The sequence below is a fragment of the Lissotriton vulgaris genome, chromosome 4_2 (assembly GCF_964263255.1).
Source record: "Lissotriton vulgaris chromosome 4_2, aLisVul1.2, whole genome shotgun sequence".
In the NCBI taxonomy this organism is placed as follows: Eukaryota; Metazoa; Chordata; class Amphibia; order Caudata; family Salamandridae; genus Lissotriton; species Lissotriton vulgaris.
In genome coordinates, this window is record NC_141692.1 from 11,858,971 (window position 1) to 12,003,149 (window position 144,179).

Here is a 144,179-nt window from a genome sequence, read left to right on the forward strand (position 1 = left end):
GAATCAATCGTACTCCATTTAGAGCTCGCCGAGGAGCTGGAAGCGACGATAAACCTAGGGCAGTCTTGATACTTTTTGGTAACTATGTCCTTCGGCAGATCATATCGGAAAAGGCTCGCCCTGACGCAAAAAGATCCAGCAAGGGGGTTTCTTTCTTTGTGAGACCAGATTTCTGTCATGCGACAGTGGAGAGGCGGTGGAGACTCCACCAGCTGATTAAGCCCTTTCAGGACATGCACATTCAGGTTTATTTAGTAAATCCAGCGCAGCTCAAGATACTGAACAATGGGCGTGTTTCCAAATCCCAGGGAAGGTGGAGGATGCGAAGGAGCTGTTGATGATGTTCCGGAGTTGGGGTGCGATGATGGAGTCGCTTTGTTAAAGATGTGGTGTGGGCAGGGGTCGGTAGGGTAGCTGGAGTGGATGGTGTTCATCAGGCAGGTGGTGTCTTCAAAGCTGACCGGGGTCCAGATGCGGAGGGTGGTGGCGGGGGTGCAGGTGCAGCATTCGGGTTTATGGTCGGTGTGCCGAAGCTGTTGTGTATGTCGGCGATCTTGCGGTGAAAGAATGCGACGAGTGAGTCGCAGAGGTCTTGCGAGGGTGTGATGTCGTTGTTGCAGGCGCTGGGATTGGAGAGCTCTTTAAAGATGCTGAAGAGTTCCTTGCTGTTGTGGGTGTTGTTGTCCAGTCGTTCTTTGAATGTTGTCTTCTTAGTAGTTCGGATCAGCTGGTGGTGTTCGCAGGGGGGGGGGTTTGAGGGCGGTCATGCGTTCTGCTGTCTGGTCGTGGCGCCAGGCTTTCTCGAGGCTGCGGCAGGTTTTCTTGGAGTTTTTGAGGTCGTTGGTAACCCACAAGGCTTTCCTGCTGCTGGGTCTGCAGGGAGGATTCTTCAGTGGTGCGAGTTCATCAGCGCAGTTGGTGAGCCACTGTGTGAGGTTGTGGGCTGCTTTGTTGGGGTCCGTTGTGTTGGCGGGGTGGTTCTGGCTGAGGGAGGTGGTGAGCTGGTCGGCGGTGATTTTGCTTCATCTTCTGCGGGAAACCTGTTGCGGGTGGTGGTGGGTCATGGCTCTCCTGTATTTGAAGTGGATGCAGCTGTGGTCTGTCCAGTGTAGTCCGGTTGCGTGGCTGAAGGAGATGTGTTTGCTGGAGGAGAAGATGGGGTCGAGCGTGTGGCCGGCGTAATGGGTGGGGGTGTTCACCAGTTGCTTGAGTCCAAGGTTGGCGAGATTGTCCAGTAGGTCGGTGGTGTTGCAGTCCTTGTTGTTCTCCAGGTGGAAGTTGAGGTCCCCTAGGAGGATGTAGTCTGTGGAGGTGAGGGCGTAAGGACTGACGAGGTCTGCGATGGCTTCGCTGAATTGCGTGCGTGGTCCCTGGGTTCTGTAGATGAGGGTGCCTCTGAGGGTGGTCTTGGGGTCGATGTGTATTTGGAAATGGTTGGGGGTTCTCTTTAATAACCGGAATTGTTTTCTGTCCAAATGAACCCTTTTTGCAACATTAGGATAATCAAAGGCTGGGGAAAAAATATAACGCTGTAATGTATACCTTGCAGTTTGCATGCAGCTCTTAGATGACAGTTAAAAGCTCATTGTTCTATGTTAGGATTTTGACTTATAAACTGCCAGTAACAATAGGATCTCTCTGACAAAAGCAGGAACCCACTGGCCTATTTACATTATGTGGGTGAACTTAGTGATCTGCATTGTACATTTTCTTTCCAGCAGGCACATTAACCCTCTGCGCTACCTTTCCACAAGTCAAAACTTCCACTTGACAAAACTCCATCTCTCTCTAAGAGGAAAATTAATCACCGAAGTTATCATGACATTTTTATTGTTGCTGAAAATTGCTGGAGGCCAGGAAGGAGGCAGCAAGTTCTTTTAGAAACATAATATACTCATAAACATGACAGCCCCACCCAAAGTCAGCGCTCAGGGTGATCTCATCGGTCACAACGTCCTATAGCCTCCCTGCTCATGGGTCCTGTAACCTCAGTGACAGAGTCACTGTTGATCTAGGGTGTGCTGCTTCGTAGGCCTGCCCGCAAGACTGGAGGTGAGCTACAATAGGGGTTGTAGTGGACAGGCCTTCAATGTTAACCCACACTTGCCACCGCTAGGGTCCACCTGCTAGTGCTCAGACACCATTCTTCTAAGGTCTTTCGGGCCTTCTAAGGTCTTGCATGGAAATGTGCTCTCTCAGGAGAGTGGTCTTGTGGACTGGTCATGAAGGCTGAACCTGGTTACCCAGTTCCAAATTCGGAAGCTCTGACCATTGTGCCACATCCTCTCCCCCACTGAACACCATACTGTCCCACTGAGAGAAACACGCACTGCCTTCAACTACAACCCAACTGCTCCCCGCTAAACACATGGAGGGGACTCAATTTAAATTAGGCACTAGACAAGAGCAATATGCTGCCTTAAAACAAATGACAAGATCAGGGAAAAAGCAAACACTCATAAGGAATGTAAGATTAAGTAAAAGCATGTGAAATGTAAGCAGGAACAACATGGTTACCTTAATGCTTTTACATGAATTATTCAGATATCAGTGAGTGCTTTTGCAGGAAAAGTTAAGCCCATGACTACAGGGCCGGAAGGGACCAGTTTCTATGTCTATTGCTTATATCCTTACAAAACGTAAGCAATATGGTTTAACAAGACTACATTCATGAATACAGAGCTGCAGTATGCATTTTGTTTTTGAATACGCCCATCAAGCAGTCATTGCAGTACATCCAGGAATGGTGCATTTCCCCACCCGGGGAAAACAATGCTGTTCAGAGAAAGACAAGAAAACAAAAGTAGCGCTTCACTGGCAAACTCTGTAAAGTGGCTCTAATGTGTTTTGGTTGTGAAAAATATCAATCTGGCCCCTTTTCGACCCACTCTGTCTTGCTTTCGTTATTTTTTACATTTTGAACCTTTTATTTCTCTCCATCCCAAGGCTGCACTTTGGAAGGGAAAAATGTCAGAAAAAAAGACGACATTTCCATCAAAAGCGTTTTTATATTTTGGATTAATTTCACAGGGGAACAAATACAGGAAAGGAAAGAGGTAGTAATGGCTTCAAGGCTTTGAGGTGGCCCCCACACCTGGACCTTGCAGCTTGCTCCAGTGCTTTGAGGCCCAGGGAAAGGGGGCTCCTCTGCCTTTGAAGCAGTAACGAGGCATTTCGTAAAACACTGCCCCAAAAACACTGATGCAAAAGTTAACAAAAGCCAGACTACGCCCTCCTCCCCTCACCCACCCCGCCTTACCTGTGTCTGGCTGGTCCTGGAAACAAAGGGGCCTACTGTCACCTAGCAATAAAATGCAGAAAGGGCCTGGCCGGTACTTAACAGAGGTGCAGTCGCACTGACACTCTGAGACATAATTGCGGGCCTGGCCGCTGTGCTTCCCCACACTGTTTGTACCTTCTCCCCACCCCTGCACCCCCAGCAATGCCATGACGATGCCGTGATCAGCATGGTCTACTCGAGACATCTCACATGTGTATTGTGATAATGTGCGGCAGGGGGCCTCAGAGGAGCAGGTGGGCTAACTGTGAACGTGTGGCCTTTCACATGGAAGCGGGCCCCCCTGTCTTTCAGCTGAGCGTGAGGCCCTAAGCAGCTGCCCACACTGCCCATGCCTAGCGCTGGCCCTGCCCAATGCAATGTGTGAGTAATGAATACTCTTATAGGTCTACTTTTTGGGGGCATCAAGGCACTAAAAGCATTCACCTTTAAACCAAACATTTGTCAGAAACTGACTAATGGCAAATACGTATAGGGTGAGGCATCACCCTTCATAATCTTAAGGGCTGTTGAAAAGTAAGTTACACCTCATGTTTAAACAAAACGGGTCAGCCTATTCCTTTGGTTCGCTAAATATTCAGTGCACATAAGCAGAATGCATTCAAGCGCCTCAGAGGCGGAGCCACAGGCAGGACACAGATTGGTAAACAAGTCTCGTCTCAGAGGCGAAGCCACAAGCGTGACACAGATTGGTAAACAAGTCTCACCTCAGAGGCGGAGCCTCTGGTGAGACACAGATTAGTTGACGAGTCTCAGCTCAGAGGGGGAGCCACAGGAGGGACACAGATTGGTAGACAAGTCTCAGCTCAGAGGCGGAGCCACAGGCAGGACACAGATTGGTAAACAAGTCTCGTCTCAGAGGCGAAGCCACAAGCGTGACACAGATTGGTAAACAAGTCTCACCTCAGAGGCGGAGCCTCTGGTGAGACACAGATTAGTTGACGAGTCTCAGCTCAGAGGGGGAGCCACAGGAGGGACACAGATTGGTAGACAAGTCTCAGCTCAGAGGCGGAGCCACAGGCAGGACACAGATTGGTAAACAAGTCTTGTCTCAGAGGCAAAGCCACAAGCGTGACACAGATTGGTAAACAATTCTTGCCTCAGAGGCAGAGACACAGGTGGGACACAGATTGGTAGACGAGTCTTGTCTCAGAGGCGGAGCCACAGGAGGGACATAGATTGGTAGACAAGTCTCAGCTCAGAGGGGAAGCCACAGGAGGGACACAGATTGGAAGACAAGTCTCCTCTCAGAGGCAGAGCCACAAGCGGGACCCAGATTGGTAGATGAGTATCACCTCAGAGGTGGAGCCACAGGCGGGACACAGATTGGTAGACAAGTCTTGTCTCAGAGGCAGAGCCACAAGCGGGACACAGATTGGTAGATGAGTATCATCTCAGAGGTGAAGCCACAGGCGGGACATAGATTGGTAGATAGGTCTTCTCTCTGAGGCAGATCCACAGGTGGGACACAGATTGGTAGACAAGTCTCATCTCAGAGGCGGAGCCCCAGGCAAGACACAGATAGGTAGACCTGTTTTGTCTCAGAGGCAGAACCACAGGCGGGACACAGATTGGTAAACAAGTCTCTTCCCAGAGGTGGAGCCACAGGTGGGAGCAAGCAGGAAACAGATTGGTAGACAAGTTTCATCTCAGAGGGGAAGCCACAGGCGGGACACAGATTGGTAGACAAGTCTCAGCTCAGAGGCGGAGCTACAAGTGGGACACAGATTGATAGATTAGTATCATCTCAGAGGTGGAGCCACATGCGGGACACAGATTGGTAGATGAGTATCATCTTAGAGGTGGAGCCACAGGCGGGATATAGATTGGTAGATGAGTCTTCTCTCTGAGGCGGATCCACAGGTGGGACACAGATTGGTAGACAAGTCTTGTCTCAAAGACGGAGCCCCTGGCAAGACACAGATAGGTAGATGAGTTTCGTCTCAGAGGTAGAGCCGCAGGCGGAACACAGATTGGTAAACAAGTCTCGCCTCAGAGGTGAAGCCACAGGCGGGACACAGATTGGTAGACAAGTCTTGTCTCAGAGGCGGATCCACAAGCTGGACACAGATTGGTTGGCAAGTCTCAGCTCAGAGGCAGAGCCACAAGCAGGACCCAGATTGGTATATGAGTATCACCTCAGAGGTGGAGCCACAGGCGGGACACAGATTGGTAGGCAAGTCTCAGCTCAGAGGCGGAGCCACAAGCGGGACACAGATTGGTAGATGAGTATGATCTCAGAGGTGGAGCCACAGGCAGGACATAGATTGGTAGATGAGTCTTCTCTCTGAGTCGGATCCACAGGTGGGACACAGATTGGTAGACAAGTCTTGTCTCAGAGGCAGAGCCCCAGGCAGGACACAGATTGGTAGACAAGTCTCGTCTCAGAGGCGGAGCCCCAGGCGGGACACAGATTGGTAGACAAGCCTTGTCTCAGAGGCGGAGCCCCAGGCGGGACACAGATTGGTAGACAAGTCTCATCTCAAAGGTGGAGCCACAAGCTGGACACAGATTGGTAGACAAGTCTCATCTCAGAGGCGGAGGCCCAGACGAGAGGCGAGACGCAGATTGGGAGACAAGTTTCGTCTCGGAGGCGGAGCCACAAGCTGGACACAGATTGGCACACAAGTCTCGTCTCAGAGGCGGAGCCCCAGGCAGGACACAGAGTGGTAGACAAGTCTCGTCTCAGAGGCGGAGCCTCAGGTGGGACACAGATTGGTAGAAAAGTCTTGTCTCAGAGGCGGAGCCACAAGCTGGACACAGATTGGTAGACAAGTCTCATCTCAGAGGCGGAGCCACAGGCGGGACACAGATTGGTAGACACATTTCATCTTAGAGGCGGAGCTACAACCTAGACACAGATTGGTAGACAAGTTTTTGCTCCATTTGTTTGTAGAAGATCTCAATGGAAGACAACCAAACCAGGAGCATATATAAAGACTCTTAGTTATAGGGGGAACTATAGAGTCCAGAAAGGGCTCAAAACAGGGACCAGATTTCACCTCAAAGAAAAAGTTATTTAAAGACCCATTGGAGGTACTAACAACATACTGCTTGTAGACAAATGCTTAGTATCGCGATTCTAAACCACCAATCTCAGCCTTCCAAAGGGATGCACAGTCATTCCGGAGTTTTAATAGCCACAATCTTTTAAACCAATCATAAAACAAATTTACCAAGGGACTGAATTGTCGTTATTCATTCTCATCCACCAAGCGGGTCGCTATTGATTCCACCTCTGCTGTAAACCAGAGAGAGACACAAATCCCTAAAGGTTTCAAGGAGGCAGAGTCAAATCCCACCCATGCCCATGTCAAAAACTAGTGGGATTATAGGGGTGCTAACTGGGATCAAAACTAATGCTCCTACAAGATCGTTCTCTGCAATATCAAGCTGGTGGCTATCGGTACAGCCCCATACTTCAGTGCTGTGAAGTGCAGCACATTGTGCCTGTGCACAGCTATTGTTTTTGGCAGGAGTCAGAGATTTGGATTGCTTTCTCCTATGCAGGTGCAGGATAGCATTTGTCCTATGCCGGACTAGCAGCATCCGCCGGTGAGTTGGGGTCCCTATTGGAATTTGTCAGGGATCATAAACCCAGGGTAGTCAAAAGTAAATTCTTTCCAGCAGTTCATGCCCAACTGTGACTATACACTTCTTCAAGGGACAAGTTCCGAGGACCATATGTTTAGTTTGATTAGCATTTGGGTCAAGCCCCCTAAAACTACAAAACTCCACAAATCTATTGATCAAAATCGGGAGCCTCATAAGGGAGGTGGAAATGATGAGCAAATCACCTGAAAAGAGTTTGACGGGCACCTTGTCATCACTTAATGTGGGGGGATGTTCCTGCAGTCAAAAAAATCTTTCAGAATATTATTAATGTACAGGGAAAATAAAGTAGGGGCGAGGACAAAGGCCTACCATGTACTCCTCTCAGTATTGGGATTTGCACCATTAGCTCTCAATCCCTGCCCCAACAGACTTGGGCATAATTTTTTTTCATGCAATCTCTTGATATGTTGAAGCAAGTTCCCAGGGGGCCCCATATCTGCCAGGACTCACCACATTTTCTCCGGAGGGACCAGATCAAAAACAAAACAGGAAAAAGTGGGTTAAGTGAACGCAGCGGCCAGGAGAGTATCAATAGAGTTGTGTCTGAAGAAGGTCTCTCAATACGCAGAGTTTCGGCTGAAAATATATACATCTCCTGAAGTACAATAACCTAATTCTGCATTATTGGAAAAGCATCTCAGGTGTAAATAACAAGTAGAGTCACCTGAGAAGGGGACACAGGTGATTCTCAACCTTGAGGAGAGCTAGAGTGGACCAGAGCATATGTGTCCAGGTGTCTGGTGTGGGGAGCGCATTATCTCTACGTGTGGTGTGAATGTTGTGTTCTGATTAGCTGACTGATCCGAACTATATTTGGTGTCGCTCTGTATACACATTTTTTGGAGGGAGGAGGCTTGAACCAACACCCCTTGAAAGTACAATTCTTTCAGATGAAAGACCCGTCACAGGAGTAAAACCTGTTTCTCTGGTCAAGATGTTTCCCGACCGTCGTCCCTGTGTGGGTGGGGGCTGGGCAGGGTCACTACGAAGGCGAGGTACTTACACGCACAGACAACAGATAACACACAGCCTGCATGAGACAGACAACAGGCAATACACACAGTCTGAGTGAGACGGACAACATATAATACACACAGTCTGTGTCAGACAGACAACATACAATACACAAAGCCTGCGTGAGACAGACAACATACAATACACACAGTCTGAGTGGGACAAACAACATACAATACACACAGTCTGCGTGAGACAGACAACATACAATACACACAGCCTGCGTGACACAGACAACAGACAATGCACACAGCCTGCATTAGACAGACACCATACAATACACACAGTCTGTGCGAGACAAACAACATACAATACACACAGCCAGCGTGAGACAGACAACATACAATACACACAGTCTGTGGGAGACAGACAACATACAATACGCAGTCTGTGTGAGACTGACAACATACAATACACACAGTCCGTGTGAGACAGACAACATACAATACACACAGTCTGTGTGAGTCCGACAACAGACAATACACACAGTCCGTGTGAGACCGACAACAGACAATATCAATCAATCAATCAATCAATCAATCAATCAATCAATCAGAGTACTTGTATATCGCACTACTTACCCGTGAGGGTCTCAAGGCGCTGAGGGGGGGGCGGGTGCTGCTACTGCTCGAAGAGCCAGGTCTTGAGGAGTCTTCTGAAGGTGAAAAGGTCTTGGGTCTGCCATAGGTGGGTCAGGAGCTTGTTCCAGGTCTTGGCAGCGAGGTAGGAGAAGGATCTGCCACCGGAGGTCTTTCAGTGGATCCGGAGAACAACCGTGAGTGCGTGGCTGGTGGAGCAGAGCTGGCCGGGTGTGGATGTAGAAGCTGAGTCTGCTGTTCAGGTAGGCTGGGCCAGCGTTGTGGAGTGCCTTGTGTGCGTGGGTGAGGAGCTTGAAAGTGATCCTTTTGTCGACGGGGAGCCAGTGTAGGTCTCTCAGGTGGGGGGTGATGTGGCTGCGGCGGGGGATGTTTAGGATCAGTCCGGCGGAGGCGTTTCGGATGCGTTGTAGTGTAGAGTGTTTTGCCGTAGTCCAGTCTGCTACTGACAAGGGCCTGTGTCACTGTTCTTCTTGTGTTGGTCGGGATCCACGTGTAGATCCTGCGGAGCATGCAGAGGGTGTTGTAGCAGGAAGAGGAGACGGCACTGACCTGCATTGACATGGTGAGGGAGGAGTCTAGGAATAATCCTAGGTTGCGTGCGTGGTCGGTGGGTGTCAGTGCTGTTCCCAGCGTGGTCAGCCACAAAGAGTCATCCCATGCTGAGGGGGTGGGTCCGAGGATGAGGACCTCTGTCTTGTCCCAGTTTAGTTTTAGGCGGCTGCTCCTCATCTATGGTAGATAGAGTGAGCAACCCAGTAAACCTTTGGGGGCTTGGGTAAAAACGTAGTAGGATAGGTAAAATTGCCTCCAAAGGAGTTTATTGTACTAACGAAGTTGACTTACTTATGTAAATGAATTAAATACAGGTAACTTACTTAACCTGCATAAAATTAATTATGGAGACTTCATAGAACATATACTTAACTAAACATGACAATACTTAACATTAAGACAAAAACAAAAACAAATGGACATGTGTATAGGCAAAAAAGTAAATTTGATCAGAATTAAATCATGAAGGGAAAAATACAAAGCATAAATAATCTGCAAAACAGGAATACAGGATACATATCACGGAACAAATCAAGAATCTCTGTAGAGCCTGTGAGTGGCCTATCCAAAATAAAGGTTTTAAGGAATTATCCTTTTGGATAAAGCTGGGAGTCGACGTTTCGGTCTGTTATGGGTGACTCTTCAAGACCATCATCAGGACAGTAGACAATTAATATTGTAAATCCCTATGGAATTACGGAGAAGTAGACAGTTGGGGCTTTATTGTTCACTTATTTGAAATGCACCCACTGGACAGAGAAAATCCCAAAGGAATTCAGGTCGTCAAAGTAGAACGATCAGTAGAAGTACTAGCTAGAGCATAGATGTGAGCAATTAAAGCTCCGCTTTTATCTTGTCACGCCTCGTAAAAATATCGAGGGGATCGATTGCTTGCTGAGTGACGGCTGACACCACTTGCTATCTCGTGCGATTCTGAAAACTAATACAGATCGTACATTCCTGGCGACTGGGCTACCTATTGAAATCCCCTCGATATACACTCACTGAACTCAGCCCCACAACACTCTGGGCTCACTTCAAGGGCTTCACAGTAAATGAAGACAGCCTGTAAATGCAGCAAATAAACATACGCCCCACAGTTTGAAGACTTCTCTTCTACCACCTATTCAATCGCTGCTATGCCCACAGCGGACTGGTTTAGCTGGAGTGAAATCTATTGCCCGTTAGTTTCACACTTACCAACTGATGAAAATAGGCCCTCTTAACTCCCTAGAACCCGGGGACACAAACTAATAAAGGGAAAGTGGTTCTCTACAGTGATGCATGTTAAAATAACATTATTGTTCGAGGATGAATTATTATGTATCAACGGAAAACAGACAATGGGCCCAATTTATATGTTGGCGGATGTGTCTCTAACATCGATAATTGGCGTTCCACCAGCCCACTGCCAAACAGTTCAAACTGCCTCAGTTATATGTTGGTGGTTTGATGGGTTTAACCCCACCATCTCCGTCACATACAGACTCCTCCGCCAGGAAGGTAAAAGTCGAAAAGCAGCTGACAGAGTCAATACAGCCACAATTGTGCCCGTCCTATTACGATGCTGCTTTCTGTTGGCATAACCATGGAGGCTAAACCTCCACACCTGAGCTCAACCATCGTGGCTAAACCTCCACACTTGAGGAGCTCAACCATCGTGGCTAAACCTCCACACGTGAGCTCAACCATCGTGGCTAAACCTCCACACCTGAGCTCATCCATCATGGCAAAACATCCACACCTGAGCTCAACCGTGGTGGCTAAACCTCCACACCTGAGCTCAACCATTGTAGCTGAATCTCCACACCTGAGCTCAACCATCGTGGCTGAACCTCTACACCTGAGGTAAACCATCTTGGCTACACCTCTACACCTGAGCTCAACCATCGTGGCTAAACCTGAGCTCAACCATTGTGGCTTAACCTCCACACCTGAGCTCAACCATCATGGCTAAAACTTCACACCTGAGCTCAACCATCACGGCTAAACCTCCACACCTGAGCTCAACCTTCGTGGCTACACCTCAACACCTGAGCTCAAGCATTGTGGCTGAACCTCCACACCTGAGCTCAACCTTCGTGGCTAAACCTGAGCTCAACCATCGTGGCTAAACCGCCACACCTGAGCTCAACCATCGTAGCTAAACCTCCACACCTGAGCTCAACCATCGTGGCTTAACCTGGGCTCAACCATCGTGGCTAAACCTCCACATCTGAGCTCAACCATTGTGGCTAAACCTCCACACCTGAGCTCAACTATTGTGGCTAAACATGAGCTCAACCATCGTGGCTAAACCGCCACACCTGAGCTCAACCATCGTGGCTTAACCTGAGCTCAACCATCGTAACTAATCCTCCACACCTCAGCCCAACCATCATGGCTAACCCTCCACACCTGAGCACAACCATTGTAGCTAAACATCCACACCTGAGCTCAACCATCGTGGATAAACCTCCACACCTGAGCTCAACTTACGTAGCAAAACCTCCACACCAGAGCTCAACCATCATGGCTAAACCTCCACATCTGAGATCAACCATTGTGGCTAAACATCCATTGGTGTATGGTGGATTGTATTAGAGTGTGGTGAATTGGATTGGTCTGAATTAGGGTGGATTGTATTGATGTGGTGTGGATTGGAGTGGGGTGATTGTGAGTGGGACAGAATGGAGTGAGGTGGATTTGAGTGGAGTGGATTTGAGTGGGATAGATTGGTTCGCATTGGTGTGGGACAAATTGGAGTGTGGCAGATTGTTTTGGATTGGACTGGGATGGATTGGAGTGGGGCTATCTGTTTTGGATTGGAGCGGGGTGGATTGGCATGGGCAGATTGTTTTAGACCGGAGTGGGGTTGATTGACGTGGGCAGATTGTTTTTGACTGGTGTGGGGCAAATTAGTGTGGGGGACTAGAGTGGGGCACTTTGTTTTGGATTAGACTGGGCATATGGGAGTGGGGCAGATTAGAGTGGGACATTATTGAGCGGGGCAAATTGGATTGGGTCAGATTGTTTTAAATTGGAGTGGGGCATATTGAGTGGAATGGATTGGAGTGGGTAGATTGTTTTGGATTAGGGTAGGACAGATTGGAGTGGGGCGCATCAGAGTGGGGCAGACTGGAGTGAAGAGGATTGGAGTGAGGCAGATTGTTTTGGGTTGGATTGGGGCAGATTAGTTTGGATTGGAGTGTTGCATATTGGAGTGCAGCAGAGTGTTCTGGATTGGAGTGGCGTAGATTGTTTTGGATTAGGTTGGATTGGATTAGATTGAAGTTGGACACCTTGGGATGGGGAAGATTGTTTGGATTGGACCTGGATGGATTGCAGTGGGGCCAATTGTTTTTGATTGGATTGGGCGCATTTGAGAGGGCAGATTGTTTAAGATTGGAGTGGGGCAGATTGGATTGGGGCAGATTGGATTGAGGCAGATTGGAAGGGAACAATTGGAATGGGGTTGATTGTTTTGGATTGAAGTAAGGAAGATTGGAGTGGGGCAGATTGTTATTGAGTGGATTGGAGTGGGGCGGATTGGAATGGGGTAGATTTTTGGGATTGGTGTGGGACAGATTGGAGTGGCGCAGATTGTAGTGGGGCAGATTGGGGTAGAGCAGATTGGAGTGGGGTGGGTTGAGAGGATTGGAGTGTAGAGAATTAGATTTATGTGAGTGGTTTGGATTGGATAGTGACTAAGGTATTGTAGATTCGCGTGGATTGGGATACTGCATGATTATGTGTTAAAGCATCATTTCAGAAATTACAAATGAGAAAAAAACAATTATGCTTTGCAATAAAATAATCCTCATTTTTTCAGAATAGCGCCTAAGAGCAAAACCAAAAGTAAACATGAGTGCAAACTGAAATAAAAGAAATGTAACTATTGAAAATAAATCTTTGCAATTTTGTTTGTGTCACTGGTCACATTTTTGTAAGTCACACGCCTCCTGTTAGCAGGGCACTGGAAGTTCAAAAGAACAAAATCGTACCTCATTAACATCGGGAGCAGCGGAAGGGCACAGAAATTATGTTAGGACCACCTTGACGAATTCAGGGGCTGTAAATAAGAGTGCAGCGTAAGCCAACAAATGGTAAGCAGGGTTGGCTCAAAGCCCTTCTTGGATACAAAAATGTCTTGCAAGTGAGATACATGCGCTAACGCATGCTCTCGCAGGTTCAATCCTAAAAAGGCTATGATGCATCCAGTGCTAATGCAGATTTTTTGTTTAAAGCATTAGCCTGGCCTATGTCATAGCGCTTTCTGAAATTAGTTTTAGCCACACTGCAAAGCTTCCACACTGCTGTACAGCATGGCTACAAAACATTGACACAAGCACTCATAGGCAAGACTCGTTTTGCATACATGTTTGAGTGTATGTTGCAGGTTGGTGACACTGTAATGACTTGTGTGTCTTTGTTACACTTGTGTACAAGTTTGAGAGTGTCTGTGATATTTCAGGGTAAATATGTGCCGAGCATGTATATGTATGCACGCAGGGGAATAGTTGGCATGTGCTGCTTCTTGTGATTCTGAAAATGCGCTGGCCGGTCTGTAAACTGGACACTGACCAGAACATTGATCTCAACATAAATGCCTGTCTAGTGATAGAGCACGCGGGTCACCTGATCAATTACCATACTCACCTGGGCCCATAAACATACACACTTTAACCAGGTAACCCTTGCTCTAAATCAGGATTTTTAATTTACTTTAGGACTTTTACCTATACCCCTTGACTTACCAATCCTTGTCATTGGTACCTAAAGTCCTAAGGGATCAAGGGAGTTATAATAATGAGGTATTTAGAGAACAATGTTTGCATTTCATAAAATAACACAGACTCGGGAAAGATTTAAACTCTTTATCTATGCAAATTCTTAAATTTCACAGTCCATACACATGCAATTAAAGCCTTTTCAATTAGGAAGATAATGATTACTGCAACGATATGTAGAGAAGTCACGAAATGTATTTTAGGCATTGAAACATAGGAAGGGGAGAGAGAGGAAAACCAACGATAACCTACCCACACAGATTTATATTTACCTAGAATGGTGTGGAGACCAACCCTGGCCACGGGCTGGGACAAAAACGACAGGACTTCTCAATAATTCAGCTGTCCAAGGACAGGACAGGTTCAGATCAGGACAGGTGAAAGCCAAATCAGGATAGATGCAGGTCAGAACAGATACCCTCAGCTAAAGTGCAACGCCAGTGTCACACCCCTCTCTGCGGCTAACAGTCGGAACCCGATTGGGTTATCGAATCTTCTCCCTCAGAACCCCAATTGGGTTATCAATCTCCTCACCTACTGGGTTATCGATTCTTCTGACAGAGTGCTCCGCCAGCCCAGCTGCTCCCAAATCTTCTGACAGAGTGCTCCGCCAGCACCTCTGCTCTCGATCGCCTATTGAGTATGTTGGGTCAATGACTGGTCAGCTATTCTGACAAGTCGGACAATCTAACTAGCTAAGCCTACCTTAGTTATACCATTTTCCAGGGCAATGTACCACCCCCCAATGTTGCAAATTCGTGTATCCCCATGTTTTGATTGGGTAAAAGACGAGGAGAGGTCATCACACCATACCATTATGAAGTCATTTAATTCAAATATTAAAATTAAGGTTCCCTCCCATAATTTTATTTTCCCATGCACTTTTATTCCACCCGACAATTAATGTATCAATATCAAATACAATGTTTTAAATCTTCTTCCTCATGGAGGTTCAAGAGTTCGGGTTCCCAGGAGCATCGCAGTCAAGACTGTCACTGGCACAAGTTCAATGCCATGACTCAAGGATTCTTGGGCTTTTGTGCGCAGAATCAGGTTTTTCAAATGGAGTGTTGCAAGGTTACATCAGGCCCAAATATGAGCTAGTAGCAAAGTAAAAGAGAAACAGTTTTAGAATAGAGAATAAATGAATTCACTGTATGCCACTTATTTCTACACTATTCCCATTACTTAATTTTATCGACAGCTTTATTTATTAGGCAGAACGAACATGGTTTAGTTAAAGCAGCAGCATAAGCATTAGCATGTGAAACATAGAGTAGCCATCTTTTAGAACTAGTGTGTAGAAACAGGAATTTCCACCAAAGCAGAGAAGAACGTCACACCATGTGATATGGTAGAGGCATGCGCAGAACAGTTCCCATGTTGCGGCGGCCATTTTAATGCATTTGGATTATGGTTAGTAAAAAACACATATACATGCTACCCCTAGATGTTAGGAATGTCGTGTGGTCAATTTATTAGTAATGCAAACAAGTTGATTAATAGGTTATAGGCTATTTAAAAGGGTTGAGTCCAAGCAAGTCGCTTTAGGTGCCAAACCTTGCTCCATCAATCCCCTCTTTGATGATATTTTATATCATCACCAATTAATGAAACAGATGCCAATTTGTACCACTTTCCCAACTCAATTTCTTCAAACCTTTTGTTTGGTCTCTTTTCATTATTCATGCACTTTCAACTTCCAGTGTTTTTAATTATTTTCTCAGGTGAGTAATATTGCCTGCATATTTCCCAATTTCTACACTTTTGTCTGGAATGTAAGTGCAACAATGTTGCGTTTTCAGCATTCTACAGATTCCACCCTATTTTGCCAATAATATATCAAGAGGAACAATGTCAATTTACTTTGTTGTAGGTAGTTCCATTTCCTTGGACCCCTCTACAATCTGCACTGCCATACGTTCAACGATTTAGCCTCATTCAAATAGCGGTAGGTCCTTTTATGCTTAGTGTCACTACGCAGGGAGACTTTGTCCCGTCTTTAAGATACTCATACATTGTCTTTTTGATAACTCCACAGACAGAATAACCATGCCCTGAAGAGAATCCGGATAGTAATTTCCAGGATTCGAAACGCGTCGGCTAATGTGAAAAAAGACAATTCACACACCAGCTACCACTGGTGTCATAAGATTCTCAAATTCATTTTTCGCGTCTCTTCTTTCAACTTCTTCCTTTCCTTCTCCATTTTTCTGCTTTGCTTCAATCAAATGCTAAAATATATTCACTATTTAGTGTGATGTATGTTTAAATGTCACTGTCTGTTTATACATTGTTTTTTTCATACATTGTTTTTTACGCATAGTGTGTTTGTTAAATTGTGCTTACACTGTTGTGTATTCAAATGTCTCATTTTGGTTTGAACTTATGTTTAACACAGGTCTTGTCTGCATTTAATATGTTTTTTCGACAAATTAATTATAAATGTCTAATTGAATGGTATAAATAAAAGTACCTTGTTGGAAACGACATCTTGAGTTTTCGATGGCCCATGAATAGGGGTGTTACTGAGTTGTGGAGAGGCACTCCTTTTTCTGATTGTATTTACTAGGCCCAGCCTCCCCACTTGTCCACTAGGGCCAAGCTCCCCTTGTCCTCCTGTTAAGTGCGGGTAATTACCCGCGAGAGTTTACGGACACTTCTGTCGGTTGTGCTTTACGTGTGATATATTCTCCTTGGGAATTCTCATTCCCTACGCTATGGCAGACAAAGACACGCTATCTTTCAGCGAAAATCACATTCAGAATTTGATTGACACTTCTCCTTTTTCAAATGTGACACTAAGCTCTACCACTAAACAGCAGAACGAATCTGATCGATTAATAAGATTGCAAAAAAAGCATGTACGCACGGAACTGCATGGACATTTCCTTCTGAGGCACCTGAAAGGGGGTACAATTACCTGGGGCCTACAGGTCAAAAATGTCCCTGTAATCTTTGTGGATGATGTAGAATACAAAAAAGGCTTCAGCTTTATTAATACCAAGTGCAGCAGGGACCTCATGGTCCATACCATAGAAACTGCACAGAGGTTGTGCTTACAAGAACAAAAAGAGATCGAGGAACTCACTGAGACGATTAAGACTAGTCCGGCCGTGACGGATGCCAAGGCACTGTTGGAGAAAATCGAAAAAGAAATCAGGACTTTTAAGGACAATACTATTAATGACAAAACTTTCAAATACGAAAGAGACGTGAAGGCATTCAAAATTGAGCAGGTATATCCCTTTTTAAGGGAGGATTACTATACCCAACAAGAATCTCGCAGGGCACTGTCAACCTTCCAGGGCCGTTCAAGGAATAGATTCACAACATTTTCGGAAACCTCTTCATCCGACTCATCTGGTTCGGACAATCGTAATCCTAATAAGAAACAGGTGGCTTTTTTAGATCAGGGCCAACAGCCAAAAGCCCGCTTCAAACAGCCATGGGAGATGCGAACCAGGAACCGCTCATACAAGTCATAGAGGGTTCCAACGCGGTGGTCAATTTATCTAATAGAGCGTTAACGCCAGAGGAACACTCAGTCCTGGCATTGGGGCTTAAGTTCGTGCCTGGTAGGAAAACTGACTCTACAAGACTCAAGCTAGAAGCTATTGAGTTTTGTCGTAAAATTCGACTTAAACTGTTTTTTTGGAATCAACCATCCACGGCCACAATGGAAGTGACTGGATTACGCAATAAATCTACTTTTGTCCCACATCAAAATATCCCTAAAGAGGTTCTCGCCTTTGAACAGGTCCTCTTGTCATCCATCGAGAAATTGGAAAAGGGGAGACACTTTGTCCAACAAAATATAGGCCATAAACAACGCGCAGCAATTAAAACCCTGAAGGAAGACAATTCGATCATCATCAAGCAAGCCGATAAAGGCGGTGCTGTGGTAGTGTGGGCTCGTGAAAAATACCTAGCAGAAGGCAATAAACAGGTCAATAATGCAACTTGGTACAGGCGCCTCCCAGAAGACCCTGTGAAGGAGATCCAACGACTCATTGCTGATACTCTTCAGGATGGTTTGGATGGTGGCTTTCTGGGCAAAAAAGAACATGACTACCTACTAAGAAAATATCCGAGAACCCCTGTTCTCTACCTCTTGCCCAAAATCCACAAGAGCCTCCAAGACCCCCCGGGACGACCGATCGTCTCCGGATGTGACTCTTGCTTAGAACCCCTTTCGCAATATGTGGATTTCTTTTTGAAACCATTCTTAACAACGGTGAAGTCGTATTTACGCGACACCACTGATTTTCTTCTTAAAGTAGAAGATACCGAGTTTGACCCAGAGACCCAATTGCTTGTTACAATGGATGTAACCTCCCTCTATACACAGATTCCCCAGGAGGAAGCACTAGAGGTGATGGAAATCTATTTAAATCAGAGAGAGAGACCACATAAGGTACCCACCTCCTTTACTTTGAGATTGGCCGAAATAGCATTAAAAAAGAATTATTTTGCATTTAACGGCGAGTTCTTCATGCAGGTCAAGGGCACCGCGATGGGGTGCCCTTATGCCCCTGAAATGGCCGTGTTGTACATGGCACAGTACGAACAGATGTTCGTTGATAATAACAACCCTTTCAAACCAAGCATCCTACAATGGTTCCGCTACATAGATGATGTCTGGCTCCTGTGGCAGGGGAGCCAGGCGGATCTGGTAGCGTTCCATGACTGGTTGAATAACAGGCATGTCGACATCAAATTCTCGATGGCGCAAAGTAATGAAAGGATGACCTTCCTTGATGTCGAAATTGTGAACATCAATGGGGTCCTCAAATCTTGCCTGTTTAAAAAGGACACAGATAGGAACACTATCTTGCACTACAAGAGTGCCCACCCCAGGAATCTGAAATCTAACCTTCCTTATGGGCAATTATTGCGCATTAGGAGAAACTGCTCTGACTTGAGAGACTTCACGTCCCATGCAGAGACATTTTGTCAAGAAATGCAGGTAAGGGGGTACCCAAAGAAACTACTGAAGCATTCTCTACAAAGAGCTCGCTTCATCCCCCGAGAAACTCTGTTACAAGTACGGCCCAAACCTACACTTGAAAGACTGGTCTGTGTGACCACGTTTGGACCAGACACTCATAAATTGCGTAAAGCTGTGTTGAGCAATTGGCACCTAATGGCGAACTTAGAATGTCCATTGCCAAAACCTTTGTTCGCTTATAAGAGAAATCAAAATGTGGGACAACACATCATGAGGGCGGATGTATCTTTACCGAAAAAGAAAAGCGATCTTGTGAGCCAGTGGAACCTCAAACCCATCACGGGGCACCACAAGTGTGGTACCTGTGTCGTGTGCCCTAACACAATTGAGGGCGATGAGTTCCAACATGGTTCCGTCAGATGGAAACATTTGGATTTCTCAAATTGAAAAAACAAAGAATGTGGTTTACCTGGTCCGATGCCCCTGCGACCTCATTTATGTTGGCAAAACCAGACAACAGGTTAATACACGCATTTGCCAACACCGTTCAAGGATCAAAAATAAAATCATGACTGCCCCCATGGTGGAACATTTTATAAATGCCAATCATGATGCCAATGACTTGAAATGGACGGTCCTACATACGTTACGTCGTTCACAGAGTAACGTTGATTTTGACAGAATGCTCCTCAAAATGGAAGCATATTTGATTTTGAAATTTAATAGCGTCCAGAAGGGCCTTAACAGCCTATCTGAAATTGCCAGACTTTGATCCCACAGTGCCTTGGTACCTAATGCCCGGATAGGTCGCGTCTCTGTGTGGTAAACTCGTCTTTCAGTAAGACAGTCTTCATTACCACAATGCTTAGACTAGCGCGAACTACGATTCCCACAAGGCTCAGCGCTGTACCAAAGGCTTAATGCCATGACAACGATGATAGCATCCATCTTGTGGATTCACCAGAACGTAGGGAGCCAAGAACGAGAGACACGAAGGTAAGCGGCGCCTCTGCAGCACCCGCCGTTGCCCTCTGCTTCAGTCGCGGTTAAACGCGCTAAATACATTGACAATTGTTCCGCTTTTTCTTTAGCGGGAACGGACCCCGTGTGAAACCTAACACGCCGGTTACGACTAACAATGCTTCCGAGCAACTAGGACTTCCCCGCCTCAACTTTGAACTAAAGGTATGTTTCTAGCAAACCAGTCCAACAGTCAACTTCCTCTTGAACTCCCCCCACCTTGACTCACATCATTGTTCTCGCACACAGCGCCACAGGCCAGTTCACTCATTAAAGTGTGACGAAGAACCTGCACTCAACTTAGAGACAACCGCCAACATCGATCTTCAAATAAATGACGGTATGTCCAACTATAAACAATTCATATCGCGCTCCTAGTCTACCCATTAGTGCTTCAATTGGTACAATGTCAATTTACTTTGTTGTAGGTAGTTCCATTTCCTTGGACCCCTCTACAATCTGCACTGCCATACGTTCAACGATTTAGCCTCATTCAAATAGCGGTAGGTCCTTTTATGCTTAGTGTCACTACGCAGGGAGACTTTGTCCCGTCTTTAAGATACTCATACATTGTCTTTTTGATAACTCCACAGACAGAATAACCATGCCCTGAAGAGAATCCGGATAGTAATTTCCAGGATTCGAAACGCGTCGGCTAATGTGAAAAAAGACAATTCACACACCAGCTACCACTGGTGTCATAAGATTCTCGAATTCATTTTTCGCGTCTCTTCTTTCAACTTCTTCCTTTCCTTCTCCATTTTTCTGCTTTGCTTCAATCAAATGCTAAAATATATTCACTATTTAGTGTGATGTATGTTTAAATGTCATTGTCTGTTTATACATTGTTTTTTTCATACATTGTTTTTTACGCATAGTGTGTTTGTTAAATTGTGCTTACACTGTTGTGTATTCAAATGTCTCATTTTGGTTTGAACTTATGTTTAACACAGGTCTTGTCTGCATTTAATATGTTTTTTTCGACAAATTAATTATAAATGTCTAATTGAATGGTATAAATAAAAGTACCTTGTTGGAAACGACATCTTGAGTTTTCGATGGCCCATGAATAGGGGTGTTACTGAGTTGTGGAGAGGCACTCCTTTTTCTGATAATAATATATCAAGAGCAGGTAGATTTTGTAAAACCATTAATCTTATCGCAACTAGTTCAGTATTAATCATTAGAAATCCACTAGTAGTGTCAGCCGATTCGCGATCCACTACTGTTGACAATTTGCAAATTCTTTGAGTATTCAGAACCACTCCCACTGTAGGTATCAATGCACTAAATATATCACCTACAATTTAAGCAAAACTAGCTCTTCTAGTTCGTATTAGTCCATTATTTCCTTCATTGCTTTCAGTGATTTTCTTTACATGGTATACCTTCGGGAATACTGTTCCAAAATAGCAACTCCCATACCAATGATCAGGCAATTTAAAATATGCCTTGTTTCCACAAATATATTAGATTCCAGGAAACACAGGTTCAGATCCATATTTGAATCCCTAACCCACAATTACTTTGAAATTGTGCTCACTTTCACTGAAACTAATGAATATATTGTTATAATAATCTGCTTTCTCTCTATGGACAGAGTTTCCCTTTCTTTTCGACATCCAGTAACATAGCAGCTTGAGTCTTGCCATTTTTGGTGAACTCATTACTTTCGGCCCATTTAGAAATTTTTCATTTCTGTTCTGTGGCTTTTCTATGGAATTCCTTTCTCCTTTTCTCTACTAAATTCAGGAATATATTTTCTTTTTCTTGCAGCTTACATGTTAAATTATCTTTATGTGCTTCAGCTATATCTATTGATCCTACTGTTAGAAAGTATTCTCCCATAAAGTGTGTTGAGTCTCTAGTACTAGTAATGCGATTTAAACTTCTACATAAAGGAACTTCAGAAAAGACTACATCAAAGTTAGAATAGTATTCACGGAAGGCAAGATGGCCGCTGACAGGTTGTGGTGAGGAGACGCTCCTGACTACCTCCTGGCTATACCCCCTGTAGGCTAATATTTAGGATGAATCCCTGTTCCCCAGATGGCGCTTGAGATCTGGCTTCGCATAAGTCTGCTGGGATCATCCTTTGTCAGAAAGGTGCTTAATAGAAGATTCGGTTTCTTTTGGCTGCGACTGAAGGCAGCAAGCCGTCTTAGTGGAAAGTGTTCTGACAACCACACAAACAAGATGCCGTTACCACCACGACCTTCGAGGCCAGAAAAGGAGAAGGAAAAAAATAAACTGCAGCCGGACTTTACCTCAGGCAAGCAGAAGCAGAATGCGGACCCTGGGAAGATCGAGGCAGGATCTGTGTCACTGAGGGCATCAGGGGCCATACGGAAATCAACTGCCCCAGCCTCAACGCCGAAAGGAAAAAAAGCAGAGCTACGCGGCAAGGCGCCGATGCTGGTGCAAGAACGGTCTAAAAGCGTCCCCGCGGTAATAATGAAAGAAAGTGCAAGCAACACGGAAAATGAGGCAGCGGGTCCCTCTGGCAAGAATAGAGACATGGGTATGAGGCAGCCTACCGTGATTGAGGAGTTTACCCAAAAAACTCTCTGCAGCCCGATGGTGGATCAGCAGGCACCGGAGGCGTCCTCGAGGACGCTGCGCAGGACGTTCCTGCAGACGCTGTTCTGGCTGCTAGGCAACAGCCACGCACTGAGTCAGACCGCGAGGACGGCGGCGATGGCGGTGATGGCAGAAGCAGAGGCAAAGCTGGAGTTGACAGAGCAAGTCGGGAAAAGGATGGTGAGGCAGCTGTGGATCTCGAGTTGGACACACATGCTGGTAAGGGTCACAGCGATGAGGAGGCTGGAATGGTGATAAGCCAACCCCATGATAATGTAGAATATATGGCTAAAGCTGCAGGGAATGCCGATATGCTTGAAGCCCTCATGCTTGTTGAGGCTGAAATGAAAGCTGGAAAGTCATGGGGCAGCACGGTCAGTCTGGAAAAAAAGGGCAAATCGTCAAAGATAGCTGAGGTTTCTGAAGGGGTAGAAGGCTCAGTTGAAGGAGACTGTTTTTTCTCAGTTAATGAAGACACAGATAAGTCGTTAATGAGTGAGTCTGACACTGAGGAGGACGAAGAGACTACTTCAGGCATGAGCTCATCAGGGAAGGAAAGTACCCAGAAAAAAAGAAGGGTAAAGGGAAGAAAGCATGGGCAAGGACAGGGATCCCCGGTGGGGGGAGGAAAGAAGCTTCTCTGGGACTACTCAGCAACGTCGCAGACGTATGTGGAAGAAAGGGACGCAGGCGGAGTTGCTTCTGATGTAATTCCACTTCCAGCACCGCTGCAAGCCCCCTTGGACATGATCACTAGTACTTTAAAGCAAATGTAGGGGGAGGCAAGAGCTGAAAGTCGAAGAGCAAGGCACGCAACGAAAAAAATCCATAATACCTTAAAAAAAGTCAACAAACTCTATGATGTTATTGTAAGCCGAGTTACGGAGGTGGAGGAGAGGACAGGGAGGCTAGAGGATGAGGTGGTAGCCTGGCAGGACTTTAAGGGAACCCAAGAAAAGATAGCGGAAGACTTGCTTTGGAAGATGGAGGAATGTGAAAACCGCCAGCGGAGGAACAACGTTCGCCTCTTGGGAGTGGAAGAAGGGACAGACGGGCAGAATGTTTTAAAGTTTGTGGTAAATCTATTAAAAGGAGCATTCCCGGAGTCCGATTGGCAGTGGGAAAAGGAGGTTCAACGAGCCCACAGATTCCCATTCACAGTTAAGAAAGCCAGGGGTGGGGGGGCCAACCACCTCTCCCCAGAGCTATCCTGATTTATGTAGGCAACTATCTCCTCAGAGAAGAACTTTTGGAAAAAGCAAGGCCAGATAATAGGCGGACATTTGAGGGGACTACCTTCTTCACTAGACCATATTTCTGCCACGTGACGGTAGAGAGGAGATGGAGGCTGAGGGAGCTTATTAACATGCAAAAACTGCAAAAAGGCAGAGCGGCTATGGAGGAAAGACTGGCAGCACGCCAACAAGGAAGCCTATCATAAATCGGTGAGAATTTACAAAACAACCCTGAAGCTCACCAAAGCATCTCACTATGACATGAGAATAAAAAACGCTACCAACTCGGCAAGGGAATCCTTCCTCATTACAAAAGAGCTACTGAAGATACCAGCCCCTCCCTCCTCCAACACACCCCCTGCGGACAGAAGTAACGAACTGGCTACCTATTTCAACTCTAAAATCGATCGTATTCTAGTCTCACTCCCCCCCCCCCTGCTTGCCTAATCAAACGGACAACGATGCACCCACCAACCACGAAGGTAGCAGCTCGCACCCTCAGCTGACCGCCTTTAGGGCAGTAACACAGAAGGAAGTAGACACAACCATGGCCAAATTGAAAAGCGGGTCCCCCCTAGATCCTGCCCCAATCAGATTCCTGAAAACAGTAGCCCCGGCCATCGTGCCTACGATCACAGAGCTCATAAACATCTCGCTCTCGCAAGGGTCGGTCCCCCCCAGTTGGAAAAGTGCAATAGTCAAGGCACTCCTAAAAAAACCCCAGCTGCACCCTGCCGACTTGGCAAACTACCGGCCAATTTCACTCCTCCCCTGTATCAGCAAAATGGCCGAGAAGCTAGTCAATGGGCAACTGTCACAGTTCTTAGAATCAAATAACATCCTGCGGCAGTCCCAAACAGGATTCCGCCCGGGCCACGGCACAGACACTGCACTTCTCGCGGTCATCGAGGAGGCAAGGTGCATCCTGGATTCAGGAGGGTCAGTGGCAGGGATCCTCCTGGATCACAGCGCTGCATTTGACACTGTCAACCATCGTGTCCTACTCCACCGGCTGGCCGGGGCTGGGCTCACAGGGTCGGCGCTCACTTGGATAGAATCCTTCCTCTCAGGGCGCTCGTTCCAGGTTTGGGATGGCAACTCCCACTCTGCCTCCCTCCCCCTCACCAGCGGTGTCCCTCAGGGGTCATCACTAAGCCCCACCCTATTTAATGCCTATATGGCCCCTCTCGAAGACGTGGTCACCCCCTTCGGGATCAAGATAGTTAGCTACGCTGACGACACACAACTGGTCGTCTCCCTTTCACAACTGGACAACTATCCCGATAAACTGCCGAACTGTCTCAATGCCATCCATAAATGGATGTGCGACTCTTTGCTCAAATTAAACGGGTCAAAAACGGAAGTCATGCTTCTGGGGAAACAATGGACCACCATCCCTCCTTCAGTCTGGCCAGACGTGTTCGGGGAAATTCCCACCCCGAAACAAGAAATTAAGACCCTAGGAGTCTGGCTAGAGCCCCAGTTGTCAATGAAAACCCAGGCATCAAAAACAGCAGGGACCTGCTTTGGCCTTATGCGCTCCATTCGCAGGATCCTACCACTACTTCCGTCCCTTTCCAGAAAACTCCTGGTCCAAGGTCTGATCCTTGCGCGGCTGGACTACAGCAACATGATATATCTAGGAGCATCTGAATCCACCATGGCCAAACTTCAGCGCACGCAGAACGCAGCCGCCCGGCTGCTCATGAACCTCCCCTCTAGAGTCTCAGCCAAACCAGCAATCAAAGCCCTCCACTGGCTCCCTATACGTCAAAGGGTCGAATTCAAGGCCATGTGCACTGCACATAAACTACTCAACGGCATCGGACCTGCTATTCTGAGAGACCTAGTCACTCCATACAAGGCCCACAGGTCCCTCCGCTCGGACAACGAGCGTCTTTCCATCGTCCCCAGATTCAAGAAGACACGGACTGGTGGCCGACGCTTCTCGGTCAAAGCATCCTCTGGGTGGAACGCACTCCCCCGGACCCTCAGGATGGAACCCAGCCACCCAATTTTTAGAAAAAAACTGAAAACGCTGCTATTCCCAAAATAAAATCCCCCCCCCCCTCCATCCTCCTCTGGAATCTTCAAATGCTATAGCGCGGGGATGCCTACGGGTCACCAGGCGCTCTAAAAATCGCTAAATAAATAAATAATAAATAAATTAAACCGTTTCAGGCAGTAGGTGCTGAGGCGTATCTGTTATTTCCAGCAAGACTGAAGGTGGTCGTAAGAGGGAAGGTGCTAATGTTTTGGTCGGAGGTTAAGGCTCAGCAGTTTTTGGAAGAGCTTAAACAGCAGAAGAATGGTTGAAGCTCTCAAATGTATGTTATTGGCTTATACACTAAAAAGAAGCACAGAGCACTGTAACTAAGAAGTAAAATGGGAAAGGGGAGGATAGGTACATGGGGGAAAAAAACAGGGGAGTAGAGGGGGTTGTGGGGGGGTCAGGGGGTGGCTAGCGACAGCCACGATCTGCAGCGATCACACATAGGTCCTATGGACCTATTTGCTTGTAAAGGGGGGGAGGGGATGGGTCAGGAAGGGAGGGGAAGGTGGGACAGGGAGGGTTAAGGGGGTTAAGGGGGAATAAAAAATGTAGAGGAAAACAGGCACAATGTTTAGTACAACACAGGGGTGGACAGTGTAACACACACTTTATTCGGTTATTTCAGCACATTAGTAAGAATAGTAAGAATTTGAAGCAGCTGCTTATGTATGGTCTCATAGTCCCGGGGAAAAGTATGATATCCCTTAAATGAGCTGTAGAATTGCCACTATAAATGTTTGTGGTCTGAACGACTCTGCTAAAAGGCTAAGAGTGGCTGCACTTTTGAGATTGCTGAGACTAGATTTAGTATGTCTGCAAGAAACACACGTGGAGGCATCTAAGAATTACCTTTTGGGGCAGCTAGGGTTTGTGGTTCTGGCCAATTCTAAACAAGGGTCTAGAAATAGGCGGGTAGCAGTTTTAGGCAGAAGTAGGGATGTGGTGGTAATAAGGAAGAAGGAGGATCAGTGGGGTCGATGGGTGATTGTGGAGCTAAGTTTTAAAGGTGATAAATTTACCATCGCAACAGTCTACGGGTCAACGGAAGACGATCCTGAGGTTTTTCATTACTTGGACGCAGAGCTAGCACACTGGTCAGAACCAATTGTACTTTGTGGGGATTTAAATATACATGATCCCTCGAGTTCATTCTTACAGGCAGGTGGTCATTACGGAGGTAGGAAGAAGAAAACATATAGGGCTATAGCAGGGCTAGTTGCACATAACTCACTGACTGATCCATGGATTAAGATTCGACCAAATAAAGACCCCAGCACATTCTATTCAGCTCCCCATAGAGTGCTTGTTAGGCTAGACTATTTTCTGATCTCGGGATCCTTGATCGGGGGGGGGGGCACACATTGAAAAACAACCACGATTGGTGTCGGATCATAGCCCTGTTATCTTAACTTTCAAGATAGGCCAAGGGGGGAGGAAGGAAGCACAATGGACATTTGAAAGAGCACTTTTGAGGAATGAGGGGTATAGGAGGTATATGGAGGGTTGGATTAAGGGATTCTGGGACATTAACAGAGGTACGGCACCATCAGGAGTGGTCTGGGATGCCTTTAAGGCAGGGGTTAGGGGAGAGACCCTAAGCTTTGTACTCTCATCTCAGAAAAAGGAAAAAGACAGAATTAAGGGGATAAATAGTGAATTGCTGAAAGCAGAAGAGGAATTGGGAGTAGCTATAGAAGAACAGCTCTCATTGGAACAACATTTACTTAAAATTGTTTCATTAAAAGCCACAGCAATAGAACATATAGCTAAAAAAGCAGCAGACAACTACTTAATTAAGAAAGAAGGAGCATATGAGCTCAGTGAGAAAGTGGGACATTTGCTAGCTGTCCGCACTAGGCAGAGATTGGCAGCTGCGGATATTATGGAAATTAGGGACGAGCAGGGTGTTAATATCCAAGATACAGAAGGGGTGAGGGAGGTGTTCAGGCTATTTTATGCGCAGTTGTACAAGGAGGGCAGCCTAAGAGAGGTAGGAAAGATTGAAAGGTATTTAAGTGGCATTATCCCGCCTTGTATGGTGGAGGAAGATAAGGAGGAGCTGGAATTACCCTTTCAGATGGAGGAGTTATCAATGGCATTGAGTACTCTCTCTCCTGGAAAGGCTGCGGGCCCGTATCAGATCCCGGTTGAATTTTATAAAACTTTCTTTAGTGCCCTGGGGCCTGATTTGTTTGGGGTTATGAAGCTAGCTCAAATTGGAGAGGCAGTACCTGACTCATGGGGCGGAGCTGATATTATGGTGATTTTAAAGAAAGGGAAACCCCTAATTCAACCTGGGTCTTACAGACCGATTACGCTGATGAATGCGGACACTAAAGTCTATTCGAGAATGTTGGTTAAGAGATTAGCAGGGGTTGTCGAGAATTTGGTAGTTTGCTCACAGCATGGGTTTATACCAGGCAAAGGTACTACAGTGCATACAAGGCAGGTGATTACAATGTTCAACGCTGCTGGCATCCTGGGAGACCCTATGGCGGCATTGTTTTTGGATGCTGAGAAAGCCTTCGATAGGGTCTCCTGGGAATATTTATGGCAAATTTTAAGATGAGGTGGCATAGGGGAGCGGTTTATTAAAGCCCTGCAAACATTATATAAGAACCCTAGCGCCAGAATTAGGGTCAACAGAGGACACTCAGCGGCAGTGAAGATAGAAAGAGGAACCAGACAAGGTTGCCCCTCATCTCCTCTTCTTTTCGCATTATATTTAGATCCTTTTTTGCGTAGGTTGGAAGGTAATCAGGCGATCCCCCAATGAGATTGAAGGGCTGCGTGGCTAAAACCTTGGCTTACGCAGACGATGTGGCTGTGTTGACATCTAACCCAGAGGGAGCTATTAGAGAGGTTGAAGCTGAGACTCTTAATTTTGGACAGGTTTCGGGCTATAGTCTAAATAGGGCTAAAACCCAAATAGTCTGTAATCAACATGTTGTGGGATGTACGGATCAAAGGGTTACGGGGTCGGGGGTATATTTGGGGGTGATAGTCTTAGCAGATCTCGGTACTGTGGTACAGAGGAATATGACCCCCTTGATGAGTAGGCTAAAATTGGATTTGGAACGATTGAACAACCTGCATCTCTCTTTAGTGGGGTGTACGAATGTTATTAAAATGTTAATATTGCCCAAGTTTTTATATTTGTTTAGGGCAATACCCCTTTATTTCGAGGGACAATGGTTTAATACTCTGGAAGCTATCCTTAATAGATTTATATTGGCGCAGGGTAAGACCCGTAGAGCATATAGGTTCATGACCCTTCCTAGAGAGAGAGGTGGGTGGGGAGCACCTGACTTCAGGCTATATTATTTGGCAGCCGCGACTCAATACCTTCAAGGGCTGATTGGAGGGGCAGGGCTTGATCAAAGAACGACGGACAGCTCTGATAGGGTTTATGCAGCAGTCTTGGGGAGGAGGTGGAAAATTGTTTTTTATACTGTACAGAGTTTGGTTATTATAAAAGAACTAGATTCAAGACATTGGAAGCTGGAATCAAGATTTTGACTGCTCTTATGACGAAAGTGGGTATAAGGAGGTTTAACTGGTATACAAGGTTGCTGAAAAATAGGTCTTTTTCATCTGAAATTTTCGGGGACAGGACGATGGAGGGTTGGGCAGCGAAAGGGATTGTTCAGGTAGGAGATGTGATGAATCCAGGGGGCTTTGTGCGTTAGTGAGTTAATGGAGCGGTTCGGATTAGATAGACGGGATTTTTTTAAATTCCTGCAGATAAGGAGTTTTCTTGGGACGAAGCTAGGTGGACGGACCGGGTTTAATAGAGTGGATATTATGGAGAAGATTAGGCTAGGTGGAGATCGCTCAATATGTAGCTTTTATGCAAGCCTCGTAGAATTAAAGCAGGATGATAGGGATAAGTATGGTTGTAAGTGGGCAGAGAAATTGGATGGAGAAGTTGGATGGTTTCAGGAGGCACTGGACTTAGGAAGAACAATACTTTGCTCTGCGCCATTGCAGTCACAACAATACAAAACTCTTTACTTACTCTATCACACTCCAGCCAGAATAGCGAAGTGGGGCGGCACTACGGGGATCTCGTGCCCATGCTGTAATTCACTAGACGCTGACATAGTACATATGTTTGCCCTATGTCCTTAGCTTCATTCCTTAATTAACGACATAGAGAGATTTTTGAAATCATCCCTAGATATGAAAATCACCCTTAAACCTGCCCAGATACTATTGGGAATAGTTGTGGAGGATACCTTTCTGGAGAGAGACTTCATATTTGTCGCCATGGCTGTATATAGACTCTGTATAGCAAGGGCATGGTTGGATAAGAAGCCACCTGGTATGCAAGTATGGCTTGCTAACTTATTGGCAGTGTATAATCTGGAAAAAGCTATATACGCAAGGAAAGGCAGGAGAGGAAGGCAATTGGGGTTAAGAATATCGGAATCCATTAGTAGGTGGCGGGCTGGTTTAGGGATATCATGAGAAGATACTGTTTTGGGTAACTTCAGTAGGACTTTGCATGTATTGGGATATTTGCTCTGTTTAGTGGGATTAAGGTTTGAAGTACTGTAATGCGTATTAATTATAGTAGTAATTTTTTTTTTTATTTAGGTTTGTTTATGTATGTACTGGGTGATTTATTAGGTTATATTGGATCAAGATGAAGTGCTGTAAAGTTCTTTTCCAATGTTATGTTCAATGCTCAGTTATTTTTAATGTTTGCTAATTATATAGGAAATTGTGTTGCACTGTCTATACATTGTGTTTAATTGGAAAATAAAAAATATATAAAAAAATAAAATAAAAGTTAGAATAGTATTACTGCAGTCTTCCAGTTCTATAAAATAAGCCATCTAAAATACTACATGAAATACCATAAGTCAGGGGCAAGTAATGATACGTGACCCCTTCAGCTACTGACGTGGACAACTTCATGCACACATAACAATCACTGATTTCCATTGCTTCTACATAGTGCACTATTAAATCTGCGAAAACATTTAAATTGGTTCTATTCTTTACTCTACTATAGTGTAGTTCTGTCACACCTGTTGTTTCTAAATCTACTTGATCCTATTTAATACTAACTGCTTTCTCATGTGTATCTATTTTCTCAGGTGCATTTACTTGATCAGGTACACTAGTGTCATTTTGCATATTTTTGCTCATTAGATAAGGTATTGCTACTGTCAATACTAACCATGCGATGATTACTATCACTATACTACATGTACATATTCTACAGCAAGTTTTCAAGCAATTTATTTTCGGTTTTCCGACAACATTATAATCAGCCATTTTCGACTAAAGAGACTTAACCCCTCTTTGTAACTTTTCCACAGACTATTAACCTGTTCATTTTCTTTCAGGTTGGCCTCACTTTTTTGTCAATCTGATAAACAATCAATTTGTCATCACTCTCATCACTTATTTCTAAGTTTTCGAAATCTTCAAGGATGACATAGCTGCACTCAGGGCCTCTGAATATATTAGTCAGTCTTTTCAACCTAGGACTTCTCCTTTTTTGGCTTTTCTGTGGATGGTCATGCTTGACTTGTTATTTCGTTTACTTGTTTTGTTTCTTCATTCATTGTTTTAAGGCAAAATTTCAGTCTTTTGACAAACCCAGGCCACTTATCTCCTTTTCTGAGTCTTTAAGCTGGCACTGTGCTTTGATTTTCTTCAGCTGTTCATTTATTTTCATTCAGTTGTGGCACAATTTGTTCATGACTGTCTTCTGAATTCCTCTCTATCTGACTAAGTCCAGGACTTATTTCTGTTTCTGTGCCTGGTTACTAATCTGGCCTTGTTCAGGAGTTTGCTGAATTTGAATTCGACTTTGACTTGGACTTGGTTCACTTTCTTCTTCCTGAACACGTTTTTCTACACCTATCTGGTCCTGTTCAGGTCTTTCGATTTCTTGATTGTCTTCCGCCTGAACCTTTACATTAAATCCTGTCTGTCCCTTCTCAGACTCTGGAGCTTTGACAGATGGGTTTGATATCTGAGTATATTGATCTCTCCTTATCTGGTCCTCCTCAGAACTACTATTGGCTTTGGCTTCTGTGATCTGAGTGCGTTTGTCTATTCCTGTCTCATCCTCACTATCACTCTGACTATCTAGATAGGTTTGTCTTCTCATTCTTACAATTTCTGCAGGTATGTCAAATACTGGAATTCATTCATCCTGACTGGTGCTCGGTTGTTCCTCGTCAGCTACTTCAGGATCGATGTCTTGAGACCCTTCAGCTGCACAACCTTCAGCTTCTGTTTCATCAGGTTCACCCACTCTCTTTGCGTGACTGGCATGGATCCAATTTGGAATTTGTTTGCACTTCACAGCTGTGGTGGTAACCAGTATCACTTGATGTGGCTCTATCCACCTTGGTGCTAGGCAAAATTTCCGAGTATGTTCTTTTATCACTAGCCAGTCACCTGGATTCAAGTCATGTGCTGGAGTTGATTGTCTGGCGACAGCGTCTTCCCCAATCTGGTGAGCGATAGAATGCACTTGGTCAGCCAGTTCCTTGCAGTATTGTAGCACTAAATCATCAATTATATTTATTAGCTTGTGTCCTGGTACCCAAGCCTGCCGCATTGCTCTTTCCATGAGTATCTCATGGGAACTCAATCTACTAGTTCTGTCTGGAATGCTTCTGAGTCCCATCAGAACAAGAGGTAAAGCATCAGGCCATTCCAATCGGGTAGATTCATACATCTTTTCCAATCTTGACTTGATCGTGCCATTTAGTTGTTCTACCACTCCAGAAGCCTCTGGGCGGTATGCACAGTGCAGCTTTTGCTCAATTTTGAATGCTTCACAGATTAGACCAATTATTTCATTAATAAAATGAGACCCTCGGTCTGATTCAATCGTTACTGGAAAACCGAAACAAGGTATAAGTTCTCTGAGTAGGAGTTTGGCTACAGTGATGCTATCATTTCTGCGGATTGGGGAAGCTTCCACCCATTTTGAAAACAGGCAGACAATGGCAAGGACATACTTCATCCTCGTCAAGGAGGCAATTGAATAAAATCAATTTGTAGTCTTATAGATGGACCTTCTGCTTTCCCAATTTTCCCAGGGCAAAATACAGTTTTCTTACCAGGATTCATTTGTTGGCAAGTTATGCACCTCTGGCAAAGACCCTCTGCTATGTTCCTGAACCTCGCATTGAACCAGGTTTGCCTGAATAATCTGATCATCGCGTCTCGCCCTAGGTGGGAATCTACGTGGTACATCCTAGCCATATGTGCAAGCATACAGTCTGGTAACACAGGCCTACCATCAAGGTAAACAATGACACCATCAACAGCCCTTCTCTGACAGCCTACTCTTTCCCTTTCTTTCTTTTCCTTTTGTTCTGCTTCATTCTGCAATTCTCTCACTTCCTCCCATGTTCTCACACCTTCAAGCAACATAAGTTTGCAGCTGTTTCCACATGCATCAATTTTCTTGTTTATTGCCATTTTATGTTTGGCGTAATGCTTAGCTAATTGGTCAGCATATCTATTACCAGCTGTCACTCTGTCATTTCCGGATTGGTGAGCAGCACACTTGACCACAGCCACTTCTTTTGGTAATTGAATTGATTATAAAATCTTTTACATAGTGTCCATTTTTAATAGGAGTACCTCAAGAAGTCATAAACTCCCTCTACATCCAAAGTTGGCCAAAGTCATGCACAACCCCGTAACCATAATGGCTATCAGTGTATATGGTTACTGTTGGACTTGGCCCTTCTGGCAGGTTCACCCCTGAACTTTTTGCTTTTGGTATGTGACCTGGTGATAGTGATTTTTGGCTTTGGCGCACTTTCACTGTGTCCCCATGGAAAGTGCGTGCGCATTCTGAGTGTGTGGGGTGACATTGGCCTGCCCTCCCATAGGAATGCATGGGGAATGTCTGTGTCCCTGGTAGTTCGTGAGGCGTAAGGTGTGCAGATGCGAGTTTGGTATGTGCGGACTTGTGTGATTAAATGCTGCGCAATGATGTATGCGGCGTTATTGTGTCTAGTGTGGAAGTGCTACTTCTAGACATTGGTGTGCGTGTGCAGTAAGGGTGCTGGCGTGTGATTGGCTGGAGATGGCTGGTGAGTCTGGAAGGGTCTGCCCCCGTGGTGAGTGGAGAGATTAGCATGCTGAATGTGAGGGAGGGGTGCACCTGGGACCTGAATAGGGCATGGCTTTCCCCACACAATGCTGGCTCCGCCCCCTGTGGTGCGACTGATGTCCCTGCCTGGCCAGTGAATACGAAGGGTGGCTGAGCACATCAAGAGTGCTCCAAAACCAGCTGCGACAGGTTTTTCCCCCACCCGGCATCCTAAAACAAAGGTTTTTACTGTATAAAAAGGGGCTGTGTCCCCTTACAAAATGTTCTCTTCCTGGATCCTTTTCCTGAGGGGTGCTGCTGCTGGGCGCCAGGAGGGCCACCACTGGGGATTGCCTCCCTGCCTAGGAGGACCCTGTGAGCTGGCTCTGGGCCCAGCCTTGCCCCCCCCACTTCCTACACGACTGTGCCTGGACTTTCGTGCACCCAGCGCTTGGGATCGCTTTACTTTTATTCTCCTTGTCCGTGTAGCACTTGGGAGTGCTGCAATCATCACCCTAGTGCTTGGAAGCGCTTTCTTTTGACCTTGCGCAGGTGCCCACCTCGCTTTATTATTGATTTTGAGGGAGCCTACGCCTCGTGTGTCTCCCTGCATCAGCGCCGCAGTCCAGGACAGCCGAAAATCGCCACCCGGCCCGCGACCAGGAAGTCAGGCAGGCTGGGGGCAGGACTACGGGACAATCGGAAACCGGAAGTAGGAGGGCGGAAGCCTACCCCAACTCCCCCGGAAGAGTCGCAGCTGCACGAGCACCGGAGCAGGCAGGAGCCTACTCTGCGCCTCAGTGCACTCACCCAGAAGAGGGAGAAGCCGCCTGTCCAGCAGCGGGCCCCCCTGTTGTGGGGAGAGCCCCACAGCTGCCGATAAAGAGAAGGAGACAGAGTCCCGCGTAGCCAGCCTGGAGACCCAGGGAAGGCCCGCCAGACACCGGTGAGTGGGGCTCTGAGTGAGGCGGTTAGGGTGTGTGTCGGGGCATGCTTTTGGTGCCCGCCCCCGTGACCTGGGCCCCCTTCTCCCTTCCCGCTGCCCCGCTGAACAGTGGGCAGTGGCAGCACCTAGGGCCTTGTAGTTTTAGAGCCCCCAAGGGCTCAGGGTGCATTTGTGCATTTCCGAGTCCCCAAAGGGGGGACTCCAACGTTGGGGGCCACTTTTGTGAGGAGCCCTGAGAGGCTCTTGAGGGCATAATCTACTTCGATTCCCCTGAGAGGGACTCCGACGATTGGTGGTATTTGTGGGTGGTAGAGCGGCCCCGGATGGTAGCAGGCTGCTCCCCCAGCAAGGCGACAGGATGCAGAGCCCACGAGGCTCCTAAGGTCCCCAAATATCTGTTCTTGAGCCCACGAGGCTCGCAGGGCCACAAGCGCGTTGATTGCCAGAGCCTGCAAGGCTCCCACGTTGTTCTTGGGCCCAGTGGTTTTATTGTGAGCCCCAAGAGGAGAGCCAGGAGGCACGCTGGTGCCAGGCTCAGTTCTACAGCTGCCCAGCACTTAGTGGCCAGCTGCTACGTTTAGGCCCCTGACATTTGGGACAGTCACTGGTTGTGGCCTAAAGTGATTTCTGCGCAATTGTGTTCTTTGTTACACCGCTGAATGTATGTCCATGCATCAAGTGTTTTTCCCTACACCTCCGAATGTTGTGATGCATCATGTGTAATGTTCCTATGCCTATACCCCTAAATGTATTGTGATACTTAGGTGGTTGTTTTCTCCTAGTACAGGTGTTGCTAGTGAGGTCCTGTTTCCCTGCGTAATATTCTCCTAAGGTGGTTAGGGTTCCGTAGGTGGTACTTACCTGTTACCAGTAGTTATTGGTTGTGTGCTCTATTTTTATATTTTGTGCTACATTTGCTATTTGATGTTACAAGTGTTCTATATGCTAATTACTATTCCTACAAGTGCTAATTCTATCAAGTACTAAGTCTAAAAGTGCATATTCCTGACAGTGGTCCAGTTCGCCCTGTCTTGTACATATCCCCTGTAAATTCTGCCTGTGCCTTTTGGCACATTGTAAAGTGTGTGTTTTTATCTAATGTGTTTTGGTATAATACAAAGGCTAATTTTTATACTTAACCTTGTGTGGAGTTTCCTTTGTGGTGGGCCTTGGGTGTTCTTGCTGGGTGCGCGCGCAAATGCTTAACTTACATAGCCTCCGACTTTAGCCTTACTGCTCGTGTCACGTTACCAAGGGGGTCAGCAGGGGTTATCTTAGCATGTAACTCCCTTGCCCTGACTTAGAGTGGTGGTCTCTGACTGACTTTGGCGCGAGCCTTGGCCAGCCAGAGATCCCATTTCTAACAGTTACTTTCCAATTCTTTCCAAATTTACAAGCTCTTGTCAATGCAACTAATTCAGCTACTTGTGCCGACTTATGCTTCAACTGGACCCCCCAAGGTACACACAGCATAAGCAGCACTCAATCCCCCTTCCTCATGTCTCATGCATGAGCCATCTACAAATAGCTCATATTCTGAATTTAACAATGGTTCTGCTCCTATGTATGGTCGTGGCTTAGTACTATATTCTGTAATGTTGATACAATCATGTTTGACTTCCTCTTTTACTTCTGCAAAATGTGACTCAGGTAACAGTGTTGCAGGGTTCAAAGCAGTACATCTGGAAATGGTCACATTTTCTGCACCTAGAAGGATTCGCTCCTACTTAGTCAGTCGACTAGGAGTCAGATACTGAGTGCGAGTTCTTGTCAACAAAATCACAACTGCATGTGGAACATACATAGTTACAGGATGTGCCATAACAAAGGACTCACTTTGCCCAAGACTCTTGCAAGTTGCAGCAACTGCTTTCAGACATCCTGGCAATGCAGATGCCACTGGATCCAGTGTGGAAGAAAAATATGCCACAGGACGTCTCATTAGACCGTGTGTTTGGGTCAGAACTGAAAGTGCACAATTGTCTCAGTGCAAAGTCTTTTGAATAATCAGGCATCCCTAATGCTGGAGCTGAACACAGACATTCTCGTAATTTTAAGAAAGCAGACATACTCTCATCATCCCATTCTACTTGATCCTTTGCTCTCTTTTTTGTCATTTGTATTAATTGTTTCGCTAGGACTGCAAATCCCACAATCCACTGCCTGCAATATCCTTCAACTCCTAAAAACATTCTAATTTCTTTCTGAGTTTGAGGTAGATTCATGTTTCAAATTATTTTATTTCTTTCTGATGTAACTCTTCTGACACCTCTGTCCATCTGATGCCCCAGATATTTCACTGATGTAGTGCAGAATTGCAACTTTTCAGGTGACACTTTATGTCCTCCTTCACCCAAATGATTCAGTAATGTAATGGTATCAACAACACACTCATTTCGAGTCTTAGACGCCACCAGTAGGTTGTCTATATATTGCAACAGGTCTGATTGTCCGGGCAGCACCAGGGTTTAAAGACATTTCTTTATTATCTGATTAAAAATCGAGGGGCTTTCAGTATACCCCTGAGGTACGTGGTTCCAGACATAAACATGATCGTTGAGTTTGAACGAAAATAAAAATACGGTGAACCATCAGGCTACCCACGGTATCTGATACAGAATCACTGCCGGATTTGGTACAACTGGACAACTATTTTTCGCTCGGTTTCTTTATGCCAATTATAAGTGAATTACACTGACTGCTCATTATTTCTTGTAAAATGCCTTGCTCAACCAAACACTCTGGGGCATATTATCAAGACAGGCGATAAAATTATCACCACTTTAGCGGCAGAAAATTGCAGCTAAAGAGGCAATAAGGACCTTCATAATATGGTCTATGGAATTCAAATTGAAGCCCATGTTAAATGTGAAGGACATCTAACATGGGCTTCAATTGGAATTCCATAGAGCATATTATCAAGCCCATTATCGCCGTTTAAGCGACAATAATTTTATCGCATGTCTTGATAATATGCCCCTCTATTTCTGCTGCAACTCCTGCTTTTATATAATAATGGATTCTTTAAGTAAGGTATTTGCAGAAAGCAGCCCTATGCCCAGCCTGGGACTGTGTTGTGGAAAGTGTCAATGTGGTTAATGGAAAAACAGTGGAAAGCTGTACAGAGTCCATAGGGAGAAATTTGCTTAACTTCCATAGAACTAACCGCTGCTTTAGGCTGCCGACACTTCCAATGCACGCCGCTTTTTACCTCGCCCTTTAACTTGGCTAGGGTTTGCCAGCTCCCACTCCTGCATGCAGGTTACGGTTTAATCGGACTGCAGACCTACCCTGGACCTATCCTTGAGCTACTGTCTGCTGCTCCCTGGCTGCCTTCGGTTTTCTGCTGTTGTCTCATCTCGGTTGCAGCAGGGTCTGTTGGTGACTCAGGCTAAGGGCCGAGGAGCTGCGAAGCACCATCTACCGGCACCTTGAGACCCTCACGGGTGAGTAGTTGCGCTTTACCAACCTTGATTGATTGATTGATTACCTATCAGTGCCACAAAAGGTAGCATCTTCATCTTTCTTGTGCCGATTGTCTGGCATTTGGTGGCATTGGCGTGTGGCCTCGCCCCTCCCCACCTCCGCCTTTGTTTATGTTGCTTGCACTTTGTCATTTAAAATGTTGGTGTACCAGGTGTACTGAAGCTGTTCTTGAGGCATGTTGAGAATCTTCAATAATGCTGATGTGTAAAAGTAGAATGGTCACTATTATATGTCACTCCAGATGTAGGCCTTATTTACAATTTGTCAGAGAGGGACCTTGGTGGAAGTAGAGTGTTGAAACTGCCTTATAATCAGTGGAGCTCTACTACGCCAACATTTACTACCTCTTTGTCAAACTTTAAATCAGGCCCTTAATCTTTTTGAACCTTGCCTAGTTCCTCATTTTTAAACCATATTTAAGATGAGTCTTTTTCTAAGCAAAATGATCTAACCTACTTATCTTGTGTATTTTCAGATTTCGAAGCTGGAGGTTCCAAGATGCTCCTCTCCCTGTGTGTCAATTACTGGTTGGTTTTGATCGATGTTGTGTTCAGGAGGGAACTGTAAGCAAGACATGGATGCTGACACATGGACTCTGAAAGACTAAGAGGTTTACTCTGTTATTGATTGTCAACAGTGAATTAAGAACACCACTTGCTTTGAAATCGATGTATACAGTAAAAACATCTTTGCTACCGGTGTAGAGTTGAGTATAGTTTGCTCTCACTGATCTCATGGTTGCTGAATTAAAATGACCATAAGACTTCTCTAATTCTGTAACACCTAAAGAAGGATATGAATTACCTCCACTTTTTTATATTAATGATTAAAGATACATGCAGAAAAAACATTAATTCTGTACATGGTGACTCAAGTCAGTATTGTTTTGTTCTTACTCTACTTAAATTACTCTTTTAATTGTGATGTGTGTGTATGTAAATGTAAATGTATAGGCATTTATATAGCTCACTACTTACCCGGAGGGTCCCAAGGCGCTTTGACCACTGCGAAACCCTTCCTGGCTTCCCTGAGAGATGGTCCCTTAATGGGTATCTCCAGGGTGAGACCAGGCATCCCCGGCGGTCTGGTGGGGCCGTTAGTGAAGATGAGGCAAGCTAATGCCCAGAGTTGCCGAGTGTGATCGCTGATCAGAGTGGGCACCGAGGCGAGAGAATTATCGAGTCCGCTGACCCTGGTCCAGAAACCTGCCGCGCCGGGAATCGCACCCTGGTCCCGGGCCGTTCTCTGCTCTCGGGTCTTCCGCCTCTAACCAGTGAGCCACACTACTTCACCAATAATGATAAAAATAAATGGAATTAATTTCTTGTAATTGACCAAATAAAGACCTACATTTTCTAGCACCTCCACTTGCAAGGTGGTGGACACTTATGACTAACACCAACTCCCACAATGGCCACAGTAAGTGCATTGGATCAAATGTCAGCATGGTAGACCATCCACTGGATCTTTTTTCTCTGCAAAGCTGCAGTTTCTATTTTAAAGTTATTAAAGTCATTTTATTTTTGTTTGTGTTTTAGATCTGACTAATAATAGTTTTTTATGAGCTTTTCAGGTCCTCTTAGTAATTGTACATTTCCCCTTACATGGATCTTTTCTTATTTTCCTTGCTCTGGTATTTGTATTATGTTGTACTCAAAACATTTCCTGCACTCTATCTCTCTTATTATTTTGGTCCCATTTTATCTCCATCTTTATCCCCTTTTCTGCTGTATGCTATTGTTTTTGTCTCCCACAACTCTTTTTCTCCCATACACTTTATCTGTTCTTTCTCCTATCCTGTCATGCACACCATACAAAAATATACAGTTTACCTTTCTCCTGTCTCTCTCTCACACTTTCTGAATCTGACACTGCCTTCTTTTTCTACATTTTTTCTCTGTTTCTTTCTCTCTTAATCTAGCTTTCTTTTTCATTCTCTTTCTATCTCTCTTTAACCGTATCTACGATTCTTTCTCTAACTCTGTCTCCCTCTGGGTTTCTCTTTTAATTTATCTCTACATTTCCTCTCAATCTCTCTCTCTCTCTCATGAGCCTAAATACTTTGGGGCACATTAGGATGGCACATCCTATCGCGAAATGGGACCGCCCGCCATGAGGGGTGGTGTCCAGTGGGGGCCATTAGGATGCACCCGCCACAGTGGTGGGCGCATCCTGCATTCCTGACATTGTGGCGCGCAGTGCACCCAGCATCGCCCGACACAATGCCAGGAAGGTATATTGTGCACTTCCATGCACAACATGGCAGGCACCGCACGGTGCCTGCCATGTTGTGCATGGAACTGCAGGGAGTACCATAGGTATCCCCCATGTGCACCCTCCACACCCCAGAGTCCCTGGAGTCCTGCGACGTGTCACCACAAGCAATTCCCACATGCTTCATGTTTCTGTCCCCATGGTAATATGGCTGGCGGTGTCTAACAGACACCGCCACCATATTAAACTGTTTTCCGCCCGCTTGACTTGTTGCCCGAGCGGAAAAGCGGTGGATGGTCTTTCTGTACGCCGCGGTGCACCCTGCCATAGCAATATGGCGGGGGAAATGGGTGGCAGGTGGGGACGGATCTCCACCACCCTGAGGGCGGTGGCGATCCACCCAAGATCCTAATGGGCCCCTTTGTCTCTTTCTCTGTGTTCTTTTTTATTGTTCCGTCTTTATCGGTGTGTTTCTATTCTGTACCTGTCCTTTCAAATGTCCATACACCTTTTACACCTACAGCAGGAGATACAGGGTTCATAGCACCTTTAAATTCAACTGCGATAAATGCTCCAGATGCATTACGTTTTCCAGGTATGATTGGTTTTGTTGTACCCTTATATAAACCTGGAGTGCATGGAAATACTGTCCATACATTGGCTGTTCCTACTGGAATAAATGCTTCAGTTATTAACTCTATAGAACTGAGAGTGAGGCAAGTTCCTCAAACAACTATTCTCCCGACACACAGGATTGACATGCAGACTGCTAGTGCAGGTTCTAATTTAAACCAAACAAGATTTGATCCTGTTAATAGAATGATCAAGAGGTCCCCATCGTTTTTCTTGCCTAAGATAGGTGAGCCATCACAAATACATTTTACTTCTACTGGGACAACTGTGCTCATGAGGACTTCAAATTCTGAAGTGTCCTTTTTACATTGACAGTTTATTGCAAATAGAGACACACATAGGGGGAAATTAATTTGAACACCTCTGCAGAACCATTAGGACTTACATCTTGGCAAATGGTTCATTCACTTAGAGGAGTAGATACCGCAGCTCCAACTGTAAATCCAGGAATTAGTAAAATGACTGTTTGGATTTCTGAGAAAGGGTCGTAAATGCAGCAAAGCTAAAAGTGGAGTTAGAAGAAATTATCATTGGAACTCTTAGTCTATTCCGACTAAAAATCACTGACAAAATATCGACTACAACAATATCGAGGGACAAAAATATTGTGACAAAAATATCGAAGTCAAGTATATCGACATCCTATCTACATCTTGGTAAGTACAAAAATATCTAAAAAATATATTGTTGTTAAAAATATTGTTGTTAAAAGTATTGTTATTTGAAAAAGTTAAAAAAAGAATGTAAAATTAAGTAAATAATACATATAAGTAAAACAAATGTAGTTGAACATATTTAAAAAAAATCATAACTAATATATATATTGTTAACAAAAATTAAACATATGCATATAAATATTATTATATATACTTACTTAATAAAATTAATACATAATTTGATTAATAACTTATACATTGTTTAAAACATTTTATACATTATAAATACATACATATACATACAAAAATATTATAAATAAAAATATAACAAATATATATAACAAATTAAAAAATACAATATTTTTAATGCTTTGACAATAAATTATACACAACATTAACTAAAAAAATACAGAAAAATATTGGATAGGGGAGGGAATAAAATTGCTATTCCAACTCCAGAGAGTGCAACACTAGGGAAAGTGTTGGATAGCGAAAGGGTAAAAATTACTATTCCCACTGCAGTTAGTGCAACAGTAGGGAAAGTGTTGGATAGCGTAGGGGTACAAATTACTATTCCCACTTCAGTGAGTGCAACTGTAAGGAACGTGTTGGATAGCATAGGGGGTAAACATTACTATTCCCACTCCAGAGAGTGCAACAGTAGGGAAAGCGCTGGATAGCGTAGAGGTAAAAATTACTATTCCCACTCCAGAGAGTGCAACAGTAGGGAAAGTGTTGGATAGCGTAGGGGTAAACATTACTATTCCCACTCCAGAGAGTGCAACAGTATGGAAAGCGTTGGATAGCGTAGGGGTAAAAATTAATATTCCCACTCCAGAGAATGCAACAGTAGGGAAAGTGTTGGATAGCATAGGGGTAAACATTACTATTCCAACTCCAGAGAGTGCAACAGTAGGGAAAGTGTTGGATAATGTAGGGGTTAAAAACTAACATACATATCAAGTAAATACTTTTTTGAATTAAATAATGAATTAATAATTAATTAATAATACATTTATTATAAATACCAATAAATGAAAATCAATAATTACTTTGATAACATTAAATTACTTCCCACCTTATTCTCCAATAAACCCGCAATCCACTCCACATAAAAATTAACACAATTAATATAATTTTCAATTAATCAATTAATAAAAATGTATAACCAATTAATAATTAATTAAAACTGAATCAATTATCAATACCAATAAATAATAAATAATACAAAATAATTACCAAAGAATAATTATTTATTAATACATAAATTAATTATCAATACCAATTAATATTAATTAATGTCTTAATTATAATAAATGACTGCCCACCCTAATCCCCTATAAACATACAACCCACTCCTAAACTAATTTAACACAACTAATTCATTCATCAATTAATTATTTAATAAAAATTAACTACCAATGAATAATTGATAAACAATACATTCATTATCAATACGCACAAATAAAAAGTACACATTAATGTATTATAATTAATTTGCTTTCCACTCTATTCCCCTATAAACCCACAACCCACTCCAATAAAAAATTAACACAATTAATATAGTTATCAATTAATCAATTAATAAAAATGAATGACCAATTATTAATTTATTAACAATACATTTATTGTCAATCCCAATAAATACAAATTAATCATTACTTAATTACAATTAGATTACTTCCGAGCCTATTTCCCTATTAACCCACAACCTGCTACAGGACTGAAATGCAAAACTGAACTAAAAATAATTAATAATTTCTAAAAATTATGATTTGATTTAGCATAATTAAATGACTTTCCACCCTATTTCCCCATAAACCCACAACCCGCTACGATACTAAAACGCAAAATGTACTTTAAAAATAATTACTAACTTCTAAATATTTAATACATATATTTAAAAAAAATACAAACCATAACAAAACATGTGGAATACATACATATAAAATACATAGCACTAACATAAACATCGATATTATTAAAATCAATATTTTTGCTATTGATATTACTAACTTCGAAATTAACAGAAATGATATTTCTTACCTTCAGATTGATATTCTGGTCACGATATTCTTGATGTCGATATTCTGTCCCTACGACATTTAAAACTCAATTTTTATGTAGGTCGAAAAAAAAACCTCAATATTATGTCTGTGCGCCCAGACTAAATCCATACCAGGATGTTGAGTTATTATTTGGGTGGAACAACATCACAAGAAGTGCCAGACAGGCTCAAAAAAAATGATCTGAACGAGCTCAGAAATCTGAGATTGCTGTGCAGAAATTAAAAGCACTACAGAAAACATACTGGTTAGACTTCAGTGAGAAAGATATTGCAAACATGAGTCCGACCGGAATGAAATTGCAGATCAAAGTGTTAATGACAGTGCTCCCAATGTGGAGTGAATATGACAAATGGGAGGGTAGATGTTCCAAGAAAAAGAAAACAAAGAGAGTTAGGGTTCAGACGCCAGTGTTTGAAGTAGCCGGGGAAGATGAAGAAGTACGAATGCTTCCTATAGGAGAAGAACCTGGAGGAGGGTATGTAACATGCCTTACAGTAGAGCTGACATTACATCTTTCACAAAGTATTTCCCAAATTGAGAGATAATCTAGAAGAATGTACAGATAAGTTGAGCAGTTTGTGAAAATGTCAAAGTTTCTGCGGAAGGACCTAGATACCATATTTGAAATAGTGGTTCCAAGTGATATATAAGTAGAATTAAGTTTGCTGTTGATTGGCCGAAGGTGGACCCCATGACAAATCCTCAATTGGGGGCTTCATCTTCATTGGTAATAAAGAAATATCTGTCCATTCAAAGTACTACTTCCGGTTATTGAAGTGGTTCTTCCTGCTATATCCTCCATCTTCAATGCTATGTTTAGCACAGGTATTTACCCTGCTATCTTAAAAAAAACTCTCATTAAACCACTCTTAAAGAAACCACACTTTGATATGGACGAACCTAAGAGCTACCGGCCTATTGCCAGCCTACCAGTTCTGGCTAAGATAGCAGAGAAAGCTCTGAATCCACAGCTCGCCGCCTTTTTAGAGCAACATCATTTACTTGATGAATCCCAGTTTGGCTTCCGCCAATTCCATGGGACGGAGACGGCTCTGATTAAGGCAGCGGATGACGTCAGATCCATCCGAGATGCTGGGGGCACAGCAGTCTTGGTACTGCTTGATTTGTCGGCGGCCTTCGACACGGTCGATCATGTTACTTTGATCGACCGTGTCGAAAACATGGGTGTCCAGAGGAATGCCAGCAAACTTCTGGCTTCTTTTCTGGCCGACAAAACCCAGGTGGTCACAATGGGCCCCTTTCACTCGTCTACCTTGTCTCTGCCATGTGGAGTACCTCAAGGCTCATCCTTAAGTCCGACACTTTTTAACATCTATGTGTCGGACTTAGCCAATGTCATTCGGGCTTATGGGATGAGCCTAACCTCCTATGCAGATGACACACAGCTGGTCCTAGCTATTAAGAACAACGGCCACAAAATAGCGGAAGATATTAAATCTGGCATGGTAGCAATTGGGAGTTGGATGGCCTCCAATTGTTTAGAGCGTTTGGATAGAATGGGCATGATCGGGGATGAATGTCCTACCAACATTTTTAAATCCCAGCAAAGACTGAAGCATCTTCAGTGTAGACGGCGGTTGCAATTGTGTATATTTCTCCAGAAAGTGGGGGGCCAACCCCCTACATTCATTATTGAGCTTGTAGTCCAAAAAGAGCACCACCAAACAAGCAATGTGTGATTTGGCAAAATAAAGTTTGTATCCATAGTTGGCAAACAATAGAATAATTTGTTTGAGTCGGACAAGGTGCAGTATCAGTTTGTAGTCAGTCAGATAAATATCATCTACATACGAGTACTCATCTGGATCTTTGCTGTGCAATAAAGACGCAACACGTGCAGCAAAGTCCCCGGGCTGTTCTTATACCCCATAGGCAAGCGCGTAAATCAATTCTGATTTCCGATGGTGGTGAATGCTGCCAAATCACGGCTCTCAGGAGCCAAGTTATGACTGTAGAAACCATTGGAAATATCCAACATTTTGTATTTTTTCGAGAACAATGCTGTTCACAAGCACAGAGCTGTCTGTGTTCTGTACTGCAAAGATACGACAATGACTATTCAAATTTCAATAATTTAATACAATGCGATATGGACCGACTGGCTTCAATACCGTAAAAAGAGGATTATTCATCAGTGATACACAGGATTCAATTACTCCTTGATATTCCAATTTGTAATTTGTATCAACATTTATAAAGTGCACTGTAACCCCACAGGCATCCTGGCGCAATTGAGTCATAATGTCACAAACCGGAGCCTTAGCTTCTTGTTTGATTGGATATTGTGGTTGTGGCTGTGGCACAGACTGTAATGGTATCTCATGTGCTGGTGAATCTCTATCCCAGCCCACCTCATTAGAGTACACCGCTGGGGCAAGGGCAAAATGCTCACTCAGATGTGTAAGCTTGTTTAGCTTCCTCAGGGACATAACATGAAAAACTCAGAAGTATCACATCCTCCCCTTTGGAAGTGGCCAGGACAAATGGTGGAGGCCAATTTGCCTCAGCCAACAACATGTCATATAAGGAAGTAAGATTTTCTCAGGAAAACACTGTAATAGTACGCTGTATATCACCCTCAATTTGGGGCGCAACTCTTGTACCTGCTGTTTCTACTGTAATAAAGGTATCAGTAGCTCTTGCCTCCAGACAGGGACTCAGTGCCTCCCGCACTATGATACCTCTGCCGCAGATCGTATCAAGTGCATGCAAACAGTTCAGAACAAGTCCGGTGTACGTGCTGTTGTGTTCCACGATTGCACCCATCTCTATTTCTGATTATCTCTAATCATTGATTGCAGTGGTGACATTCTCAGTAAGGATGACAGGCATGAGTCAACATTTAAAGGAGTTTATATAAAGAGATATTAAGCAAAGTACATGAATGATATCATAACCATAGGTTAACAATGAATAGTACAGGTCATAGATACAAAGAACTCACTAAAGTTGAATGCAAAATCTGGCATAGATTTGACTTACAAAGTGGAGAATGGAATTCCTGGTTACAGAGGAAAAGTACGCCCTTTTATCAGACTTTAGACAAAGGACTTCATATCACACTGCACAGGTACATGGTTCTCAGGATATGCACCAGTGAGGAACAACCAAGAAGGAACATTTTGCTACAGAATACATTCAGAGATTCTCTTATATCACTATTGCTAGGAATCTGTTGCTCTCACAGTTTAGTTCAGCTCAATAATAAACATTTTGGACAAGTGATATTCTGAGAAAGTTGAGATGTCCTTGATTAGGTACAGAATGATGAGAAGACTCTGGGAATGCTCATCGCCTTCTAGTGTGAAGCTTGCAATTATTTAATAAGAGCTGAGAAATAACAACAACAATGATCATGTCTTACAACATCATTTCAAGATGGAAGTCAGTACATCTTCGGTTACGTTAGTGCAAGTTTGATTTCAAGCATTTTTATAAGCATAAAAGATGAAGCAACATAGAGCGTGTGTGATGTCTAGCATTGTTCTGCAGTGTGAAGCTTCTCTTCCAGTACTAAATACTATGCTAGTGTAAAATATTTTGCACTGTGTATGTGTGCTGTTCATTGAATTACATATTTTGAGTGAAGAAAATGTTTCTAAAAGATTTCACCTGCCTCAAAGAAGCATACATGTGTCACGCAAAACCCTGTCTACCTTCTTTAAAAGATAGATTTGTGCTTTAGCATCCATAGGCAGTTGCATGGGAACGTCCCTGTGTAACCCATTGGATGCCCACTAAAAAAAGTTGTGCATATTGGTTTATGGTCACTTTCCAATGCAAGATATTTCCAACAGCCACAGGCCTTGATGCATCTGGCCCAGAGTTTGCATTCCAAGTTAATCATCCTAGAAGAGGAAAAAAGACTGCTTGCGAAGAGATAATTCCATCTTTAAAATATTTATTAAATCAAGTAATCAGAAAAGATACATTGTGCATGCGTATTTATCAATTTCTTCTTTAGAGGTGTCATTCTTATTTGGAAACTGCACAGACCAGGCAGGAGTCCTGCAGTGCAAACTTAGCATTTCATGATTTGGGAGTCAATTGGCTGCCTACTGTTAAATTGAGATATTAGTGATACGTGTTAGTTATAATGTATAGAGAAAGTATAGGATGTGCTAGCAAGAACCTTTGCTACATTGCCAAAAGGGAGAATGAATGAATGAATAGAGTCTTATAAAGCGCAACTTAGCCCAAGGCCATACTAATACTTTTTTATGAACAGTATTTATTTGAACAGTGTTTATTCGTCTGGGGACTCTGATTGGAAGTTGCATTCTCTGGAACCGTTCTTGCAAAATGTATCCAGGATAGCGTACATTTCAGAGAGGAAGTCCATCTAGAGGGAAAAAGGCAGGATTTGTTGACTTTCAAGAAAATTAAGCACAATTACTCTCCTGAAGTCATCTTTTTTAAAACAACTAAAAGAAAATAGTCATTCTTTCCATGAGTCCTACCAACATTCACTTCCAGGCCCTTATCCCACTCCTTTTGATTCTTTTTCACTGCTGCTTTCTCCTATTTTTCTCGTTGTACTTCTTGCTCCCTTTGTGGCAGTTTTCCTCTTTCCCTCCACCCTCCTGTCTCCCTCTTCTACCTGTATCTCTGTTCTCAGATGCAGGAAGACACCCAACTGAAACCTGGGCACAATTAATCCAGAATTATTCCAAAAGTAAGCCAGAGGAAACTAATTGTGAAGTGAGCTCACAATATTTGTTGAATATTGATGGCAAAATACCTTCAAGGCCACTTGTACTTACTTCTCACACATACCCAGTTCAAGGCAGATGACTATCATATTATGTCCCTGATCTGGATCTTTACCTGGTTCCAATTGGTACAGAACCTCCAGGAAGAAGGAGAAAGAGAGAGAAAAAGAGTGACAGAGACAAAAAGAAATGATGTGTGTATGTCCATGTGTATGTGTGAAAGAGATGGAGAGAAGAGAGTGGGAAGGGAAAACAAAGTGATGCAAAGAGAGTGTGCGAAAGAAATGAAAGGAACACTGAGAAATTAAAGAAAACAATGGAAAGCATGGCAAGTGCTAATGATATAAAGCTAATGTAAGACATCGGGGTATTAGTTGATCTGTGAGTACCAAGGAGTTGCCCTCCCCCCTGGAGCCTTGAGACCCTCCAGGGCGAGTAGTTGCACATATCAAACACTTTATAGATTGACTGATTGATTAGTTGAGCGGCTGAAAGACCCACTCAAACAATAATCACAGTCCTTGTCAGTGTGAGCCGCCAAAAGTCATTAAGTAACCTGTGCTCCACCCTTTGGTAGCTTGGCACGAAAGGAGTCAGGCTTAACTTGGAGGCAATCAGCACACAAACTGTAATAAACTGACAGCAGAACACTAGAAAATAACCATACACATTTAGAAAGCTTAAGTCAATTTAAATGACTAGAATGTCACAAAAAGTATTAAGTCCAATCATTAAAACCAGAGTTATTATTGTTTAACTTTTTCAGTGAAAAATAGCACCAAAATGAACAAAGTGCCAACTGCAATCATCTGGTCATGTGAGAGCTATGGAGCACGGGTTGGCTACAGGAACCTGGTTTGCCCTGATCCAAAGGTTACCTTGAGACAGAAAACATTTCTTGAAGAGCTCTGGGGAAGACAAAGCGTTCAGCGGGACAAGACAGCAAGCTGTTGCCAACAGGAGACAGGAGGTAGTCATTGTCGGGTAGCCGTTGGACAAAGTTGCACTGAAGATTTCTACCTACAGACTTAAAAGTTATTTAAGAATTGGATTCCTTCGGCAAGGTGGGTTTGCAGGCTGTAGCTACAGAGGGCTCCACGAGACCTGATAACATCAAGAGGTGCAGCTGAAAAGGATGTATTACTGCTGAGAAGACCGTAGCCGGAGCTACAGCAAGTCAATAGTACCAGCAATGCACATTATTCACATTGGCTTGCAGGTAGGACCCAGTCCCATGCTTGTTCTCGTAGCACAATTTCTTGAAAAATGTGTTAAAATCCAAGCTTTCATGGTTAGGCAGGAAAAGTTCCATTAACTCCACTTCCAAGGGTCAAGGACCTAGGGTGGGGGGCAATTTGGGAGATTATGGCTCCCTCTTGCAGAGCCCAGCAACAGGGTTCAAGACAGGTCCAGTTGGTACTTGTCAGCTGGTCAGGTGCAGGAAGTCCTCTGGCAGCGTGTCATGTCCCTGTAGCTCGCACCAGAGGCTAACCGTAGGAAGCTGCCTCAGTGTATATTATATCAAAGTAATGTATAGAGTGCACAGAGTCCAGTGGATCCCCAGAGGCTCAATTAGATAATACCTAAGCTCTCTTTTGTGGTAGTGTGGGCGAGCAGTTAGGCTTATCAGAGGGCAGGTTTGAGCATTGCTGTACACACTCAGGCAAGAAATGACTACATACACTAAATGACTAAATCCGAGACCAATTGTTTGCAAAAATATCACTTTTTTATGTTTATTACTTAGAACCCAAGAACATTTGTTGCAGTAACAGACTTTTTGGTAATATCACATATTTTCCCTATAAAATGTGTCATTTTTCAAACGGTTCAATGTTAACTTATAGGAGGAAAACTATCACACAATTTCACGGTAAATACACAACTTCCAAATTCAGTCAGACTGGGCAAGGGTCTGGTATATGCAGAGACTGCATCACCAGCTGCACTGGGTCGGCAGGGTGCAGAGGTCAAAATATTAATCAATGGAGACTAGGGCACACAAAGAGGTGCAGTTGCAGGGCACAGACCCCAGGGTTTAAGCCAGCACAGGGGGGCCACATGGCAGCACCAAACATACACCACAAGTGGCACAGGGGCAGCCGTGTACAGGGTACAAGGACAGTGTTGGTCGTCCAATGCAGGCAGATGGAGTTACTCAGTTTCACAAAGAGGCTGCAGGTTTGGACCAGGAGGCTGGATAAATGTGACTAACAACCTGGTGAAAGTGCCCAGGTTTAAAAGAGCAAAATCGGGGGGAAAAGCCTTTAGTGTCGTGGCAGCGGGGCTCTGGAATGGCCTACCAACCGATCTGAGACAGACGCAGGATCTGTTGAAGTTCCGTAAGAAAATAAAAACTTGGAAATTCCCCAAAGCTTAAGTTCTGTAGTAACATGGTCTGTGTGGCACTTGGTGGCACTGTACAGTGCGCTTTATAAGTATGGCTAACATTAACATTAACATTAACATCTGCACGGATAACTTGGGTTGTCAGTGCAGGCCTGGGCTCTGGCAGAAGCGTTCCCTAAAGTCAAGGGTTGAGGATGCAGGGGTACCTTTAGACATCAGAAAATCTTCACAAGGGCTAATTGCAGTCAGGGAGACAATTTGTGTTGAGGCTGCAGGCGACTCAGACTCGGGCAATGGGTGTCTGGTGCAGAGTGGGAAGGACTCCCGAATGCAGAGGCAAGGGAGTCCTTATTGTTGGTTTCTTTGTGGGCAGGACCGCTGTCCCTGGGAGCTCTTTAGGGAATGTAGGAAGTCCTCCAAGGGTTGTGGAGATCACGGGACCTGCAGGATGAGTCACTTTTTCAAGCTGGTTTCTTAGTGGGCTGCAGTAGGGCTGGGGCCAAGTCAGTTGTCATCTGAAATATTAATTGCTGCACGTCTCTTAGGTCCTTCTCCTACTTTAGGTCAGCAGGAATCTAGGGATCAACGTTCTGGGGAACCGCTAAATACTCAATTTAGGGTTGTTATAGGTACTGGCAGGTAGTAGCCAATGGGCTACTTACCTTTTGGGTGAATACACCCTTTGTATGTCCCCTCCCTTTGGGGAAAGGGCATCTCCTAATCCTATTGGCTAAAATCCGTGCATCCAACATGGAGGATTTTATAAGAAGGGGATAACTTTAGCTCAGGACACCTTAGGGGTGGTCCTGGCTGAGAGGGGACATACCTCTACAGCTGATTAATTCTCCTGCTGACCTTGCAACAAAAATGGAGCTTGGTCGGGGGTGCATCTCCACTAGCTTGCTAGCATAACAAAGGGAAGGAAGCCTTTGAGGGTCACCACTCTTGAATGCTGTTCCTGCTTGGAGGTAGATGTGAAGCACCTCTACCCAGAGCAGGCTTTGTTTCTGACCCACAAGAGCACAGGACTCTCACCTCAGGGGGTCAGAAACATGACTGGAAGTGGCAGACTGGTGCATACGAGTCAGGTACACTTCAGAGAGTTGGTAGTTTGTCAGGGGGCATCTCAAAGATGCCCTCTGAGTCCATTGTATAATAAATCCACCACTGGCATCAATGTTGGTGTTGGACCTGGCCCTCTTTGGCACGTTCACCCCAAAACATTTTGCTTTTTCCTAGCCTGTTTCTGTGACCTGATGTTGCAGATTTTAAGCCTCTGCGCACTTTTTCACTGTGGTACAGTGTAAAGTGCGTGAGCTCTGTGTGTGTGTGGTGAGAGTGACCTGCCCTCCCATAGGAACGAACGGGGAATATGTATGCCCATGGTAGTTCCTGATGTGTGGGGAGTGCAGGGTCGAGTTTGGTATATGCGAACTCGTGAGATGGAATGCTGCGCAATGGTATATGCGGCATGATTATGTCTAGTGTGGAAGTGCCACTTCTAGAAGTTGGCATATTTGTGTAATTTGTGTCTGGCGTGTGATTGGCTGGTAAGCCTGGCTCCAAGAGTCTGGGAGGGTCTGCCCCGGTGGTGAATGGAGTGTTTAGAATGCTTATGTGAGGGGAGGGGTGCACCTGGGCATGAATCGGGCTGGGCTTTCCCCACACAATGCTGGCTCCACCCCCTGTGGTGCGTCTGATGTCCCTAGCCTGGCCTGTGAAAGGAGTTCCATATAACCAGTTGTAGCTGGTTCTCACACTGCCTGCACCCTGCTAGACAAAGGATTTCTCTGTATTAAAAGGGGCTGTGTCTCCTTACAAAATGTTCTTGTTCTTAACTTGAATCCTGCCAGGGGCATGCTGCTGCTTGGGCCCAGGGGAAGGCTTGCCTCCCTGGGCTCTGCCCAGCCCCTGGACTCCTAAAGGACTTTGCTGGACTTTTTGTTCCCTGTGGCGCTTGGGAGAGCTCTGCCTTGTCCCTAGCGCTGGGAGCGCTTTGCTTTCACGCCTAGCGCCTGGTGACGCTTTATTTCTGCCTTTACGCTGGGAGCACTTTATTTTGCTGTTGTAGCGCTTGGGAGCGCTGTATTCCCCTTGAAGCACCTGGAAGCGCTTTTATTCCGTTAGCGCCTAGGAGCACTTTTTTTGCTGCCTCGAGGGTGCCCACCCCTCATTAGTTCAAAGCGCCACCTGTGTGTGCTGGGGAAGGCTGCTGCGCTGCCCGCAGCGACCCGGAAGGACTGCTGTGTAAAGGCGGAAGTCCCGCCCGGCTGCTTTGCCGCCTGACGGAGGAGCCGCAGCATCGGAGAGTCCAGAGGAGCGGGAGCTCTCCTTCCCCAGCCGCCGCCAGACCCGGTGAGTGTTACCGAGGAGAGGGGGGCTGTGTCAGGACACATTGCCGGTGTCCACCCCCTAGTAGAGCGATCTCGGGCGCATTGTTGTTGTTTGAAGCCATGAGGCTTCAGGGGGCATTCTTCCTGGAAGCCCAGAGAGGCTCCTGGCAGCATAGTTGTTTTGCGGGCCCAGAGAGGCTCGTGGGGGCATTTTCTTTGAATTCAGAGCCCCGAGAGGCTCAAGCCGCACCTTCGTGTTCCGAGCCCCGAGAGGCTCAAGCCACCCTTTCTTGTAAGAGCCCCGTGTCTCCCACGATGGCCATTAGTTGTTGAGTCCCCAGTGAGATGCTCCATCGTCGTGAGGGGGCATACGGGATTTAGAGCCTGCGAGGCTCAGAGGGCATCGTTATTTGAGAGCCTGTGAGGCTCCGACTGACCCCTATGTGTTTAAAAGGCCCAGAGGTGTCCCAAGGGCCAGAGTGGCCCGTATTCTCGAACCGGAGGTCCCCAGTTCTAAGGTGCATACTTGTTTCAGGAGCCAGTGGGCTCCTAGGGTGGTAATTGTATTACAGAGCCTGTGTGGCTCCTACATGTTGGCACAGTGCCGTACCTAGGGCCAGTGAGGGCCCTGCCACCATTTTACTGATGTCTCAGCTGCGCAGCAATTAGTGGGCAGCAGCACCGTTTAGGCGCAATGTGAGTGAGTCCCTGTGTGGGATAGAGATGGCACAGTGGTGCCAGGCCTGCTACAGCTGCGCAGCACTTAGTGCCAGCTGCAACGTTTAGGCCCTGTTGGTGTTCTTAGCTGCCCAGCAATTAGTGGGCAGCTGCAACATTTAGGTTTGTGCCAGTGGCGCACCCCCTGACTGGCGCTGCATTGGCAGCGCGCCCTGACATTCTGGACACAGGTCTTTTTGAGTCCCCTTGTTGGATGGCCAGTTGGCCAGGGGGCTGGTATGTAGGTAGGGCGTAAGGCCCTAATGTGATTTTTGCGCAATGTGATTTTGCTATGTTTATGATAGTAATTGCCTAAGGTGATGTTTGTGCTATGTGATTATGAGGTTATTTTACCCATGTAGGTTTATGCTAGTGAGAGTTTATTTCACTATGTGAGTTACGCCCCTAAATGTAAGTTATGCTTAGGGGGAGAGTCTAATGTGTTTAGACTAGTGAGAGACTGCCTACTGTAGTTTTTACTGGTTAGGCCCAAATGTGAGTTATGCGTAATGTGCTATGCCATTATGCCTGTGACACCTCTGAATGTGTTTTGATGCGTCATGTGCCTTGTTCTTACACCGCTGAATGTATGTTTATACATCATGTGTGAAACTTCTGATATTCTATGTTCTAGAAGTGCTATTTCTACTAAGTGCTGATTCTGACAGTGGCCCACGTGGCCCTGTCCTGGTGTAAATAATTCCTTGTGAATATTGCCTGTGCCAGTTCGCACAATGTATATTGTGTGATTACTATCTGATGTGTTTTGACAATACAAAAGTTATTTTAATATAACCTTGTGTGGAGTTCCTTTTGTGGTGTGCCTAGGATGTTGTTGCTGTTTTGTGCATGCGCAAATGCTTTACACATTGCCTCCGGGATAAGCCTGTCTGCTCGTGCCAAGCTACCGAGGAGGTGAGCAGGGGTTATCTTGGCGTGTGACTCCCTTGCCCTGTCTAGAACGGTGGTTTCTGCCTAGCTTTAGCGTCAGCCTTAGCCAACCAGAAATAGGCAGTTCTAACAGTGGGTTTATTAAGCTGATAGGTATGATGCCAAACTTTCCAGTATTCAATACAGTCGTCATGGAGCTGGAGAGCTTGTAATGACAAACTTTGACCCCATGTACCCAATACAGGTTCACTGCACTTACAACATCTGAGAATGGGCTCAGACACTGTAGGGGCATATTGCTCATGCAGCTATGCCCTCACCTGTGGTGTAGTGCACCCTGCTTTAGTGCTGTCAGGCCTGCTAGTTGGCGGAGTTACCGATGCCACAGGCAGTTTTCTGTATGCATGGAACACAGGGATTTGTGCCATGTTGACTCTTCAGTTTTAGATGCACCAAAACACACAGTCTGCAATGGCTCTGTGTATGTGTTTCGTGAGGGGTGTCTGAAGGTGGCACAATTCATGATGCAGCCTTTAGAGACTCTCTCTGGTCACAAGGCCCTTGGTACCATTGGTACCTTTTGCAAGGGGCTTATATATGTGCCAGAGGTGTGCCAATTCTGGAAACAAAGGTACAGTTTTGGGAAAGATCACAGGCCCTGAGAACCTGATTAGCAGGTACCAAGTGCACATTCAATGTGCATAATAAATCAGGAAAAAAGCATGTGGTAACCATGCAAAATGGGCACTTTCCTGTACTAACCAGCTAGCCCTTGGAGTTACTTTGCTAGTCATGTGTTCAAGGTAGCAGGTTCAAACTTCCTTAGGGCAGAAGAGCAGCAGATTAGTCTTCCTTCCACTGGTCCAGACGTTTTGGGTCAGGGAGTCCCAACTTTTATCACCAGTGCCAGCCTGTGCTTGGGGATGTCCCCCTCTATCTCCCCTTCCTACTTCCTGAGCCGTTCCAACTGCCCATATGGTGAAACAGGTGAATATGGTCCTGTACTTGACTCGGGCACTGAAACAGTGCGAAAGAGCACAATTAAAAAATATAAATGTTCTTGGAGTCTGAGGAGCTTCAAGAAGAAAATGTAATCTGACCCGCTGGATTTGGAATGGACCTTAGCTTTGGACCTTCAAAGGGTGAGCTGTAACACGATCCCTGGGAGAACTCATTTACGAGTAACAAGATAACAAGAACATTACCCAATCTATTTTTCAAGATTAGTTCACACTATTCCTATCAGGAGATCTGGGGTATCCCAATTGGGAATATTAGGACCTTGTTGTGAGCAGTACATTGAGCTCTTACTTCAAACTGTTCCCAAGACCTTTTACTGCACTGCCCCAATACCCTATACTGTGCTGTCCCCAAAACTTAAATCGGTCTGTCCACAGAATTTTCAGTGCATAGTCCCCCAGACCTTAGATTACAGTGCATAGTCCCCCAGACCTTAGTCTGAGCTGTCTCTGAGGTCTTACTCTGAGCTTCACCCAATAACTTACACTCATCTGCCCCCAAGTACATGCATTCCACTGTTCCTAGGACCTTACACTGTGTGTTCCTAAGACCTTAGGCTGCACTGTTCAGAAGACCTTAATTTGAGCTGTCTGACACCTTACTGTGAACTGCTCCCAAGACCTTTCTGTGAGCTACCCCTAAAACCATTCTCTGAGCTATCCATAGACCTTACACTTGGCAGTCCCCAGGACTTTACACTGGGCTGTACACAATGCTGTCCTCAATACCTTACATTGCGCTCCCCCTCAGACTGACACTGAGCTGTCCCTTCCTGCACAAACACATTCCTGCCTGCAACAAAGTGAATCTTGACCCATGGTGCAAGCGTGCCTGCATTTGTGCAAGGCTGCACATTGTCAGCCAGCACAAGGAGAGAACAGGAATAAGCCAAATATTGCTAAAGGAGGGCAAAACGCGGACAGGGAAGTTAAATATGGAACACTCCTGCCCTCTCATTTTCATATAGTGTTGAATTGCCTAAAGGTTTATTAAACCTGGGCCACTGCATTCAGTAATCCAAAACTACAAAGCAGCAATAGCAAATGCTTTAATTTGTTTTTAGTTGACTAGTTGCTACATCACAAATGTGGTGGATACCATGTCCTTCGTATTACATCTGCACTACAGCCGACTGTGGGATGGAAAACCTAGCAGTTTGTGAAATGAGTATAAATATGACCCTTGGACTCTGTAGAGATGAGCTTGAGATTTTCAGTACTTAATGGCAATGAGATGTAGCAGGCCAGATAGGTTACAGTGGGGTTGTTTACAGTGGTCGTGGCTGCTATTGATAGGTCTTTATCTGACTTTCCATTTCACATTCAAGACGACGTCCAGCAGGATCACAGCGCCATGTTCTCTGCTGCTCTCAAACCTCTGTCAGGCCAGTACACTGGGAGCTTGCCAGTGAGGTGGTGTGGCTGGTTAGTGGCTCCGGTTACAGTAGAGGTGAAAGGAGCGCAACACTAGGGGCCAGAGTTACTAAAAAGTCAAGCAGCAAGACAACTGGATGTGGCTCATTCCTGCTCTCCCTCTGCGCTGATGCACTCAAAGCAGCCGAGTGCCAATGCAGGAACCCTTGTACCATCCTGCAAAGATACCCGTCTTACAGGCAGGATTCTTTCGGGCACCTTCCTGTGCAAAAACATTCACCCGAGGCATTTTTCTAATTCTGTGTATGCTGTAGAATGTAACACACATAGAAAGAAGAAGTAAGAAGGAGAAATAGCTACTCCCTTGAATCAGTCTTTGCCCCACTCTGTTCTCTATGGAGATCTTGAGTGTAGGTACCTTTTTTAATCAAAAGCAGAGCTGTTCTACAAATGTGTGCAGTTTCTGCAGGAGCAAAGCAAGTATAAGTAGAATCCATGGGTGAGCACGGAGCCCATGAAAACCAGCTTTCTTACTGCTCATAGACAGACACTCTTCAGTATCTTGAGGGTCTAAACCCACTCCATAAGAACCAGAACACAATGCGAAGGTGGCATGTCTTACTGATGCAGGAACCCTTGTACCATCCTGCAAAGATACCTGTCTTACAGCAGAATTATTTTTGGCACCTTCCTGTGCAAAAACAATCACCTGAGGCATTTTCCTTATTCTATGTATGCGGCAGAATGTAACACACATAGAAAGAGGAAGTAACAAGGAGAAATAAATATATATTTCACTTTGTTAGGCCTCACCTGGGAAGACTTAGCATTTGATGCATTCCCAAGTTTACTACGGTTAGTAAATCTTGGAATGTGCTGATGTCCATGGGTGGACCCATGGAAAGCCTGTCCAGTGCAGGGTAATGCATTGCAGCAACTTGTGCTGCCTTGCAATATTCCAGATTTCTATCCCACGCAGAGCCTTGCAAGGGGGTTCTGTGTGCCTATTAAATTAGGTTTCAGGGCTCACAATGCCTTGCCTCACCTTGCATGGCGCAATGGCAATGCAAGCTTTTCAACAATCTGACCATAAGAGGAGCAAGCTTTTTCAATGATCCTGGAATAGCAGCCTACTCATCTCCTGGAGTGCTTGGGTGATGGATGTATGTCATTACTATGCATGCTATTACAACGCATGCCTTTACCACACAGGTTTTACAATGCAAAATTGAGAACAGAGAGCCAAGAGGTAAATTACAGTACATCAGCAAAGTTTTTTCGGAAGAATGTTCATATGCGTTCACAAAAAGAGTAGTGGTCCTTCAAGATGTTCTTCCAAAATTTTTTTTTGCAGTCTTCATACAATATCTTGAAAGCAATGACAGCCAACGCGTTTCCCCCAGATTGGGCTTCCTCAGGGCAAATTGTTTGTAAATGCCAAAGGTACAACGGTGAGGTACTCTACGAACAACGCATGTGATTCTTTGGTGCAGAATTCAAGCTGTCTACAAGTTCTGAAGTACACAAACTTCCTATTCACATTACGAATGCCAGTGTACACAAAGCATGAAGTAGACCTAGCGCAGAAACGTAATTTCGGATAGAACTCGCTGCAATATATATAGTTGCCCTGACTCGGTAAGTGATACGCTATTGCCGGGTGAACACTATGATAGGTGTCCCTGGATGTTTTAAATTATGAAGAAAAACGCTGTGTCTCCATCCAGCAACCGGTCCGGTTTTCTAGTCAGCATCCGTTTGTAGAAAGCCGTCTGTATAATTATGGTTCTCCAGCAGTGGAACTAAGAGGTGGGGAACAATGGCAAATAAGATTTTGCTTTGATTTTTGTGTATATATTAGGGAAGTGCAACTTTTGATACTCACTGCTTTTCGTTGTTTTGTTTAGGTTTTACAACGCAAGTCGTTACAACGACTTGCGTTGGGGGGCGCTGGATTATGAATAGTTTAATTTTCTATTCCAACTCCAGTCCCAGTGGATAGTAGGGAAGGTTTTGGTTAGTAAATTAAACTATTCCCTATCCTACAGCGCCCCCCAGCGCAAGTCGTTGTAACGACTTGCGTTGTAAAGGTTGTGTGGTAAAGGTACTGCGTGGTAAAAGTTGCGTTGTAAACGCTGTTCCCATTGGGTGATTGATGGTCTCAATGAGGCATTGAAACCAGGTCTAAATAAGGGACTCTCTATTATCTTTGTCTAAAAACAAGAAGCACTCATTGTCATTCTGGAATGCCTCTGAAGGTTTGGTAAAGCAAAGCTACTCCCTTCAATCTCCAATCTGTTCTCCATGGAGATCTTGACTGTTCGTCCACTTTTTATCCAAAAACACAGAACTGTTCTACAAATATGTGTACAGTTTCTGCAAGAGGAAAGCATGTATCAGTGGAATCCATGGGTGAGCAGAGAACCCATGAAGACCAGCTTTCCTACTGCTCCTAGATTCTCTGGCACTCTTCATTCTCTTTAGGTTCTAAACCTCACTCCATAAGAACCAGAACCCAAAGCGAAGGTGGCATGTCTCACTGATGCTTTCTTACCTTACAGCCGCACTCTAAGAAGTAGCCATCCAACACCTGCTGCTAGGGAGATCACTGTGCTGCTGAACAGCAAACTGCTTGCTCCATTGCACAGGTTAGAAGTGCAGCAGTAAGAAGAACTGTAAACACCTCCAGTAGTTCCAGAGACATTCCTGCATAGTGCTTCACAGCTCTTGCTTACAGTTGTGGTGTCTGCACAGAAACAAAGAAAGGTTATTCAGAAAGGACTTTCAAGTCAAAGAGTTATGGTTCAATTCACTATTTTCTGAACAGCACTCCTCGTCCTCCCGATAAAACACTAGGGCCAACATTTACTAAGATTTTACATGGGGGTTGTATCACTTTTGACAAATTATGTTTTTGGGCATTTGCCACGCCATGCAATGTTGCTTTGCATGGCTTAGTAAATGCAAAGTGACGCAACTCACAGCATAGCGCTGCCTTGCGTTACTATGCGTTGGGTTGGTATTACATGGGTGGTGCAAGAGTGTTCCATTCATGTAATTCACACAAACCAAACTTTGCAAAAATGCTATTTGTCCATGTTACTTCCACATTAAGCATGGGCGAATTTTGCGAATCTCGCGTTCGCGAATTTTGCGGATTTGCGAACTCGCAATCCGCAAAATCCGCGAATTCTCGCGAATTTGCGGATTTTTTTTTTTGTGTGTTCGCGCGGGTTTCTGCCAGTTCGCGAGGGTTTTGTAAAATTTCGCAAACGCGAACTTACCTGTCGGGTCGTAAGTTTTGCGAACTTGTTGTTTCTACGTGTCCAGCCTGTTTGGTACACTCTTCTTCATCACTGCCACTCTCTGTCACCACTGCCACTCTCTGACTACTCATGCCACCCTCTGGCCCACCCATGCCACCCTCTGTTTCATCACAGCACCCTCTGGTTGTCCAGTGTACATTATTGTGGCTAAGCAAAGCACACCTTCCCTGCCTCAAGTGACCTGAATTAATTTGGGGCTGATTAATGTGTCACAGAATATTTTTTTAGCTGGCACCTGCTTCCTTAGTGCTTCCTGATTAGTGATCTTTTGCACTTGCTAAGTGCTTTCATTGTTGCAAAATTAGTTACAACACCTGCCCTGCCCCAACTGACAATAATGAATTAGGGGCTGATTAATGTGTCACTGGATTTGAACTTCCAGCCTGGCTCCTGCTTGTCTCCCTTAGCTGTAATTCAGGACCTTTGTGGCATATGTGTAACTATTCTGAGGGTCAGAGCAGGGTCACAATAGTTGCAAGTAGGCAACTGAACTCTGGAGGGGCCCTTCAGGAAGCACTACAGGAAATGGCTACTAATGATGAGCTTGAACTTTTGAACCTGGTAAGTAGTTTCAGTTTTGCTAAGATCGTATTGCTGCAATTTACCGCTTATTTGCGGGGCGCGAAGTTGAACTGGGAAGCCGCGAACTCACGCGAACAGTGCGAGCAAGCCATAAAATCCGCTGCTCGCGGATTTGCGGATTTTGCGGGAAATTCGCGAATCTCGCGGATTGCGAATTTACCAAAAATCCGCAAAATCCGCGAGCGGAACGGATTTTCCGCCCATGCTTATTCCACATTCCTTTGTGCTGCATTCAGCACCAAAATATCCTACAGGTAACTCATACCCTCACACAATGGTGCAAGGTTGCTTGCGTTGGCCCTAGAAAGCACACAATGCACCAGCTCTGTTGGAGAGCAGAAGTGGGCAATAACGTAGTAGATATGGCACATTTCTGTTCTCTCCCGTTCAAGCAGTGCAGGAGGGTACGTTGCCACACGCATACCCATTTTCACACTTGTTTCCATTCACATATACACGCATGCAGAAATAGAAACTAAAATACTCACACACATACACACACACACATTAACATTGATGGCCATCACATTTAGATGTATGTACTGACACTATAATACTCACACACACCCATGTTCACTGATTGCCATTCACATATAGACGTATGCACAAATACACACTATAATTCTCATACACATACCCCATCACACACACACACACACACATGTTCACAATGATTGCCATTCACACATACACATATAGACAAATGGACACTAAAATACTAGCATACACATGACATCCCACATATACGCACATACACAATACACTAGCCTACTTTCACTTTATGATTTCCTCCCTATTATACGTTCCCACCTATTCCAAACAGCCACTAAAATTGGCAAAACAAAATGAACACCTCTCAGCTCTGAAAATGCTCTAGTCTATTGTCTGCCATCCATTAATAAATGCAGCCTCTCCAAAGTCACACTGTACAATGAATAAGTTTGGTTGTACATCCAGTATAGATGAGATGGGGGCTTTGAGAAGCCCATTGCTGCTCTACATCGAACAGAGAAAAGAGATGGAAGCTTCGCGGAGCCGAATGCTGCTGTCCATCTAGCACAGAGAAGAGATGGAGGCTTCAAGGAGCCCATCGCTGCTGTACATCTAGCACAGAGAAGAGATGGAGGCTTCAAGGACCCCAATGCTGCTGTACATCTAGCACAGAGAAGAGATGGAGGCTTCGAGGAGCCGATTGCTGATGTACATCTAGCACAGAGAAGAGATGGAGGCTTCAAGGAGCCAATTGCTGCTGTACATCTAGCAGAGAGAAGAGATGGAGGCTTCAAGGAGCCCATTGCTGCTGTACATCTAGCACAGAGAAGAGATGGAGGCTTTGAGAAGTCCATTGCTGCTGTCCATCTAGCACAGAGAAGAGATGGAGGCTTCTGAACAGATTGTTACTGCTGTACATCTAGCACGGAGAAAGACAGAGGTTTCAAAGGAGCCCATTGCTGCTGTACATCTAGCACAGAGAAGAGATGGAGGCTTCGAGGAGCCCATTGCTGCTGTACATCTAGCACAGAGAAGAGATGGAGGCTTCGAGGAAACCATTGCTGCTGTACATCTAGCACAGAGAAGGGATGGAGGCTTCAAGGAGCCCATTGCTGCTGTTCATCTAGCACAGAGAAGAGATGGAGGCTCCTAGGAGCCCATTGCTGCTGTACATCTAGCACAGAGAAGAGATGGAGGCTTCGAGGAGCCCATTGCTGCTGTCCATCTAGCACAGAGAAGAGATGGAGGCTTCGAGGAGCCCATTGCTGCTGTCAATCTAGCACAGAGAAGAGATGGAGGCTTGGAGGAGCCCATTGCTGCTGTACATCTAGCACAGAGAAGAGATGGAGGCTTCGATGAGCCCATTGCTGCTGTTAATCTAGCACAGAGAAGAGATGGAGGCTTCAAGGAGCCCGGTGCTGCTGTACATCTAGCACAGAGAAGAGCTGGAGGCTTCGAGGAGCCCATTGCTGCTGTACGTCTAGCATAGAGAAGAGATGGAGGCTTCGAGGAGCCCATTGCTGCTGTACATCTAGCACAGAGAAGAGATGGAGGCTTCGAGGAGCCCATTGCTGCTGTACATCTAGCACTGAGAAGAGATAGAGGCTTCGAGGAGCCCATTGCTGCTATACATCTAGCACAGAGAAGAGATGGAGGCTTCGAGGAGCCCATTGCTGCTGTACATCTAGCAAAGAGAAGAGATGAAGGCTTCGAGGAGCCCATTGCTGCTGTACATCTAGCACTGAGAAGATATAGAGGCTTCGAGGAGCCCATTGCTGCTATACATTTAGCATAGAGAAGAGATGGAGGCTTCGAGGAGCCCATTGCTGCTGTCCATCTAGCACAGAGACGAGAGAGAGGCTTCGATGAGCCCATTGCTACTGTACATCTAGCACAGAGAAGAGATGGAGGCTTTAAGGAGCCCATTGCTGCTGTCCATCTAGCACAGAGAAGAGATGGAGGCTTCGAGGAGCCCATTGCTGCTATACATCTTGCACAGAGAAGAGATGGAGGCTTCGAGGAGCCCATTGCTGCTATACATCTAGCACAGAGAAGAGATGGAGGCTTCGAGGAGCCCATTGCTGCTGTACATCTAGCACAGAGTAGAGATGGAGGCTTCGAGGAGCCCATTGCTGCTGTACATCTAGCACAGAGAAGAGATGGAGGCTTCGAGGAGCCCATCACTGCTGTACATCTAGCACAGAGAAGAGATGGAGGCTTCGAGGAGCCCGGTGCTGCTGTACATCTAGCACAGAGAAGAGATGGAGGCTTCGAGGAGCCCATTGCTGCTGTATGTCTAGCACAGAGAAGAGATGGAGGCTTCGAGGAGCCCTTCGCTGCTGTACATCTAGCACAGAGAAGAGATGGAGGCTTCGAGGAGCCCATTGCTGCTGTACATCTAGCACAGAGAAGAGATGGAGGCTTCGAGGAGCCCATTGCTGCTGTACATTTGGCACAGAGAAGAGATGGAGGCTTTGGGGAGACCAGTGCTGCTGTACATCTAGCACAGAGACGAGATGGAGGCCTCGAGGTTCCCATTGCTGCTGTACGTCTAGCACAGAGAAGAGATGGAGGCTTCGAGGAGCCCATTGCTGCTATACATCTAGCACAGAGAAGAGATGGAGGCTTCAAGGAGCCCAGTGCTGCTGTCCATCTAGCACAGAGAAGAGATGGAGGCTTCAAGGAGCCCAGTGCTGCTGTCCATCTAGCACAAAGAAGAGATGGAGGCTTCAAGGAGCCCAGTGCTGCTGTCCATCTAGCACAGAGAAGAGATGGAGGCTTCGAGGAGCCCATTGCTGCTGTACATCTAGCACAGAGAAGATATGGAGGCTTCGAGGAGCCCATTGCTTCTGTACATCTAGCACAGAGAAGAGATGGAGGCTTCGAGGAGCCCATTGCGGCTGTACATCTAGCACAGAGAAGAGATGGAGGCTTCGAGGAGCCCATTGCTGCTGTACATCTAGCACAGAGAAGAGATGGAGGCTTCAAGGAGCCCATTGCTGCTGTACATCTAGCAGAGAGAAGAGATGGAGGCTTCGCTGAGCCCATTGCAGCTGTACATCTAGCACAGAGAAGAGATGGAGGCTTCAAGGAGCCCATTACTGCTGTACATCCAGCACAGAGAAGATATGGAGGCTTCGAGGAGCCCATTGCTTCTGTACATCTAGCACAGAGAAGAGATGGAGGCTTCGAGGAGCCCATTGCTGCTGTACATCTAGCACAGAGAAGAGATGGAGGCTTCGAGGAGCCCATTGCTGCTGTACATCTAGCACAGAGAAGAGATGGAGGCTTCAAGGAGCCCATTGCTGCTGTACATCTAGCAGAGAGAAGAGATGGAGGCTTCGCTGAGCCCATTGCAGCTGTACATCTAGCACAGAGAAGAGATGGAGGCTTCGAGGAGCCCATTGCTGCTGTACATCTAGCACAGAGAAGAGATGGAGGCTTCAAGGAGCCCATTGCTGCTGTACATCTAGCACAGAGAAGAGATGGAGGCTTCGAGGAGCCCATTGCTGCTGTACATCTAGCACAGAGAAGAGATGGAGGCTTCAAGAAGCCCATTACTGCTGTCCATCAAGCACATAGAAGAGATGGAGGCTTCAATGAGCCAATTGCTGCTATACATCTAGCACAGAGAAGAGATGGAGGCTTCGAGGAGCCCATTGCAGCTATACATCTAGCACAGAGAAGAGATGGAGGCTTCGAGGAGACCATTGCTGCTGTACATCTAGCACAGAGAAGAAATGGAGGCTTCGAGGAGCCCATTGATGCTGTCCATCTAGCACAGAGAAGAGATGGAGGCTTCGAGGAGCCCATTGCTGCTATACATCTAGCACAGAGAAGAGATGGAGGCTTCAAGGAGCCCATTGATGCTGTCCATCTAGCACAGAGAAGAGATGGAGGCTTCGATGAGCCAATTGCTGCTATACATCTAGCACAGAGAAGAGATGGAGGCTCAAAGGAGCCCATTGCAGCTATACATCTAGCACAGAGAAGAGATGGAGGCTTCGAGGAGCCCATTGCTGCTGTACATCTAGCACAGAGTAGAGATGGAGGCTTCAAGGAGACAATTACTGCTGTACATCTAGCACAGAGAAGAGATGGAGGCTTTGATGAGCCAATTTCTGCTATACATCTAGCACAGAGAAGAGATGGAGGCTTCGAGGAGCCCATTGCTGCTATACATCTAGCACAGAGAAGAGATGGAGGCTTCAAGGAGCCCATTGATGCTGTCCATCTAGCACAGAGAAGAGATGGAGGCTTCGATGAGCCAATTGCTGCTATACATCTAGCACAGAGAAGAGATGGAGGCTTCAAGGAGCCCATTGCAGCTATACATCTAGCACAGAGAAGAGATGGAGGCTTCGAGGAGACCATTGCTGCTGTACATCTAGCACAGAGAAGAAATGGAGGCTTCGAGGAGCCCATTGATGCTGTCCATCTAGCACAGAGAAGAGATGGAGGCTTCGAGGAGCCCATTGCTGCTGTCCATCTAGCACAGAGAAGAGATGGAGGCTTCGAGGAGCCCGTTGCTGCTGTACATCTAACACAGAAGAGACGGAGGCTTTGAGGAGCCCATTGCTGCTGTACATCTAGCACAGAGAAGAGACAGAGTCTTCGAGGAGCCCATCACTGCTGTACATCTAGCACAGAGAAGAGATGGAGGCTTCGAGGAGCGCATCACTGCTGTCCATCTTGCACAGAGAAGAGATGGAGGCTTCGAGGAGCCCACTGCTGCTGTACATCTAGCACAGAGAAGAGATGGAGGCTTCGAGGAGCCCATCACTGCTGTACATCTAGCACAGAGAAGAGATGGAGGCTTCGAGGAGCCCGGTGCTGCTGTACATCTAGCACAGAGAAGAGATGGAGGCTTCAAGGAGCCCATTGCTGCTGTACATCTAGCACAGAGACAAGAGTGAGGCTTCAAGGAGCCCATTGCTGCTGTACATCTAGCACAGAGAAGAGATAGAGGCTTCGGAGGAGACCATTGCTGCTGTACATCTAGCACAGAGAAGAGATGGAGGCTTCAAGGAGCCCATTGCTGCTGTACATCTAGCACAGAGACAAGAGTGAGGCTTCAAGGAGCCCATTGCTGCTGTACATCTAGCACAGAGAAGAGATAGAGGCTTCAGAGGAGACCATTGCTGCTGTACATCTAGCACAGAGAAGAGATGGAGGCTTCGAGGAGCCCATTGCTGCTGTACATCTAGCACAAAGAAGAGATGGAGGCTTCGAGGAGCCCATTGCTGCTGTACGTCTAGCACAGAGAAGAGATTGAGGCTTTGAGGAGCCCAGTGCTCCTGTACGTTTAGCACAGAGAAGAGATGGAGGCTTCAAGGAGCCCATTGCTGCTGTACGTCTAGCAGAGAGAAGAGATTGAGGCTTCGAGGAGCCCATTGCTGCTTTACATCTAGCACAGAGAAAATATGGAGGCTTCGCGGAGCCCATTGCTGCTGTACATCTAGCACAGAGAAGAGATGGAGGCTTCGAGGAGCCCATTGCTGCTGTACGTCTAGCACAGAGAAGAGATTGAGGCTTCAAGGAGCCTGTTGCTGCTGTACATCTAGCACAGAGAAGAGATGGAGGCTTCAAGGAGCCCATTGCTGCTGTACGTCTAGCACAGAGAAGAGTTGGAGGCTTCAAGGAGCCCATTGCTGCTGTTCATCTAGCACAGAGAAGAGATGGAGGCCTCGAGGAGCCCGGTGCTACTGTACATCTAGCACAGAGAAGAGATGGAGGCTTCAAGGAGCCCATTGCTGCTGTACGTCTAGCACAGAGAAGAGATGGAGGCTTCGAGGAGCCCATTGCTGCTGTACATCTAGCACAGAGAAGAGATGGAGGCTTCAAGGAGCCCATTGCTGCTGTACGTCTAGCACAGAGAAGAGATGGAGGCTTCGAGGAGCCCATTGCTGCTGTACATCTAGCAGAGAGAAGAAATGGAGGCTTCGAGGAGCCCATTGCTGCTGTACGTCTAGCACAGAGAAGAGATGGAGGCTTTGGAATGCCCTTTACTGCAGTGCACCTTGAGCAATGAAAGAGACTGAAACTTCGAGGAGGTCATTGCTGCTGTTCATGTAGAAGAGAAGTGAGGAAGTCTTCAGATGGATCCCAGTGCTGCTCAAATATAGAAAAGCGCCATGCAAACATTTTGTGTGCTCACTTGCACAAAAATCACAAACCCATTCACATACAAATACATGGATAGACAAAGGTGCACACCCAGACACAATCACAGGAATATGGAAGCACAACAGATGCACAGACACACACAAATAGATGCATATAAAAACACATATACATTGATATATTCAAGAACACATATACACGCCGACGACTTAAACACATCCACATACGGAAACACTCTTCTATGCTAAGGCAGGCTAAAATCCCATCTGATCTTTCCAGGTACATCTTGTTAAAATTCATTAAAATTTCACCAAAAGACACTTTTGCACTGATATGTTTTTTGACTGCATCTTGGAGCATTGTGTTTTATCCGAGCGGTCATCTCATGTTACAAATGCTTGAGAGAGCGTCATGCAACGCTAATATCTGGAGATGCAAGCTCAAGTAAAAAAAAGATCACACCAACTGGTCTATTGCATAACTTTGAGTAATTTCATCATTTTTGCGGGCTGCTAAATCCTTGAATTTTCTGACTTTTAAATAAGTCATAATTAGAATTTCCCCAGGCCTGGTCTCAAAAACACATAAAGAGATAGGATATCTCAAGTGCAATGACCCTTATGAGACCTTTGAGATATGTCTTAGATGCCATTGTATCTCTTGTCATGTACCTGGCACCATTTTGAATTTGCTTAATTAAAAAGTGAAATTCCAGGTATTTATAATTTACAACGTTTGTATGCCATACTCTGGCCGGGTTACCTCCTTTGTCCACGACTTTCATGCAGAACCCGCTTGCAGGTATAGAGCAGTTTGTGATGGTGTTGCAGGCCGTACTGTTGGGTGCATTCCTGCATGTGTAACACTGCAAAGAATGGGCTGAAAGGGGAAAACAAAAACAAAAAATATAAAAATAGTAAAGTCATGCTCATGATACCCCCTCAGGTTCCATGCAGTCTATCCTCAAGTTGTTTTTTTATTAATAACCCATTAATCTCCTGCATATATGGGATAAGCTTTTGCTCTATCATAGAACAGGCTTATCCTGAAGAAGGTACAGCACCCTCTCGGCCTCTAGATAAGAAAGATACCGAGGTTGGTGCTCATGTGAACCTTCACTGATGTGATGTAGTAACACATTCAAGGTACAAGAGGCGCCATATGTGGCCCTGCACTGATGTTATGCATTCATTCATTCAATGTACAGGGCAGTTCTCATGTGAACCTTCACTGATGTGATATACTAACACATCCAAGGTAGAGGGTGCTACTCATGTAAATCTGCACTGATGAAATGTATGAACACATTCAAGGTACAGACGGTTCCACATATGGACCTGCACTGATGAGCTGTATTAACACATTCAAGGTATAGGAGGCTCCCTATGCGAACCTGCGATGATGAGATGTTTTAACACATTTAAGGTACAGAAGGCTCCACATACGAACCTGCACTGGTGTGATGTAATAACACATTAAAGGTATAGGAGGCTCCTCCTGTAAGCCTGCACTGATGAGTTTTTATGAACGGGAAACATCCTTTTCCACGCAACCATTACAACGCGTAATGGTTACATTGTGGTTTTAACACCGCAAGTCATTACGTTGACTTGCACTGGAGGGCGCACTCGACTAAGGAATAGTGTGAATTACTATTCCAACACCTTCCCTACTGTATGTAGACTGGAGTTGGAATAGTAATTCACACTATTTCTAAGTCCAGCGCTCTCCAACGCATGTCGATGTAACAACTTGCATTGTCAAAACTGCAATGTAAAATTCTGCGTTGTATTGTTTTGCGTGGTATGATAATACATTCGTATGAACACATTCAAGGTACAGAAGGTTCCACATACGGACGTGCATTGATGAGATGTATTAACACATTCAATGTACAGGAGACTCACATGCAGACATGCACTGATGAGATGTACTAACACATTCATGGTACAGGGTGCTTTAGAAGCAGACCTGCCCTAATGTGATGTATCACACTTTCATGGTACAGGGCACTCCTCTTATGAGCTGCACTGAAGCAATATATTAACATAATCAATATACAGGATGCTCCTCATAAGAGCCTGTAATGATATGATATATTAGCATATTCAAGATACAGGATGCTCCTATGTGAGTCTGCACTCATGTGATGTATTAACACCACTCTCTCATTCATCCCAAAACCCATACTGCTACTATGGTCCCCGAAATGACCCTTTCTAGAGTCTTCCCTCCTGTACTCCTCCTTGCATCATGTTACTATTCAGATCTCACAAACAAGTCTTTCTAAACCCTTACAATGGAATCTTCCCCCTTCATCTCCCCTTCACTCATCCCAAACCCCCCTACTGCTATGAACTCCCCAAAAAATGAAAGGAGTCAATCTAGACCCTTCCCTCTTCTATCCCTCCACTATTCATTTTCAATCCAAATAACAGGCTAACATATCCAGAATGCATTTACTTTTGACAAGTGAGTTTGCCCTGCAAAGTAGGAGCTCACTAGCTAATAAACAAGTTATTAAAGGTACTGTGCATTGTATACATTAAAGCAAAGTTTTGTAGAACAACACCTTTCCTTTCTAGAAAAAAAGCCATATGTATGAAAAAATTTTATGTATATATAAATACATATATTGAAGTAGTAATATCAACAATGAGCATAACAGCATAGTATATACATCTCTGTAAGACATATAGTAATCCTTACATTTAGAAGGCATGGTAATGTTGGTGCAGCTATGGCATCATGAGATGTAATGCAATCATTAGTGTTCAGCAAACATGTCTGTACCAGGTTGTCTTTAAGTAAGAAACACATCATTTGCATTATCATTCTGAGATGACCCTTGACAGTCAATTGAATGATTTTGATTTGTTTCCCACAAAGTAATTTCAGAAGAGGAATTGTTGCCATCATAGCCTTGCACAGCTTGAATTGTGGCTTCCTTTTTAATCTTAACCATATCTCTCTTACTCTACCACCCTTTGTCCTTTAGAAGTACTAAGGGGCCAGCCTCCTGCACCGCCAGTGCATCCCTTTTTGTATGGGAAAAAGTGACTTTCTTCAATCTGACTTTGCAGTGCTATAACTCTGCAATAGTTTGAAAGTCAGGTGTGTTCTTTTTGCTTACCTCTCTCACCCAGTCAAGACAAACGGCAGCCCTTGGAAATCTATGTGTCACATCATGAATGGATTTTTTTAGGGTAAAAGGAGTTAGGTCCTTAAGAAATGGGGAAGGCTGGACCTTACATATAAGTATTTTAGCACTAAAGATGCCACCCCACTTTTTTCCGTTAGCCCTTAGTTATAGGCAACACATCAATTCTGGTTAGATATGTTAGGTATTTTATTTACCTTTGTTTTCAAATCTTTATTTTGAAAAAATCGTGAATTCACATGACAGAGAAGGAACACTGCATGTATAACATATATATACATCAACTGAAATGTACATCAACTTAAACACAACATTTATCAAGAGAAGGAAAAATCATAAAGTAGAAAATACATTGGCTATACACAACAAAACATCTATACCAGTTTCAGACTGTTCAGAAAAGGCAAGTCAAATTTACAAGCCTCAATAACCATCAATGATTGAAGTCTTAGGAACAGTATTGGACAAAGTCACAGTTAAAAGGAGATATCACAATACATAAATGCTATGAGTCAAGGGCTATCAATGTTGGTGATTTTTATCTCCTTTCATGCCGACGCGTTTCGAACTCCAAACAGTAGTTATGGGTTCTCTTCAGGGCCTTGTCACTTCTGTCTGTATGTGTGTAAGAGAAAGGGAACACTGTGTAAGTGTCAATTCCTGTGGCCTCATTTTATTATTCCGCTTTTGGTATCCTATATTTAAATACCATGTTACCTTAATAGTAGCCTTAGTTGTCCTATGGCTGTTTCTGCATCTTTTGGGGATGCAGTCTGAAGGAAATTAAAATCAATTGTCATTTTAGAGTAAGGCTCAGTACTCGCCCTACGGTAACCTCTTACCAAAACACTGCGAGACGTACCTTTAACTGTTTGTATGGTCCGTGTATGGGCTCTCCCTATGATGCAGTGATGCTTTTGACCTAGGGGGAAGGCAGGGGTGGGGTTACTATTGTTGTGCTCATATCGTAATTCCACTTGAAGTGTTGGATTATTTAAACAATCCTACCTTATTTACGGGCACCGCAGGCTTAGGGAGCCGCTAACTCCATTGTCAACTTTGTGCGCTCGGGTTCTGTTTAGGCGAACCTCGTAGTTATTCCCGTTATGTTTTCTTGTGTCACGCACTGTTCAAAAGGTAAAAAAAGGGGGGGGGGTTTATCCCTGTTTCAAAAACCAGTATTTCATTCAGATGCCTCGAACCCTCTTATGGCTCACCTCGTTCTTTGCGACTTGCTCTCGCTAAAGCTCCGTTCACTATGGAAGGCGGCGGCCCGGTTACCTGGTAACTAATGACGGTCCCGGGCCCGTAGGTGTTCTGGGATATGTAGTTTATGGATGACGGGAGTGCGCGAAGTCGTGCACGTTGCGGGAACATCGCTGTTGCACTTAGCTTCCCCAATGTTATACCCTTCAGTCAAGGGGGCCGTCACACCCCCCGTGGAGCCCCACACAATTGTGGCACTACAATCTAGACACTTCGGAGAGTGAGTTTAATCCATTTTGTGTACTATTGAATTTTAAAATCAGGTATGCCTCTTTCCTAAGAAGTGTTTCTTCAATATCAATTGGACCTTTATTGCCTGTTGGCGCTATTGTCCAGAGCACAGTCCATTTAAAGTTCATTTCACTGTGGTTTAAATCCAGGAAGTGTTGGACCATGGGAGCGCTCGCAACTTTCCTTTTGATTCTTGATCTGTGTTGAGTGACCCGGCTATTAACTTGTTGGGTTGTTTTCCCTATATACATCTTCTGGCAGGCGCAGATGATTGCATAAACCACATTTCGTGTCTTGCAATTTGAGAAACTGGCATTTTTACATTTGACTCCCCTGTGTTCAAACTCAGACCCTTCAATTGTGGAGTCACATGATATGCAATTCCCACACTTGTGGTGCCCTTCAATTGGCTTAAGGCCCCATAGTGATAATAGGTCACTTTTGGGCTTGGGAGTTAACACATCAGCTCTGATAACATTCTGACCAATGCTTTTGTTTTTCTTGTATGCGAACAACGGTCGCGGAAAGGAGCATTCAAGTCCTTCTAGCAGGTGCCAGTTTCTCAGGACCATTTGCCTTACTCTATGTGTGTCTGGTCCAAAGGTTGTCACACATACCAACCGGTCCATGTCTTGTTTCGCCGTTCCCTCAAGTAAGCACTCCCGAGGGGTGTAGTGTGCTCTTTTCTTAGAGTTGTTTAGTAATTTCTTAGGGTACCCCCGATTCCTCATCTCTTCGCAAAAACGAGTTGCGTGTTTCTCATATTCTGTCACCTCCGAGCAGTTTCTTCGAATCCGAAGCAACTGCCCGTAGGGCAGATTATCTCTCAAACTTCTTGGATGTGCACTTCGGTGGTGAAGGATAGTATTTTTGTCCGTCTTTTTTCGGAAAAGAGAAGACTTCAAATGCCCATCCATGCAACTTATTTCAAGGTCTAGAAATGTCATCTTTTCATTGCTCGACTCCAGTGAGAACTTAATGTCACGGTGTCTGCCATTAATCCACAGGTGGAAGTCCAGAGTTGGCGCACTCCCGTCATCCATAAACTACATATCCCAGAACACCTACGGGCCTGGGACCGTCATTAGTTACCAGGTAACCGGGCCGCCGCCTTTCATAGTGAACGGAGCTTTAGCGAGAGCAAGTCGCAAAGAACGAGGTGAGCCATAAGAGGGTTCGAGGCATCTGAATGAAATACTGGTTTTTGAAACAGGGATAAAAACCCCACCCCCCCTTTTTTTACCTTTTGAACAGTGCGTGACACAAGAAAACATAACGGGAATAACTACGAGGTTCGCCTAAACAGAACCCGAGCGCACAAAGTTGACAATGGAGTTAGTGGCTCCCTAAGCCCGCGGTGCCCATAAATAAGGTAGGATTGTTTCAATAATCCAACACTTCAAGGGGAATTACGATATGAGCACAACAATAGTAACCCCACCCCTGCCTTCCCCCTAGGACAAAAGCATCACCGCATCATAGGGAGAGCCCATACACGGACCATACAAACAGTTAAAGGTACGTCTCGCAGTGTTTTGGTAAGAGGTTACCGTAGGGCGAGTACTGAGCCTTACTCTAAAATGACAATTGATTTTAATTTCCTTCAGACTGCAGCCCCAAAAGATGCAGAAACAGCCATAGGACAACTAAGGCTACTATTAAGGTAACATGGTATTTAAATATAGGATACCAAAAGCGGGATAATAAAATGAGGCCACAGGAATTGACACTTACACAGTGTTCCCTTTCTCTTACACACATACAGACAGAAGTGACAAGGCCCTGAAGAGAACCCATAACTACTGTTTGGAGTTCGAAACGCGTCGGCATGAAAGGAGATAAAAATCACCAACATTGATAGCCCTTGACTCATAGCATTTATGTATTGTGATATCTCCTTTTAACTGTGACTTTGTCCAATACTGTTCCTAAGACTTCAATCATTGATGGTTATTGAGGCTTGTAAATTTGACTTGCCTTTTCTGAACAGTCTGAAACTGGTATAGATGTTTTGTTGTGTATAGCCAATGTATTTTCTACTTCATGATTTTTCCTTCTCTTGATAAATGTTGTGTTTAAGTTGATGTACATTTCAGTTGATGTATATATATGTTATACATGCAGTGTTCCTTCTCTGTCATGTGAATTCACGATTTTTTCAAAATAAAGATTTGAAAACAAAGGTAAATAAAATACCTAACATATCTAACTAGAATTGATGTGTTGCCTATAACTAAGGGCTAACGGAAAAAAGTGGGGTGGCATCTTTAGTGCTAAAATACATCATAAATGGAGACATACCTTTTGTACTGTGTCGAGGTATGAGAAAGGACCAATATTTCTCCCTGAGAAATGTTTTTACCTCACCCCCTTTTGAGAATCTATTCAAGCTTTTACCCAAACCATTGTCAGAAGGTGAGAAATATTTACAAAAAGGGGTGGTGAGGGACAGAGTCTCTGAATTAAACAGAATACTCTCACCCAGTCAAGAGATCAGGGCTAGATCCAACACTGTTTTTTAGCTCACTGCACCATCCCAGTTTCAGAACCTGGCTGTATGCAAATTAGTCTGTTCCTGTCCCAGTGCATGATGGGAACAGGGCAAACCAAACTACAAAAGCCAATTCTTACACTGGGAAGGAAACAAGCTACCGGGGACCGGTTTCTGGCATTTCAGCCGTCTTCGGCCCGGCTTGCTTGAATCCTGATGGTGCAATGAGCAAGGGACTCACATCTGAGTATACCCTTCCACGCTTAGGGTGGACAAAAATATTTACAAAAAGGGGTGGTGAGGGACAGAGTCTCTGAATTAAACAGAATACTCTCACCCAGTCAAGAGATCAGGGCTAGATCCAACACCGTTTTTTAGCTCACTGCACCATCCCAGTTTCAGAACCTGGCTGTATGAAAATTAGTCTGTTCCTGTCCCAGTGCATGATGGGAACAGGGCAAACCAAACTACAAAAGCCAATTCTTACACTGGGAAGGAAACAAGCTACCGGGGACCGGTTTCTGGCATTTCAGCCGTCTTCGGCCCGGCTTGCTTGAATCCTGATGGTGCAATGAGCAAGGGACTCACATCTGAGTATACCCTTCCACGCTTAGGGTGGACAAAAATATTTACAAAAAGGGGTGGTGAGGGACAGAGTCTCTGAATTAAACAGAATACTCTCACCCAGTCAAGAGATCAGGGCTAGATCCAACACCGTTTTTTAGCTCACTGCACCATCCCAGTTTCAGAACCTGGCTGTATGCAAATTAGTCTGTTCCTGTCCCAGTGCATGATGGGAACAGGGCAAACCAAACTACAAAAGCCAATTCTTACACTGGGAAGGAAACAAGCTACCGGGGACCGGTTTCTGGCATTTTAGCCGTCTTCGGCCCGGCTTGCTTGAATCCTGATGGTGCAATGAGCAAGGGACTCACATCTGAGTATACCCTTCCACGCTTAGGGTGGACAAAAATATTTACAAAAAGGGGTGGTGAGGGACAGAGTCTCTGAATTAAACAGAATACTCTCACCCAGTCAAGAGATCAGGGCTAGATCCAACACCGTTTTTTAGCTCACTGCACCATCCCAGTTTCAGAACCTGGCTGTATGCAAATTAGTCTGTTCCTGTCCCAGTGCATGATGGGAACAGGGCAAACCAAACTACAAAAGCCAATTCTTACACTGGGAAGGAAACAAGCTACCGGGGACCGGTTTCTGGCATTTCAGCCGTCTTCGGCCCGGCTTGCTTGAATCCTGATGGTGCAATGAGCAAGGGACTCACATCTGAGTATACCCTTCCACGCTTAGGGTGGACAAAAATATTTACAAAAAGGGGTGGTGAGGGACAGAGTCTCTGAATTAAACAGAATACTCTCACCCAGTCAAGAGATCAGGGCTAGATCCAACACCGTTTTTTAGCTCACTGCACCATCCCAGTTTCAGAACCTGGCTGTTTGCAAATTAGTCTGTTCCTGTCCCAGTGCATGATGGGAACAGGGCAAACCAAACTACAAAAGCCAATTCTTACACTGGGAAGGAAACAAGCTACCGGGGACCGGTTTCTGGCATTTCAGCCGTCTTCGGCCCGGCTTGCTTGAATCCTGATGGTGCAATGAGCAAGGGACTCACATCTGAGTATACCCTTCCACGCTTAGGGTGGACAAAAATATTTACAAAAAGGGGTGGTGAGGGACAGAGTCTCTGAATTAAACAGAATACTCTCACCCAGTCAAGAGATCAGGGCTAGATCCAACACCGTTTTTTAGCTCACTGCACCATCCCAGTTTCAGAACCTGGCTGTATGCAAATTAGTCTGTTCCTGTCCCAGTGCATGATGGGAACAGGGCAAACCAAACTACAAAAGCCAATTCTTACACTGGGAAGGAAACAAGCTACCGGGGACCGGTTTCTGGCATTTCAGCCGTCTTCGGCCCGGCTTGCTTGAATCCTGATGGTGCAATGAGCAAGGGACTCACATCTGAGTATACCCTTCCACGCTTAGGGTGGACAAAAATATTTACAAAAAGGGGTGGTGAGGGACAGAGTCTCTGAATTAAACAGAATACTCTCACCCAGTCAAGAGATCAGGGCTAGATCCAACACCGTTTTTTAGCTCACTGCACCATCCCAGTTTCAGAACCTGGCTGTATGCAAATTAGTCTGTTCCTGTCCCAGTGCATGATGGGAACAGGGCAAACCAAACTACAAAAGCCAATTCTTACACTGGGAAGGAAACAAGCTACCGGGGACCGGTTTCTGGCATTTCAGCCGTCTTCGGCCCGGCTTGCTTGAATCCTGATGGTGCAATGAGCAAGGGACTCACATCTGAGTATACCCTTCCACGCTTAGGGTGGACAAAAATATTTACAAAAAGGGGTGGTGAGGGACAGAGTCTCTGAATTAAACAGAATACTCTCACCCAGTCAAGAGATCAGGGCTAGATCCAACACCGTTTTTTAGCTCACTGCACCATCCCAGTTTCAGAACCTGGCTGTATGCAAATTAGTCTGTTCCTGTCCCAGTGCATGATGGGAACAGGGCAAACCAAACTACAAAAGCCAATTCTTACACTGGGAAGGAAACAAGCTACCGGGGACCGGTTTCTGGCATTTCAGCCGTCTTCGGCCCGGCTTGCTTGAATCCTGATGGTGCAATGAGCAAGGGACCTTTGGACTGGGTAAGAGTGGTCTGCTTAATTCAGACACTCTGTTCATCACCACCCCCTTTCTGTATCGTTTTTGGCCACTATAGGTGTGGCAGGGTATACTCAGACATGAGTCCCTTTCTCACTGCTCCATCAGGATTCAAGCAAGCCGGACCGAAGAGGCTGAAATGCCAGAAACCGGTCCCCGGTAGCTTGTCTCCTTTCTGGTGAAGAATTGGCTTGGTAGTTTGGTCTGCCCTGTTCCCATGATGCACTGGGCCAGGGACAGACTAATTTGCATATAGCCAGGTTCTGAGCTGGGATGGGGCAGTGAGATAAATAACGGTGATGGATCAAGCCCTGATCTTTGGACTGGGTAAGAGTGGTCTGCTTAATTCAGACACTCTGTTCATCACCACCCCCTTTCTGTATCGTTTTTGGCCACTATAGGTGTGGCAGGGTATACTCAGACATGAGTCCCTTTCTCACTGCTCCATCAGGATTCAAGCAAGCCGGGCCGAAGAGGCTGAAATGCCAGAAACCGGTCCCCGGTAGCTTGTCTCCTTTCTGGTGAAGAATTGGCTTGGTAGTTTGGTCTGCCCTGTTCCCATGATGCACTGGGCCAGGGACAGACTAATTTGCATATAGCCAGGTTCTGAGCTGGGATGGGGCAGTGAGATAAATAACGGTGATGGATCAAGCCCTGATCTTTGGACTGGGTAAGAGTGGTCTGCTTAATTCAGACACTCTGTTCATCACCACCCCCTTTCTGTATCGTTTTTGGCCACTATAGGTGTGGCAGGGTATACTCAGACATGAGTCCCTTTCTCACTGCTCCATCAGGATTCAAGCAAGCCGGGCCGAAGAGGCTGAAATGCCAGAAACCGGTCCCCGGTAGCTTGTCTCCTTTCTGGTGAAGAATTGGCTTGGTAGTTTGGTCTGCCCTGTTCCCATGATGCACTGGGCCAGGGACAGACTAATTTGCATATAGCCAGGTTCTGAGCTGGGATGGGGCAGTGAGATAAATAACGGTGATGGATCAAGCCCTGATCTTTGGACTGGGTAAGAGTGGTCTGCTTAATTCAGACACTCTGTTCATCACCACCCCCTTTCTGTATCGTTTTTGGCCACTATAGGTGTGGCAGGGTATACTCAGACATGAGTCCCTTTCTTACTGCTCCATCAGGATTCAAGCAAGCCGGGCCGAAGAGGCTGAAATGCCAGAAACCGGTCCCCGGTAGCTTGTCTCCTTTCTGGTGAAGAATTGGCTTGGTAGTTTGGTCTGCCCTGTTCCCATGATGCACTGGGCCAGGGACAGACTAATTTGCATATAGCCAGGTTCTGAGCTGGGATGGGGCAGTGAGATAAATAACGGTGATGGATCAAGCCCTGATCTTTGGACTGGGTAAGAGTGGTCTGCTTAATTCAGACACTCTGTTCATCACCACCCCCTTTCTGTATCGTTTTTGGCCACTATAGGTGTGGCAGGGTATACTCAGACATGAGTCCCTTTCTCACTGCTCCATCAGGATTCAAGCAAGCCGGGCCGAAGAGGCTGAAATGCCAGAAACCGGTCCCCGGTAGCTTGTCTCCTTTCTGGTGAAGAATTGGCTTGGTAGTTTGGTCTGCCCTGTTCCCATGATGCACTGGGCCAGGGACAGACTAATTTGCATATAGCCAGGTTCTGAGCTGGGATGGGGCAGTGAGATAAATAACGGTGATGGATCAAGCCCTGATCTTTGGACTGGGTAAGAGTGGTCTGCTTAATTCAGACACTCTGTTCATCACCACCCCCTTTCTGTATCGTTTTTGGCCACTATAGGTGTGGCAGGGTATACTCAGACATGAGTCCCTTTCTCACTGCTCCATCAGGATTCAAGCAAGCCGGGCCGAAGAGGCTGAAATGCCAGAAACCGGTCCCCGGTAGCTTGTCTCCTTTCTGGTGAAGAATTGGCTTGGTAGTTTGGTCTGCCCTGTTCCCATGATGCACTGGGCCAGGGACAGACTAATTTGCATATAGCCAGGTTCTGAGCTGGGATGGGGCAGTGAGATAAATAACGGTGATGGATCAAGCCCTGATCTTTGGACTGGGTAAGAGTGGTCTGCTTAATTCAGACACTCTGTTCATCACCACCCCCTTTCTGTATCGCAGAAGGTGAGAAAAGCACAACTCTGAGTAATGTGAACACCCTCAAAGTCCTTCATGGTCGCTGATGTAAAGTGGGTGCTGTTGTTTAACAATTCCTTTGTATGCAGTTTGTACATCAAAACTTATTTTAAAAAAATGTGATTATAGCTAGTGTTGGGAACATAGGTAAAACCAAAATAAACCAATGTTTGAAAATATTCATTTAAAACCATGATGTAGCTTTTGTTAATAGGCAATAGCTCATATGGATCTGCAAAGTCAAGTGGCACTTTCTGCCAAGCTTCCTCCGGTAGAGGGACCCTATGAATAGGCAACTCCTTTACTTCCCAGTGCTTACCAAATATCAAGCAGGTAGCACCATTTTCAAGAAACGTAGGAACTTGAGCTCCCAATGCAAGCCACCAGTAAAATTGTTTTATATATTTGAATGTGCTACTGACCCCTAAATGACCCTTGTGTGCCTTGGTAATAATATCTGTGTTAGTCACAGGAGGAACACACACATGACTACGTACTAGCACCCCTTCGAAAACTGTTTGGTCCTCCGAAACCTGTACAAAAGGTCTCAAAGAGGTGTCAACATTTCTTTCCGTAGACCAACCTCCTTTTATGAATTTGAAAACAGACTGTAATGTGGTATCCGGTTTGGAAGCATCTAACCACTGTTTATGTGTGATCACCCCTTCGTTCCCCAGTATATCTAAATATATAAAAACGAACGTATGTCTGTCTGTCTGTTTGTCCTTTATGCATTACTGCACCATTCATCCAATCGGCATGAAACTTTGGGAAGTTGTTGAGTACACTCCCGCGAAGGTTTCTGTAAAAACAAATGTTTAAAAATCGGCCCTCATAATATTTCCAATACTGAAATAGACAGCGAATTTGCGAGCATCGTCGACAGTTATGACCCCCAAATGGAAATCGATTGGTCAATTTACATCCGAAGCACGAAAGAAAAAGGCATTACAAGCTTCAGAAACAGACGAGCAAGGGGAAGCAAGATTAGAAGCTGTTCGAATACAAACTGCTCAAGCCCGTAATTCTCAAACAAACGAGCAACGAGAATCAAGATTGGAAGCCGATCGAGTACGCACTGCTCAAGCCCGTTCTTCTCAAATGAACAAGCAACCAGAATCAAGATTGGAAGCCAATCGGGGAAGCACTGCTCAAGCCACACTTAGAAATGTTTTAAAAAATAAAATGAATACGTTTCAATAACAATGATACAATGTAAATTTAATGTTATCATAACGAGTTTCCTTGAATTTCCTTCCTTCTGCGATCGCAGCAACGTGCGACGGTTAAGCTAGTCCTCTATGAATGCAATCACATTGTCATTCTCTTGAAGGGTGTTGAATTCTTCACCTCTGATGGGCAACCTGTAGAGACAGTCCAGTCTTGTTTTCCCCACCAGGTATGTATTTCAGAGTAAAATTTAATTCTTGCAGCTTTTAAAGCAATCTGACAAATTGTAAAGATGCTTTCCCTGAACCTTTGCCACTTAACCGGTGGAACAATGGTTTGTGATCTGTCAATAGATCAAAGTATGAACCCCAAATGAAAGTCTTGAACCTTTCCACTGCGCGACAGCATTCCAATAGATCTCGTTCAATGGTGCTGTGATTGGTTTCCGCACCACTGAGAGAACAAGAGGCAAAGGGAATGGTGTTTTCTCTGTCATGTCATAATTGTGAAAACACAGCCCCTAATCCCACTTCACTGGCATCAACAGTTACTAAACATTTATTTTCTGTCCTCTAAAAATGGAGTTGAAGCTGTGGCTGAAATAATGTGATTCTTTACTTTCTGAAAAGCTTTTTGCACATCATCAGGCCTGATATACTTCACTCCTTTCTTGAGTACAATTCTCAAGGGCTGCACAACAAAAGCATAGCACTGCAGAAACCTTGAGTAGCATTCACTTAGCCAGAGACTGGCGCCAAGTGTATCTTTGTCACTGGGTGGATCTACATCTCTAAAAGCTTCAGTCAATGAAAATTGTGGAGATATACCTTTGGCAGTGATAGTGTATCCTAGGTTGTCAATGATTTCTGCCACAAATGTGCATTTATCTGTAGGAAGAGTAATCCCAAATTCTTTAAATTTTGTGAAAATAGTTTAAAAAGTGTGATTATGCTCAGGCAAAGATTTAGGAAAATACCACCCACACCCTCCAATATGCCTTCCAATATGTTATTCAAGAGGTGCTGAAAAAAACTGTCTGCTGAAGCCAATCCAAAAAGAAGTCTACAAAGCTTATTTGCCCTGAAAGGAGTTATAAAGGTGGTTAAAGCTTGTGGACCATTCATCTAATTGGATCTGGGTTTGGGAGGCTCTTCACGTGGACTTGCACTGGTTGATGTATTTACACATGCAAGGTACAGGAGGCTATTCACGTGGACTTGCACTGGGTTGATGTATTAAAACATGCAAGGTACAGGAGGCTCTTCACGTGGACTTGCACTGGTTGATGTATTTACACATGCAAGGTACAGGAGGCTCCTCACATGGACTTGCACTGGTTGATATATTAACACATGCAAGGTACAGGAGGCTCTTCACGTGGACTTGCACTGGTGTGATATATTAACACATGCAAGGTACAGGAGGCTATTCACGTGGACTTGCACTGGTGTGATGTATTAAAACATGCAAGGTACAGGAGGCTCCTCACGTGGACTTGCACTGGTTTGCTGTATTAACACATTCAAGGTACATGAGGCTCTTCACGTGTACTTGCACTGGTGTGATGTATTAACACATGCAAGGTACAGGAGGCTCCTCATGTGGACTTGCACTGGTGTGCTGTATTAACACATTAGTGTGTGTATAGTATGTGAAGTAGTGTGGCTCACTGGTTAGAGGCGGCAGACCCGAGAGCAGAGGACGGCCCGGGACCAGGGTTCGATTCCCGGCGCGGCAGGTTTCTGGACCAGGGTCAGCAGACTCAATAATTCTCTCGCCTCGGTGCCCACTCTGATCAGCGATCACACTCGGCAACTCTGGGCATTAGCTTGCCTCATCTTCACTAACGGCCCCACCAGACCGCCGGGGATGCCTGGTCTCACCCTGGAGATACCCATTAAGGGACCATCTCTCAGGGATGCCAGGAAGGGTTTCGCAGCGGTCGAAGCGCCTTGGGACCCTACGGGTAAGTAGTGCGCTATATAAATGCCAATACACACATACACACACATTCAAGGTACAGGAGGCTCTTCACATTGACTTGCACTGGTGTGATGTATTAACACATGCAAGGTACAGGAGGCTCCTCATGTGGACTTGCACAGGTGTGGTACATTAATACATTCGAGGTGCAGGAGGCTCTTCACGTGGACTTGCACTGGTGTGCTGTATTAACACATGCAAGGTACAGGAGGCTCCTCACGTGGACTTGCACAGGTGTGGTACATTAACACATTCAAGGTACAGGAGGCTCTTCACGTGGACTTGCACTGGTGTCGTGTAGTAACACATGCAAGGAGCAAGAGGCTCCTCATGTAGACTTGCACAGGTGTGATGTATTAACACATGCAAGGTACAGGAGGCTCCTCATGTGGACTTGCACTGGTGTGATGTATTAGCACATGCAAGGTACAGGAGGCTCCTCATGTGGGCTTGCACAGGTGTGGTACATTAACACATACAAGTTACAGGAGGCTCTTCATGTGGACTTGCACTGGTGTGCTGTACTAACACATGCAAGGTACAGGAGGCTCCTCACGTGGACTTGCACAGGTGTGGTACATTAACAGATTCAAGGTACAGGAGGCTCTTCACGTGGACTTGCACTGGTGTGCTGTATTAACACATGCAAGGTACAGGAGGCTCTTCACGTGGACTTGCACTGGTGTGATGTATTAACACATGCAAGGTACAGGAGGCTCCTCACGTGGACTTGCACTGGTGTGCTGTATTAACACATTAGTGTGTGTATAGTATGTGAAGTAGTGTGGCTCACTGGTTAGAGGCGGCAGACCCGAGAGCAGAGGACGGCCCGGGACCAGGGTTCGATTCCCGGCGCGGCAGGTTTCTGGACCAGGGTCAGCGGACTCGATAATTCTCTCGCCTCGGTGCCCACTCTGATCAGCGATCACACTCGGCAACTCTGGGCATTAGCTTGCCTCATCTTCACTAACGGCCCCACCAGACCGCCGGGGATGCCTGGTCTCACCCTGGAGATACCCATTAAGGGACCATCTCTCAGGGAAGCCAGGAAGGGTTTCGCAGCGGTCGAAGCGCCTTGGGACCCTACGGGTAAGTAGTGCGCTATATAAATGCCAATACACACATACACACACATTCAAGGTACAGGAGGCTCTTCACATTGACTTGCACTGGTGTGATGTATTAACACATGCAAGGTACAGGAGGCTCCTCATGTGGACTTGCACAGGTGTGGTACATTAATACATTCAAGGTGCAGGAGGCTCTTCACGTGGACTTGCACTGGTGTGCTATATTAACACATGCAAGGTACAGGAGGCTCCTCACGTGGACTTGCACAGGTGTGGTACATTAACACATTCAAGGTACAGGAGGCTCTTCACGTGGACTTGCACTGGTGTCGTGTAGTAACACATGCAAGGAGCAAGAGGCTCCTCATGTGGACTTGCACGGGTGTGATGTATTAACACATGCAAGGTACAGGAGGCTCCTCATGTGGACTTGCACTGGTGTGATGTATTAGCACATGCAAGGTACAGGAGGCTCCTCATGTGGGCTTGCACAGGTGTGGTACATTAACACATACAAGTTACAGGAGGCTCTTCACGTGGACTTGCACTGGTGTGCTGTACTAACATATGCAAGGTACAGGAGGCTCCTCACGTGGACTTGCACAGGTGTGGTACATTAACACATTCAAGGTACAGGAGGCTCTTCACGTGGACTTGCACTGGTGTGCTGTATTAACACATGCAAGGTACAGGAGGCTCTTCACGTGGACTTGCACTGGTGTGATGTATTAACACATACAATGTACAGGAGGCTCTTCACGCGCACTTTCACTGGTGTGATGTATTAACACATGCAAGGTACAGGAGGCTCCTCCCGTTGACTTGCCCTTGTGTGATGTATTAACACATGCAAGGTACAGGAGGCTACTCACGTGGACTTGCACTGGTGTGCTGTATTAACACATGCAAGGTACAGGAGGCTCTTCACGTGGACTTGCACTGGTGTGATGTATTAACACATACAATGTACAGGAGGCTCTTCACGTGGACTTGCACTGGTTGTTGTATTAACACATGCAAGGTACAGGAGGCTCTTCACGTGGACTTGCACTGGTTGATGTATTAACACATGCAAAGTACAGGAGGCTCCTCACGTGGACTTGCACTGGTGTGCTGTATTAACACATGCAAGGTACAGGAGGCTCTTCACGCGCACTTTCACTGGTGTGATGTATTAACACATGCAAGGTACAGGAGGCTCCTCCCGTTGACTTGCCCTTGTGTGATGTATTAACACATGCAAGGTTTAGGAGGCTCCTCATGTGGACTTGCACAGGTGTGGTACATTAATAAATGCAAGGTACAGGAGGCTCCTCCTGTGGACTTGCACAGGTGTGGTACATTAACACATTCAAGGTACAGGAGGCTCTTCACGTGGACTTGCACTGGTGTGTTGTATTAACACATGCAAGGTACAGGAGGCTCCTCACGTGGACTTGCACAGGTGTGGTACATTTACACATTCAAGGTACAGGAGGCTCTTAACGCGGACTTGCACTGGTGTGCTGTATTAACACATGCAAGGTACAGGAGGCTCCTCATGTGGACTTGCACTGGTGTGCTGTAATAACACATTCAAGGTACAGGAGGCTCCTCATGTGGACTTGCACTGGTGTGATGTATTAACACATTCAAGGTACAGGAGGCTCCTCACGTGGACTTGCACTGGTGTGATGTATTAACACATGCAAGGTACAGGAGGCTCCTCACGTGGACGTGCCCTGGTATGATGTATTAACACATTCAAGGTACAGGAGGCTCTTCATGTGGACTTGCACTGGTGTGATGTACTAACACATGCAAGGTTTAGGAGGCTCCTCATGTGGACTTGCACAGGTGTGGTACATTAATAAATGCAAGGTACAGGAGGCTCCTCACGTGGACTTGCACTGGTGTGCTGTATTAACACATGCGAGGTACAGGAGGCTCCTCAGGTGGACTTGCACTGGTGTGCTGTATTTACACATTCAAGGTACAGGAGGCTCCTCACGTGGACTTGCACTGGTGTGATGTATTAACACATGCAAGGTAAAGGTGCCTCCTCACGTGGACTTGCACTGGTGTGATGTATTAACACATGCAAGGTACAGGAGGCTCCTCACGTGGACTTGCACTGGTGTGATGTATTAACACATGCAAGGTACAGGAGGCTCCTCATGTGGACTTGCACTGGTGTGATGTATTAACACATTCAAGGTACAGGAGGCTCCTCACGTGGACATGCACTGGTGTGATGTATTAAAACATGCAAGGTACAGGAGGCTCCTCACGCGGACTTGCACTGTTGTGATATATTAACACATTCAAGGTACATGAGGCTCTTCACATGGACTTGCACTGGTGTGATGTATTAACACATTCAAGGTACAGGAGGCTCCTCACGTGGACATGCACTGGTGTGGTATATTAACACATTCATGGTACAGGAGGCTCCTCATGTGGACTTGCACTGGTGTGGTATATGAACACATTCAAGGTTCAAGGTGCTCTCCTCAGCAGCCCAGCTCTCTTAGAGGACACTGCTGCTGTGCACCCTATATGACCCTGTATAATTGTTACAAAACAAAACTTTTTTTAACGTGGATTAGAAAATACTACACACTACAAATAAGCAACATAGAAAATCCGGTATGAAATCCTTCAGTGAATATTATGTGTGCTACTTATCCATAAAAGGGAGGGGCACTTGCTCATAGACTGTCTGACCACATACCTCTGATGTTGAAAATGTGTCCATTCTGCAAGGTATATATAAACCCAATTTATGCTAGACAAACAGTAGAAATTCTAAAGTTATAGTTATAACTTAAATTTATATAATTCGATCACTACCTTCAAGTTACTGTACGTTGCACAACTCCATACAACTGTTGTCACCTCACTCACCACACTACATTAATGAAAACTCGCCACTCTGCCATACACTGTGTTCTCACAAATGATGCCATTTGAGGTGTCATAAGTGTTGTTTTAAATGCTATGATTCCACATGGTATACCCAGTGCATGAAAAAGGTATGAGTTACAGTTAATGTAGTGTGGGCAGTGAGGTGACCACAATGTGTATAGAGGTATGTGCTTTATACTAATTTGAAGGTGATGTGATTATAAATTTAAGTTATAACTATAACTTTATAATTTCTAATGTTTGTATTGTTTAATTTGGGTTTGCATAGAAATAATAAATACAGTTTTGCTAACAATAACGTATCCATAACCTTAGCTTTCTTTTAATTGAATTTTAATAGGTCTAATTTTTTAATAAAAATATGTTTTACATCTTAGAGTTAAGTGTCATTGAGTGAAGTGTTGTGAAATGGAGTACCGTACAGTACAGTAGAGGGGAGTGTCGTCCAAACTAGTGTCATAGAGTGGAGTGGAGTGGACTGGACTGTAGTGGCATAGCATACAGTGGAAAGTATTACACAGCAGAGTGGCGTGGGGTGTCATATAGTGGTGTAGGGTACAGTAGAGTGGTGCATTTTACAGTGGAGTGGCATGTTGTACAGTAGATTTGAGCGTTGTCTACTGGAGTGAAGTAGAGTATCTGGGACTGTCATTGAGTAGGGGATTGTAAAGTGGCATAGAGTGGAGTAGAGTGTTGTATAGTGTAGACATGGAGTGGAGTATATTGGCTTAGTAAGTCATACAGTGGAATGTTGTTGAGTGGAGTGCCGTATAGTAGAGTGGCAAAGAGTCTCATATAGAATAGTGTCATAGAGTGGAGTGTCATGCAGTGGAGGAGAGGGGCATACAGTGGGGTACAGTTTTGGAAAGTGGAGTGGCATAGAGTGATGTGCTATGTCATACAGTATAGTGGAGCGTCATAGAGTGGAGTGGCCTGTCGTAGACTGGATTGTCCTACAGTGTAATGTTATAGAGTGTTGTGCTCATCAGAGTGTTGTTGAGTGAAGTGTTATCGAGTAGAGAGTCATTCACTGTCATACAGTGGAGGAGAGTGTCGTAAACTGGGACGCTGAGTCGTATAGCTGAGTGGCGTGTCCTACAATGTCATACAGTGTAGTACAATGGCATAGAGCGGATGGTCACAGAGTGTGATAGAGAGTTGTAGATTGGAGTTACGCACTGTAGAGTGTCAGACAGTGGAGCGGCATTGAGTAAAGTATTGTACATTGGCATAGAGTGGGATAAAGTGTCATAGAGTGGTGTAGATTACTGGATTGTGGAGTAGTGTAGGTAGAGTAATGTGTCATAGAGTGGAGTAGAGTGTTGTAAAGTATAGTGGCATGGAGTGCAGAAGGGTTGAGTGTAGGCCTGAGCGTTGTTCGCAGAGTTCTGCTATGTGAAACTCCACAAAGTTACAAAAAAACTCTGCAAAGTTCCATCAGTGGTGGAGTGCAGTACGAACTGCAGTTTGTGCTGGTATCCCTGCCGACTGCTCGCGCCCGCAAACTTACTGTTGCGATTGCAAACTTACTGTTCGTGATCGTGAGCGGGAAAAAAACTCTGCTGCACATCGCGAAGCGGAGATTTCTGCCCTCCGCGAGCTCCGCGGGGTGAAGAGTGCAGAAAACTCTGCCAACTGAGTGAATTTTACCACCCAGGCCTAGGTGAGTGTCATAGCGTGCATTCAAGTAAAGTGTCATAAATTGGAGTGCCTTGTCACTCCAATAGAGCACAGTGACATAGTAGAGTGTTGTACAGTCTTGCAGAATACAGTGGAGTACAGTGTTGTAAAGTGCAGGGGCATAGAGTAGAGTACAGTGTAACATAGTGTGGTCAAGTGGACTGGCATACAGTGTCATAAGGGTGAATGGCATAGAGTGGAATGCCATATAGTGGAGTAGACTGGAATACTGGTACATAAAGTAGAGTAGAGTAAAGTGGGGTGGAGTGTGAGACAAAAAGTTGCTTACAGTGTTGTACAGTCTCATGCTGAATTCAGAAAAAATGGATGTTCTTCTCTTTGTGGAAAGAATATGCCATCATGGGACTGCTCTTGGTGGCCCCCAACTTTGAGCCCTCCCCCCCACACCAGTATCTATGGTAAAACATTTGGGGATAGTTTTAGACTTGAGCCTGTCTTTTAATGCTCAAATAAATAAACTCACCATCTTCATGTTTCTTATGATCTTATGGTATATACTATTTGAACTGCAAAAAGAAGTTGTAATAGCACCTGGATTATCTAGAACAAACTATTTCAATGCATTATAAATTAATATTCCAAACCGGCGCAGTCAGTATCTGGAACGCTATGAGAACTTCTCTGGCTACCATTCAAGAAGACGATAAGATTTAAGGTCCACTGTCTCACTCATCAGGCCCTCTATTGGGTTGTTCTTGATTATTTAAGGAAGAATCTTACATGGTATAATCCCAGCATTAAGATCAGCCAATTGTAGAACAATTATTGTTCAGAGATTCAGAGGATCCAACTGAGGGGATAGAAGGTTTATTTACACCACACCACATCTCTGGAACAACCTAACAGAACATCTGAGAAATCAGTCTAGGTTTCTAATCTTTAGAAACTGTCTTAAAACCTGTCTGTTTTCCGATTGATACCTATACTTATGGCTACTAAGCAATAGAGCATATAGTCAGCAGGTCACAATAGCGCCAAGATGCCACTGGCATTCATGCCCTTTACAAGAACATATCAATAATAATAAAGTGGAGTAGAGTATCATGGAGTGGGATGGGGTGCAGTAAAGTGCCATACAGGGGCGTGGAGTAGAGTCTTGTAGAGTGAAAATGCATAGAGTTAAGAAGGGTGCCTTGAAGTGGAGCATTGTAAAGTGGTTTGCTATACAGTATAGTAGAGGATTGTGCCGAAGAGTGTAATAGAGTGTAGTCATGTTTTGTAGAGTGGAGTTGCATAGAGTGTAGAAAAGAGTCATGGAGTGGAGCGGTGCCATAGAGTGGAGTGTTGAATAGTGGTGCTAAAGTATCATACAGTGTAGTAGAGTAGAGTGAAAGTGAGTGGTGGCACGCAGGATACAGTGGAATAGAGTGTAATTGAGTGGAGTGTTATGTTGTGGAGTAAAGTGGCATGGAATAGAGTACAACGGGTTGGAGTAGCATACAGTGGAGTAAAGTGTCATAGAGTGGAGTGTTGTAGAGTGTTGGAAAGCCACATAGTGAAGAGTCACATAGTGGATTAGAATACTGTCTTGTGGAGTGGAGTAGCGTGGAGTACAGTAGAGTGCTGTACAGTGGGGTGGAGCAGAGTGGCCTAGACTGTTGTAGAGTTTAGGGGTATGGAGCAGCATACAGTACAGTGGTAAAGAGTGTAGCAGTAAAGTACAGTACAGTAGAATGGAGCAGTTTGTCATAGAATAGAATGCAGTAAAGTAGGATGAAGTGCCATAGAGGGACTTATGTTGAGTGTCATAAATTGGAATGGGTTTCATTCCCTGGCATAACTTACCCTAGAGTGCTGTCCACTTGCATAGACTTGAGCACACTGTAGTACAGTGGAATGCTATAGAGTGGGGTATTGTGTGGTAGAGTGGAGGTGCATAGAATGCCGTAGTGGAGTACAGTGCAGTAGTATGTCACAGAGTGGAGTAAAGTGGGGTGAAATGTCAGGGATGGAATTATTTTGTGTTTTGTAGCGTGGAGTGTTGTGGAGCGGCATAGAGTGGAGGTGAGTGTAGTACACATGCGTAGAGTGTAGTAGAGTATTGTACACTGGAGTGTAGGGGCATAGATTGATGAACAGTGTCATACAGTGTCATAGAGTGCAGCAAAGTGTTGTAGAGTGGAGTCGTATAGAATAGACTTGAGTGTTATAGATTGGAGTGGTGTAGAGTAGAGTGCCGTTGAGAGGCTTAGAGAGGTTTAAAGTGTCACAGATCGGAATGGAGTGTCGTGGAGTGGTGTTGCATGTGGGAAATGGTTATAGAGTGGAATACAGTCAAGGGGCATAGGGGAGTGGACAATGTTGTAGAATTGAGTAAGAAGAGTGCGGTGGAGCATAGTAAAGTGAATTGCCAAAGAGTGTTGAGAAGTTGAGTTGCATTAGGTGACATTGAGTGGAGTGATGTAGAGTGGAGTAATGGAGAAGATACTGGAATAGTCTATAATAGAGTGGAGTAAACTGGAGTGGAGTGTCGCATAGTGAAGTAGAGCATGGTAGAGTGGCGCAGAATAGAGTTTGAGAGTTGTACCATGACATAGAGTGGAGTACACTGTTGTATAGTGGACTGGTATAGAGTGGAGTAGAGTTTGATAGAACGAAGGGACATAGAGTGGTGCAGAGTGGAGTTGAGTGTCATAGAGTGTTGTATATTAGAGTATTGTGGTGTAGAGTGCCATGGCATTGAGTGCTTGCGGCGTAGATTGTTGTGGTATAAAGTTGAGTGGTATAGAGTCGTTGTGGACAATCTCAGGGCTTATAGTGCCTGAGCATATAGTGGAGTGGCGTTGCGTGGTGTCGCATACAGTGGAACAGAAAAGAGTGAAGTAAAATCGAGTGTATTCACGTAGAGTGGAATAGCATTGAGTAGAGTTACATAGAGTGGGGTGGCATACAATGGAGTGGCACAGACTGGAATGGAGTGACAGAGTGTAATAGTGTAGAGTGGAGTCTTGTAGAATGGTGTGATGTACAGTGGAGTGGCATAGTGTGCAGTAGCCTGAAGTGGAGCTATGCATATGGGGAGAGGTGTAGAGTAGAGATGCATAGAGTACTGCTCTAGTAACTAGCAAATGCCATGTTTCTTTAACACATGTAACATTTGTAAATTGATTTTAAGTAGCATGGCATTTTGTAGGTGTTTCAACTGTACTTCATACATTTTTTGTGAAGAAATAAATATGATAAAAGCGTGAAAACACTAGGTAGTACTGTGGTACTCTGTAATGTTTAAAAAAATGTATAAACATATCAGTAATTTCCCTAACCTCTTACCACTTTACCAAAGTGAAACCTGTGAAACCCGAACTCGGAACACAGCAAAAGGGTGCTTAAAACAACACAGCTGTCTTTAACTTTTGTAAAGGCAATCATTAGCCAATCACATAATGACGTGCCATCGCCATGTACTACTTTACTTTTGTAAAACTTAGTGACTAGATATTATAGGGTTTTATTGCCTTTAAAGTTTAAAATACTTACCATACGTATGTCTAATACAAAAGGATCCTCCAAACATCCTCCTCTATAATCCTGCCAAATTTATCCCAATTTCACAGGCCATTTGCCGACTACGTCTGAAACAAATGTCTATAGAAAATGCATTGGAGTTAAAATGCCATTTGGACACTCCTTTTTCTTGGAACCCCTTGACCAATCACCACAAAATATTCCATCTACTGTTAATGTAGAAAAAGCTATAGATCTCCAAAGTTTAATGGAGTTTCGTCAAATTGAAACAAAGATAATACCATAAAAATCTCGGATTACAAGTAAACTTTGCGATATACTAATGTTTTAACATTCTAAACCAAAAAAATACTTAGTATTTCATCTCTGATATCACAAATGATGTTATTGAACATGCCATCATGAGTGAAGTAACAGATAGGTCCCAAGCATTACATGGTAAATCAAAAGTTATAGTTAGCTCAGTAAACTGTAATTCGTGAATTTCAGTGTTTTTTGTTATAAAATAATAGTTTTTATATTAATACAAGGTCTAACTATAATGCAAATGTAACCTTTGATGTTAGTACATTTGAAAGTTTTTTAAGAAGTGAAGTGAGATCTTAGTATCATAATTAACCTTTGGCAGGTGAGCGATGTGGGCTATGCATCCAGGCCCGGCACCTATCCCTTAATAGGTGCCCAGTCCCTTCCCCCACAAGTGGCCAACATTCCACTGTTGGATAACACACCACAGTTGTGCAAATCCCCTCAGACATATATCTCTCTTTTCTTCTTTTTTTTTTTTTATGGCTCAAGTGGGCTCGTACAGGAGGGTTGCACTGTGTCACGCTAGGGTCCTGCTGAACCTCACAGAGGCATTTGAACCCAATACAAGAAAAATACAATTTCAGTATCGGGGGATCCCTCGGGGCCACCCTGCAAGAGCCAAGGTACCACAAACCTGCCCCCTTCTACTTGGCCTTTTTTAAAACTCAGGACAAAGGGAGTGATGGGCATATTATAATAAATAAATAAATCGTAAATCATTTTCTTCTTATATAGCGCCTTTCACAGTAAGGTCTCAAGCAGGGCGTTAAAATTATTGCCGTTTTAGCCGCAGAAAACTGCAGCTAAAGTGGCGAAAATGGGCTAGATAATATGCCCTGGAGAATTGCAACAGAAGCCCACTTTGACACCAGAACATGGGTTTCTATTGGAATTCAAAAGGCCCTATTATCAAGCCCATTATTGCTGCTTTAGCAGCAGTTTTCTCCCCGCTAAAATGGCGATAATTTTACTGCCCTGCTTGATAATATGCCCCTGAGTTCCCTTATTCTGCAATGGTGGCTGAAAAATTTCCTTAGATATTGCGTACAGCCAAATCGATTACCCTGTACTACTGGGCCAGTATTGTGGACCCAGAACGGGTCCGGTGATACCAACATGACCGACCGGATAAAAAGCCATACCAGTAAATCAGACTGCTATAGTTTACAGTATCATGGGCATACTGTGGCACCAACCATCGAGGTATCACTACGTTTTGAACCATACTTTCCTCAAACACTGCTGACAAGATTCCAACAAAATCACCAAGAATATGCTTTCTTTGTAAAGATATAGCTTTTTGCTAAATTCGGTGTAAATCTGTTCAGCTGTTTGTATACAAAGCGCCTCTTAAAATTGCTTTGGTAAATTGGCTTGGCAGGTCATCTGGACTCTATCAGGAAGGAGATCAGGTGTGTTAAGGTTTTCTTCACATTTCCATAGTTACTAGTTGAGTTAAACTCTAGTTTGTGTGTTTAAGGAACAATGGGCAAAAGCTACACCACTGTGCACTGTTATGGGGACAGGCCCTGCACTGATACGCACACACAACTACAGCACAGTGCACTGCCACAGAGACAAGCCCAGCACTTCCCACTCAACTATACCACAGTGCACTGTTATGGAGACAGGCCCCATACTTGCACACACACAGCTACACCCACAATGCACTGTCTCAAAGACAAGCCCCTCACTGAAGCACTCATACAGCTACACCACATTGCACTGTCACAGAGACAAGTCCTGGAGTAAAACACACACACAGCTACACCCACAGTGCACTGTCACAGATACACACCTGCACTGCTGCACAGACACAGCTACATCACAGTGCACTGTCACATAGACAAGCCCAGCACTGATGCACACACACAGCTACACTACACTCACTGTCACAGAGAAGCCCGCACTGACACACATACACAGCTACACCAACAGTGCACTGTCACAGATACACATGCCACACTGCTGCACACACACAGCTACACCACAGAGCACTGTCTCAGAGACAAGCCCTTCACTGACACACACACAACTACACCAAGGTGCACTTTTATAAAGACAAGCCCTGAACTAACACACACACAGCTACACCAGAGTGCACTGTCACAGAGACAGACCCTGCACTGGCGCGCACACACACACACACACAGCTATACCAGTGACACACACACAGCTACACCTCAGTGCACTGTCACAGAGACAAGCCCACACTCACACACACAGCTACCCTGCAGTGCACTGTCACAGAGACAAGCCCTGCACTGACACACACATACAGCAACACTACAATGCACTGCCACAGAGACAAGCCCCACACTGACACACACTCAGCTACACTACAGCAACACTACAGTACACTGCCACAGAGACAAGACCCGCATAGACAAACACTCAGCTACACTACAGTGCTCTGTCACAGAGACAAGCCCCGCACTGACATACACACACAAAGCTACACTACAGTGCACTGCCACAGAGAAAAGCACCACACTGACACACACATGGAGCAACACTACAATGCACTGTCACAGAGACAAGCCCCGCACTGACAAACACACATACAATGACACCACAGTGCACTGTCACAGAGACAAGCCCTGCACTGACACACACTCAGCTACACCAAAGTGCACTGTCACAGAGACAAGCCCACACTCACACACACACACAGCTACATCACAGTGCACTGTCGAAGAGAAAAGCCCTGCACTGACACACACACAGCTACACCACAGTGCATTGCCACAGAGACCAGCCCTGCACTGATGTACACATACAGCTACACTACAGTGCACTGTCACAAAGACAAGTCCTGCACTGACACACACTTACAGCTACAACAGAGTATACTGTCAAAGAGACAAGCCCTGCACTGACACACACTTACAGCAACAACAGAGTATACTGTCACAGAGACAAGCACACACTGGCACACACATACAGCTACACCCACAGTGCACTTACACAGAGACAACCCCCTACATTGATGCAGACATACAGCTACACCACAGTACACTGTCACAGAGACAAGCCCTGCACTGACATACACAAATCTACACCACAGTGCACTGTTATGGAGACATGCCCCGAACTGACACACACAACTAAACCACAGTGCAATGTTATGGAGACAAGCCCTGATCTAACACTCACATAGTTACAAGTCCTGCACTGAGGCACACACACAGCTACACTACAGTGAACTGCCACAGAGACAAGCCCTGCACTGAGGCACACACAGCCACACCACAGTGCACCGTCACAGATGCAAGACCCGCACTGATGCTCACTCACAGCTACACCAGAGTGCACTTTCACGGAAACTAGCCCCGCACTCACACACACACATACAGCGACACCACAGTGCACTGTTACAGAGACAAGCCCCACACTGGCACACACACACACTCATTACTACACCACAGTGTACTGTTATGAACACAAGCCCTGCACTGACACACACACATACAGCTATACTACAGTGCTCTGTCGCAGATATAAGCCCCACACTGACACACACACACACACACAGCTACACCACAGTGCACTGTTATGAACACAAGCCCTGCACTGACACACACACATATACACACACAGCTACACCACAGTGCACTGTCCTGGAGACAAGCCCCACACTGACACATCCACACATACAGCCACACTGCAGTACACTGTCACAGAGACAAGCCCTACACTGACACATACACACTGTACAATATAAGGAGAATCTCACCTGTGCCAACAAGAAGAGCAGCAGCCAGGAGGGTGACCAAAGCAGCCTTCATCACTGCAGCCTGAAGGAGCTGTGGAATTGTGGGAGATATGTGTGTGACTCCTGTGTGTGATACCTGTATCTGATGTTTGTGTGATGCCTGTGAGAAATGTCAGTGTGTGTTCCTAGGTAAGAAGTGTCTATGTGGCATTTGCCGTGACGCCTGTGTGTGATGCTTGTGTGTGAGACACCTGTGTGTGATGGCTGTTTGTGACTCCTGCCTGTGACACCTGTGTGTTATGCCTGAGTGAACACTATCAGTGCGAGATGGCCATGGGTGAGGTCAGGGTGTGACGTCTGGACGTTATGTCCGTACCTGATGTCAATGTGTAATGTAAGTGTGTGATTTGTGTGTGAGTCTGTGATATCTGTGTAATGTGACTCTGCCTATTGTATGCAATGATAGAGTATAGTGAGAGTAGAGCCTCAGTGTGTGATGCTGTGTACTCCTTTAGTGTGACTACTTGAACTCGATGCCTGTCTGCCGGGTTTTGTGCCTCTCAGTGTGTTTTTGCTGCTTCTTTTGGTGACAGCCACTCAGACCAGAGAGTCAGGTTTTTCAGCTATGATCACTTTGCTCGGCAGACGCATTTCCGGTAGAGCGCGTGATTACCCAGCTATTCCAGCAATGCAGCTCAAGGCTATCACTTTACACGGGTATTTACAAGACTCCAAGCACTTGCAATGTATTACTGCTCACCTCCGTTTTTATTTCGTGAAAAGGTTTTACACATTAAACTGGGGGATTGACGCTTCTAACTTGACCGATTTACCCCTACCACTTTGGTCCATTTTGAACCTGGCTAACCATATCTACAAACTTTTCTCCTATGGAATCACATCCTGTTGCCCTACTGCCACCTTCTTGTTACCCAGTAGTTCTGAACCTCTGAAAGCTCTGAAGAACATCCAAACCATCAATGTCGAAAACAGACTGGTCTCTATGTCGTACCTCAAGACCACTGGCAGTACCTCAAGTACTTGAGCTAAAATCTGCCAGAAAAGCGGTTTCCTGGGATGGTGCCCCCCGCTATCTCCCTGGCACAGCCCTCGAGGATTTTCGTCCCTAGTTCCCCTGATGCCGGAGGATAACTCCATAGCAATTTGCCCAAGAATGCTATACCTGCTAGTTTCCTGGCGATTGTGACCCACCCTTGTTGATGAGTGCCGAAATGAACTGAATTGCATCCTCCGATTGTCGCCAGACCTCAGGGCGACTCTGGGCACCTGACTTCAAAAGCTCCCTCCTTGACAAACTTTATGCAGCCCACATGGATTCTGACAACAAACCTACCACCAATTGTAGCATCGTATGTTGCCTATGTACCACAATGGGGTGGCATTGGCATCTTGTCAGCGTCCTTGGCCAGCCCACGGAATCTCCCACACTGCGAACGACCCAAAGAATCGGCAATGTCATTTTCCACACCAGGTACATGTAACGCCCTGAAAGCAATATAATGTCTCAGGCTTCCCAACACGAAGACCCTTAGCAATTTCAGTACCTACTCTTCCCTTGCTGACTGTCAATCCACAATGTCCACCACTGCCATGTTGTCTACTCTAAAAAGGACTTTCTTTTGAGCTAATTCCTTCCCCCAAAGAGTTATTGCTACTACTCGGGGAAAGAATTCCAGGAAGGCTATACTTCTGCCCCATCTTTCAAAAGTGGAGGCCAGAACAGGCCAAAGCCTTCGCTACATGCCGCATCAGAAAAGAATTGCATGTCCCATGTCATGTATTCCTCCCTTGCCAGTGGAACACCATTGATCGACTGCAGGAAAACCATCCACATCCTTAAGTCTTCCTTCACACATGACAGTGAGGTAAGTGTTTCCCTTCCAATGAACGTCCCAATCTTCGGCAAAAAGTCCTCCCTGCCCTCACTTCTCTGTACGCAAAGTTGAGATGCCCAAAAAGTACTTATAATCCTTGAACTTGAATTTGTCTTTAGATAACATGCTCTGTAACAAAGCCAGCATTTTCTTTTTTTCTCATCTGGCAAGCATGCCCACATTGCCCTAGAATCAATTGCTTTGCCCAAAAAAAAGAGAGCCGTACTTGGGCCCATTGTCTCTTCCAGTGCCAAAGGCATCCATAGTTCCTATGCTCAGGGAAATTGTCTAGCGCTGCCTGGCATTAGGCGAAGCCCGGGGAGCCAACAAAGAAGAAATCGTTTATATAATTTGAGACTAGTTGATGACCTGGGTGCCATGTAGATAACCACTGTCAAACAAGCTGAAGCCCTCAAATAAAGTGCAATACATCGGCAGGGCTCTGTCCACGTATCATTTACATTCAAAATCAGTGGCGGCTGGTGACATTTGAAAGTGGTGAGGCGTAAAAGTTTGGGTTGAGTGTCCCATGTGAGGGAGAGTAGCGAGTGAGCCAGACTGCCCTAAGGGTGTTCCGCGGGACACCCCCCCCCCCATCAAGAATGGGCAAATGGTGCATTTCCAAGCAAATTTGACAAAAGCAAGAAGGTCAAAAAAAGCAATTGTGAAATTGGAATTGTGACTACTCCACATGGTTGCAGAGACATAAATAGCATTAGTGCAGCAGGTTCTGTGGCACAAGGGCCCTCTGCACCCCAAAGGTGTTTTTGAACAAACTAGACAGATGATGGGGGCCCATTTTCCTTGCTTTTTTTTTGCACCGCAGGGCTGGGGCCACTACCATAGACTTTTGAAAACTTTAGCACCCTTGCCACTCTGCCCAAACTGATTGCGCCTTCTGACTACCATGCACATGCGCCAGTGTGCATTACTAAAATGTGCTAAAAAAAATTTCAGCCGACTTCCACATGGTTTTAGACAGGTTTGCTTGTGAAAGTTTAGGCTGAGGTATAAAAACTAAACTAGGGAAGGAAATAAAAGTGGGATATCCTGCTCCGAAGTTAACCGTGGAGGGAAAGCGTATTGTCTCGGCTCTGACCCCTCACCTTCCTCCAGAAGACTGTAGCTCAGGCCAATGAGAGCAGGGCAAATGTGGAATAACAGACAGAGTTGCAGCAGTGGAAACTAGAAAACCAGGTTTAAGTCTCACTTTCAGCATCAGTTCAACAGCATCCTAGGATTCATTCTGGGGAGATCACAATCTACTCGTGCCTGAAAAACATAAATATGTTCTTGTGTAAGGTAACTGGTAAAGCACTCCAATACATTCTGGTCAAGTTTGCGCTGCACTTTAAAACTGCAACTCTGCAAATAAGAATACCACTCCCAAGTCAGTACAAGCCAAAGGAGAAAATATGTTCTCTTGATTTTCTTTTTCTAAATTTTAATCTACCTCCATCTGCATGAGCGGCTGTGAGGAAAACGAGGAGGATGGGAGGAGCTGCACTGTAAGATTCAAACACCATCCTCCTGTTTCTTGTGCACGCCAAAGCACTGTGTTTGTCAACACAGCTGGCTACGCATGAAATAAATATGGAGCAAATGGAGCCATAACCTAACTTGTCCAGGGGTCAGTGCACTAACAGGCTAGCCAAGGATTGACCTTGACTAACCTCGAATATCATGGCTGGCCCCATCTAGGTAAGTGTTTTGTCCAATGTTGCATGTACACTCAACATGCACTATGCATGGCTCAGTCTGATGCCATTTGTTGACTATCTTTATGCGAGGGTGGTATGAACAAATTGCTCCCCTGGACAAGTTAGGTTATGGCTCCATTTGCTCCATTTGCGCCATATTTGTCAGCCTGGAGCGAGGAGCGTTTAGCCCTAGAGAATTGTTTATTCCAGGCCCATGAGTTTCTCACCTTTTTGAAGAATTATATATAGATTGAATTCATAAATATTCTCATTAGATTTTCATAATCTGATGGGTGACCCGAGTCAATGTTGATTATGAAAATCTAATGAGAATATTTATAAATTTACATTTATATATATATATATTACCTACTGGCGGTCGCCAGTAGGTAGTTATAGTTAGGACCTAGTTTCCATAGGAAATCCTCAACATTCTATTTGGAATAACTTTGGCCCTGGTTGAAGAATCTTAGCGAATTTCTCAAAGAAGATGGCTCGGTCCGCTGCGCTCCTTCACAAAAGTTTGGGGGGGATTGGTCAAGTGGGGGCTGAGATAAAAGGGGGGTCCCAAAACGTGTTTTCTCCATGTTATTTTTCATAGGACCTTTAGACTCGGCTACAGGTCGAACGGCTGAATGGATTTATAAGAAATTTGGCAAAACTGTACAGTCCGGCTCGCAGATTACGCTTTTTTTGGAATGGTGTAAATCCGTTCAGTAGTTGCTGAGGAAATTAAAGTTAAAGTCAATTATATATCTATACGCACGGACGGGTGCGCGCACTTAAGCGGCTGCGCGCGCGAGCGGAATTTTGCTGCGTGACGTCTGTTAACGTTCGATTCGAAGGAAATCAGGAAGTGTTGACCGCCATTTTGTCATTGCGAGTTAATATATTGTTGATTTCAAAGCGTTGGAACATGGAAAGGGGAGAAGGTAGAGATTGTTTTGCTGCGTAGGTTTTCTCAGGGTGTGCAGTAAGGCCCTTAAAGGCGAAAATATATATATATATATTTTTTTTAAAGTTGCGTGGTTCGCGCACTCGGTCGCGCACACCTATTTACAAGAGTGTGAAAATGGAGATAAATCAGACGTTTGAGTGCTTTGATATAAGGTGGCTCTGAAAAGAGCCCTTGTGTTAAATGAGTTTTTTCTGCATTTATAAGTAAGTACCGATGCAGAGCCTGATGTTGCAGAGGAAGATTCTGTTTCCCTCATCCGTGAAATGAACACCATCTCTCCCATAGATGTCTTGCATGTGGTAACGCAAGTCGTTGTGGTAAATAGAACCCATGCTATAATCTTTGAGGAATGCAGAAACAGATTTATTTACATGTCTCCTTGCTTTCTCAATTTGTGCACAATGTTGATTGGACCAATTCCATTTCTGTCTTTAGCATATATTGGAATATACCAAGGCAGTTCGAGGAAAAAGTGTCATCAATTGTTGAAAGGTGTCTTTTAGAAGCATTTCCAGACCTACCCCAGTCAATGTGCCTAGATCGTTCCCACCACAGTGCACAATTATAAGGTCTGGTTCTGGGAGATGCATTAAAGTTTTCACCAATGGGATTTATTGGTGACATCTCAATCCTCTTTGGCCAATCCACGTTATTTGCACATTTGGTAAATCAAGGTTGGAAATTCGTCTGGTTGCTGCATATTTTCCAGTCCAGTGAATATAGCTGTGTCCTAAAAGCCAAACCTTCATTTTCAAGGCAGATGCACTCGTACTCCGATGGGTTCTGGAAGTGGAATGGCAGTTAGAAGCTGAAAGTCAGGATAAAAAAATGGATGAGGCTTGGTGTGGTTGAAAAACAAAAAATGATTGGTTGATTCTAATACGTGAAGATTGAAGACTACGTTGCATGTTAATGTTATGTAAAACTAAAAGTACTATTGGGTGTGAAAAAAATGACATGTAATAGAGCTGTGGATAGGCAGGTGTTTCTGGAGGGAAAACAGTGTTGTTACTTTGCTGTAGAACGTTGAGATATGAACTTTTGACCTGTGCCTTCAGCCAGGTGCAGAATGAGGTGTTACCATGGAAACAGCCAGAGATGGCAGTGGGTGATGGGTGACTTTTATGTGACATTGAAAATATTGTGAGGGAGAACCAACTGAAATGTAAATGCTTACGTTACGCGCTCCGCGCCGCGCCCCGGATTGCTTCCGGGAAGCTGCGCTTCGCGCCTCGCGCACCGGAGCACTTCCGGGTGCGCTAACGCGGCGCGTCATATGACGCATTACGCAACAACGCGATACGTCGTTGGGGCTCCACCGGAACTGAGTTTCAGACTGAAGCTGGCGTCAGCATGAGAGCACCCCGTGGCTACGTCGTGGCCATTCCGCGAGCAATCATGGCAGTCGCTCCCCACCGGAAGTCTGCAGGAGTCGGGGGCCTCGGTGACTCTTGTAGAATCTTCAAGGCTGAGGGGACGCTTTTGGGAATGGGGCCCATGCCCTAGCAGTCAAGCGTCCGAGTTCCAGTGTTGCCCAGAGCCATCCTTGCAGGCCAGGCCCAAGTCTGTGGAGCCGACCGCCATTTCCTGAGCTCGTGGCAGCCGCCTGTCGCTGTATCGGAAGAGTGGGTGCAATTCAGCCGGATGGCGGGTGAGACGCTGTAATAGCAAGAGCAGGCGTAATTCAGCTGGCCGAGCGAGGCAATGTGCTGCAGGAGTGGGCGCAACTGAGCTTGTCGAGTGAAGCGCTGGGGTGTAGCTGAGAAACCTCCACCTTGGGAGGTGGGGGAGGCTCGTTTGCGCCGCCTCTTTCTTCCAGTGCACCCCATGCCGTCTCCTGGTGCAGGTATATGTGATGGTTGGACCAGGGCACCGCAGGACGTGTCTTTAGGTCAAACGGATTGTGGGACAAGGTCCAGAATGGAAGAGGCATCAAAAGGCAACAAGTTCCGCCTGACCCCGGGAGCCGGCTGCCTATGTCGTGGGCGATCTCAGGCCATACCAGGGCAACAAGACTTGGGGAGGGGGCAGGAGCCAAGAGCCCCCTCCGAGTCTGTGCCACCACACCGCCCCTCGGGGGCCTCCGTCAAGCGGCTCAGGGAGGCACCGCAGGCAGCCGTTCTTCAGATCAGTTGTTATCACCGGCAAGCAAGAGTGGGTGCAATTCAGGTGGCCGAGCGAGGCAATGTGCTGCAGGAGCGGGCGCAACTCAGCTTGTCGAGTGAAGCGCTGGGGTGTAGCTAAGAAACCTCCACCTGGGAGGTGGGAGAGGCTCGTTCGCGCCGCCTCTCCTTTCTAGTGCACCCCACGCCGTTTTTTGGTCCCTGAAGTATGGCACTCAACATCCAGAACTTATGACATTTGTGCAAGGCAGGGACATCGAAGCCTCTCAGGGACCAAGTATATCCAGAGTCCTTCCTATAGAAGGTGGTGGGGGTGGCGGCATTAGCAAGGCATCCCCCCACACAACTTGTCGGACCCTGAAGTATGGCACTCAACATCCAGAACTTATGACATTTGTGCAAGGCAGGGACATCGAAGCCTCTCAGGGACCAAGCATATCCAGAGTCCTTCCTACAGAAGGTGGTGGGGGTGGCGGCATTAGCAAGGCATCCCCCCACACAACTTGTTGGACATCACCTCTGGATGTACTGGGTGTTCAATTTCAGAATTGAAACTACTAAGAAGCAATTAGAAGTGTTGTTTTCATGTTGCAGCAGGCTGCTATGTAAATAGTTATTTAATAAAACGTTTTACCCTGTTACTTTGCTTGTGATTTGTATATATTTATAATATTTACCTTGAAAAATCACTGAAAAAACCATAGGTTATAGACCATATATAGTTAAATATCTGAAGTTCATCTCTGCACTCGATGGAGATACAGGTCGTCGATCAGAAGATGTGCTGGCCACCTCTAATGGTAATAGCGTGGTCAGGGCTCTTGTCGTTGCCTCTGCAAATTGCACAGGGTGCACTTGTTTGACATGCCGCACCATGGTATGTATGGAAAAGGAATATTTTTTTGCTGGATTTATTCTTGAGAGAACCAAGTCACATATCGTGCAGGTTACTTTTGGTGCATTCACTTTCTTTTGATCTTCAGGATAAGTGAAAAATTGCCAGATGAAAGATTTATTTTTTCTTATTAAAGGTAGTCGATCATTTTGGTCAGATTCGGAAAATGAATGAGATACGGTAGCCATTTCACCAAAGTCTTCCGAAAGATGTAGGACGTTGTTCTCTCTTGAGAGTAGAAAAGATAGTGAGGGAAGTGGGTGGAGTGCTGCGTGTAAATTGCAGAATTGAAACTATTAAGAACCAATTGAAAGTGTTGTTTTCATGTTGCAGCAGGCTGCCATGTAAATAGTTATTTAATAAAACGTTTTACCCTGTTACTTTGCTGGTGTGTTGTATATATTTATAATATTTGCATAGTGTTTGTCGGTATTTTGGGTGGGGTGGGCGGCGGAGCCGAGCTGTCTTGCAGCCATCATGGCGTCGAGCTCGGTTCTTCTCACTAGTTTCATATTTCTCATGAGGGGTTGTTCCTAATTTTTCTATTTTAGCGAGGTCAAAAAGAGATCCCATCAGTGGCCTACTGATTTTGCTCGATTCCTTTTGTTTTTTCTAACGATTTATATGTTATAGTTTGCTAGCACGATACAGCGGCTAGTCCGCATTTTATATATATGTCCTTTTTATTAGGGGTGTCCTCCGGTGGAATCGGATGATCTACCTTTAATAAACGGTCCGGGTTGAACCAACTACCATCCTGATTTTGTATATCTTCTGAGCTGGATTTAAGCACACAATTGTTAAAGTATGAAACGTTTTATATTTCTAAAAAAAATACCAAGGTGTGTACATCTGGTAACGCACGAAAGTTTAAAAAGACATTCGGCTCCTTTTACTGAAAAGTTTCATAAGAATAAAAAAAGTCTAGGTACAGTCTCTTTGACGTACTATAAGTTCTTTGAGGGGTGTATGAAGAAATTCAATACGTTCAAATTGCAAAGTTTTCACGAAATATATAGGCAGGTGCGCGCACTCGGTCGCGCACGAAAGCCTGGAAATGCGAAAACCATTTTATTGACAACTGTTGCCGAGAGTGCGCACACCGGGTCGCGCACGAAAGTTTAGTAAGGCTATTTTTATTTACAGACAAATTTTAATGCGTTCAAAAAAAGGCAAGGTACAGACTTTCAAATTCTGTATCGCTTTACAAGGAGTCTCTATGCAACTTGAACAGTGAAGAAAACGGCTTGTTTTCGAAAAAAATATTGCCAGAACTTTATTGACAAAAGTATAGGTTGCATACACGACATATTTCTGAATTAGCATTTTAAAAACCAATGAAATTCACAGAAAAAACCATAGGTTTTACACACGTTATAGTTAGGAAGTAGCATTTAAAAAACCTATGAAATTCACTGAAAAAACCATAGGTTTGACACATGTTATAGTTAGCTGGAAATTTTACTGATATAAAACCAATGAAATTCCACGTTATAGTTAGTTGGACTCACTATAACTTGCGCGTGCAATGCACTGCTGATGACGTCACATATTACATCACTCATGACATGGGCAGTGACATCACTCATGACATCACTGATGACACCATCCTTGTGACATAGTGACAGACCTCCTTTCACTGTAATGTAACCCTTGAAACATATATTCAAAAATAGAAACTGAAATTTTAAAAAAAATGGAGATACCCATATCAGTTACAACAAGCAATTCAGTAATTCCACCATCTATATACACATCTACTGATTCAGCAACAGTTCTATATAGTCACTCATACATATACTCACTCATCATATGAAGTGATACACCTATACATCCTGTTACACACCAACAGTCATCCAAAAGTTACTCACACACATACTCACACGTGCAAATAAACTATTGAACATCCATTTATTTGAATATAGAGTTATACACACACTTCCACCTTACTTCTATTGAAAATTACACATATTTATTCTCTTAAACAATCACTTATAGAAACACATACTTATTTAAACAAGAACTCTTACAATCTCTTACTCTCACATATACTCACTTATATACATCAATATTCACATATACTAGATTAAAACATATGTAGTTACTGATAAAGACACTAGTGAGACAGTCATTCACTCACTAACAAACACATATACACACTCATCCACCCATACAGTCCTGCACATATGCTGTCTTCAAAACACATACAAACAGAGAGTCAGTTACTCATGCATCTATGTGCTAAGTAATACCCCCACCAAACCATATAGACACTCATACTGATACTAAGAGAAACATCTAATAACCCATATACATACGCATGTAGCTACTTACCAACACATGTAGCCACTTATACACAAAGTGAAACACTAATATATATATTTAAATATTTAAACATTACTCACTAATATTTTTCAGAAAGACACATATTCACTGGATGGTGTCATCAGTGATGTCATGAGTGATGTCACTGACCATGTCATGAGTGATGTAATATGTGACGTCATCAGCAGTGCATTGCACGCGCAAGTTATAGTGAGTCCAACTAACTATAACGTGGAATTTCATTGGTTTTATATCAGTAAAATTTCCAGCTAACTATAACATGTGTCAAACCTATGGTTTTTTCAGTGAATTTCATAGGTTTTTTAAATGCTACTTCCTAACTATAACGTGTGTAAAACCTATGGTTTTTTTCTGTGAATATATATATATATATATTCACAGAAAAAACCATAGGTTATAGTCCATATATAGTTAGGAATTTGCATTTACAAAACCTTGAAAATTCAATGAAAAAACCATTGGTTATAGAACATATATAGTTAGGAATTTGCATTTACAAAACCTTATTTTACTCGCATAAAACCATTGAAATTCCATATATAGTTAGATGCGCTAACTATATATCGCGCACCCGCAATCCACTGCTGATGATGTCACATATTACATCATTCATGACATGGTCAGTGACATCACTGATCACAACATCCAGTGACTGTATGTTTCTGTAAAGTTAAAATATGTCTTATATTTTGAAGAATGAGTGGATGTATAAGTGTCTGGATGAAGGATTTAGTAGGTGCATGACTGACTGTATGAGTGAGTGATTAAATGTGTCTCACTAAGTGCATGGGTTAGTGACTGGGTTTTAATTTGTGCATCATTATATCTGTTGTTCTACAAACTGCTGCATATGTTGATCAGTAGCTATATGAGTAACTGTATGGGTTATTCATTGGTTGTCCAAGTATTTGTATGGGAAACTGAGTGTGTGTGTATGGGTGGCTGGGAGGTGTGTGACTCTGTACATAGATGTGTGAGTAGTTGATTCACTATATGTATGGGTTCAAAAGTGCATGTGGAAACAGCTGTATGGGCGGTTGACTGTGCATGAGTGTATTAGTGAGTGAATGGATATCTCAGTGCTACATGTCAACGTAAGTACATATGTGAAACACAGTACATGTGAGAGTTGACATATATAAATAACTGTACATAAGAGCCAGTGAATGTGTGAGTGGCTGTATGGATCATTGTGAACATGTATCAGGGATTGTATAAGAGAGTAAATATGTGTTATTATATGTTTGAATAAGTAAGGTGTGTATAACTGTATAGTTGAGAAAATGGAGGTGTGATTGATTTTTTGCATAACTGACTAGGTGTGTGAGTAACTCCATGGATGAGTGACAGTCTGTGAGTGTCTGTTTACACTGATTGTATCTAAGATTATATTAGAGTCTGAAGAGGTTCATGGTATTATCACATGAATGATATCATCAGTGATATGATCAGTCATGTCAAATGAGATGTTATCAGTGATTTTATCAGTGATGTCATTTGAGATGTCATCAGTGATGTCATCAGTGATGTCACTGACCATGTCATGAATGATGTAATATGTGACATCATCAGCAGTGGATTGCGGGTGCGCGATATATAGTTAGCGCATCTAACTATATATGGAATTTCAATGGTTTTATGCGAGTAAAATAAGGTTTTGTAAATGCAAATTCCTAACTATATATGTTCTATAACCAATGGTTTTTTCATTGAATTTTCAAGGTTTTGTAAATGCAAATTCCTAACTATATATGGACTATAACCTATGGTTTTTTCTGTGAATTTCATTGGTTTTTTAAAAGCTAACATCTGTAGCTGTAAAATGTATTCTTCTTTAAAACCCAAAATATATTTTAGATGTTTATTGATAATTTTTTTTGAAATATTTTTTTTCTTCGCTTCCGGGAAGCTTTCCGTTAGCTCATGTTGATGCCGCGATCTAGTACGCGAACCGGTAAACGTTTCGTTAGCGGAACTGTGACGCGTCGCGGAAGCCCGACGTATCATTGTCGCGTAATGCGTCTTATGACGCGCCGCTTTAGCGCTCTCGAAAGTGCTCCGGACCGCGAACCGGAAACGATGCGGGACGCGGCGCGCACCGCGTAACGTAAGCGGAACAAGTCATGTGACTTGTTTATCAAACTTTTCATTGGTTCATTTCACTTTTGGTTTCCAAATGATGTATGACTAGGTCATGTGACCTAAAAATAACACCACCTCAACCTCCTCATGACAAGAGAGGACCACCATCACAATTCATTTCCAACAGAGAGGAGGAAGAGGACGACTTAGAAGAAGAGGACACTGATGAACCTGAATTTATTCAGGAGTTGCCCCGTGTTTCCCGAAGGAAAACAAGTTTTATATGGCAGTTTTTCTCAATTCCTCGAGGGGAGAAGAAGGTTAATGCCAAATATGCCACCTGCCTAATTTGCAAAAAAAGATTATCTCGAGGCACAGACAAAAAGTATAGTATGGGCAACTATACTATGCATCGCCATATGGTCAGGTGGCATCCATTAAATTACAGCCGGGCAGAGTTAAGGGACCTGCAAGATAATCCCCCGACAACTCCTGTGGCCAGATCAACTTCAAATATATCTTTGACTGCAAGAGAGGCACAGGAAACTGTGCCAAACATACAGCCAAACTTCAAGCACATGAAGTTTACGTGCATACATTGTGGTGCTATGCTCTCATGTGGCAACATGAGCGTAAACTTAATCAACTTGGTGTTTGATAACCATAACTGCCCTAACCCACCCAAGCAGTAATTTTTTCTTTGCTCCTGTTGAGCCCTTTTCAATGCCTGTTTTTTTGTTGTTTCCCCTCCATGAAAAACACAAAAAAAACATAAAACTGTTCTAAAAATACAAAAAACAAAAAATGTTTAGAAAATAAAAAAATAAAAAATAAAACAACAGAAACATTAAAAAAAAGTTCTTTTCAGAACTACCTCCCCTTTCAAATAAAATTGCTAGAATGTTTAGCACTCTGGCAAGCTCTATTTCTTTTGGTTCGCTGTCCAGTTCGCTGCCCGGTTCGCGAACTTGAAGCGAACCAAAAAAATATTTTTTTAAAAAAAAGAAGAGTTAGTATAAGGGAAGTAAACAGAGAGTAATGTAAAAAGAAAGACAGCTATAGGGAGTAAACCAGAGATACTGTTTAATAGATCTATTTATTAATTCAGGATGACGATAAGGTGTGATGTCTCCTGAGGTTTGTTTAAGGTGAGACCTACTCAGGGTTACAGATCAATTTTACACTTGTTGAAGAATACAGAGCAGATAAAGCATGTGAAGGCCTACCAATGAAGTAAATCATGTCCTCTTATTACATCATTCATGACATGGTCAGTGACATCATCAGCAGTGCATTGCGGGTAAAAAGAGTAGAAAACATTTACCTTATAATTCTTGTTACCTTTTTTAAATATTTTTTCATACTTTCAATCTGTAAAAGAGAGAACAAACATTTCCAAAAATATTACAACATGTATTTAAAAATTAGAAAAGAAAAGGGAAAAGGTTCAAGAAGAAACACTTTTTCAACAACTTTGACATTTACAGAAGCCTCTGCTTCTCTACGTCCCCTACACAATCCTAAAGATATATATTTTAAACAAACAGTATCTTCATGCTGATGAACTGAGACCTATTTTGGAACATGGTACTTCTTTTGCACTGCTGATGTCTCACAATAGTGATGCAATAGCAGCGCAAAAAAGATGTAAAGCCATCATAAAATTGTGTCTAATATTTTAAATGATTGTTTCAGGATGCAAATAAGATGTGTGCTTTCAAGAGCTTTCTTTGAGGTGAGGACTATTCCTTTTTTAAAAAAAAACAGTACCCAGAAGTACAGCACTGTAAGCATTAAAATTGACACTTACAGAAGACTCAGTTTCTCCATATCTACCTCACATTTCTAAATGTATATCATAAGTACAAACAGAAGAACATTAATTATACATGTTAAATGGTTTATTTTTGCTGTTCTCAGAATGTATCAAATTTCACTTAAATCAGTGACTTGAAGGTATTCATCATGTAACAGCGGGGAAAAAAAAACACAATCAAAATGACTGTGTTTAAAAAACCCATACAACCTAAGAAATCTGATTTCAAAACTCCTTAAAATTAACTTACTTTCAATGACGTCGAAGGATCTCCTATGAACAGCGTCCACTCTGTTGTGCTATAAATATTTTCAGCCCGCCACTTTCTGAAAGAAAACCTCCATCGATTCGAAAAATATGTTACATTCAAGAAAAGACTTCTCTCATTCTATCACATGTTTCCACTAGGCCAAATCATGTTGCCGTGATTCGCAACTCTTGTAATTCTTCCAATCAAATCCCGACATTTTCTATTTTCGCAACTTTCAAAAAGAATACATTTAAGATTATTTTCACAATCCTGGACTACTAATATCTTACCCTTCTTTGTCACTCATGTTCTCCTTTTCCTATGACACTGATACTGCTTACTATGAAGCAGACTTACTTGCATCAGGTTTATATAGTTGGATTTTTAAATTGACATTATAATTAAAAGTTTTGGACCAATAATCTAGACAGCATTGCAGACTTACATTCCCTCTACTTCATGAACCTTTTGCAATTCTTCACAGGTAATCCCGAGATTCTTTCATTAAAATTTTGGTTTTAAAAACACCAGGTAAGAATTTTTAAGGTCAAACGGCAATTTTTCTTTTGAAAGTTACAACGGAATCATTGCAGAATGACCAGCCGTTTCGAGACTTTAAATAAGCTGTATAATGTCCTGATGTTGTTGAAGGACCATCGTGATAGATAATTGCTACAGTTACAAAAGTCCTTCCTGATATTGAAAGCTGAGAAGCCACAATTTTTTTTATTAAAGTTGACAATTTTGATCCATCAGGCCTACATCGTTGGATCATTAAAATGACATACTGTCCATATCTACGTATAAATAATGTTGACATCATTTCAGATTTACATTGGCTACACTCCATGTTGTGATCCGCTGCATTTACTAGCTTATTAAAGGAGACTGATTTACTGTCTGGCAAAGTTAAATATATAAATCTTTCTGAGTCTACACTAGTAGTACTTGATACCCTACAATTCTCGCAGTCATGCTGCCATTGATAAGAAAGCCCAAACAGGTGATCTACATCTACACCCTCATCTTGCAATACATCAAGCATATACATTAAAAACTCCTGACAATCTTGCTGATTATTTTCAGAGAAGTCTGTTTGACCTGAACATTCATCTAACAGATAACGAACTTCAGACACACTTTCTACTTTTGTTCGATCAGTGCTACATTTCTCGAAAACAGAATTCAACAAACAGCATAAAATTTGTTCTGAATTAAACAGAATCTGTTCTTTTAAACTCTCTAGTGAAAAGAGAACATTAACCACTACATTTGCATAGCAGTTGACACCAGAACTGTTTTCAAATTGAAAACCGACAACATCTTCAACAGAATCCACTTTCTTTCTGCTAACAATTTTCGGTTCATTGACTTTTAGTCTTTTTGCAACAACCTCCCTACTATTACTGATATTTCTACGTTTCCGGCCTACCACACGTTTCTCAAACAAAGGATATTGAGGCAAATGTGGCGCATACTCTCTTCTTAACCTATTGTATTCCTTAACACAATCTAGATCCGCACAAATGTTTGTGACATCACAGTCAATCAAATACAATCCTGATAAAGTTCTAACTCGTGACAATGCCACATATGCCATACCCTCCTTGAACACAGAACTGCCAATATTCACCAATGCACTGTCTACACTTAAACCTTGCGATTTATGAATTGTTACCGCATATGCCAAGCAAACAGGAAACTGTTTACGGCGAACATATAAGTCTTTAACAAGCAAAAACCTAGCAGAACAACGACCAATTAGCTGTACTTCCTCAATGCCATCAAATTTAATTTTTAAAAATTCTATTCCATCTCTATTTCTGTACTTCTCAAAATCAACAACATTACCCATTGATCCATTTACCAGACCTCTTTCAACATGTAAATTTCTTCTCAAAATGATTCGGCAATTTAAACACACATTCAAAGTCTTTTCAAAACCCGCTGTTTTAGATATAGTCTTCTCTAATGAATCCAATTTTGATTTCAAATTTTCTGACAAAATAATTGTTGATCCCATGTGCTCTATTTTGTCAATAGCTTCAAGTTTCACAATCTCTTGCTTTTCTAAATTCAACATTTTGTTGTTGAAGATGGCACATTCTGCAAGAGTTGGCATCAAACATATTCCGGATTTCTTCTCAGTAATTTTCTGAAAAATATTCTCAGCCACAATCTCTTGTTCGGGATATAAATTTGAAAGTAATCGTGCATTTAAAGCTTCTTTTCCATGCTCGGTCACTTTTCCAATTCTAATATCTTGTAGAATATTCTTGTAATCTTCATCTTTTGCCTGACGCATATTTTCATGCAGTTCAGCATAATTGAAGTTTAACCATATATTGACGTTGCCAATGCTCCCTAGGCACTTCCTGGTATCTTCATGCGTGAGTATTTTGAACACAGGTTCTCCTTTTACTGGTGTCAGCTGCAGAAGATCTCCGAAAACAATGATGTGTTTGCCACCAAATAACACATCATATTCAGTTTTAAGTACTTCTTGCATTCTCAAATGCACAAAGGCAAGCATGACATTGGAAACCATGCTTACTTCGTCAATGATAAGTAGTTTCATTTTCCTCAAGACTCTTGAAACTTCACAGCAAGCATCCCCAGATAACTTGTGATATTGTAATTTGTTGTCATGCTCCACCGGCAGCATCAGTAGACGATGCAAAGTAATACCTTTAATGTTATGTGCTGCAAGTCCAGTAGGAGCGGTGACAACACAAGACAGCGATGACTCAGTCCTTTCCTGCAGATAGCATGAAATTGCTTTAATGAGGAAACTTTTTCCAGTTCCCGCTTCTCCACTCACATACAGTAGGACAGGCTTCAACGATGTACATGAGCACTCTTTCTTCTCATGACTTGATCCATGCTCAATTTGCTTGGTAACTTCATCATATATTTTCCTCTGCTCAACGTTGAGTTGTTTTTCCAAGTCTTCTAAGTTAAATTTATCCTCCTGAGCATGTGCCATGGCTCTTTCCACTTCATTCATAGCAGTGGCAGCTTCATTTTCGATAATAGGTCCTCCAAGTGGATCTTGACTCAATGAAACAGAACTCTGACTGTCCTGAGAACTGTCTCTGGCAATCTCGGCTGCAATCGTTGCTTCCTGCTCAATTTCCAAAGTTAGCATTTCTTGATATTGGGGAAAAGCAGGACATTCTATGGTATCCTTAGCAGCAGTGAAAGAGTCTTCGTAACAGAGGAAATCTCCAAGCAGTTCCTCTTCTGCACGCCAAGGCTTGAAAAGTTGCAAAAGTGCTAAATAGAAAAACTCCTTTTTTTCTGAAGATTCGCCACTCAATTTTCGATGGTTTACTAATTGGCATTTTCTTTGCTTGACCAGGCATCCCTCACTTCCAATTACAGCATACACTCCTTTCTCAATATCTTCTTTGATGTTCCTCTTGAATATATAATTTTGTAGAACCTCATATAGACAAACATTCTCAAGGTGACTGCTTCGATTTGGATAATATGTATCCAACATGTTGGTCTTCAAAATGTCGGTACTGTTTGGTTCCTTTTCTGCCAAATATTCAATTTCCCGGACAGGTTTTAGAACCCGATTTCGCGTTGCAGCAAGACCAAGACTCGCCCAAACAATACTCCTGGATTTGGCATAGAGACTTGCTGAAGACAATCGATCTGAACATTCGTAAGCTCCGATTTCTCGATGCGACAACATCTTCAGACTGAAACTGTACAACTTCTTGCTGAGGCTCTTTTCATGGGAAATGTCCTCCCACATATCCTTCAGTTCTGTCTTTTCTTTTTTGGTGATGTAAGATGTCACATACCGAGCCACAGCCATACAGTTGTCACCCACAAACTGTATATCCATGTTAGCATTCCACATGGACAAAATTACTGGGTTGTAGTCGTTGATGTACTTGGACTCTTCGTTCCTTTTCAAATTGTATGTATTTTTGGGTGATTTCCTCGTCACATTATGTCGCAGTGAAGACATCAAACTGTTCACTTTTCCTTTAGAAATCACCGGTCGTGGAAAGTTGAAACGACATTTGGTGTAGAACTTCTCCTTGTTTCTGAATTTACGACGACAGTACTTTCCACAACGATGGCTTTGGAAACGTAGAACTTGTTCTCTTAGGCTTTTCTTCTCCGTTGCGTTTGGAACAGCACACGTAGAATACTGTTCTATGAAATTCATCACTAAGTCATCCGGATCTGTTCCAAATTTAGGTGCATCCTTGATCCACAACAACATATGTATATGAGGAGCACCTCTTGCTTGGTACTCCTTTCTCCAGAAGAAATCCAACACCTCTCCAAGAGGTGGATTCTTCTTATTTGTGATGAAAGACATCATAGCTTCAAATCTATGATTGAAGTACCTGCATACATTCACAGGATCCAAAGAACACAGTTCTCCAGGTGTCTTGAATTCAATGTTTTCAATATTTCCATTTGCCTCTCGTAGAAATTCAAGTAAGTCTTCCCAGCCATACTCGGCACAGCTCAGAGTGAGGAACCATGTCGGAGTTCCTAAGTTCCTCAGCATACATTTTAAATCACCATGACGACGGTACCAGTACTCATTAGTACCACGCTGACACGCCATGAGATTAATTAAGTGAGAATCCAAAATACTGTCTTGGACATTGACTTTATGCATAAAGTCCCTTGCCGAGATATTTCGCATCTGTATACCACTTTTTAAGATGTGGTTCACTGCATATGACAGTCCAGACAGATCGCTTTCAAACAGGAGATGAAACAAATAGGGAATGCATTGACGAAACCTAGGATCTTCTGCATACAATCGTAAAGTCCGGTATTCAGACGCAGGAATTTGATGAGGTCGCTCATCATATCTTCCTCCTCGACCTGTGGGAAATAGCTGTGGGAAACACCGAGCTTCCAAACTTTCCTCCCAAACACTAATGGGACTCCCTTTGGCTTGTTTCATTTGAAACAACTCAATAGCATTCCCCATGACTTCCTTGGAATGCAAAGGATGAACACTATAATGTTCATATATTTCTTCACTTTTAGAGGCCTCTACTTTCTCAATTTGGCCAGCACACAAATCGCTATCCTCTTCATCACTTACTTCCTCTTCTGCAACATATACATTCTTATAGTACTTATTACTTTTCTTCAAATACACTGTTGCCTTTTTGACTTTCCTAACATCCACTAAATCTTGCCATATTTTCTTATTCTTTGTCGGAACCCCATTAACCAAGATAACCAGAGGTTCCTCTTCCACTTTTTCTATTCCAATTGTGTTAATGTTTTTGTTCAAATCTAGAGGCAAATAAACAACTCTTCCCTTTAATCCTCTCTGTAAATCTGCTGGAGGCAACTTCCCTGTCTTTGGCTCCATTCTTACAATAGCCTGAAAGGGATGGATACTTTGAATCAAAATAGATTCATAAGTATTTAAATCCTTCAATTCAGAAGGAATCTCAACCAATTCCAGATTATTATGAACTGCCCTAGCAGGCATCTGGTTTTGGTTTAATTTATTACAACAATAAGTACACACACGTTGATCCGATCCTAAATCAAAATAATTTTCTACCATCAAGTATGTGGCAAAATCCTTCCATTCACTATTATTTTCCCTTTCACTTTTTGCATATAAATCCACTACCTTAGTCTGATTCTTATAATAAGTGCGTCGACAACATACACAAGTGAAATTAGGCCTCTCACTTGATTTCATCTGAAACGTGGCAATTTCCTTCTGAAAATTATCTGTACTGGAAACCTGTACATTATCTTCAACATTACCCTCTACTTCAGGGTCAATTTGAACATTCTCATCTTTACTACTAAAGTAACAAAACTCAATTTCTTCACAAATATTCTTCACATCTATTTCAGAACCATGCAAAAGAGCAGCATATAATTGTTTAAGCATAATTGCTGGACTCTTAGCATAATACAACATTCTCACTAATTTTCTCACTTTATTATGATGCACTGCTACCATCCTGAAATGATGAAAAACACTCTGGCATACTCTCCTGGAAAGACAAGCCAGTGAATGACCACGCAAACCTGTCATTTGTCTCACTCTGCAAGGATCTAAATCTTGCAACAACTTCATTTTCTGCTTCAAACTTTTCTTATTAAATGTCCGTATAAAATCACAAAGCAAATTATGGAAACCTGTCGCACACTGCAAATAGAACTACACTTCCAAATGTACACAGGACCCTTAGGACGTCTTCCTAAAACCTCATCACTTAGCACCTCTTCTGTCTCTGTTGTCACAAGTTTTTCTTTTTCAACTGGACAACCATCCTTCACTTCATAAGCTCGACCACTGGTGTCAACTGCAAACATCAAATCATTATCCTGAAAATAACTCTCCTCATTAAAAAATGCCTCAGAACTTGAACTATGCATCCATTCTCCGGAAAAAACTTCACAAAAGTTACTACGATTTACTACTCTCTTCCATCTACTGTTTGTTTTGAAATCAGAAATTACCTTGCTTAGTTTCCTAATTCTATTGATTACCAAAATAAACAACTTTAGCTTAATTTCAAAAGCATGATCAATAATTTTCTCTACATTTTTCTTCTTCTTATAAAATGCCGCTTTCTGTTGGCCTTTCTTAATATTTTTTAATAAATTAACTATTATCCTGTTACGGAACATTCGTTTTCGAATGTCCCTAAACTGTTGTTTCCTTCTACTATCATGCACAGAGTTATCTCTTCCTCTACCAGTAACATTTTTGATGGGTCTTTCCTTTCCATTTAAATTACTCTTCTTTTTCTGAACTGAAACATTTTTGCGAAAAATACTTTTTTTACTAAAAATATTTTTTAAGAATGATTTTGTGCTCTTACCCGGAGCTTTCTTGGTGTTTTGATAAGTATTTGGGGAAGAGGACTGCTGCAATAAAACATCATCCTGCTGTCTTTGACGTTTTCTAGCCTTTCTAATACGATTTTTCGTTGGCATTTTTCAAATTAAAAAAAGATCTGCAGTTGAATCTGTGGAAAAATATAATAAAAAATGTTATTAACCACTATTACCAAACAGTAAATGAATAACAGTCATCAAAAACTTAACGCCCTACTTATTATTTAACATAGAAAATCTTTTGCACCAGCACTGCATCACAAGGACATTTTCAGTCATTTCCTCTTGAATGCAGGTATACAATTGATTTATATGCTGTGTTTAAAAACGATTTTTTAAAATCAATTACATTTCTGGAAATGTACTGCTAGAGCTTCATAGGTTGCTTTGGGTCATATTTATAAGGCATATGAGTGTCTATAATGTTATTTTTCCTTTTTAAATGGAAAGCGTTCTTCATGGTGCAAGTTTCTTGTAAATACGCTCCCACCTGCGAAACGGAACTTTGCGATGCGAAGCTGATTGCCTCCCCGGTGTCTGTCAACATTCTAAACAGACCGGAGCGGCCGCCATCTTATCTCTCAGTAGGATCGAGAGAGAAGAAGAGGTGAAAAACGAAGGGGGAATTTAATGAAAGGGGGCAAGGTATACCCCTCTTGATCCCCTAGGAATGTTGTTGGGGTTTTTAAAGGGTCCCGTGGGGAAAATAAAAAAAAATATTTTTCACGGTAGAAGCGCTTTCCGAACACCGAACTGGGCCGCAAACTGCTGGCGAAACGGGAATTCGCCATTTTGTGCTTCGTTTTAATTAAATTACTAGGTATAAGGGGGTGCAGGAGACCATTTTGTGCTTCATTTTAATTAAATTACTAAGTATAAGGGGGTGCGGGAGACGTATCCTAATCCCTTATATTTTCTGAGGGTGGCTGAGAAGGCTCATATATGTTGATACATGTGTTCCAGCGGCTGTGCGTGAGCTTTTTTTTTTTTTTTTGCTGCGTGACGTCTGTTAACGTTCGATTCAAAGGAAATCAGGAAGTGTTGACCACCAATTTGTCAGTGCGATAAAATATTTCGTTATAAATGAATCCTTATTGATAAACATTGTCTGCGCCATCTTGTCTTTTTTACAATGCCACAATTTTGTCGTGCACGGCAGCCATTTTACATTCCAGGCCGGTCCCAGGCTATCACCTAGCCCTGCGGATGTAGTTTATGGCCCTAGCTGTAGAGAATCCAGACATGCCAACACTCCCGATTCAGGCGTCAGACTACTGATTTCAGTGCTACTCTCCCGCCTCCCGATTCCTGCAAACAAAAACCCGGGGGCATATTACCAACAACTAGCGATAACTTGTTTAGAGACAAAAATTATCGCCGCACATCGGCGATTTTTATCGCAGATAAACCTTGCTATTAGCAAGGTTTATCGCAAATGCGATAAAAAACGGCCGCAATGCATCAATATCGCTGAAAAGTCAGGGATATTCATGCATTATCCAGCATATGCTCTTAGCCATGTTATCCACCTCCCATTGGATAACATGGCTAAGAACTGGTCATGGCCCCATGAGGAACGCTTTCCATTTAAAAAGGAAAAAATAACATCATAGAAAAGAATCGTTTTTAAACACAACATATAAATCAATTGTATACCTGCATTCAAGAGACAATTAATGAAAATGTCCTTGAGACACATGAAAGTGTTTTCTGGAATGCCCTAGCACCATTTTTTGGACATTATTAACATGGCTATGTAACTCCCATAATCAAAATCTAAATTTGCCAAGTGCAGGTGGGAGCGTATTTACAAGACACTTGCCCCATGAGGAATGCTTTCCATTTAAAAAGGAAAAAATAACATCAAATACACTCAAATGCCTTATACATATGACCCAAAACAACCTATGAAGCTCTAGCAGTACATATCCAGAAATGTAATTGATTTCAAAAATGGTTTTTAAAAACAACATATCTGTTTCAGCTTACATAAGAGACCATGGAATGGGCTTCATATACAACAATAACTTGTGTTACTGCATGCCAGAATGCTACACCGAATATGCAATTACAAATTCTCAAAGTAACAAAATATATTTCTATATCACTACAGACAAAGCCACAGTTTAAAAACACAGCTTTCTTCATCATTTTCTCCTTAGCAAGGTTTATCGCAAATGCGATAAAAAACGGCCGCAATGCATGAATATCGCTGAAAAGTCAGCGATATTCATGCATTATCCAGCAAATGCTCTTAGCCATGTTATCCACCTCCCATTGGATAACATGGCTAAGAACTGCTCGCAAATGCGAAAAAAAACGGCCGCAATGCATGAATATCGCTGAAAAGTCAGCGATATTCATGCATTTTCCAGCAAATGCTCTTAGCCATGTTATCCACTTCCCATTAAATAACATGGCTAAGAACTGCTCAGGGCCCCATGAGGAACGCTTTCCATTTAAAAAGGAAAAAATAACATCATAGAAAAGAATCATTTTTAAACACAGCATATAAATCAATTGTATACCTGCATTCAAGAGGAAATGACTGAAAATGTCCTTGAGACACATGAAAGCGTTTTCTGGAATGCCCTAGCACCATTTTTTCGACATTATTAACATGGCTATGTAACTCCCATAATCAAAATCTAAATTTGCCAAGCGCAGGTGGGAGCGTATTTACAAGACACTTGCCCCATGAGGAATGCTTTCCATTTAAAAAGGAAAAATAACATCAAAGACACTCAAATGCCTTATAAATATGACCCAAAACAACCTATGAAGCTCTAGCAGTACATATCCAGAAATGTAATTGATTTCAAAAATTATTTTTATAAACAACATATCTGTTTCAGCTTACATAAGAGACCATGGAATGGGCTTCATATACAACAATAACTTCTGTTACTGCATTCCAGAATGCTACACCGAATATGCAATTACAATTTCTCAAAGTAACAAAATCTATTTCTATATCACTACAGACAAAGCCACAGTTTAAAAACACAGCTTTCTTCATCATTTTCTCCTTAATTCATACTATTCTCTATCTAAAATAAATAAATCTTTTCTCACCTTAGCAAACACTTTTTGAGTTTTGAAAACAGTCTCAGAAATACACCAAATTGTCTTCAGCAGAAGAAAAAGGATGCACTCCAGAGTCTGCAGCTATTGAAAGCACAGAAATACAGATATTCATTTCACATATCTCTCATATTAGCCAATCATAACTCTTCCCTCACTTTTTTCAAATCAAAACCCTTCCCCCCTCTGCCCTCTCTGCCTTTTTTCCATACCAACGACCTCCTGGAAGACCTCTCATGTTTGCAAATTCACACAACAATGTTTCAATTGAACTCTGAACTCTCAGTGCACCTGCGTATCCAGTGCAATCTTTCATTAAAAGTTTCTTCCTTGACCATTCAAATTACATCTTTCAAAGAACACATCCATGCACCCTAACTTTCTGTTTTCAGAAATGGAAATATACCAATCACTGCTAATGAATCATTAGCATTGGAAATCCACAGTTTTTTTTCTTTACAAACTCCTACTGTTTCAACTGCCCTTTCATTACTACACTTCATCTGACTGCAGCCCAACCTTCTCCCACCATGTTTAAGGTCTGGATTGTTGGACATAGTTACATCCAATGGGCTCAAAGGTATGCTGAGAACAGAAATTTACACAACCTCAATTTACAAGATGTGGAAATTAAGTGGTTGGGCCAAAGAGGATTAAAATGTCACCAATTGATACCATTGGTGAAAACCTTTATGCATTTGCCAAAACCTGACCTGTTAATAGTGCACTGTGGAGGTAATGATTTGGGCACTTTGACAGGGGTAGGTCTGGAAATGCTTTTAAAGGACACCTTTGAGCAATTAATGGCACTTTTTCCTCAAACTGCCTTGGTATATTCCAATATATGCCAAAGACAGAAATGGAGGTGGTCCAACCAATTTTGTCCACAAATTGAGAAGTCGAGGAAACATGTAAACAAATCTGTTTCAGCTTTCATGAGAGACCATGGAATGGGCTCCCTCTACAACAATAACTTGCGTTACTACATGCAAGATATCTACAGAGGAGATGGAGTTCACTTCTCAGATGAGGGCAACAGAATTTTCATTCTGAATTTAAGACTGTGCATTGGTACCTACTTATAAGTACCTAAATGTACCATAAACCCAAAAGCTCTTCTCAGAGCTACCCTTCATCTAATCACTCACAATTATTATTTTTTTCTAACTTTTTTCACTAATTTTCCACAAAATACGCTCCCCGAGGCGCTACCCGGTTCGCTAACCGAAAGCTAACCTCGCGGAATTTTTAAAAAAAATGTTTTTTTTCCGCACATATAAGCCTCCTCAGCCACCCTCAGAAAACCTAGGGGGTCAAGATAAGTCTACCGTGCCCCCTTCTACCCATTCTGAACATTATTTGCCCTCCATCTTGTATCTTAAAGCGACCGAAACACAAAATGGTGGACTCCCGTGACGCTTAAGGTTCGCTAACCGGGCCGCTTTCCAGAAAGCGGTCCTAAAAAAAGGTGGGAAAGTAATTTACAGAAAAACGACTAGAGACATTCTCACCAAATATAGATTAGCTCATACTACATAACAATCCCTTTCATTCTCACAAATTTCATTGAAATTTCATTTAGCCATTTAGCCTGTAGACCTATCTAAATACCCTGAGGTAAATTACTTCACAAAACACATCTAAAATATTGGAATTGACAACCAATGAAAACTTTACTTTCATTTACAATTTTTATTACCTGACATTTGATTGGTTATATACCTGAATATATATAAAGGAAGAGAAGGAAACACAGCCATTTTCACTGCTACTTCCTGAACTACATTTCAAGAGCCTTTTCACCTCCCTGTAAAGTAAATTGATAATTTGTAAGTGGCACTTTAAATTAATTTGTAAAAACGTTTTTTGATAATTATTTACTGTCCCCCTGCTATAGTTATAGATACAGATAAGCTCCTCTGTTATATTTATTGATTGACTTACACTTCTCTGCTATAATTATGAATTTACTTACTTTAACTTCACTGTTAAAAAAACAGAACTACATGTCTGAACTTAAACCCAACAGTGCCCTAACTCTTCTAATATAATTATTTTTTTATGCAATTTACAGCAAAAAAATGGAAGGGGAGCACGAAAAAACCAATGTTTCCTTCGACATTACAACAGAAGAGATTTTAACTGAAGAAAATGTGGATGAAGATTTTATGGATGAATCTTTTGATGAACAATTTATTGAAAGCTTACAAGACATAGAAACATCCATGTTTGACGAGATTCCAGATGATGTAATGCTGGAAGTTTTAATGAACTATGAAAATAATAAATAATTTTTTTTTAAATCAAAATAAATAAATAAATAAATAAAAAATGAACAAAAACAACAAATAATTAACATACAGTATTAGAAAAGTCTATCATTCTTTTATCCTTATAGTACGCTGCCCAGAACGCTTTCCGGTTCGCGAACTTGGCGCTTACCACGCAAAAAAAAAACTTTTTTTTTTTTTTGACCCTCCTAGGCCCTTTTAAAACCTCCACATAAAACCTAGGGGGTCAACAAGGATCTACTATGCCCCCTTATGGTAATTTCCCCCTTTGTTTTGGCCTCCTCTTGTCTCTCGATCCTACCGAGATACAAGATGGCGGCCGCTCCGGACTGTTTAGAATGTTGACAGACACCGGAGGGCCAATCAGCTTCGCATCGCAAAGTTCCGATACACGAAAAGTTCGCTAACCGGATCGCTATCCGGGACGCTGTCACAGATATATAATTTTTTTAAAACGTTAATTTCTCAAAATCCACTGGAGCACATATATTGAGACCCAGCAAAGGCACATCGGGCTAACAGTCCCTACAATTTTGCCAAGTTTCGTGCAAGTCCATTCAGCCGTTCGAGCTAAAAGTGAGGCCAAACGCCCTATGAAAAAATGAATGGGAAAAACGCGTTATGGGACCCCCCTTTTTTCTCGGCCCTCCCTTGACGAAACCCCCCCAAATTTTCAGGGGCTGATCAGAAACAAAATGTGCCATTTTCCTGAAAATGTCAGCCGATTCCGTCCACAAACGCCAAAGTTATTAGACATCGAATTTTCAAAAGTTCCATAGAGAAAAAATCCTAACTATATAGGATCGAGAAAAAAGAGGAGGAGAAAAACGAAGGGGGCATTTAATGAAAGGGGTCAAGGTAGACCCCTCTTGACCCACTAGGAATGATGTTGGGGTTAATAAAGGGTCCCGTGGGAAAAAAAAATTGATTTTTCACGGTAGAAGCGCTTCCCGGTTCGCGAACAGGTAGCGAAACGGGAATTCGCCATTTTGTATTTCGTTTTAATTAAATTACAGGGTATGAGGGGGTACGGGAGACGTATCCTGACCCTTTATGTTTTCTGAGGGTGGCTGTGGAGTCTCATATATGTTGATACATGTCTTCCAGCGGCTGCGCGTGAGCGTTTTTTTTTTTTGCTGCGTGACGTCTGTTAACGTTCGATTCGAAGAAAATCAGGAAGTGTTGACCGCCCTTTTGTCACTGCGAGTAAATATTTTGTTAAAAATAATTGTTATAAATTCATCCGTGTTGATAAACATTGTCTGCGCCATCTTGCCTTTTTTTACAATGCCACAATTTTGTCGTGCACGGCAGCCATTTTAGATGCCTTGATCAGACCCACTCTCTGCACGCCGCCGATCCTCAGCATGGCTCTCCACCCTCGCAAGCATCTCCCCCATGCACTGGTCACCCCCGCTCTCTCTCTCATGCATGGGCCATAAACCTCCCCCCATCTGCGCTGTTTTTCCCTGAGAATCACACCCTGTGCCCGCCCAACACCACCCTTTCACCCTATTCACTACCGCACCCTCTGACACTCCTCTTCCTCTGTGTCTAATTGTCCAGGCCGGTCCTAGGCTATCACCTAGCCGTGCGGATGTAGTTTATGGCCCCAACTTTAAAGAATCACCCCTGTTCAAAGGAGCTACAGTAGATCAAGGCTCCCACCTCATGAGATCCGTCACAGCACACGCGTTCCTACTATCTGAGGGGATTCTCACTGTGAGGGTGTGTGGGACCGAGCCTGAAGCAGAAGATTCCAGGGATGCCTCTTTGTACATCAAAGTTTTTACAATTATGTGTCACATTAAAAATATATAGCACTCCAACAAATTAGTAGGATTATAAAACTTTAATAACTTATAAATATATACAACGCAATAAAAACAGTAAACACATTTAAAAATTTTTTTTTAAAAAGAAGCAACAATGGTCAGTAGCTGTCTTTTGTGCGAATAGTCCCAAGGCAGCACAACGTGCTGAGTTCTGGATGGCACCCAGGTGATGTCACCTGGGTGCCGCACTGGTTTTTGGTATCCTACAATGCTGCTCCGAAAAACGGCGTGGGGCGCCCCGGGGAGGGGGGGGGGGGAGGCCTCGTCAGTAGCGGTCTGTTGTGCGAATAGTCCCAAGGCAGCAGAACGCGCTGAGATGTGGATGGCATCCAGGTGATGTTCAGTAAGTTGCCGCACTGGTTTTGGTATCCTACAATGCTGCTCCGAAAAACGGCGTTATGCGCCCCGGGGAGGGGGGGGGGCGGCGTGAACGGGCCTCCCCAGGTGGAGGCTCGTCTGCTGTAGTGGGGCGCCCCTTTACCGTTTCAGTTGCCATTCCGCCCGCTTTTGGTACACTGTGCCAAAATCCGCCATGCAGCTGAGTTGCGCCCACTCTTGCGGTGCAGCAATAGGCGGCTGCCACAGGACTCTCAAAATGGCGGCAGGCTCTTCGGATTTGGGCCTGGTCCACTAAAATGGCCCAGGGACACCTTGGAACTCAGACGCTTTTCTGCTAGGGCTTGGGCCCCATTCTCGAAAGCGTTCCCTCAGCCTTGAAGATTCTACAAAAGTCTTGGGGGCCCCCGACTCCCGCAGGCTTCCGGTGGGGAGCGGCTGCCATGATTGCTTGCGGAATGGCCACGACAGAGCTACGAGATGGTGGTGCTCTCATGCTGACGTCAGCTTCAGTCTGAAACATCCAGAAACACTGTAGACTATCAATTCGATGAGTTCCGGTGGAGCCCCAACGTGACCCGGTAGGGAAGAACTTGCCCTCCCCTTTTTTGAGTGATGGTTCTTGTTGCCTGTCCCCTCTGTTGTCATCTAACAGAACCTTTTTGGATTGCAGAGTGAGAAAAAGAAAGGTGGGGCTTTCATCGTTTGGGAAAAAAAAATGTTTTAATCCAATGAAAAGTGTTATTTTTAGGTCATATGATCAAGCTTTCCATCATTAGGAAACCAAAAGTAAAATAAACCAATGAAAAGTTTTAAAAACAAATCACATGACCTGTTATGCGGCTTGGGCTATAAAAAGCCAAAAAAATCTGTTGGCCCGTGAGGCGGCGTCAGTAGCGGACCGATGTGCGAATAGGCCGAAGGCAGCACAATGCGCAGAGATCCGGATGGCACCGAGGTGGTGTCCAGCAAGTTGCCGCACTGGTGTGGCCATCCTACAATGCTGCGCCGAAAGTCGACGTGGGGTGCCCTGTTGGCCTGTGAGGTGGCGTCAGTAAGTGGGGGCTGTTTGAGGATCTGACTGCATTGGAAAGCAATGTGATGCGGTGCCTCGCCCCCAAGATGGAGGCTCCTCGGCTGCAGTGGGGCGCCCCTTTGTGTTTCACTCGCTATCCAGCTGAATTGCTTCCGCACTTGCGGCTACAGTAGGCCGAAGGCAGCACAACGCGCCGAGATCTGGATGGCACCGAGGTGGTGTCCAGCAAGTTGCCGTACTGGTGTGGCCATCCTACAATGCTGCGGGGGGGGAAGGCGGCGCAAATGAGCCTCTCCCGCCTCTCCAGGTGGAGGCACTTCATCTGCAGTGGGGCGCCATCTAGCTGAGTTTTGCCCGCTCTTGCTGCTACAGCGATGGGCGGCTGCAACAGGACTCTCAAAATGGCGGCCTGTTCTTTGGATTTTGGGCCTGGTCCACTAAAATGGCCCTGGGACACCTTGGAACTCGGACGCTCCACCTGCAAAAACGGTAAATGCCCGGTACGTTACCTGCCTCATCTGCCACGATGTACTCTCCAGAGGAACCGAAAAAAATATATAGTTATGGTAATTATTCCATGCATCGTCATATGGAGAGGTGGCACCCGATTAATTATAGTGCTGCCCAAATTCGAGATTTGGTGGATAACCCCCGACCTGCCAGTACATCCACCAATGAAGTGGCAGTGACAGCATCAGAGGCAAGGGAAACGGTTCTAAATCTTCAGAAGAACTTTGGACAAATGAAAATGACATGTTTAACTCGTGGCAAATTAATTTCATGTGGAGAGAGGAGTGTTAGTCTAATCAATAGAGCTTTAGAACATTATCATAGTCGATGGTTGGTGGAGACATTTTGACTATATCCTGGACCTGCTCGGCCTCACCCAAAATGGCGCCGGTATAAATGGGACTCGTAACTCCTTGTTGTGTACTGGTTGCCCAACCTTGATATCACGAGATACGTATGCAGTTTTGAAGCACATGGCGGGCGGGGACGAGAATTGATTGAACATTTCGACATCCCTATTGATATTAAGTTCTGATGTGTTATTGATTACTGTACTATTGAAAGTTCGAATTAACGTCACCCATGGTACTTGCCCGCAAATGTATATCTAGATAGTTTTATTGTAACTGGCTTGTCGTATTTTATTTATAAAATGTACGTCCATCGATTCCGCAACTGCTAGACACCTTAGTTCTTGCAACCTAATGGCCCGCCCGTTACGTCCTCATCATATACGATTCCAGTTTGCTCCGTGGCCGGCCCACGTGGTTATAGGCCTGTATTTGTATACTGACATTTTCACAATAAAGGTTTTTAAAACAAAACATGGTAGTAGTACTTACATTGGTAAAGTTTTGAATAATAGCCACTGTTTTCGAATCAGTAAAAGGCAAGTGAAATAAAGCAGTCCAATTACATGACGGTTAAAGGGTATAATACGCAGGAACGCAGTAAAAATAAATGGTCAAGGGCTGTTGTGTTTTCTACTCTTGCAACATAAAGTGATCGATAAGAATCTGATATTCATGCCTATCAGCGACTAAGACAGCAGGCCGAGCCTCTTTTGCTCAACGGTTCCCTCATGGGACGAAGAAACGCCCTTTTTCTCGAAAAAGGAATATTTTACTTGCAGGACAGTTGTAAATTTCCCGGGAAAATGCATTAGCCTGGAACATTGTTAGTGATAAACTGTAAATGCATCTGGGTCCTTTGCTTTACAAGTCAGAGTGAGAAAAAAAAAGGTGGGGCTTTCATCATTTGGGAAAAAAAAATGTTCGAAAGCAATGAAAAGTTTTATTTTTAGGTCATATGACGAAGCCTTTCATCATTAAAATAACAAAAGTAAAATGAACCAATGAAAAGTTTTATTAACAAGTCACATGACCTGTTATGCTTACGTTACGCGCCGCGCTCTGGATCGCTTCCGGGAAGCTGCGCCTCGCGCACCGGAGCACTTCCGGGTGCGCTAACGCGACGCGTCATATGAAGCATTACGCGACAAAGTAGGTACAGAATATAGTCAAAATGTCTCCACCAACCAGCGTCCGGAACACAACCCCTTTCAGTAGTCCAAAAAGTTCTGTAAAATGACAACAGAAGGGACAGGCAACAAGAACCATAACTCAAAAAAGGGGAGGGCAAGTTCTTTGCTACCGGGTCACGTTGGGGCTCCACCGGAACTGATCGAATTGGTAGTCTACAGTGTTTCTGGATGTTTCAGATTGAAGCTGGCGTCAGCATGAGAGCACCCGGTGGCTACGTCGTGGCCATTCCGCGAGCAATCATGGCAGTCGCTCACCACCGGAAGTCTGCGGGAGTCAGGGGCCCCGGTGACTTTTGTAGAATCTTCAAGGCTGAGGGGATGCTTTTGGGAATGGGGTCCATGCCCTAGCAGTCAAGCGTCCGAGTTCCAAGGTGTCCCAGGGCCATTTTAGTGGGCCAGGCCTAAATCCGAAGAGCCGGCCGCCATTTTGAGAGACCTGTGGCAGCCGCCTATCGCTGCACAGCAAGAGTGGGCGCAATTCAAGTGGATGGTGGGCGAGACGCTGTAGCCGCAAGAGCGGGCGCAACTCAGCTGGTTGCGTAAAGTGCTGGGGTGTACCTGAAAAACCTCCACCTGGGGAGGTGGGGGAGGCTCGTTCACGCCGCCTCTCCCTTCTAGTGCATCCCACGCCGTTTCCTGGCACAGGAATATGTGATGGTCGGACTAGGGCACCGCAGGACGTGCCTTCAGGTCGAACGGATTGTGGGACAAGGTCCAGAATGGAAGAGTCACCCAAAGGCAAAAAGTTCCGCTTGACCCCGGGAGCCGGCCGCCTATGTCGGGGGTAATCTCAGGCCACATCAGGGCAACAAGACTTGGGGAGGGGGTCGGAGCCAAACGCCCCCTCCGAGTCCGCGCCATCACACCGCTTCTCGGGGGCCTCCGTCAAGCGGTTTAGGGAGGCACCGCATTACATTGTTTTCAAATGCAGTCAGGTCCACAAACGGCCCCCACTTACTTTGAGAATAGTGAAGCTGCAGCAGGTGCAAATAAGCTTCAGACAGTGTTACAAGCGCTGCTCAGAACTCTGAACTATGGCACCCAACATCCAGGACTTATGCCATTTGTGCAAGGCAGTGACATCGAAGCAACTCAGGGACCAAAACCATGAACGTACACTCATGTATGAAAATCTTACTATTGATGCTTGACTGAGGCCAAGGAGATCAGAGTGCATGAGTCTCATGCTCGATCGATTGAGCTAGCCGGATCGGGCAACAAAAAGTATAAAATAGTTATGTAAATAGTTATTTAATAAAAATGTTTTACCCTGTTACTTTGCTGGTGTGTTGTATATATTTATAATATTTGCATAGGGTTTGTCGTTATTTTGGGTGGGGTGGGTGGCGGAGCCGAGCTGTCTTGCAGCCATCATGGTGTGGAGCTCAGTTCATCTCACTAGTTTCGTATTTCTCATGAGGGGTTGTTGTTAATGTTTCTATTTTAGCGAGGTCAAAAAGAGATCCCATTAGTAGCCTACTGATTTTGCTCGATTCCTTTTGTTTTTTTAAATGATTTTTCACTATCTGCAAAAACTAAACAGAGTATTGCGACTCTGTGCTTGTTTGTAAATAGAGAATGAACCAAAGAAAACCAATTCTAAAATAGTAAATGCTTGGATAACAATCAATCAAATGGAGAGAGAAGTAGGCACGACGGATTACAACGGGGGCAAAGGCCTGCGTTAACTACCCTTCACTATCTGCAAAGAGAGAGTACTCCTAAGAGAAAAGAGGGGGGGGGCAGCGTTCAAAGCACATCAGCGTGCATAAACACGAAAATGTTTTTACCTATCACGTACTTGACATTTGACAGCTTTTGATATTTGCTATTAAAAAACCATTGAAATTCACTGAAAAAACCATAGGTTATAGACCATATATAGTTAGGGATTAGCATTTACAAAACCTTAATTTACTCGCACAAAACCATAGAAATTCGCATATATAGTTAGTTGCAATAACTATATATCACGCACCCGCAATCCACTGCTGATGATGTCACATATTACATCATTCATGACATGGTCAGTGACATCACTGATGACATCACTGATGACATCATCCAGTGTTTGTATGTTTCTGTAAAGTTAAAATATGTCTTACATATTGAAGAATGAGTGGATGTATAAGTGTCTGGATGAAGGATTTAGTAGGTGCATGACTGACTGTATGAGAGAGTGATTAAATGTGTCTCACTGAGTGCATGGGTTAGTGACTAAACTGTCTTAATTCGTACATCATTATGTCTGTTGTTCTGTAAACTGCTGCATGTGTTGATCAGTAGCTATATGAGTAACTAAATGGGTTATTGATTGGTTGCCCAAGTATTTGTATGGGAGACTGAGTATGTGTGTGGGTGGCTGACTCTGTGCATAGATGTGTGAGCAGTTGATTCACTAGATGTATGGGTTCAAACGTGCATGTGGAAACAGCTGTATGGGCAGTTGACTGTGTGCATGAGTGTATTGGTGAGTGAATGGATATCTCAGTGCTACATGTCAAAGTAAGTACATATGTAAAACACAGTACATGTGAGAGTTGACATATATAAATAACTGAGCATAAGAGCCAGTGAATGTGAAAGTGGCTGTATGAATCATTGTGAACTTGTATCAGGGATTGTATAAGAGAGCAAATATGTGTTAGAATATGTTTGAATTAGTAAGGTGTGTATAAGTGTATAGTTGAGGAAATGAAGGAGTGATTGATTCTTTTCATGACTGACTAGATGTGTGAGTAACTCCATGGATGAGTGACAGTCTGTGAGTGTCTGTTTACACTGATTGTATCTAAGGTTATATTAGAGTCTGAAGAGGTTCATCGTATTATCACATGAATGATATTTTCAGTGATGTGATCAGTAATGTCAAATGAGATGTCATCAGTGATGTCATCAGTGATGTCATCAGTGATGTCACTGACCATGTCATGAATGATGTAATATGTGACATCATCAGCAGTGGAATGCGGGTGCGCGATATATAGTTATTGCAACTAACTATATATGCGAATTTCTATGGTTTTGTGCGAGTAAATTAAGGTTTTGTAAATGCTAATCCCTAACTATATATGGTCTATAACCTATGGTCTTTTTCAGTGAATATATATATATATACATATATATATATATATATATATATATATATATATATATATATATATATATGCAGACTATAATATTAAAATACCTGTACCTAATATTTTGTCACATTTAGAGGATTGTGAAAAAGGTGGGACAAAAATCCTAATGTATGGTTTCAGCTTCCGAGTTGTTTTGATAAAATAGTATTTTTTCCATGTCTATAGGTCAGATGATTTGAATGTGGGCGGGTTTTAGTCAGAGTGTCTTGCATTATAAAAAAGTGATTTGTACTGATAATTAACTGCATGTGAACAAGGGCAATCTTGCCCGAAACGCGTCATGGCTGTTTGTACTACCATCTACAAGCTGCAGTAAAAAGATACTATCACCTGATTTGTGGTCTGTCTCTATTTTCGCTTCACCGGTCTGAGGAGATTGGAGGGAGCGACTGGGAGCATTGCTTTATATATATATATATATATATATATATATATATATATATATATATATATATATATATATATTCACTGAAAAAACCATAGGTTATAGACCATATATAGTTAGGAATTCGCATTTACAAAACCTTATTTTACTCACACAAAACCATTGAAATTCCATATATAGTTAGTTGCACTAACTATATATCGCGCACCCGCAATCCACTGCTGATGATGTCACATATTACATCATTCATGACATGGTCAGTGACATCACTGATGACATCACTGATGACATCTCAAATGACATCACTGATGACATCTCAAATGACATCACTGATGACATCACTGATGACATCTCATTTGACATTACTGATCACATCACTGATGATATCATTCATGTGATACTACGATGAACCTCTTCAGACTCTAATATAACCTTGGATACAATCAGTGTAAACAGACACTCACAGACTGTCACTCATCCATGGAGTTACTCACACACCTAGTCAGTCATGCAAAGAATCAATCACACCTCCATTTCCTCAACTATACAGTTATACAAACTTTACTTATTCAAACATATACTAACACATATTTACTCTCTTATACAATCCCTGATACAAGTTCACAATGATCCATACAGCCACTCACAAATTCACTGGCTCTTATGCACAGTTATTTATATATGTCAACTCTCACATGTACTGTGTTTTACATATGTACTTACTTTGACATGTAGCACTGAGATATCCATTCACTCACCAATGCACTCATGCACACAGTCAACCGCCCATACAGCTGTTTCCACATGCACTTTTGAAACCATACATCTAGTGAATCAACTGCTCACACATCTATGCACAGAGTCATACACCTCCCAGCCACCCACACACACACTCAGTCTCCCATACAAATACTTGGGCAACCAATCAATAACCCATATAGTTACTCATATAGCTACTTATCAACACATGCAACAGTTTACAGAACAACAGACATAATGATGCACAAATTAAGACAGTTTAGTCACTAACCCATGCACTCAGTGAGACACATTTAATCACTCACTCATACAGTCAGTCATGCACCTACTAAATCCTTCATCCAGACACTTATACATCCACTCATTCTTCAATATGTAAGACATATTTTAACTTTACAGTAACATACAGTCACTGGATGTTGTCATCAGTGATGTCATCAGTGATGTCATTTGAGATGTCATCAGTGATGTCATCAGTGATGTCACTGACCATGTCATGAATGATGTAATATGTGACATCATCAGCAGTGGATTGCGGGTGCGCGATATATAGTTAGTGCAACTAACTATATATGGAATTTCAATGGTTTTGTGTGAGTAAAATAAGGTTTTGTAAATGCGAATTCCTAACTATATATGGTCTATAACCTATGGTTTTTTCAGTGAATTTTCAAGGTTTTGTAAATGCTAATTCCTAACTATATATGGTCTATAACCTATGGTTTTTTCAGTGAATTTTCAAGGTTTTGTAAATGCTAATTCCTAACTATATATGGTCTATAACCTATGGTTTTTTCAGTGAATATATATATATACATACATATATAAACATATATCATCTGTATATCTATATATATACAAACATAAATGCATGCATACATATACATATATGCATACAGATGCATGTTATTTACATGAAAGTTGAAAAAACACTAATAAAAGCAAAGCTAAAAAGCCACCTCATTACAAACAGAATGGCTTTAACTTAAACGAGGGCGAGATCTATTGCATTTTCAATGCTTGTTTACTTTGGTTCCATCAAGAAGGCATTCAGATGTGTCACACATTTGCCATAAATTCTGAATGTTAGCACTCTAGTTGCACATTAGATCACTGTAGTAAAGCTACTGCTCACCACGGACGTCTGCTGCTGGTATTCAAAGTGCATGTTTCAGTCTGCATGTCAGAATTTTTTTAATGAAATAGAAGAGGATTTGAGAAGTCACTCAAAATGATCCCTAATTTTTCTTTCTGAAGCACTAATCATACTTTCTATGGCAACATTAACCCCCTCATGTTGTTCCTTTTTAAATTGAGTGTTTTCAGACTTACCACTTCATTCCAATCAAGATGGCTTCTGGTGTGCCATACTTTTGTCATAAGTAAGACTGTTAGCGCTCTAGTTGTTCTTTAGAACACTCTGGGACATTCTGTCATTGGGGTATACTTGGGGTACATCTGGGTGATATATGGGCTACATTTAGGCTCTTTTGTCTCTGGTGGCCATCTTGGGAGACTGTATGTCAGAATTTTTTAATGAAATTGAAGAGGGTTTGAGAAGTCACTCAAAATGTGCCCTAATTTTTCTTTCTGCAGCACTAATCATAATTCATATGGCAAAATATACCCCCTCATTTTGTTCCTTTTTAAATTAAATGTTTTAAGAGTTACCACTTTCTTCCAATCAAGATGGCTTCAGGTGTGCCATACCTTTGTAATAAGTAGGACTGTTTGCGCTCTAGTTGTTCTTTAGAACACTCTGGGACATTCTGTCATTGGGCTATACTTGGGCTACATCTGGGTGATATTTGGGCTACATTTGGGCTCTTTTGTCTCTGGTGGCCATCTTGGGAGACTGCATGTCAGAATTTTTTAATGAAATAGAAGAGGATTTGAGAAGTCACTCAAAATGTGCCCTAATTTTTCTTTCTGCAGCACTAATAATACCTTCTATTGCATAATATACCCCCTCATTTTGTTCCTTTTTAAATTAAATGTTTTAAGAGTTACCACTTTATTTCCATCACGATGGCTCCAGGTGTGCTATACCTTTGTAATACGTAGGACTGTTAGCGCTCTAGTTGTTCTTTAGAACACTTTAGGAGGCTGCAGTAGAGCACAAAGGAATCAACTGACAGTCTCTGTCCTTGTTGGATGTACATGTTTTACTGAGAATGTCAGACTTCATTTTCACATGACTGAGAAAGATAATGTGAATTTACAGAAAATATGCTTTCAGTTTAGCTTATAGATCCCCTTCCAAACCACTGTGGGAAAATCATGAGATATTAGTTTTCTTTCAAACAATATTCATGATATCACAGCAGAAGGCTTTTTCACATGGTAAAATCACCTTAGAACACACCACAATTCCTAAAACGAGTATGGTACCATCAACAAATGATTTATAATGTAACTAAAGTCCTAAAACCCTCTATTAACTACAATGCTTTTTAATGAGGTGCTATCATGTATATTGGTCCCAAGATGGCTGCCAACACTTCTTGGATGAAGTGCTGACAGCCAATCAGATCAGATGTGTGGTTAGGCTCCGCCCAGATATATATATTTTTTTGAACCTAAATTACTCAAAATCCACTGGAGCACATATATTGAGACCTAGCAAAGGCACATCGGGCTAACAGTCCCTACAATTTTGCCAATTTTCGTGCAAATCCATTCAGCCGTTCGAGCTAAAAGTGAGGCCAACCGCCCTATGGAAATTAACATGGGAAAAACGCGTTTTGGGACCCCCCTTTTTTCTCGGCCCCCCCTTGATGAAACCCCTCCAAATTGTCAGGGGCTGCTCAGAAACAAAATGTTCCATTTTCCTGAAAATTTCAGCTAATTCCGTCCACAAACGCCAAAGTTATTAGACATAGAATTTTCAAAAATCCCATAGAGAAAAAATCCTAACTATATATACCTACTGGCGACTGCCAGTAGGTAATATATATATATACATATATATTCTACTCACTTCGCTCGACGCAGCCGCATCCCAGTCCTGCTGCTTCAACTGGACTCAGAACGAACAAGTCAGACCCGACTTTTGTGCAAAATCAGTGTTTTATTCCATCAATTTCATAAATTAACATCCACGCAGTTTTGCATGACGCGTTTCGCCTCTAGCCAGAGGCTTGATCACATGATACATATATATGTATACTTTTTATCTACAGATTGATTGTCCCCTACTCCGTGGTACATCAATGCCCTGATGAAACTGTGGCCCTGGCTGGGCCCTACACCGAAACGCGTAGGCAGGATTGTTCTTTTCATCGTCCATCCCTATTCTTTTCCCTGCCTGCTCCCCTTTGTTCGATGACTCATGTTCCATCTGGTCATCAATCCACCCTGTGGTGTTTATGTACTATTGTGACTATTTGCTTAGTTGTGAATGTGAGATTGGTTGTGTGAGTTAAAGTTGAGCGAGTGTGTTTTTGTGAGTGTAAGGATTGAACGGTGTGTGTGGGACTCTATACATTGAAAATCATGTGTGTGTTTTTTAATGACAATATAATTAACTAATGTTAATTTTGTAATAACCATGTATCAAACCTTTAAACCTGAAAATAAGGAATAAAAATAACTAATGCAATGTTGGGTCTGAAGGTTTGACTCCCTTGATGGTTGCTCCAAGTGTAGTATATAGTTTAGGATCCTTGTACCTCATTCAAAGATTAGTAGCAGGGTTCTCCTCAGCTAGCCCCTGAGACACTGGTTCACCAGATATGCATTTGCAAAGGAAATATGGAACATCAGAAAACAATCCTCCGGCCGATTGGAACCAGAAAGGGCTTTGCAGATACAGGACCACAATCTTCGCCTGTATTAATGGGAAGGACATCTAACTCAGCAGCAGGCTTGTGAAATACCTGAGCAAACTTGAACGCAAGATCTCAACCCCATCTAGGCATCAGACCATCTCAGGCCTGGCAGCCGTGCCCTCATCACCCCGACCTGGACATATCTGTCAGCATAAGATACCAGGAAGGCACAATGGAACTGCAGCCGGGTCCAAGTAGGCACGCATTCAAGGGCTCTACCATTGGCCTCTCATTCTACTTCATCTAATATTCCTTCATGACACTGTCTCTTCTACGACCTGACAACAAGACTAAAACCCTCTCTTGCAGACTTTAAAAAAAAGTAAACATTTGCTGTTTGTTAATTGTAATATATATTGTTAGATTGAACTGTGTCCGTGTTTTAAAGAAAAGACTGTAATATTTTGAGCAAAAAGAGGTGATGTTTGGATGTCTGTACCCTAAAACATTTGAGGGGTTTCTAGTTGAATCCATTCCAACCTTGTTGGGTTAGAACTTATGCCAATGCAAAAAGTGGATCTGTTGCTGCGGCTGGGGGGGGGGAGGGGCAATGTGAATACAGTTTAAGGCAGAAACACTTTCCTTTTAAATATTTCGAGGCATAAAAGGATTATTGCATATGAATAAATAAACCTCTGAGGCCTGTGGTGACTGGCCAGCCCATGTTGGCTCCTGGGCTAGGCAGTTTCTGGTATTCTTGGTGTGGGCGGTGGTTTTACGGAATGGTTTTAAGTCGTGCAGCACTTGATGTTTGCCGGTTGGTCAGCTCTGTCTGAAGAACTGACGGCGGGTTCGGATTGGCCAGTACTTGACGCACAATCATCAGCTGTCGGGTGGAGATCACAGATTATTGTCATTGTTGTCACCACAAAACCTCAAACCTAATGGTTGTGGGATAGACAGTTTTTGATGGTTGTGACATGTTCAGGGGAGTGTTAGCAGATGTGGGCGTGTTGGTAGGTGGGGGAATAGATGTTGCTTCTGATTCGGTCACTTGTAAATTGTCAGTAACTGGTTGAAAGGCCTGCATTAACTGGTCATTGTGTTGTGGAAGGGCTGTAGTGGCTGGATGTCCAATGACCACTCCTTGTTGTCTAGGAGTGTGAACAGGCTGGTGTAATGGATGGCACTTGGTAGCTTTGGGTTGGAAACCAATGCAGTTTGCCAGCATTTGTCTGTAAGTCGGGCAGTATTAGTGACTTGGGCACAGAGTGTAGGACAAACAACACTTTTTGGTTGCAGAATTATGAATGGAAGGGATGTCAGCATTGGCTGTTCTGTGTTGCTGGGGTTGTTGAAGTACTGTTTGTGGGATGAGCTTTAGAAAAAGGAGAGCAGGGGCTGTTGGCAGTACTCGTGAAGTGTGTTGGGCAGCTGCGACACAACCAGTACTTTCACTGTCAGGGGCAGATTTACGAGCCCCTTGTGCCTCTTTTACGCCACCATTGCATCACTTTTGTGACGCAGCACTGGCGCAAAAGAAGCGCCATGGTGCGGGGTATTTAGAACGTGACGCATCTGGGAGATGCGTCACGTTGTAAAGCCCTGCGCCAGAAGAGGCGTACCATCGCAGGGGGGGTGTGGCATTCCGGCGCAGGAACGCCTCCTAAAAGTGGCTGAGTCACTTTTGAGCCCGTGCTGCGTCAAAACCCTGCGCCTGCTTGAAGCAGGAGTGAGGATTGACGCAGCATTGGAAGAATAGGCCCCCCCAGAGCATTGCTGGAGCTGCGTCGCGCTTGCGACACCACTCCAGCAGCGTAAATCTGTGCACCCTCGCTTTTGTCCAGCTCTATCTTGACTTTCTTCTGTGCCATGCTCATCTGGATCCTCTTCCTAAAACTTGCGTTCCCTGCACCATGACAGCAGCGTTCTCCTCCCTCTTCCCGCAGACAACCAATCTGCCCCGCTCTGGGGCCTGGGGCGGCTAGTTCGGGACGCGCAGCAGGCACCTCCGTCTCTTCGCTGCCATCCTCAGCCAATGAAGCAGGAAATCCATGAAAATTTCAACTTGATTCGGCCCATGCGCATCTGCAAACTAACAAGAGCACAGAACTCACATACGAAAGAGGTGGCTGGAATGCCAGTCCGCCAACGGTTCTGCAGTGTAGCACCCGTCTCCTGCTGCAGCTCTGTTTTCCAGAAGATTGCTTACAATGCTGTTTGGAGCAATGTCACTGCATCTACCGAGACACTGGTGTCCATACAAACCCAGAGTGAGAACCAGGAAGCAGAGGGCCAGCCAGCCCCAGACACTGAAGACGGGCCAACGGTTCAAAGTGATGTTTGCGCTTTACGGACGAACCCGCCAGTATATTTTTATTCAGTTGCTTTTACAAAAGACAATATTGATCCCTATAAATGTTCCAGTTAAAGTAGAAAAAAATGCTTCATTGCTACATGTTGTCATATTTGTTTACGGCTTGTGTAAAGGTATATCAATTGTATGTCTTTCTGCAATATAGTTTTAGATTGCGCTGTCCATGGTTCACCACTTCACGATGGCCGTTAAAGGTAAGCCATAAAAACCAGGCAATGTCAGTTTGTACTTCTGAGCTGGCGGAGACCAGCCAAGTTAGAAAGGAGACGAAGGAGCGACTCTCCATCCTTTAAACCTACAGTAAAAACACGCATTTGCAATGCAATAGGACTCGCATTTACTCGAGACCTATTGCAGTGGAAACAGGAGTGCGGGCAGAGATGAAGGCACAAATGGGAGTGCGGAGGTGCGGGAAGTCACAGACTGCGGGAGGGGGGGCACTAGAAGAAAATAGTTCTTGAAGTAGAGGGGCCAGTAGCCGTGGGAGGATACAAATGAGGACATGGCCTTCATAAGGAGGAGCTAACAAGCCTAAAACCAATCGGAAGGCAGCATTTAGGACCTAAGCCAATGAAAAATATGGGTGGAGAGTTGATAGAGCTTCCACGAAGCTTCCACACTATACTAAATACTGCATGCTCGCAAAGCGTGCAGCACATGCGCTGCCACACTAGGCTTGACCTAAAAATCGATATTTTAAACAACTATATTTTTGCAAATAATATTCATGACTACTAAATTTAAAAAAATGTTATTTCTTACCTTAAATTCGATATTCTTGACCATGATATTTTTGCTGTTGATATTTCTGAATCATGATATTTCCAACTCAATCTTTGCGTCAGTCCACATCTCCTACTTGATATTTTGTCTCAACACCATCTGAAACAAGGGGAGAGCAATGATCAAGATAAATGCAGCCAAACGGCTGATTTGAAATGTATAGATATGTCTGAGGTAGATGGGAAACAGCAGAATACATCTGTTGAGAAATGTGAAACATAGGACATACCGGCGACTATGCTGGTACAAACCCCACCACTAATACTGTTGCTGTAACAGTGAAACAGTGGCTGCGTATCCTGCATGCACAGAAGCGATACCCTCATGAGTGGCCACTATTAAAAAAGAGTGGCTGTGGTCAAGGTTGTGTATCGGATGATCACCCACTCCTGGAATTGTCAAAAATGAGAACTTTGTCAGCAGTTAATTGCTGAGTACATTTTGAAGGAAATCCCTGAGGAAAGGAAGTACCATCCTGAGAAGCGGTGATGGCAGCTAGAATATCATCATGAATCCTAGTCATGGAATGTGTTACTGTGGCTATCGTAGACTTGACAGCTTCATCAGCCAGTGAATTACCAGCAGCCTGGACTCCCACACGCTGATGGCCCTGTGCATGTACAACACGTGTAAGCGGTAGGCAATCTTTAAGACCAGCCGCCTTAACTGAAAGCATTTTATGCTTTATTGTGCGCCAAAGGCAAGCCCGTCTGCGCCCGTCCGCGACAGGTCCGCGCCATGCGCCAAACCCCCTGGCCAAACTGTTAGGAAAGTATACTCCAAATCGACTCTCTTGAATCTGCAACATTCATCCAAGGGTAAGAATTGTCAATCCATCTACTTAGGAAAGGATACACTACCTTTAGTCTGTCAAAGATGTTGCTTTACCACTCATAAAAGTCACGATATGTTACCATCTTTGGAGAGCGATGGTGCCTTTCGGAAAGATACACGTCTCGGTATAGAGCGTACCTTGACTAGTGTCTTGCTGAATACTCGATCGCTCCCTAAACACAGGCATGAACTTGCTGATTTTATAGAGCTACACTCGCCAGATATTTTGTTCCTTATGGAGACCTGGACTCACTCTGCCTCGGAACCAGACCTTAACATTGCTATACCACCGGGATATGCTCTATATAAAATTGACAGAACAGGGCAAAGAGGGGGTGGAGTTGCAATTATCTATCGATCTGCTATTAAAGCAACCTTCTCTGAAACATCTCATGCCAAAGATAAGGCTATCCTGTTTTCCTTGAAAGTCACGAACACAGAATCCTTCAATGGACTCCTAGTATACAGACCACTGGGACCCAGAAATACCTTTATTGAATCCATCTCAACTATTATGGAATCCTGTATGGCAAATGCTAATTTCACCTGTTTATTGGATTTTAATTTCCATTTTGAAGATGCTGAAAACAGAGACACTAAACAACTCACACACCTATTTCTAAGTCTAAACCTAACCCAAATAGTTACGGAGCCTACACATATTGGCAAACATTTACTAGGACGCTACCTATACCATGGACAGACCATAGTGCGATATTCTTTACGATCCATACGACAGGCTCTCTAAATAGAAGCTTTACCACCAATACGATGGTGACCCAACGTTCCTGGTCTCATATTAACCCCACGGATCTTCAAAATATGTTACACCCCGTCACTCTCGATACGAATCCCGATCCAGCTGCGATAAGCCTCAACCGCTGGTTGGAACTGGCCGCAGCTAGTTTAGCCACGGAAACCAGTATAGGAGCCATAAATAAAAATAAAAATAAACTGTCCTTAGCTCCTTGGTATACTACTGAGTTAAAAGATCTAAAAAAATCAGTAGGCCTAAAGAAAGGCTTTGGAGGAAAGAATATTCAGAAAAAGGTAAAAAGCTATAAGGCGGTAACCATAGCCAAATATAAGAAAGCTATAAATGAGGCTAAATCTAAGTTTTTTACGGAAAAAAATCATGGCTGCTAAAAATACCTCGCGAGAACTGTTTAAAACAGTTCACAGACTTTCTGAATTTGCCAACACTACACGTTATAAATCTACTAAAAAGTTCTGTGTTCAACTTGCAAACTTTTTCCGAGAAAAAGTCGTAAAAGTTTACGACGAATTCTTCACCAACATAAACGAGCCGAGATTAACTGAACGTAAACAGGATATTCTTAACAATCAAACAGTCTTAGAAAAGTTCAGTCATCTCACTCAGGAGAAAGTGGAAAATCTCATCCTGACAATCCATTCAGGTCCACCCCTCGATTCATGCCCTCCTACAGTCTTTCATATGACCCCAGAAGTTATTGCTAAGGTCCTGACACCACTCTTAAACAATATTCTAGAACAAGGGCATTTTCCGACGCATTGGAAAATTTCATTGATAAAACCCATCCTGAAGAAGCCTAACCTGGACCCAACTGAAGTCGCAAACTATCGTCCCATCTCCTCTTTACAGTTTCCTTCTAAAGTGTTGGAAAAAGCAATAAACGAAGAGCTAGTAAAATTTATAGAAAACCACGAGTTATTAGATCAAGCACAACATGGTTTTAGACCACGCCATAGTACTGAGTCTGCTTCCATTGCAGCTACTGAAAGCATACGTATACAATTGAATCAGGGCAGGAAGGCAATACTGATATGGCTTGATTTATCTGCTGCGTTTGATACGGTAGACCACCACTCACTTCTTCAGCGGTTGGCAGAAAAAGGAATAATAGATAGGGCAGCAGATACCATTAAAACATACTTGGCAGACAGACAACAAACAGTGATTCTAGATGAACACAAAACCCTTCCTTTCTTATACCATGTGGAGTACCCCAGGGGTCGACACTTTCACCCACCCTGTTTAATATATATGTAGCCCCACTGGCAAAGCTTATTCGCTCCTTTGGCTTCACAGCAATCTGCCACGCAGACAATACACAAATGGTCATCTCCTTGGTGGATGCATTGGAGGATGTAGCAGCTCGCTTTAAATCATGCATGGCCCATATCATCAATTGGATGCAGAGCAATTGTTTAAAGCTTAACACTGGAAAGACAGATGTGTTAACCTTTGGAGGGGATTCCTCTCTCTGGAATATAACCTGGTGGTCGGATTCTGCAGGACTCTGCCCTAGTCCCGTAGGAAAGGTAAAGAACCTGGGGATTATAGTAGATGACCAGCTTTCCCTGTCCGACCAGGTAAACAGTATTACGTCTTCCTGTTTCTATATGATTAAGATTCTTAGGAAAATTCTTACCTTTATTCCGATGTTTCTCAGGAAAACGGTAGTCACTGCATTGATCTTGTCGAAAATCGACTATTGTAACTCATTATACCTTGGGGCCAAAAAAAGTGTCATACACAAACTGCAGATTTTACAGAATGCAGCTGCACCCCTACTGTTGAACCTACCTAAATTCAGCTCCATTAACCTGGCGATTCGAGAGCAACTTCACTGGCTCCCGATTACTGCTAGAATTAAATTTAAGTCGATGTGTATTCTACACACGGCTTTACACAGTGATGGACCAGGACAAATCAGACAAAATGTGGAGAGCTATGTTCCATCAAGAAATCTTCGTTCCGCTTCTGCATCCTTGTTAAGAGTCCCTAGGATAAGAACGCTGAAATGGGGTGGCAGAGGTTTCCAATATCTAGCCCCTAAGTTATGGAATTCCATACCCCTCCATCTTTGAGCTCAAAAAAGTTTATCCCAATTTAGGCGGGGTCTTAAAACCTGGCTGTTTTAATATTTAGTTGCACAATTTCTGCTTCATCCCCTCTGCCTTGTACCCTGTGTTTCGGACAGTCCAGCGCTAAGACGCCATTGGCATACCCGGGCTTTATCCAACCCTCATTTCATTTCATTTCATGTGCTACCTTTTGAATCCTGAAAGTAATTTTGTTTCCAAAAAAGCAAATTATCAAGAATAGGGCCCACTCAGAAGCATAAGCATACCTGGTCTCATCGGGGACGAGATGTGAAAAAGAAGGGAGGATTACATCTTCCCCACAAGGACAAATGATAACAAAGGCGGGAGGTCAATCGACCGTGGGCAAGAAAATATCACACAAACATGTCAAATTAGCCCTAAAAATAGCATTAATGGTGCATTTAATGTCACCTTCAATTTGAATGTCTAAATGATATAGGCAATCAGGGGTTCAACAAGAGTGTCCGCGGTCTCCAATGTAACAAAGGTGTCAGTTGCTCTTGCCTCTAGTAACTGGCAGAGTGCCTGGCACACTATGGTGACTTCTGCCACGCTGTTGAGGAGAGTCAATGCCCAACTCCTGTCCAGGAGACGGGTTCTCAACGTCTGAGGAATATTTCACTATGAAAGTAGCAACCTTCTTCTTTTGAAAGGCTGCTCTATATGGAGGCAGTTCCTCCCTCTTGACTTTTGTGCCAAAATACAATTGTGTGTCACAGACTTACCTTGTCTGCGATCTTGAAACCTGCCTCTGTCGTACTGTTGATCAGACGATTCCTGAAAGGAACAAGTAGAACGAGGATCAGGAACCTGAAAAGGGCTCCGGAGTCTTATTTTTAATGCGATCATGCAAATCATATCGTGGCTCAGAAGCGTCCAGTGGTGGGGACACGCCTCGAGACCAGGACTTCTGTTGGTGTTATCTAAATTCATCCCAAGACATATTAGAAAAAAACAGACGGCTATCCTTATCAGGAGGAGGTTTGTCCAGAGATTGTGCAGATGGTCTGGGCCCAAATTATTATCATCCAAATATGTATAAACATCAGAAACAATAACAGCCAACTTATGCACGCAGTCAACAGTGGCCTCTGCTGAAAGCCGCTGGCGTATAATCAAGGATGCTGCCTTAGCATTAACATTAGAAAGAATCATTTCAGAGACACCCGGAAAGTTACTAACAGCTTCATCCACAAATCTAGGGCAGGACGAGGGGCGTAACACAGGCCCCAGCAAGGATGCCAAGGTTTCATATTGCTGTGTGTGACATTTTCATAATTTCTTTGTGAATATGATTGACATTCCAAAAGACTATGCATGACACTGCCCCGGTACCCAGTGGCTCTGGAAGTAGAGGAGAGAGGGGCTGCAATACACCCAAACTTTACGGGAAGACAAGAGGCCATTAAGAATGCAAAGTATACGTGGTGCCAGTGGCTGAAAGTCACTCTCGAAATGTTGCACCAGATCACACCTGTGCTGTGCGGCAGTTGGTTCTTTAATGATGGTCCTTGCAACCCCCACAATTAGAGTTCTAGATAACAAGCAAACCTAGAATTGGGGACAACATAACATCCTCCACGATCTGACTTATAGAACCAGTCGTGCTTTCAGTTACCACCACTTTGAATTGCATTCTGGGACTTGTAGTTTTACACTCCCTCATAAACTATGTTTATTTACCCGGGCGGCCCACATATACTGC

General features: G+C 43.9%; 1 protein-coding gene across 1 annotated transcript; it reads right to left on the reverse strand.

Moving 5' to 3' along the window:
• Positions 1 to 47,787: 47,787 nt before the first annotated feature.
• Positions 47,788 to 96,529, reverse strand: LOC147718127 (lymphocyte antigen 6E-like). Its single transcript, XM_086919198.1, has 4 exons — positions 96,010 to 96,529; positions 68,472 to 68,588; positions 59,741 to 59,932; positions 47,788 to 48,133 (listed from the first exon to the last, which is right to left on the reverse strand). Exons 1-3 carry the CDS (start codon positions 96,059 to 96,061, stop codon positions 59,742 to 59,744), a joined length of 360 nt encoding a protein of 119 aa, XP_086775324.1. The 5' UTR covers positions 96,062 to 96,529; the 3' UTR covers positions 47,788 to 48,133; position 59,741.
• Between the last annotated feature and the right edge of the window lie 47,650 nt (positions 96,530 to 144,179).

Coding starts and splice junctions, on each gene's coding strand:
- LOC147718127 (XM_086919198.1), bottom strand. CDS start 96,061: ATGAAGGCTGCTTTGGTCACCCTCCTGGCTGCTGCTCTTCTTGTTGGC. Junction 68,589..96,009: donor TGCTCTTCTTGTTGGCACAG/GTGAGATTCTCC, acceptor TTCCCCTTTCAG/CCCATTCTTTGCAGTGTTAC. Junction 59,933..68,471: donor GAAAGTCGTGGACAAAGGAG/GTAACCCGGCCA, acceptor GTTTCTGTGCAG/ACACCACAACTGTAAGCAAG.